Source organism: Henckelia pumila, chromosome 3 (assembly GCF_033568475.1).
Source record: "Henckelia pumila isolate YLH828 chromosome 3, ASM3356847v2, whole genome shotgun sequence".
Classification (NCBI taxonomy): domain Eukaryota; kingdom Viridiplantae; phylum Streptophyta; class Magnoliopsida; order Lamiales; family Gesneriaceae; genus Henckelia; species Henckelia pumila.
Window position 1 is genome coordinate 23,445,366 of NC_133122.1, and position 144,179 is coordinate 23,589,544.

At 34.9% G+C, this 144,179-nt stretch overlaps 7 protein-coding genes and 1 non-coding gene across 8 annotated transcripts; 5 read left to right on the plus strand and 3 right to left on the minus strand.

Annotated features, from left to right (window-relative positions):
* Window positions 1-9,527: 9,527 nt before the first annotated feature.
* Window positions 9,528-9,634, minus strand: LOC140894115 (small nucleolar RNA R71). The gene has a single exon (XR_012153665.1). It is a non-coding gene; the product is annotated as a small nucleolar RNA R71 (small nucleolar RNA).
* Window positions 9,635-26,743: 17,109 nt separating this feature from the next.
* Window positions 26,744-29,957, plus strand: LOC140888263 (uncharacterized). Its single transcript, XM_073295949.1, has 3 exons — window positions 26,744-27,275; window positions 29,037-29,570; window positions 29,785-29,957. The coding sequence occupies exons 1-3, from the start codon at window positions 26,744-26,746 to the stop codon at window positions 29,955-29,957; spliced, it is 1,239 nt and encodes a 412-aa protein (XP_073152050.1).
* A 12,627-nt stretch (window positions 29,958-42,584) lies between these two features.
* Window positions 42,585-44,415, plus strand: LOC140888264 (uncharacterized). The gene is made up of 4 exons (XM_073295950.1): window positions 42,585-42,603; window positions 42,710-43,143; window positions 43,264-43,837; window positions 44,126-44,415. The coding sequence occupies exons 1-4, from the start codon at window positions 42,585-42,587 to the stop codon at window positions 44,413-44,415; spliced, it is 1,317 nt and encodes a 438-aa protein (XP_073152051.1).
* Window positions 44,416-47,151: 2,736 nt separating this feature from the next.
* Window positions 47,152-47,520, plus strand: LOC140888265 (probable F-box protein At2g36090). Its single transcript, XM_073295951.1, has one exon. The coding sequence runs from the start codon at window positions 47,152-47,154 to the stop codon at window positions 47,518-47,520; it is 369 nt and encodes a 122-aa protein (XP_073152052.1).
* A 2,352-nt stretch (window positions 47,521-49,872) lies between these two features.
* On the plus strand, window positions 49,873-51,102 carry LOC140888267 (uncharacterized). The gene is made up of 2 exons (XM_073295952.1): window positions 49,873-50,247; window positions 50,485-51,102. The coding sequence occupies exons 1-2, from the start codon at window positions 49,873-49,875 to the stop codon at window positions 51,100-51,102; spliced, it is 993 nt and encodes a 330-aa protein (XP_073152053.1).
* A 15,294-nt stretch (window positions 51,103-66,396) lies between these two features.
* On the minus strand, window positions 66,397-69,563 carry LOC140892303 (coniferyl alcohol acyltransferase-like). Its single transcript, XM_073301150.1, has 2 exons — window positions 69,137-69,563; window positions 66,397-67,586 (listed from the first exon to the last, which is right to left on the minus strand). Exons 1-2 carry the CDS (start codon window positions 69,545-69,547, stop codon window positions 66,621-66,623), a joined length of 1,377 nt encoding a protein of 458 aa, XP_073157251.1. The 5' UTR covers window positions 69,548-69,563; the 3' UTR covers window positions 66,397-66,620.
* Window positions 69,564-124,777: 55,214 nt separating this feature from the next.
* Window positions 124,778-126,162, plus strand: LOC140888268 (uncharacterized). The gene is made up of 2 exons (XM_073295953.1): window positions 124,778-126,020; window positions 126,152-126,162. The coding sequence occupies exons 1-2, from the start codon at window positions 124,778-124,780 to the stop codon at window positions 126,160-126,162; spliced, it is 1,254 nt and encodes a 417-aa protein (XP_073152054.1).
* A 494-nt stretch (window positions 126,163-126,656) lies between these two features.
* LOC140888269 (serine/threonine-protein phosphatase 7 long form homolog) lies at window positions 126,657-128,647 on the minus strand. Its single transcript, XM_073295954.1, has 6 exons — window positions 128,360-128,647; window positions 128,134-128,256; window positions 127,936-128,054; window positions 127,764-127,851; window positions 127,328-127,670; window positions 126,657-126,781 (listed from the first exon to the last, which is right to left on the minus strand). Exons 1-6 carry the CDS (start codon window positions 128,645-128,647, stop codon window positions 126,657-126,659), a joined length of 1,086 nt encoding a protein of 361 aa, XP_073152055.1.
* Window positions 128,648-144,179: the final 15,532 nt, after the last annotated feature.

A 144,179-nucleotide genomic window follows, 5' to 3' on the forward strand; every position in this document is an offset into this window, starting at 1 on the left:
GGAAAGGTAAATTTAATGTGTCCTAAATAAATAAAAAGAGGGTTTTGAAGTTTGGACTAACTACTAAGAAATTTAAGAAATTAAATATTCAAATTATCATTATCATGCAAGATTGAAAATTAAACTGGAGAAATCAATAAGAGACGAGACTTGGTATTAGTCAACTACACCCTTGATATTCATTCATTCAATCATCGATTCCCTAAAAATATTTAATCCTATTAAATATTCGTCATTTAAAATCGACTTCCTGTTTCATCTTAATTTTAGTTAATTAGAAAACAACATTCTAGATTAACCCTTACCAATAAATCAACCCAGATAACATCAATCTAGATTTAAATCCACGGTAGCATTCAAACTAGTAAAACTGACGAACCTAGACAACACAAATACCAGCGGTTGTATTTAGCCTAGTCAATAATTGATCCTACAATTTAATAAATTCAACATCAGAAAATATCAAACGTAGTTGCTTCGCAAATTAGATTATTCAAACAATTACGGATTTGAATTCTAATTTAGCGGTAGCTTGCAAAACAAAATCCTAAGATGGTCAATCCTAAAATCTCGCATACAAACATGAAATAAACCAGATCAAATATTGATACTTAACAAGGATTAAACATTACAAATCGAATCTCATGAATTAAATATATCAAGGTTTTGTCTCACTCAACCAAGTATAAAAGGTTTAGCTACAACGATTCATCACCAAATCAATAAAAATTCAAAGAAAAGAAGAAAACTAGAGAAGAAATTTAAGAACAAAACCTAGCCTCCAAGAGAAATTCTCCACAATCTGATAATAAATCTCTCTAAAACGGAATTACAAGCTTAATAAAGCCTAGAGTATAAAATAACAAAGTTTCCAAAAATATAAAATTTTTCCCGAATAGCGATGCCCGCTCGATCGGCAACATCTTGCGGATCGAGCGAGCCAAAAATCCCTAACCTACTGCCTTCAAAACACGTGCGCCGCTCGATCGGTAACATCCTGCGGATCGAGCGGATGAAAAATTCCAAAGTCACTGTTTTCATCAAAAAGGCTCCCGCTCAATCGGTAAAGAACTGCGGATCGAGCGGCTGAAAAGATCTTCAGAAATTCAAGCACTTCCATGCCTCCAAAGTCCCGTCCTAGTCCGCCAAAATATGCTGCCTAACCACAAAAACGAGAAACCAATCATGCAAACACGGAAAATGTAATACGAACAATATGCAACAATAAAACATGTAAACAAATGCAAAACGACAACAAAATGACACTAACAAATGCAATAAAAACATAACTATCAGCGGCAAGGAGTGACACCATCTTCAACTCCTTTTTCTTCAGTAGCAGCAGTTGGATGCCTTCTCTACCAAGAACATACGCGGGTTCACTGTTTCCAAGACTCAGCTTTTACTTCTCCAACCGATGAGCATCCATAGGACTAAAAAATTCTAGCTCACAAAACTGAATTGAAAGAACCTTTGTTTTTTGAAGCGCCGCCTTCTGATCAACAAGATTTTCATACGCTCTTTTCAGTTCTTCCATTTTTTTGTGTGATATAATGTCTGATGAAGTATCTCCTTTTATGGTCTTTACTCATAGATATCGAAGAGTCACTTATTAACAAAGTTAAAATGATTAGGAAAGTAAATAGTCTCTTACGTGTGTCTATTGAAAATAATTAAAATGTTATAACACTACTTAGGTTATATTATTTGAATCAGCTTACCAATATTTGCATGATACTTTAAACTTATTTTACTTTTGGTTACATATTATGTGCATTTAGTCAGTTTAGGTCTCATCATTGTATAATTTTCTTGTCACATTATTTAGATCAAATAACCATAATATTTCATTCATAGAAAAATAAGAAATGCGATTACAATTCCATATTATTTTCCAGCCTAAGAAAAACCTCCTCACTCCATTCCATTATCCATTTTCGAAGAGTAGCTACAGCCGGGTTCATAAGCTCATCAGCAGTCCCTATGCGCATAAGAGTCCTAAACTCCTTGCGGAGCATCAAGTATAGAACATTCTTATTCGTAAATATGGCTTGGGATCCACAGAATCTACCCCAATCATATACTTCTCCTCTCTCTCAAACAATTCTTCAGCCTCCTTCTCTTTTATTGGCAGAAACAGCGAATGATTATACAAATTTAGCTCTTCAATTTTCAACCACAGTGACATCATTTTTTTAAACCCTCTCTTCAATCTTCATCTTCTTCTTCTCCATCTCAAAGTACTTATCTTTGCAAGCTTTATGAGAAATAAATGGATTCTGACCAAAACCAAAAAGAGGAACTTGGCTATCCATTCTCTGCCTTAGTTCTAAAACGATGAAGTTTTTATGATTCTCGCTTTCTTTTGAGATATTTATAGATATCATAAGTCACTAATAAGAGGGAAATATGTGTACCTTTTCTCGCTCCCCGTTTACTATTTTTTTCTTTCAAATTATTTTTGCCACGTCAAAAAAACTTATTGCCTTATCTGAGTTATACATGTTTTTTGCCCATTATATCAGTTTACCTCTCCCAAACCCTAATCACTTTTCTCTTGATCAAATATTTTCAATTTCTTTACAGAATCAACTGCCAATGGCAACCTCATCAGCCGTATACATTCTCAATTCCCTTCTCGTTGATTTTGAGTCTCTCTATGGAATGGACAACCAAGAAATCATTAAATCTGTCAAGCACTTGAGCGCTCTGGTCTTCGCTCATTTCTTGAAACCAAATATCTACATTATTATAAGAAGGATCTAGTCTCCTTGTACCACAAGTGTATCTTAGCCTATGATGGAAAAATACTACTCTCTGTTGGAGGACACCTGGTAGCATTAGATGAAGTATTCTTTGCAGAAACGTTCAGTTTACCATCTTCTAGAATTGTGGATTTCAATACTGTTCCTGCTAATGATCTTACAGAGATGAAAAATACTTTTTCAAATTCTGATAAAGTTATCTCACTCTCTGCATTCAAACGAGATTTAAAGTTGGAATTCCAAATTCTTGCTGATATCGTTGCAAAAAGCCTTCTAGCAAAAGGATGATCTTTTGCCAAACTGAAAATTGAGAAGTTCAAGGTGATGACGGAAATTTTCAAGGGTAACAAAATTAACTGGGGCAATATTCTATTCAAAATATTCATTCAAATGATGATTGCATCCAAGCAATCACCAAGTTATGTTTCTCAAATCAATAGACTAGTCGAAAGCACTCCTCAAGAAACCGCTCTTCTACACAAGTTGAGAGTGATGAACACTGAATATCTGACCAACTTTAACTCAAAGGAGTCTACTGATTCTGCTATTCCTAAAAAATCCAAGACCGAGGTCAAGAAAAACATCAAGAAGAATAGGAACCTTGTCATTTATGATAGTGAGGAAACTGACAGTGAGGAGATTTTGAAGCCGGCACCGAAAAAGTCAAGAACTCTACAGGCCAAGCCTAAAAAATCTCCTACCAAACTAATAATTTCCATGGTTCCTTAATCATTAGATATCTCCACATCAGAAGCTCCCAGTTTATCCGATGAAGCACTCAAGGATCAATGCATTCAAACAAAATCTATTCTCAAGGGAAAACAACCAATGATTGTGGAACCAATTCAAAGTGTAAAGCCTCCAGAGGAATCTCAAACAGATGAAGATTCTGACAACACTGTCAAAGTTCAGCAGGCACAATTCCAACAAGTCTACCTCCAGCAAGACCATCAAGAGGTTTGAAATCAGCACAACTAGTAGAGTATACACACTCTGGTCTTGATCTACAGACAGGAAAAACTCAAAATCCAATCGCTTCTTCTTCAGATACCAGCGTACCTTCCAATGTCATTCAACTCCAAATTGACTTAATCATGGATGAAGTTATTGAATATGCTGAACAGAGTACTGACACACTTTATGATGAATGGTATAAATATCGAAACTCCACATTAGCCAGACATCTGAAGAAAAGAATGAATTGAACAGATTTGTTAAATATGACGAGATCGTGCTGAGAATAGTCAAAACAGTTGACATTTCAGAAGCCATGAAATGAATACAACACTTATTTGATCTAATGAGAGTCAAGAAATTAACTCAAATCTTGCAGAACTCCAAAAGAATTATGATCCTACCGCCAGAACTGCCTATGAGGATAGATCAGTCTTCACTCAACTAGATACTGATCTAATTACTCTATAGATGAGAATTAAATTTTTGGAAACTGACAAGGAACTGGTCATTCCAGAGCCTTTTATTGAAAAGAAACACAATCTCATTCCAAGTCCTGATCCAAACACAAAAAGATCAAAAAGACTCAAACCTCAACTGAATCTTCTACACATACAGTTGATCAAGTAATGGAGGAACTTCAGAAGGAAGTTTCTACAGCTCAAGAAGCAAAGGATCCACCATCAATTGAGCAGCAGCTGCACATCTCAGAAACTGAGTCTATTTTACCGGAACTTCAATTGATGAATGTGGATGAAGCTATCTCTCAAGTCACTTCAAATATTGATCTTGAAGAATAACAAACAACTGTCTTGGAAGAAACACCTCCTCAGACTATTGCTCTTCTAAATATTGCCAAGCCAGAAATTGATTCACTTATCCCAGAAGATGCATCCCTTGAAATTGACTTCACTCAAGAACAATCTATGGCCATCATTCCACATCCTCAAAAGTTTCGTGAAGCAGAAAGGGACAATATTCCAACATGTTTCTTTAATGAGCCTATGGTCCAACTTTAACTTGAGTACTATCAACCACCTGGTCCAAATACTGGTTTACAATAGAAATCATATTGTCCAACTATTTGTTTGCAAGAGAAACCATCTGGTTCATCTAAGGGTTCTCCAGAAAAATCCTGTCGCAGCAGTACGAGCTCTCAAATTGATGAATTTATTGAAGTTGAATCACGTCCTCAACCACTGGCAATCATCATTCACTCTACCCCCAGCATCCTCTTCTCGACAAACCAAAAGAAAGAGAAAGTTGAAGAAATATCAACTGATCCTCAGTCTACTTTCAAAGCTTAGAAAACAGACTTTTTGAACATTTTGCATCTAGAAACTGCTGCACACCACAGAGAAAATCCATTACCAAAATATGATATGGATGATGATTGGCATCAAATTCTAGTAGAAATGGAATCCTCTCTGCTAACACTTTCAAAAGATCTCACTGCTCTCAAAGATAATCAGCATCAAACAAACAACAACATCATTTTTCTTTGAAACTCTCTGAATTAAGAACTGGTCAGATTACAAGAAAGGTTAGCACTTTTGGAAAAGCTACTACTTGAATCCAGTCAACTGAATACTTCATTGAATCAACTGCAATAATCTCATCATTCTCTGGAGACAAAAGTTGACAACTTGAATGTATATGTTCAGTCTCTTCATACCTCTATCAACTCAAACTTTCAAAGACTTGCCAAACAAATTGCTTCATTGACCAATATTTCTCGGCAAATTCTACATTCTCAGAGTTATGTACCTCAACTAGCACTTCGTCTATCAAGCACCAGCACTTTGTCCATCATCATCAAGTTGCAGTTCTTCTCTTCCAAAACTTGCGGCAGAACAAAAATAGCTTATCTTGCTTCATTATTTTATCTACAATTGTATCTGGATTTTATGATTTTAATTAAGAAACACACTTTTTGTTCTACATCACCTTTTGTTGATTTATCAAAAATCGGGAAGATCAGTACATTATAAACTCAGTACAATGATAACTTAGTTTACCTCGGTACTATCTAAGTTTTGATAGACATAAAAAAGGGGGAAATTGTTGAAAAATAAGTTTTGGTGTTTACAAACAAAGTACTAAACCGATGGAACAAAAGTCGTCCGAGATAAAATAATGAGAGATAAACTGAAACTGCTTCAAAAGAAAAAAAAATGTTAAAATGATAAGTACGCTTCTCAAACTAAGATCAAGTGATCTTACTCGGTTCAACCAAAACTGAACTGTTATCAGTCTACCTTCGCGATCATCAGTCTACCAGAGAAAATCTACTTGGATAAAGTTTTTCGTACTCTGACACATTCTGCAGAAGGTAGTTCCGCAATCCAAGAGATTGTCGGCTTCAAAATTTGTTCATGAAAGTGACAAATGCAACGGGAATATTTCAAAATTCTCTGAAGATCCATTTTGAAATTATTACCGTTGGCATCCGAATACTATATATAAGAGTCTAAATCGATTGAAGAACAAATTTTTTTCAACTATGCTTACTGTATCTGAGGTTTCAAAGTTTGAAGAAGAAAAATTTCTTAAGGAACTCGAAGCACAAAAACCTAAATTTTTATTTCGATCATTCAAGGAACATCTTTGTGCCAAGTTAAAACGAGACGTAAACATCTGTATTTTTATCAGTCTAGGACTGAAACTGAGCTGTAACTAGGAGTTCTTGTTTAGGCAGTGGATAAGTCCTAAACTGGATTGGGGTTTTGCAAATTGCATGTAAAATTCAAAGTCTTCTAGTTATATCCTTCCGAGGAGGAAGAAGGGGTGACATAGGAGTAATTGAAATCTACAAACATCCATAAACATCTCATCGTGTCTTTCATCAATTTACTTATTCACTACCTATCTTGAATACACTGTTTTCACAAGTGTTTAGAATCTGTAACTTGACATATTTCCGCGCACAAATTGTTTGTAAAATTTCATTAGACACCAAGATAAATATAGAATTCAATCACAAAATCAATTGAATTCAGTGCCATCTTATCAGAACAGATTTTGAGTATATTCATCCCCCTCTCCACTCTAAACCGATTCTAACACCCAGTTTCAGGGCGTGAGAATTTATTCCAGTGGCATCTGCATTCCTGATCCACTGTATGGGTTCTTTTCATAAATCATTGGCTGGCCTTTTGGTCAATTCGTCGACTAAATGTTCCACACAAATTTCAATTGAACTTCAATCAGTCTTCTTCAATTTAATCAGTCTCGGTCTGCTCGGCTGAATATCTTGACTAGTCCAGTCATCCTTTCATCTAGTTTAGTTTGTGGACTAGTTAGATAGTGTTAGTTGACTCGTCTAGTTGAGTAGTCTTGTTCAGTCATGGACAAGTTCAGCCGCCTGATATTTTTTCCTATATCGTTTGTCAACACCAAACGATAAATGTTCCAACAATTTCCCCCTTTCTGGTGTTGAAAAACTCTTGTCATGATGACTCCATCCTTGAGCAAAATCATTTCTTGAAATTGATAAGTGCAAATTTTGTATTTATATTTTATATGATTTCGCTTGGCCTTTGTTATGTATCGAACGATATTATGCGTTTTTGTGTTTGTTTACAGGAATTTAGGTAACAATCAATTTTCGACATGTAAAAAAAGTGAAATAGATGAAATAAGGAACAGGAGATAAGATTGAAGCGAAAAAAAGTGCGATTATCAAAGTCGGAGCCCTGAGAAGAGGCGCAGGAAGGAATTACGAAGCAACAAGTGTCTAGAAATTATTGGCAAATCTAGATAGATCCAAATCCGTTCTCCACCGTTCAGAATGTAATATAAGATATTTAAAGTTGCTGTCCAAATTTAAGCCGGATCCAACGGTTGGAACTCAACACATGATTTTTTCAAGAATTCTGCACAAGAAAGAACAACACATGGCGCACCCGCGCCTGAACACTAGTGCTCCTGTGCCCTGGAGCTCTTATTTCCAAAGAAATGTGACGCCGAGCAGAGCACCAACACCCTCCTATCAGCGCACCTGCGCCCAAGCGCCCGACTTGCCCTATTTTTTAAAGCTTTTATGTCTCTAATTTTAAAATGATTGCTTGGCTTATTTGAGGGAGGATCGAGTATTTGAATCATTTTTTTACGGCTATTGACTGCTAGAGACCAAGGAGAAAGGATAATAAGAAATCTTAACATGAAGACGGACGAGACGATTTCCAGGGACGAAAAAGCATCATCTACCTTATTTTTTATTTCTTTCTTTCTCGTGATTTTTGAATGGCGTTCATGAACATGCTTTTTTGATTTTTATTTTTGTTATGAACTAATTCATTTGTCTAAAGGGACAACGTAGCTTGACTTGAGACCATGTTTTATTTGATATTTTGATTGATATATTAGAATTTTTCATTCGGTTCATTTATTTTATTGGTTTTAATTAAATTCTCTCTTTTTTTATGTAGTTTATGTGAAAAAGCCAACGAATCACTTCTATTTGATTCGGAAATTGAGAAAATTGCGAAATCTTTATGAAAAACAAGAAGAGAAGAGTTGAAACAAGGGTAAATTAGCATTCAGTTCCTGAACCCAAACACATATGCATGTTTAGTCCCTTGTCATAAAAAGATTTTTTTAAACTCCCTAGGCCCATATTTTTATCGGATGAAAATCGGTACAAAACATTGAAAATATGGTACGAATACATGATATTCGAGCACTCATTTTTCAAGATCGAGTATAAAATTTAAGATTTTGAGTATAAAACCAGAACATATTTATTAATATGAACTTGCAACATATGTTTGAATACTCAAAAATCATAGAAAGTTGGTACAAAACATTGAAAATATGATACGAATACATAATATTCAAGCACCAATTATTCAAGATCAGGTATAAAAAATAAGATTTTGAGCATAAAACCTAGACATATTTATTAATATGAACTTAAAACATACGTTTGAATACTCCAAAATCACAAAATTGTACCAGATCTGATACATTTGGTACTCAAAAATCATATATTAATACCATATTTTCAATGTTTTGTACCGATTTTCATCCAAATAAGATAAATATGTCATTAATATCAATTTTTCATAGTACTCAAAAATCATATATTTGTACCAGATTTAACATATTTGATACTCTAATATCATATATTAGTACCGTATTTTTTATATTTTGAACCGATTTTCATCCAAAGAACACAATGCACCATTAATATCAATATTTATTTACATATTTGAGTACTCAAAAATCATACATTTGTACCATATTTGAAATAGTTGATACTCAAATATCATGTATTCGTACCATATTTTCAACGTTTTTTGTACCAAAATTCATCTGAAAAAATTATTTGGGCCCAAGGAATTTAAACAATATTTTTTCTGACATGGGACTGAGAATGTATTTATGTTTGGGTTTAGGGGCTGATAGGTAATTTACAATTGAAACAAATGGCTGAAAATAGAGGAGGAGGTGAAAATACTGGTTCGGTGTCAATCAGTGATCTCTTTCGACCGGTGATAAACAATTATTATTTTGGAATTGCTCGGCAGACTATCATTGCCAATAATTTTGAATTGAAGACAGCGTTCATCAATATGGTTCAGCAGAATCAGTTTAGGGGTACAGCTACTGAAGATCCAAACTTGCACCTGCGCACTTTTATGGAGATCGCTGATACTGTGAATATTCATGGTGTTACTGAGGACACCATCAGACTGTGACAATGCTCGTAGTTGGTTACAATCACTGCCTCTTAGGAGTATTACAACATGGGTTGACATGGCTTCTAAATTTCTTTCCAAGTATTTTTCACCTGCCAAGTCTGCCCAATTGAAAATTGAGATCACAACATTCAGACAGCAAGATTTTGAGCAGTTGTGTGAAGCTTGGGAGCTCTACAAAGAATTACTATGGAAGTGCCCAAATCATAATGTTTCCGATTGGGAGCAGATAGAATTATATATGCTACAATGGTTTGAATGGGACAACTCAAATTTTTGTGGATGTTGCTGCTGAAGGATCAATATTTTCTAAATTTCCTGTGGATTCTTATGAGATGCTTGATCAGATGACGATTAATAGCTACCAGTGGCCAAATGAGAGATATATGATAATGAAACCTGATGGAATTTATGAAGTCGATGCATTCAAGGCTTTGAATGCTCAAATGGATGTTATTTCTACAGAGTAGGCTGCGATGATCATGGGAAATGTAGTCTCAATTGAGTTGGAATCATTGGCGACTATATTTAATCCTACTAATGGATTTGAAAGTGGAGAGCAAGCTTAGTATGTGAACAACCAAAATTTTAATGGCTATCGAGGTAATCGTGTACCCAACCAATATCATCCTAGTTTGCACAATCATGATAATTTTTCATACGCAAATAATAATAATGTGTTGAATCCTCCACTCGGGTTCAGTAATCAAAGGGGTGAGGGTAGATAATCTTTAGAGTACTTGGTTGGGAATTTTATATCTGGGTCAACAAAAAGATTCGAGAGGAATAAGAATAGACTGGATAGTATGGAGACACACATGACCAATATGGGTGCTTCTATGAAAAATATTGAGATTCAAATTGGTCAACTTGCGAATGCCTTGACTAATCAACAGAGAGGGACGTTTCCTAGCAATACTGAGGTAAACCCAATAGAGCATTGCAAGGTCATTACTTTGAAAATTGGAAAGGAAGTTGGAATTGTGAATCCAACAGTTGAAAAAATTGAATTTGAAGCAAAGGAAACAAGGGTAGAGGACATTAGTGAGCCTGCAATTGTGTATGAGAAACCGCCTGTGCCAAGACCATTTTTACTGTATCCTCGAGGTTCAAGAAAAAAGCATTAGATGAACAATTTTCTAATTTTCTTGATATATTCAAGAAAATTCACATCAACATTCCATTCGCTGATACTTTGGAACAAATGCCCAATTATGACAAATTATTTAAAGAGGTGATGTCTAGGAAGCAAAAGCTGGAAGAGTTTGAGACTGTGAAGTTGACAAAGGAGTTTGGTGTGATCCTCCAGAAAAAGTTACCTCAAAAATTAAAAGATCTAGGGAGTTTTACTTTTTCTTGTAGTATTGGTTCTTCTTATTTAATAAAGCATTATGTGATTTAGACGCTAGTATTAATTTGATGTTTTTTTCTATTTTCAGGAGCCTAGGACTTGGAGAGATGAAGCCCACTACCATCGCTTTGCAGTTAGCGAATAGATCCCTCGTATATCCTCGTGGAGTAGTTGAGGATGTTTTGGTAAAAGTTGATAAATTTATTTTTCCTGTTGATTTTGTGGTGTTAGATATGGAGGAAGATAAAGACATACCTTTAATCTTGGGAAGACCTCTCTTGGCTACTGCTGAAGCCAAGATAGATGTCAAAAGGGGAGAGTTGACGATGGAACTTTAAGGTGAAAAAGAAATTTTTATTGTGTATAAGGAGGCTAGCAAACCACCCAAGGAAAATGTGTTCATGGTTGGGCAAATAAAGAAAGTAGAACAATGCGACAAAGTTGAGAGTAAATTATAATTGAAGATAGGGCGAGATCCGAAGGTGGCAAAGAAGGTGAAAAAGAAAGTCATGTCAAAGATGATTTTTGAGTATGTTTGGAGGGCGAAAAAGAGGAACAAGACCTCCAATAAAGTGGCAGTGATGGGCTAAAATCAGCGTCAAGTCAAGCTGACGACTTTAAACCAAGCGCTTTTGGGAGGCAACCCAAATTTTATTTTGTTTATGTTTTAGCAATTTTAAGTTTTTTATTTAAATTTTGTATAGCTTATTGGCCGCATGTTTTGTTCACGTGCTAACTTTGAATTTTCTAATCTTGGTCCTTGGAATTATGAGAAATCTCTTGTATCAACGCACCTACACCCGGAATGATGATTGGCTATGACTACTGATGTTCGTGCCACATGTATGTGCATTCCTCCGTTCTTGTTATTGAATTATTGTACATTGAGGACAATGCACATTTTTTAGTTTGGGGGGGGGGGGGGGTGTTTGATTTTAATTGTTGTTGTTTGCTTGAATTTCTGCGGTTGTGTGTTTAGTTTATTATTATTTGTGTTAAAAAAATTATTTTTTAAAAATAGTCATTATTGTGTTTATTTAAATTTTATGTGTGAGTTAAAGTCATGTGTTAGTAACCATAATCAGTCTATGATGAGAAAATTGAAATTTTTTTATTTTGCTAATATTTTATCTGAGGAATTGATTCGGTGTTAGCTGAATTTTATCTTGAGTTCTCACAAAAATATGCATGTAAATATCTGGCAGTGCAATACCAATAATATTTTATCTACTCAATACTACCAAAATTGAAAATATCCAATTCTTTTGCTTGAATCCCGAGTCTTTGATTACCATTGATAAATATTTGAATACTTATCTCCTGCTAATATGCTTGAGCCTTTGTGATTTTTTCTTGAAACTAAGGTAGATTTTTATAAGCACAGAAGTGATTTAGGCAATTTTTTAATAATTTGAGTCTTCTTAGCCACTCTATAATCATGAGAAGTACAAAAACAAGATGAGTAGCTAAAAAAATGCAAAAAAAAAAGTGTAATGGCGGAGAAAGTAAGGTGAGAGGAGGCCTTGGATTGAAATTCTAATCTAGAAGGCTAAAAAAGGAGAATGTATGGTGTAAAAGAAAGTCGGATGCAAAATCTTGCAGCACAAATAATTTAGTTTTGCTACTCGTACTTCTCAATTTGATAAGAAAGCTTGATCAAATCCCTTTGCCATAGTTCTTATATTTTTTGATTGATTCTGATATACTTTTGGATACATGTTCTCTTGCCAAATTTATGTTGAACCAATAAACGAAAAAGTCTTTTTGATCTGTGCAAATAAAGATAGAACTTGGTTGATTAAATTTTGAAACCTGAGGGCGGGATGAATGAATTTTTGAAGCTCACTAGTTGCATAATTATATCCAGGTGTTAGGTTGGGTGGACGAGATTGGCAAATCACACACACACACGCGAGAACTCTTGAAAATGATGTAGCAAACAAGTGGACTACATGATAAAAAATAAATCTCTGAGGCCGACTGCATTAATTGATATCATGACTTGCGTGTTTTAGGCGTTAGTTGTTTTGTTGGTGTCGTTTCATTCTCTCTTATTTTTATTCTATTTTTGCTCGGAACTGGCATAAGTTTAAGTTTGGAAGGATTTGATAAGTGCAATTTTTGTACTTATATTTCATATGATTTATCTTGGCCTTTGTTATGTATCGAGCGATATTATGCGTTTTTGTGTTTGTTTGTGTTGTTTGCATGAATTTAGGTAACAATCAATTTTGACATGTAAAAGAACTGAAATAGATTAAATAGGGATAAAGAGATAAGATTGAAGTAAAAAGAAGTGCGAATATCAAAGTCGGAGTACCGAGAATAGGCGCATGAAGGAATCACGAAGCAGCAAGTGTCTAGAAATTATTGGCAAATCTAAAGAGATCCAAATCCAATCTCCACCTTTCAGAAAATAATATTAGATGTTTAAAAGTTGTTGTCCAAATTTCAACTCGATCCAACACCTAGAACTCAAGATATGATTTTTTTTTTCAAGAATTCTGCACAAGAAGGAACAACACAGGGCGCACCCGCGCCCTAGAGCTCTTTATTTCCGAAGATGTGACGCCGATCAGCGCACCTGCGCCAAAGAAAAATTGTTGCGGCGCACCCGCTCCCGACTTGCTTTATTTTTGGAAGCTTTTATGTCTCGAATTTTAAAAGGATTGCTTGGCTAATTTGATGGAGGATCGAGGGTTTGCATCAGTTTTCTTACGGCTATTGACTGCTAGATATCAAGGAGAACGGAGAATAAATAATCTTGGCACGAAGACGGACGAGGCGACTTTCGGGGACGGAGAAGCATCATCTACTTTCGTTTTTATTTCTTTATTTCTCTTGATTTTTAAATGATGTTCAACAACATGCTTTGTTTGATTTTTATTTTTGTTAGGAACTAATTCCTTTGTCTAGAGGGACGACGTAGCTTGACTTGAGACCGTGTTTTTGATATTTTGATTAATATATTAGAATTTTTTATTCATTTTATTTGTGTTTTTCTAAATTTATTGCTTTCAATTAACTGATCACTAGTTGAATTGTTATATTTATTTGAAATCTAGCACTCGGAAGAGAGGATTTTGAATATGACCATAGAAACATCCATCGTTGGTGTTTATAGAGTTCGAGAGGCCTATAACTCCATTGAATCCATTGTAAGAATTTTTGTGCTATTTACCGAATCTGATATCTAAACTTTGATAGGAATATTGAGTTTGATGTTAGATACGAACTTCTACTTATCACTTGGAAAAGGTAGTAAAAATGTAACGTCTCAAAATTTATTTCCGAATTAATTGGCAATTAAAATAACTATACCAAATGAAACGAACCAAAACTCGAAGGATTTTTTTTATTACATATATGCCCATACATATATGCATCTGTAATTAAAATAGATTTTCATAAAATTTAATGCATAATAAAAATCGATTGCATCTTAAAACTTTAAAAAATCGAACATGTTAAAATCCATGCAAATGGCTATAATCTCAAAAGTATGCAAACTAATGAGAAATAGTAAACATGTGCGAAAAATAGCTCAATACATAAAATATCTCATCATAAACTAAATCAACTAAAACATGAGCTGGCGAAGGTCACGGGTGTGCTAGCTCGCCACGGATGCACAGAGGTCTTCACCATCAGTCGGGACCACAACCTCCTGGATAACATAAAACTCACATGCACACCATTTAGATCTAGTGAGCCTAAAGGCCCAGCACGCTCTACCTTTAATAATGAATACTACTAAATAAAACCACATCCAAGCACATAATGTATATAAAAATAACATGAGAATTCTAATGCATGCATGATCGTAAAATCGTATGCATAAACTGCGTCGTAATCTAAATCATAACATAATACGTAACATAATACATAACATAAGCATTGGCATGTCATAAACATATAAATCATTTTCTGTTTGTCATATCAGTGAAGTGTAACCTAATTCGATTGATCAATCTAAATCCATTGTACGTGGTGGCGGCCTGTGGGGTATACCCCTAACGCCCTATGCCACTTCACCCAACCTTTGGGGATCCATATGCTCATAATCGTAAGTGGAAAGGTCATCGAGTCCGGTATCCCGACCTCCAGTCCCGTTTTTGTCACAAATCACTTCAACTTCCCAAAAATATTTTCTTTACATGCCCGTTATCTCATCATAAAATACATGCATGAATCATGAACTTAGAAATATCATTTTCTTAAAATTTTGCCCGTAAATATATATTTAATTCATTTTTCATAATAAAAATCATACATATATGAAAATATATATATACATCAATTAAATATATATTTACGGACTATTTTGTTTGTCACTAGCTAGTTCGAGTTGCTGCACCCCCTTAACTAAAGTCCTTAAACTTAGATTTGTTTGTTAACACTTAGACTGACCCATTAATACTTATTGACCCAATAATACTTAGATTAGCTCAATCACACTTAAATTGACCCAATAATACTTAGATTGGCTCAATTAAAATACTTAACCCAACTAAAAACTTAGTTCAACCAAATAAATTAAACAACTTAGGCCCATAACAAATTTAGTCCAATTAATATATTAAGTCTCATTAATATCTTAAGCCCAACAAGTTTGGCCCGACAACTTGGACCAATGAACAAACTTGACCCAATAAACAAACTTGGTCCATCAAATAAATTTGGTCCAATAAACATACTGGGCCCAATAAACAGACTTGACCCAATAAAAAATAAACTTGGCCCAATAAAATAAACTTAACACTTGGACTCCTAAATAAATTACCCGGCCCAAAATAAAATAACCGAGACCCATACCCAGACCCATACATATGACCCTAATTCACTTGACCCGACCCGGACAACCTGCTTGCCCGAGCCTTGCCCGTTAGGTAGCCAACCTTACAACCATCCCACTGTTCACCTAGCCGACACTAGTTCAAGCTATATTAAACCAAGACCCAAAGAAACCTGACTCAACCATCAAACCAGTGAACAACAACTAAAAACTAGCCATGACAGAAATATCATTCACAATACATAAAAACACGAATGATGCATGAGTTAAAATTTGAGTTACTATATCCACATACAAATGCAAGGACACAATTTAATAATAAAAATAGTGAATATACTGATCTAAATGATATGAGAAAGGAAGGGTATAACATGCTTTTGTGTTTAAAACGCACGAAAAACCTATACAGTTGCGGTTGCATATATCGGGACTCGAAAATCTCATAATTATCCAATTCTGGAGGATCAAATCCCTAATCTGGTTATTTCTGCCTCTAATTATCCTCAACGGGCTTCCGATCTGCGAAAAATCATATGATAGTCAAAAGTCAACCCTGGTCAACTCTGGTCAAACTTTGACCAAAAAGTATCAAACTTTATTGTGCTCTCACCGCTTAACGATTTTGAATCACGACTCGAAACTTGGATATTCGGATCTATCACGTCCAAACGATCAAAAATGGTTAACTCATCGGAGGTCGCCGGTAAATCGAAGAAGACGGCGGCGACGCGGCGGTCCGGCGGCGGCGATGCAAAACTTCTCCAAAAATTACGAAATTTGGCAGGGTTGTAGAGCTCAACGAGACGAATCCAACGCACTAAGCTACGACCAGATCGGAGCTCCAAAGCGGCCGGGATCTGAGAAAAACGAGGCAACTCCGGCGAAGTTTAAAATCTCCGATTTGCACAATATACGCCGAAATAAGCTACCAAACTCTTAGAAAATGTTCTACACATCATCTATTATCATCTAACAACTCAAAAACCAACAACAACGAGCGTGAATCGCAAATTTTCTGACGAAGAAGATGATGAATAGTACCTTCGCCAAACTCGTCTGTTCATCGTCAATTTCCCGGCGATCCAACCGTTGGATTTTCTATTTCTTTATACCAATAGATTTTTCTTGATCTTGGCTACAATATTACCGTTCGGATCTTTGATCGAAGCTCCGGTGAACGGTCGGCGATGACATCTTGTCGACGTGCTACAGTAATTTCTAAAATTGGGAAAATAATCGAGAGAAAATCTTTGGTCTGTGTTTTCTTGAGTGTGTTTCGGTGTGTATTTTGCGATCTATAGAAAATCAAAAATTTTCTGATCAGCACTAATTTATCTGGTATCCAACTGGCAAAATTAGTCTCCATTTTAATATTTTTCCGGTACACACACCCAACCTCTATAAACACCAATTTCTGAAATTATTGACTTTGACCAGTTAACTCGGTCAAATATTCTTTTAAATTAAATTATCTGGCATAAATAATTATTTTAATTTCATTATATCAATAAATATCTCAAAATGCCAATATTATCAGATATCCAAAAATAGTCAAACTCATTGACTAATTGACACATGTATTTTGTAAATACACTTTATAACTCATTTGACAGTAATAATTATTTTTCCAACTCAATAATTATTTTAATTATCAATTAATTCGGAAATAAATTTTGGGACGTTACAAGAAAATAATTGAATTCTTGGTTAGTAAACTAGAAGAATTTACGACATAGATTTCTTTAGAAATTTAACTGGTTGATAGTCAAGTGAAATCGAACTTCTAGAATTTTTCTCTCATTAAACTTTCGTCTTCTGAACTCATAGTTAATTAATTTTATTCATTGCAATTTTAAGTTAATTAAATTCAAATCATCTTTGTAGCTCTAAATAGGAATAAGATTTTGTTAGTTGCAAATATTTAATATAAGATCATTTTATTCATTCTCTGTGGGATCGAGTTGGACTCATTTTCTATATTAAAACTTGACACCGTACGCTTGTGAGAAAAAATCACGCAACAAAAATCCTTTGGTAACTGCTATCAGATAGAAGCCTTGGCATCTTCAATTCTTATTTTCAGTTCTTCTCTTTTGTTTTGCTCTTAGACTGATCTTCATCGTCTTCAAGATATATATTCACCATCTTCAAGATTGCTCCACATATTTTTTTCCTCTTTTGTTTTCAAATACCATCAAATATTATTATCTCTACTTAGTGTCATATGATATTTGATTGCAATCTTCAATATGTTGACGAAAACTTCAGTGGAACCAGCAGTTCTCTGTATCAGTCCTTCTTGTGAAGCTTTGATGACTGGTTTTGGAACGTACATAGACTTATCATCAGTAAATGCATGTAGATCCATTCTATTATGATCAGTTGATGTCCTCTCAACTGATTTTGTGTTAGAGTGAATTCTTTCTCATGATTGTCTTCTGCACTTGTTAATCTCTAGTTGTATTCTTGATTGATATTTTTTTTGCAGTGCTATTAATACACTTTTTGTCTTCAGTTTCCATTCTTATATGCATCATCATTACGTCTCTTCCTCTTTTGACAGTACCTAACGTAAATTCAGTTGAGCCAGTCATTTGAAATTTTAAGCCAACTCAGTCGTCCAATTTGAGATTAAAGCAATTAATAGATCACAAAAGAACATTGAAAAGAAATAGAGGTAAGAAATTTAAGGTATGAGTTGTGGCGTGTTGTTCAGTCGAGTTATGCTCTAGTCTTTATTCACTTGTAACAATATTCCCCCTGAATCCATGTCTGTTTGGGCATCTTGAAGCTTTGTTCTTTCTAAATCAATTACCCCTAAACTGAGTCCCAAAGAAAAATTGCATCGACTGATGTTCCTCTTCAAACTTTGTCTTATTGAGATTGATAGGCTCGTGAATGTTGAACTGATTTCTTTTTTCAATCATCTTTAGTTCATTTGGATAATCAATCGTGGTGCTAGTTTTCATCTTCTGTTGTTACTATATAAGCACTGAAACTGACCCATTTTTACTTGGGTCCAGTTGGGATTAATCCTTTTGGAATCAAGACTTGGATCAACCTAATTGGTCAACCACTGATTGTATTCCTCCAAGGTTGTGTATAATCAGTTGTGTTTGAAACTTTGAATGATGTGCATGATATGCAACATGTTGTGTGTGTATAGAAGGTATTTTTCCCGACTATATGTCATGTTAGACCTCCAATATTTATTTTGAACTGGTTTATTTTCTAAATGAGATGTTCTATGATGTACCTTCATAGAGCTATGTCTTTCTTGACCATGTCTAGACCAAATTGGTCTATATTTGTTCCAATTAGACATAGAAATCTTTGGTTATACATAAACAAAACCTCGATGAAAAAGTGTTTTTAATTGGTTGAGATATTGTGTTGGGGTGCAATAATTGTCCCTACTGAGTAGAGCGATCGAACCATGAAGTTTGAGTGGTTGTACGGTTTAAAATATTTGAGTTGCACCATTACCACCGGCTATAAATTTTGGTAAAGCGCAAGCGCTCGATCGTACAATTAGGTCATGTGTTCGATTACCATTGATTGCAAGGAGTGCAATTATTGGGAGGAAGATTATTGGGGTAAAATAGAACCATGGCGCTTGGACAGCTGCACGGTTTAAAAGATTTGAGTTGCACCATTACCACCAGCTATAACTTTTGGTTAAGTAGCTAGCGCTCGGTCCTACATATTGGTTGACTTACATGAACCTTTGGTTCAAGACCTTCATGTATCATGCTAGACTTAACAAATTTCACATATTTTGAGGTGTTTTTGTCTAGGAATGATTGAGTACCTATCTTAGTTGTTTTGCAGTAATTGTCACCAAAGCCAAGACCAGTTTTATCTCCAACAGGCTTCTGTGACTCTTGCATTTCAGTCAACAGGGCTGAGTACTTGTTCCAGGTGCTTATCATTTGTTTAGCCTCTGATTTCGATTTTAACTGCTGACTTTCCACTTGTCGCTTATTATCTTCAGTCTTGAGCTTACAATCTCTGACTCTAGACTGATCTTCTCAACTGACATTTCCTAATCGGGTTCAGTTGAGGTGTTTGGCATATCCTTTTTCTTTGATTTGACTTCCTCAAATGCTACACACAGTTTTTGGTACTCATGAGCCATATCGTGTAGTGCTTTGGCTAATTATTCTCGTGTAAACACATTAGATTCAAAATCAAATACTTGTCCACTTGTAGATGGTTGGTTGGACACTTGTTCACTGGTGAACAACTCATCACCATGAGCCATGAAATAACTATCTTCTTCTTCATCGGAGTATCTTGATGAGCTAACTGAACAACAAGATTCTTCAATATAAGTAATTGGTTCAGTTGAGCATTTTTTGAGTGATTCAGTTGACAGGATTGGTTGACTCATGTTCTCGTCATCATTTGGATTAGAATTGTTTGAGCATAAAGGTTATTCCATGGGCTCAATTAGTGGACCTCTGCTCTCCTCAGTCTTCTCATCTTTATCACCTAGCTTGATTAGTTGCTGCCAAATGTTCTTAGCAGTAGAGCATGCCTCAATAGTTTTGTTAGTGCATTTGTCCAGTGTGTTGTACCAGAAGCTCTTAGCAATTTCTCCAAATGTATCCATTTGAATATGTTCAAAAACGAGAAGAAAGCCTTGCTCTGATACCACATTTGGGGATCGGTTGGACATCGATTGGTTTGCTATTCCAGTTGTGAGTTCTGTTCTAATTAACAACTGAACTCTAGTATTTCTCGTATGTCGATGTTAATCGACCAACTTGATATTAAGTGTGAAAATAGATCAAATAACAGATTAAACAATTATCAAATGACTCGACTGAGAAATTAAGTAACACAAAAATTTTTTATGGATGTTCGGAGACTCAACTTGTGATGTCCCGTATTTTCTTACCTATGCTTATTTGGTGTTTGTTATGCACGATCGGTCCACACTTGCTGAGTGTTTTCCCAAACACACACCCCTTTACTTAATTCCCTCACCAGATAAAAATGAAGAAAAATTTGAATATGAAGAGCATAGCTAATATTGGACATATGAAAAAGAGAAATTTATAAATGTTGTGATGTCAATTAGAGATACAAGGTGACAACAAGAAAAAAGGAATTCTTGGTGGATGATGAATTTTTGGATTCCGTAATGAGAATGGAGATTTATATACACGAGACAAGGGACATGAAAGGTAAAAAAAATTAATTAGGAGAAGTTATTACCCATATTGATAGTAATTTATGAAAAAGGAGTTACAATAATAATAATTCTATATTAAATACAAAAAAACGTTAATCTACAAAAGCAAATGACTTTCATATACTTTTGAAGAAAGAATATAATTTAATGAACAAGAATGTAGCCTTGGACGTGGGTTCATGCTTAGTGAGTGTTAGGAATTTCAAAGATGTACTTATGATTAATTTAAAAAAATAAAGACCAATTAATTACCTAATTAATAATTATAATACGTTAGAGAACAATTACATATTTTGATTGACCGGAAAATAAAAAAAATTTGGATACAACAACTAAAACACAATATCTATTAATCTGAAATAAACTAATAATCTAATTTGAAAATTAAATATTTTTCGATGAAAATGTAGAATCAAATAGGAATCATGTGATTTTATGGATATGGACGGATGAAATAATGATAGGACATGAGTTATGAATAGGGTTTTTTAGAATTCTAGAAAGAAGTTATGTTTTATTGATTAATTGTTATATAATGTCTAATTAAATATTCAAACAATAATATATCATTTAAGAAAATAATTATACTTTTCATCAAAAACATATAGAAAAAAAACAAATCGTAAACTATATATTTAAGCAAAAGTACCAATTAAATCTAAAATAATACAATCTTAATTTTGTTTTGCTATTATGTAAAAATAAATATCATAAAAATATAGTTTATTTAATATATCGAAAAATTGATCATGGGTATCACAAACTCCTTATCGCCTCCTCGACTACTCAGCTCCATGATCATCGATCTATTAAATCATTAACTTCTTTATTTTCATCTGCATCATTCAAGTATAGTAAGTTTAAAGACTCAACAAACATACATATGTAATAAAGTATACATAATAAAATCAATTGCTTCATTTTGGGTGACGAAATATGTGTAAATTTGGCAACCATTATATTAGAGCCTTTGAGTCTCATGATCACGATTATTGTACAACAAACATATAATTTGGTACAGTCCATATCAGCCTTGTGCCAATATGCGTACCGTCCCATACCGTACAATACAAAAGTCGTTAGATAGTTAGTCTCTCGCGCCCTTACCGATTGTATTATTTCGAGAAACTTGTAAGGGAAATGTGCTACAGGATACCATTTTTGTCATCAGTCAGTTAACGATCCAAAGAGTCTATCAAATTTGGAAGTTTGATACTCTCCCATCAATAAGATCTACATTTGAACTTAGGAGATCTGGAAATTTTTCACTTCAAGATTTCTTAAGTACATTGTGCCGATTTTCAGCACACCTCACCGATCGAAGTACATCCAAGATGAATTCTCAAGCACACCTTGTATTTGATATATATATATGATCAATTGAGGATCTTTCATGTGTATTAGTTAAAATTGATTCTAAAATACTTGTAATTGTGAGAAGGATTCCTGATGCACAAATTGAGATTAAGTTTGACAGGCTAGGAGTTTCGGTTAGAAAAAGTTTCGTAAATTCAAGCCGAGGTGGGTAGTTGCAAATTTCTTGTAATCACCAAAATCTTCTTGTGAAAATCTTTTTGAAAATAGAATAAGAGAGACTTAGAAGAATTACATCGCATTTCGACGAACTTCCATAAACAATCTACTGTCTTGTAATTTTATTGTTTTACATACGTACTCTGCCAATTTCCATTTAAGTATCATTTTGGGTTCAATGGAGATCACAAGTTTTTTTTCCACACATAAACAACCTTGCTCATTTGCATTTTTGGCGAGTTGACATAACTTGATTGTGTTTTGTTAACCCAAGTCAATCAGCTGAAAATTTCAAAAGTTGTTCATTCAAGCTCATGAACTCCCTCTAAAAACCTCGTCGTTCTTAACAAGCTAGCTTTCGTGGGAAAAAAAAAACCTTGAGAAAGACGAATGGTGGGAAGCTTTTCGTGTCCAAATTATTATCTCAACTTTGTATTATTTGAGTTCAACGTAATTACGCAAAACAAAAGAGTTTGACTAAAAAAATAATTTTATGTATAATTTTTTTTTCTCAAAATATATAAAATAATTTTTAAATAGTATCCAACCCATTCCCATTACTTGACCGACCCCAAAGGTCAACTTATTTTATTATCAATTGGTGATCATTAATTTAATTACCACATTTTAATAATATATTAAATATGACAACTATTAGGAACCTATAATTATTGGAATATGGATGACTAATAACGATAATAATATATAGCTACCAAGGGACTGTATGAAAATTCAACTGATAGAATGACACAATTTATTCCATAGATTTTATATAATGCATTGATGACGAAAGATAAATTATACTGCATTCCATAATTTAAATTATGAAAAACTGCAATTTTGGTCATATATGTTTATCACTTTGCGATTTCGGTCCTCTATGTTTTCATATTTCAGTTTTAGTTATGCATGTTCTGATTTTTGGCAATTTCAGTCTTTTTTCTTTCGAAAATGCTTACTTGACAATATACACGTCAGCTCCACATCAGCACTACAATAGTGCCACATCAGCACCATATTGGAAAAAAAAATAAAATTTCCAAAAAAATTAAAGATAATTGACTAAAACTGAAACATGAAAATCTAAAAGACCAAAATCGCAAACTAACAAACTTACAGGAACAAAAAAGCAAATTTCCCTTTAAATTATAAATTATATTTTTATCCGTACAGCTCTCGTTTCAAAAATTTCATCTTACATTTTTTTTTATATCTAGTTAAAAATTTAAATTTAATTTAATATGAAGATTTTTTAATCACAAAAAATCAATAAACTAGAAATAAATATATTTATTGACTCGAAAACCACAAAACTCATTGTTTATCAAATTCAAGAAGATCGTGTTCTTCATCAAATGAATCGAATTCAAAAGTTCATGTTTTTTAAAAAAAAAAAATTCATCCCAAATTCAAGAAGATCATGTTCTTCCTCAGATTAAAGAAGATCATGTTCTTCGTGAAATTCAAAAATATTGTGTTCTTCATAAAATTTAAGAAGATAGTGTTCTTCCTCAAATTCATCAAATTCAAGAAGATCAACAAAGTTCAAGAAGCGATTCAAAGTGTTCATCGCATTGTTCCCAAACTTTTAAGATTAATTCAATACCAAGATGTTAACCAATCAAATTAACGTTATCAAAACATCAAATCATCTTTCACGAAGATCAAATACTCAAGAAATTTAAATTATACAAAAAATTTCATTGAAAGAGGAATCAAGGGATCATCTAGAGATTCTAACCCACAAATTTGCATTTATTTCAATTTTTATCCATTTTTTATTTTAAGAAATAAAGAAATTTGCGCATATAGAGTTCTTTATAAGAAATTATAAAACCTTTTAAAATTTCATTTATATATATATACACACACACACACACAAGTATCTACATTTGATCCTTTATTTGATGTACACATAAATAATGCTTCATGCAAGTGCATGTGTAGAGTGAAGACAATGTTAAAATGTTATGTAAAATTTATTTATTTTTTCAAGTAAAATTCATTTTGGTACACAAAATATTGATAAATTGAAAAAAATGGAACATGAACCATTGTAGTTACTAGCTTAATTGGTTCATGATCAAATTAAAAATTCACCTTTACCCTTAACCTAAATTGTTTTTAAGTCATACTCCTATTATTAAAATCAACCATATTGTATAAACTGAGTTGATAATCATTTATCATCAATTGTATATGGATTATCAGTTAGCATGTATTGATGAAAATATGATAATAAATATGTATTACCGGAGTCCAATGATACTATTTTCAGATTGTTGATGTAAACATAAGTACTATTTTAGTTTTTCAAATATGATATCAATATGTTAAAACTTTAGGAAAATGTTCAATACTAAAGACATTGTAGATCATGAGGGCATCTCCAATCCAACTACCAATTTGGTGTTGGATTTTTTTTGTTCCGGCTAGCTATATTTTTAGCGCTAGTTTGGTGCAAAGCTACAATTTTACACAATATTTCGTTCAACACTGTAGCAACTATCTTGAAGTTTTTTTAATTTTTTTTAATTTATTAAATAATAATTATAATTGTTATGATTTTTTTAATTTAATTTGTTTAATGTCATGTATTTTAAGTTTAATAATGATTATATTATAATAATTTCAATATTTTATTTCATAAATTTAACCTTTTATTTAAATTTATTTTATTTATTTATTTAATAAATAAAATATTGTTTTATAATTGCATATTTGTTTTCTAAAAATAATCAAATTTTAATTATTTAATATGTTATAAAAAAAAGGAAAGCTATAAAAATTATACATACCATCTAATTTTTAAATTTATTATATAAATTTCTTAAATTAATATTTTTTTTAAAATTTAATTATTAATTCAAATTAATTAATTGTATAAATAAATATCATTATAGAAATAAATGAAATATATAATTAATTTATTGATATTCAATTAGGTTAATAAATATTTTGTGAAATAAATTATTATTTATAAATAAAATAATAAAGAATATTCTGAAAATATTCTTTTTAATGAAGAGTTTAGTGTTGATGGTTGGAGATGAGTTTTGCATTTGGTATAGAAGTTACACTATTTTGAAGTTAGTGTTGTGCTAAAATAATGTAATGAGTTGTAGATGATCTGGAAAAAAAATCTCTTAGAAAAATATTTGACTCGTTGTCTTGATTTACGTGATTCTTATAAACTAAATTTATACACGTGATTTAAGAATTTCTCGTAAGCTTGTGGATTTTTTTTACACGACTTGAATTTAAATTGTTATTACATTTTTATCTGCATATTAAAATATATTTTAGTTGTGTATATGATTTATTATAATATATAATGTTCATATCAATTTTTTTTTTAAATTTTTTTTTAACATTTTAATATGGATAGAAAAAAATATCATTTTGTTACATATTTATTTTGAAAATTTATTATATTTGAGTAAATAATTTATAATGAGTAAAATATAAATATATTTTAAAATCTTATAATACTTATTTATTAAAATGTCTAAATAGACATTATTTTATGACAATTTTAATTAATAAAATAACATTGAACAATAAAATGTGCATTTAGTTGAATTTAATTACTAAAAAATAATTGGACTTAAAAGAAATTTTATTAAAAGATAAAATTGATTTTTTAACTGAATCATGTAACAATTAAGTACTTTACAATAGCTCATATACCAATTTGCTACTTTATCAAACCTTTTATATGTATCTAATCATCACTTGAAATATATATATATATATATAAATTTTCAGCTGCCCAAGCAATGATGCCCAACTCGTCCCCGACAACAAAAACCCGGTACCGTGTTTTAGTTATGCGAAAAATAAAAAAAACAACTAAAACCGGGTTTTAGTGGTCGGGAACGAGGTAGGAAAACATTGTTGGACAGCTGAAAAGTAAGTATATATATATATATATATATATATATATATATATATATATATATATATATATATATAATTTTGATACCCTGCACCCTAGGGGTGCAGGGTAACATGGGCACCGCCTATGTGGCGGTCCATGATTGGTCAGCCGTTTTTTGTAAAAAAAAATAAAAAAAATTGTGTGGTTGTGGGCGCGCCACGCTGGCAGGTGCATACAGTTAGTATACAACATGACGAGCAGTTTTTAATAGTATAGTATACCAAAATTTATGCAACTAGCAAGAAAATTATTAATAAAAATTTGGAACATGAATGTGAAATTATAATAGTGGTATTAATAATAATAACACCACCACCAACTAGCAAGAAAATAATGAGCTGTGTGATCGCATCATCATATCTGAAACTTTCAACCGATAGAATGCAACAAAATTTATCCAATCATGCACGAAAATGAAAATATATTTTTTTATAAACTGCGCGCAATATTATTACCATTGAAGCATGTATATATACCAGCATTTTGCATCACTTCCATTTCCAATGGCGAACTCTCCGTCCCTCATGTCAAGTACTGTTAATGTCGCGAACTTTGTATCGGTGAGGCCTTGGCTTAAAGATAGAGATCGAAGCAATTACGACTATGCGATATGGAGAGAACAGATGCTTTGTCTTTTAGACAGCCAAGGCTTGTTGCGTTTCATAGACGACGGCCGGCAACCTTCGGTGCCTGAACAATCACCGGAGGAGCAGGAAATTTGGAGGAGGACCGACAGGCTTATCAAAGGATGGATTTTAGGCTCGCTCGGAAATGATGCGGTCGCGGCTGTGGCGGGACTGAACAGTTCCAGGGAAGTTTGGCTGGAGCTGCAAAACATTTTTAATCAGGTACTACAAGATAATAACAATGTTCAAATTCAAATTCAAAACCAGATACCTGATTCGTCTACGAGTAAACGAGTAGAAGATCAGGGAGAAGCAGCAGCAGCCGGAGGAATTCGAAATGCTCCAGTGGAACTGGAACTTGCATCTCAGACACCTAATCACGTTCCCCAGCAAAACAATATTGGTGCCCGTAAGTTATTTCTTGTATTTCGAATATTTAATTGATAGTATGTTGGGCCTTGCACATTCTTAAATACGGGAGGTTCCTGCCCCATTGATAGGTGTTAGCATGTTGTCCAAATTATGTGGGCCCTACATAATCATGTGGGACCACATAGTTTAAACCAACCACAATACTTCATACCACCCATGGGGTATTTATTACACATAGGTAGGCTCGAATTTTTCCTTATATAGTGTCACGCTCCGAACCATGGACCTGGTCACCTGGCATCAACAACATCTTCAAAAGTCATAATTGTTTAAGCCTTCGAGGTTATATATACCAGAATTCATCATGTAAAAAAATGTGAAATATGAATTAATACATGAAACACTTTTGAGGAATATATATATAGGCAAACATGAATTCATATAATTTCTTACCAAAAATCGATCGTAACAATTAATTTGAATTTTGAAATATGAGTTAACACATCTCAAATCATATTACGTACCTAGATATTGATGAGAACGATCGAACAACATTAATTTAAAAGAATATTTTCAGTGTTCTAAAGGCGGTGCCTAGGTGTTAGACGGTTGTACACCGCCCTGATATTTAGACAGTTGAAGCTTTTGGAAGTTATTGCATTAATTTACAAAGATTATTTGACATATTTGTCCATCAATTTGTAGCGGATCAAGAAGATAAGCATGTCATATATTTCAAGTTTGAATTCGATAAAGAGAAATTATTGGAGAAATATTAAGATAAACAAAAATAATTAGATATTTAGACTAAAAAAACATTTCTAAAGCCGATAAATTCGATAAAGACAAAGAATGATTGAAGAAATATTAAGATGGATCGGACTAGAATAATCAGATATTTATCTTAAAAAGAAAATACTGTGTAGGCGCTAGGCGGTGGGTAACCGCCAGCCTGCCGTCCAACGCTCATTAGAAGATTGATAATAATAGATTCTAATGTTCAACTTAGAGTTATAGTAGAGAATGAAATTCTCGATAATAGTGGATACGATCTATGATTTCATGAAGTGAAATATAATTAATCTTTTTTCCACTAAAATAAAATCTATCGAATGGAAATCATAAAATAAAAGTGCAACTTTGTAAAATGGCCAGACCCAACCCGATTGATCGTGAAAAAATATTATTTGTTGTGTCTAAGGTATTACATTTTATTGCATTGCACATATTGATCGATAGATCCGTGAGGCCATCTCACAAGATATGTTCTCCATTTTAAATTGGACTTAGCTTTACTTGCCGATTTAGAATACAAATCGACATATAAAGAATGTTGCATTATCTGTCCCGTATATTTGCATTTTTGTGATTTTGTTAATTTATATTGCAAAATTGAGTGTAATGTCCACATCTTTCATTTTTTTCCCCTTGCAATTTTAGTCATTGTTAGTCTTTCGACATCAGTGCCATGTTAACACTCTCATGGAATTAAATTGCCTTGTATTGGGAAAAAATTAAATAATATACAACATAATACTACTGATATTTGACTAAAGGATCAAAATTCAAAAGAGGCAAACGTAATTAAGGATCAAAATTTTAATTTTCCATTCACATATATTGCCCAAGTAGAATTAATGATCAAACAAATGTTCCGTCTATTTATTATCTATTATGATGTATGATTAGTCTCGTTTTTTCCTATTAACTAGCAATATATATGCATCATAGCGACTTATATTTCACAATTTAATGTTTTGTTCAGTTAAAGTACACACTAGCTTATCAAAATTTGCAGGTAAGAATTACACCAAGTACTTGGCCTTGCGTAGAGCCATAACAAGAGCTGATTGGGTTGAAGCAGGGAGACTATTGGACACAGATGAAGGGGCGAGAACGACGATTATCAGTGAAATTGATGAGACAGCTCTATTGTTAGCTGTGGCTGTAGGAAAAACGTCGAATGACTTTGTAAGAGGGTTGATAGGATCAATGCCAGTTGACACGCTGGCGATACAAAACTCTTATGGGAACACCGTTTTACACCGGGCTGCTATGATTGGAAATAAGGAAATCGCGGACTTGTTACTAGCTAGAAATCCTGAATTGCTGTATATTCAAAATAAACAGGATTATTTACCTGTTCATATAGCAGCGATCTTTTGCCACAAAAGTATGCTTGAAAGATTGATAGACATCCACGAGAAACATGCTGAGGATAGGCCATCTGTTGGACAAATATCCATCCACGAGAGAAATATTGACAAAAGCCCATTTATTGGACAATTGGGAGCTTCACTCTTATCGGGGACTATAATTTCTCAATTCATTGGTAAGTACTATTCAAAGATATTTAGCTTGTTGATTGTAGATGAAGGTAGTATTTGAGTGAACTTCCAAGAAGCAGTTGTCAGCTTTCCCTTAACAAAATTTCACAAAATTTCAAAAATATGTTAAAGGAAAAGCTGAAAAACATTTCCTATAAGATCTCCCAAACACTCCCTAAATCATATGAATTAATGTAATTTGATATTAATTCATGGCAGATGTGGCCTTGTATTTGGTGCGCAAGTACCCGGAATTGGCAACATTGAAGAATCAGTTTGGTATTGATGCATTGTTTGAGTTAGCTAGGTCGGGTTCTGTATTCGGAAGTGGAGCAAAGTTCTGTTGGTGGCGGAAATTGATCTACTCCGGTAGGTCTTCTTTTATGTTTTAATTTTTTGAAAGAATTTTGGGGTATGGTGTGTGATCAAACTCCTAATATTCGTGCAACTCTCTAAAAACTCAAATATAAGTTTTCTAAAATATATATATATATATATATATATATGAATCATTAGAGGAGTTGAACTATAATATTCTTATGTAAATTTTATATACCTAAAAATATATCCACCCTAACCCGAAGCTTTTTATTGCTTTGTGAGGAATAATATTCATGCTTCGATCTTCCATAAATTGGGAAAGTAGTGAATACAGATAGTATAATAATGGGATAGTTGCATATACTACCCTGTGAAATCATGAGATTGCTAGAAACTCCTTATGCCTATAAACCCCTCGTGTTTTCAAATTTTATGCACAAATATCCCTGAAAATACGTACGGACAAGGGGTTGTGTGCTCAAATTTTGAAAACACAAAGAGGTATGTCCTCAAGATTAAAAAACACAGGGAACTAATAGATCATTATATTTTCCTAAGGGTTTTTAGCAATTTCGATATTTCACAGGGATAATGTATGCGATTACCCCTATAATAATACATGAAGACGAGACTAGGTTCAAATTAAAGTCAATATATAGATTTTATTGTTGGGTTCAATTATAAAATTTAATGATATACAGAACTAATATTATTTTGTCCTCATAACGTCTTTGGCAAAACCAACATTCAATATTAAGCATCTAACCCTTTTTAGTAGGGTATGGTTAATTCATTCTCTAGCTCCGTCAACCCATTTAGTTGGAGAGATCCAGGTATTGTCAAGTACCTTGTAATTACCATTTGAATGCAAGCAGACCTTCAATTTTTGAGACAAATATTCTAAGGTAGTGTTTGAAAGAGCTTCTACGAAGAACTTTTCAGCTTTTTTTAACAAAATTTTCACAAAATTTCAAAAATTTTAAGGAAAAATTGAGAAGTACTTCCTAAAAGCTCTTCCAAACACTACCTAAGTCACTATCGGTTCTCAAGTGTTTCACTTTTAAAGCTTATTTATTCTCATTAACTTCGAGCCAATCCTTAAACTTATTAACAATCTTATCTGTGGTCTTCAATTGTTATTGTCACGCCCCGCTCCCAAGATCGGGTGACATCGGCGTTTCTTTCAAATAAAATTCGAAAACAACCAGCCTCTTAGTAAAGAATTTAACTAAAACCAGTATATTTCATAAATAAACTCCAAAATAAATCTTCTGTACAACTCAAAATTCCCAAATATGGAATAAACTCACGGAAACGTCTTACAACTTAAAAATAAGAATAATAACTAAAAAAATCTAAAAAAAACTATCTCCATCATCATCTCTAAAGCATTTCTTGTTCTTTCTCCTCTAATTGTTCTTTAGTACTATCTGGGAGGAAAAGTAAGGGGTGAGAGATCTGAGTGTCGCTCAGCAAGTGGGTCGTTTGAAACATTAACAAATATATGCATAACCATAGGAACACAAAACATCATGAACATAAACATAAACATAACTCAATACTTGGGCCCTTCAGGCCGAAACATCATCATGATACATAAACTTTCGACACATGAACATAAGCACTGAAATTCATCTCCTTTCCATGGTTTACTGTCTTCTATATGTTAATCCTCTAAGGAGCGAGGCCATGTCCTATATGTCAATCATCTAAGGAGTGAGGCCGTACAACGGTTACAATCCCACCGTATAAGGGTCATATCATTACCATATCCATTCGAATCATAACTGTGATCGACAACATGCATGACACAACATGAACCAACATGACATGAACAAAGGACACATGCTCGAACAAAAATTTGAGAACCAAATACCATGACTCATAAAATGAATATTTTTAAAACCAAGTCAAGAAATATACATACAAAAGCCCACTTATCAAAACTTCAGTCATGTTCTTGGTAGGTTAGAGACATATCAAACCGTCGGATCGAATTTAAATTTGGTATGAACATTTTTAAGGATTTTATCTAAATTGTGAACTGTGAAGATCTGGTTTCAACGATGTTTGGATTTGTGTCTTGTCCACAAACTGAAGCTACTTCTTTCCCGAGTAGAATCTGTCTAGAATTCTTGAAAAAATCGTATAAAATGTTCTATTAATTGGATTGGGCTGTAATTTGGACTGCATATTTATAACATCTTATGCTACAATATGAACAGTAGAGATCGGATTCTGAACTCTGTAGCATCAACAGTGGTTCTAGGACATAGGTAGTCTTTTTCAAACTTCAAGAAAATCTCTGCAACATTTTGCCTACTCTTCCATATTGTCTCACATGAAATTTGAGAGAAATTGTAGTGTGATTATTCTGAAGGTTTGAGAGTCTATTTATAAGCACCAATAGTAGTAAAGATCAACTAAGATACCTAAGTTTCAAAATTTGAATAGGACTCTATCTCCAAGATTTGATTCTTTCAATATCTCAGATAACTTGATATATCAAATCTTTTTATCTTGTATATATTTTATCTTGAAAAATATGCAAACTTCCAAAATCAAATATTTTTTATATTAATTTATCTTGGTACAATCACCTTCAATATTTTAATATCTTCTAGCCTTAAAAATCTGGGGTTTCATAGTTATACCAAACTTTTATGGAGTAATCATCTACTATGAACATGAGTAACGACAACCACCATGAGTTTTCATCTTAATTAGAAGCGGCCCCATAGTTCCGAACGTACACATTCAAGAGGCTTATTTGTAGTGTCCACTGTTTTCAAAAGGATCGGACCGGCCGGTTCGACCGGTCACCGGTCACTGGTCCGGTCCGGAACACCCCCAAAAATCATTTTAAACGGTTCAACCGCTCAGAACCGGTCAAAAACCGGTCGAACCGGCCAAGAACTGGACAAAAAACCGGTCGAACCGGTTTTCAGAATTTTTTTATTTTTTTAAAAATTAGTTTTTTTAAAAAAATTAAAATCATTAATTAATATTTTATTATATATATACATGATTATTTGGAATTTGTACTTCGTTAAAAATATTATTTTAGTGTTATTAGAGTTTTTATTTATTTATCTATTTATTTTTTAAAATATATATAACTATAATTAATATTTTGAATATATTTATATAGTTATTTATTTTTTAAACTATGATATATATATTTTTGTCTATTTATATACATCTTGTAGGTTTTTAAAATTTAAAAATATTATTAATTATATTATATTATATAAACGATTTTTCGATCCGACCATCCGATTAAAACGGTCGGACCGGTTGGACCGTTTTTTGAAGGTAGACCGGTTCGATCACCGGTCAGGTTATAAAAACATTGGTAGTGTCTACCTTGTCCAAATTCAACTCTCTTCGTCTTCCCCAGAAACACAATACTCACATAATTATATTCCAGCCCTGATATTTTAATTTGTCACTGCATAACAGGATTTGTTTAGACAATTCAACTAGCCCTTTCTCACTTACATGACCAAGTATCATGTGCCATAGGCTTGATTTATCTTGAATTTCATGTGCCATAGCATATCCTCCTATCATTGTTTTTTCCTTGGAAAACATATAAGGAGTTCAACCCAACACATCTCATTACCACTAATAATCCTTTTGTCACTTTCAAATATCTGTTCTCGTATTTAAATGTATATTAACCATTCGATTCAAGTGTCCCTAGTCATATATATCAGGTTCCTTCGGAGCTCAAGCACATGTCTAACGTGTTTGTGAATTTTGTCTACACCATTATGCATTCTTATCCTTGTTGAACCAGTCCTTTTTTACTTTAGAAGACTTGTTGTTACCCAAGGGACAAGAGAAACATTCATTCCTCTGATTTTGTTAATTCTGGGAACAATGACTTTTGTCTGGCACTTGAAATGTACAACCGAAGTCTAGAATATCCACTCATTGGTTAAGTTGTTCTCTGCCACCATCAAAGCCTCAGCTGATTCAAAGGCATCTTAGGCCCAATACAACCTAACCACTATCCTTTTGTCTGTGTAGTGTCTTCTTCCCTTTATCGAGACAGTTCCTTTTGAAACGGTCCTCCATATGACACTGAAAGCATGAATTTCACTTGGCTTTTAAATCTTACCTGTTTGCATGGTTTCTTTGAGTTATTTTCTCATGTCTCTCTCTGATTGTGAGCCCGTACTTTGAGATTCTCCACTATATTGAGTCTTTATGTGTAACTCTATAAGACCAATCGCTTTCCATTTTATAAAAAACTATAGTTGTTGGTGGTAATTGTGCAACTCAAATCTTTTAAATCGCATAGCAGTTCAAGTGTCATGGTTCGATCGCTCTACCCAGTAGAGACAATTATTGCACCTTATAATCTGGCTCTGATACCAATTGTCGGAATGAAAAGCTATACCTAGTGGTAATGATCCAACTCAAATATTATTTTAAACCGCACAGCAGCCCAAGCACCATTGTTCGATCATTCTACCCACTAGAGACAATTATTGCACTCAAACAAACTCTTTAGGTCAAATTGCATAATGACTTGGGAAGTGCTTGAGAGAACTTAATTACCGGAAACACTTCTTGACTTCTAGTAGACTGGAAGTGCTTTGGAGTGTTTGTGAATACCAGCATCTGCTTCAACTTCTTATGGTTTTTAACCAAAAGTTAGAAGCAATTTTGAGATATTTTGTTCTGCTTTACTTTTTTGTTAATTGTTTAAAGTTACAAATTGATATTTGTAGCTTTAAAAAATTTATCATATTATACAATTGCTCTCAATTTTTATAAATATTTTTGGAGATTTTTTTAAGCTTTAAATTTTATTTATATATGAGTTTTTATGAGTTTCAAATGGAATTAATGAAATTTCAATCATTTTTAAATATAAGAATTATTTTTTTTACAAAAAATTAAATGCATTTTTATATAATTTTCCTTTCCATACATCTTTTAACATTTTTTGTGCATTTATACAATTTTTTTTCATTTCTTAATTAATATTATATAAAATTTCAAGAATTCATGTGATAAAAAGATAAATTAATTTTGAATAAGTTGTCATTTTACTAAAAATTAAATTTGAAAGCAAAGAGATTGATTGTCCCCTTCCATATAACATAACATACTTAAATTTCTCACCTTGGGAGAAAATTTAATAGTTTAGGTGCTTTATCCTCCCCTTCTACTTTCACTTCAATGTCTTCGAGATCATCCAAGACATTAATGAATTTGTTAAACGATCCTCAAGATTGTTCTATTCTCAAATTTTGAACGAATATAGTCTTTGCTTCATGTATATGAATTTTGTCAATGAGCCACATGTACTGCATGCAGAAGCAGATTTTTCTCTCTACACTTCTCTAAGAGGTTTGTCTCCCCTAGGCCGAGAATGATCGCTCACTGTGCTTACTATTTAATTTTTTCATTGTTGTTGTCCTTAATCGTACTTGAAAGTTCCTTCTTTTTCCTTACTTCCTCACTTAATTAATATTTGTTGCGCCAAGTTCACCCAAATCCTGATTCTCCACAATGCAAAGTCATTCTTGTCACACCCCAAAGCTGGGCCTAGTTTACATCGGCGTTATTTAACGTTTTCACATTAAATAACTAACCTCGAAATATACATTTCAAGAATAACTAGTCTTTTCATTCAAAAACTGAGATTACAAGGTTTTTCTTTCCATAAACCGGAAATTGAATTTCCTTTACAGTTCAAAACAAAAATTACAAGTTCTAAATGCAGCGGCTGAAATAAACATAAGGGGAAATTGCATATATTACCCCTGTATAATCTCACGTTTGCTGATAACCCCTTATGAAAGTTTTTTAAGCAAATAACCCCCTGTGATTCTAGATATTTATCATGCACACCCTTTTCAGCTAAAAATAACGAAAATATGACGAAAATATCCCTGCTTAAAAAATGAAAATATTAATATAAAATAATTATATATAAGTTTCATAGTTATTTAACTAAAATTTGATTATTTTATTCAATTAAAAATAAAATTATATTAAAAAAATTAATTTAATAATTTTTTTAAGTAGAGGTATTTTCGTCATTTTTTACCTGTAAAGGTTTGCTTGCTACATATCTAGAATACCAGGGGGTTATTAGTTTAAAAAAATTTCATAGGGGGTTATCAGCAAACCCGGGATTTCACAAGAGTAATATATGAAATTTTTCCTAAACATAACTAAACAACATCAGAGTCTCGATCGTTCTTCACCAGCCCCAAAACTAGTTTTGTTCATCTTCTTCAATATTTTCTTCGTTTCTATCTGATATGGTTTTGGGTGGGTGAGTGATATGTGTGTCACTCAGTAAATAGGGGAAATATCCCAGCTTTTAACATCAATTTTTAACAGAAATCTTATACATATACACTGTCATATAAAAAAAAGAATCATATATATTCACAAAATTACAAAATAAAATTATGCATTAGTTTACTCATGATTTTTGTGGCTAACATATATCAGCCCCTTGTATGTTTATCCTTTAAAGGGTGAGAAATCATAACAGAACAGAGCAAAGTATTCAGAATATATATTCCTACTACTAGTTCACAAACATCAGTGCATCATCGACCAAATTTCGAAATTCATACTTTTCAAAACATATATGTTGGAATCTTTTAAGGCATAATATCATATATTTTTTTGAAAGAAACGGTGTACATGGTTTATTATGTGAAAACTAGCAGTGTTTTACTTGTTGTAACACCAAGAACAACATAGTGCAGCCGAAATTATAGCGTAAAATAAAACACAAGTAATTAATTTTGCACGAGTATAAAAACTCGTGCAGGTGCCTTAGGGCTAAATATCACTAGAAAACGTAAGATCAGTCTTACAAACCAATACTAGCGACTTTATGAAAATTCAATAAACCCTAAATTTCTCAACAAGTTGAGAAATCAAACTTCATCCTATAAAATCAGAGTAAAAAATAAATAGATGCAACTCTCGTAGCCTAAATTGAAGAACAACAAATATCTTCAATCAACACTATTCATACAGTGTTGTCTCTGATGCCTTCAATACTAACGGCAACACGGGGACATGCAACAATGAAGGTTGCAAAACCTTGCTTTAGAAATCTTCAATTCTTTAACAAGATTTCTTCAATCGATGCTTTGAGAATTATGCGTCTTAAGCGTGTCTTTCTTGTGCATGAAATGCAAGTTGATTTTTTTGAATCTTGCTTGGAATGTCCTTTTCAGTGGTTACCTCAGTTTCCTCATTATTTTGAGAATTTTTATCATGAACAGTTTCTGGAGGAACAGTGTTGTGCTTGGTGTTGTAACATTAGGGACAACACTGTGTTGTTCGATAGAAAATTCTAGCAAGCCCTCAATATCATCTTCACCAGTTTTTCCTTTGAGATCTGCACCATCATACAAAACAACATTAATAGATTCCATAATTATTCTGGTTCTTAGGGTATACAATCTATATGCACGACTATTAGTAGAATAACCAAGAAACAAACATTTATAAATTTTGGAATCAAATTAGCTAGGTGATTTCTATCATTTAAAACATAACACACACAGCCAAAAACATGAAAATAATTGAGATTTGGCTTCTTTCCCATGAGTATCTCATATGATGTCATCGAAGAACCATTTCTCAATTAAACACGATTGGAAATATGACATGTTGTGTTTAATTCTTCTTCCCAAAATCTCTTGGAGATATTTTTTGAGCTTATCATCACCCTAGCCATCTCCTACAACGTCATTTTATTCTTTTCGGCTATGCCATTCTGTTGAGGAGTTTTAGGAGCAGAAAACTCTTGTGATATGCCCTTCTTGTCACACAACGAAGAAAAATATGAGTTCTCAAATTCCTTTCCATGATCAGCTCTGATCCTTGCAACTGTCAAAGAATGCAGATTAGTAATCTTGTTGAACAATTTATTAAAAACATCAAAACTATCTGAATTTTCTCTAAGAAATCTTACCCATGTAAACCGAGAAAAATCATCAACACATACTAAAGAATATTTCTTACCTCCATAACTTTCAACTTCCATAGGACCCTTCAAATCCATATGTAAAAGTTCAAGATATCGTGTTGTCTCACAGTGTTGTAACATGGGGTGCGACACACGGGTTTTCTTACCTTTTGGCATGCACCACAAATGTATGGAACACCAAATTTTAGAATTGGTAGTCCTCTGACAGCATCAAACCTACTCAAATTCTTTAAAGTCTTGAAATTCACATGCCCAAGATTTTGGTGCCATAGACTAAAATCATCAACCTTTGAATGTCTACAAGCCAATTCCTCACCGAGTTGGTAGCAATTATCAGCTGATCTTTTACCTGTCATAACACATCGGTTAGCATTGTCAAAAACTTCACAAATATTCTTATCAAACTTCACATGGAAATCATCATCACATAATTGACTAATCAAAATTAAATTTGCATTAAGTCCTTCAACATGCAGAACGTTGTGAAGCTTTGGAAATCCTTCCACAATGAGTGTTCCCTTGCCAACAATTCTTCATTTTCCACCACCTCCATAGGTTACCTTACCACCATTTAGTTCAACGTAATCCGTGAGGTGATCTTTCAAATCTATCATGCCTAGAGCTTCCACTATCAAAATACCGATTTCCTGCAGTGTTAGCTTTCAAGGAAGTATAAATAACAAAACATTAACATCAGAATTTTGTACCCAAACTTTCTTCACAGTAGGTCCCTTTTTGCCAGTGTTGCGCTTGGTGTTGTGCAACACGGGAGGCAACACCTTCTTAGATTCGCACAAAAGATAGTCATTTTTTAGCTTACGACAAAACGGCCTGATGTGACCAGGTTTGAGACAATAATGACACAAAAGGACGCTTCCATTGTTTTGGCTTTGGGACAAGAACATTCTTCTCCGGTATAGATTTCTTACCTTGGGAAGCCACTGAAGGTTGGTTAGAAGTATTACTACCTTCCTTCATAAACACTGGTGATTTGGAAGATTCACCAATTTCAAACACACTGTCTGTAAACCCAAGTCCAAACTTATCATCCTTTCCCATAGGCAAGATAGAGTCAAGTTTGGTCAAACTTGAATTAAATCTGGCAAGAGTTATTTTTGCCTTTTATAGCTCACCATTCACCAATCCCAATTCCATGTCTTTCTTAATCATGAGAACTTCCAGCCTAGCCACAGCAGCTTTCAATTTGGTATTTTCTTTATAGAGAGTTGTATTTAGTTTGTTTCTTTTGATCCAGTCACAATACAACTCCTCATAAAGTTTATGGATACCTTCCATAGTAGACATATCGGCTATTTGTTCCTCATGAACACTAAAACCATCAGCATTAGAAGCAACAAGACAAACAAAATTTTGAACTGTGTTGCACCCAGGTGTTGCAACACCGGAGCCAACACCATAAGGATTCACCTTAAAATTTTTCTTACTTTCCAGCAAGGCTGTAAAAGAAATAAGATCTACCTATTCATCCTTTTCTTGTTCTTCCTCAGACTTTTCATCACTCAGGGAAACATTCATACCTTATCGAAGACGATTGGCCCACTCATACGCATAGTGTCCATATCCACGACATTCCCTGCATTGAAAATTATCAAAATTCTTACTTGAGGACTAGTTCTTACTTTCGTACTTTGTACGAGATCCTTGAGTAGTTGTTGGTTTCTGAGGTTTTTTAGACGTAGGTAGACTAGGAAACTTTGAAGGTTGAGCACCTTTTTCACCTTTCTTTTTCTCTTTCATCACCTTAAGGTAATCATTGAATTTTTTTGAGATTAAGGAAATCAAGTCAGCTTTGAGATCAGAAAAATCATTGTAAGTATCATTAGACACTTGAAAAAAGCAATAGACTTACCTTTGTGATCATCTTCTACTTCCATCTTCATCTCATAAGTGCGAAGAGAGCTGATTAGTTCATCCAAACCCATTATAGATGTATCCTTGGATTCATCGATAGCACAAACTTTGGTGTGAAACCTTTTTGGGAGAGAACAAAGTACTTTGCTTACTAGTCGTTTGTTGGAAATAGGATCACCAAGAACAGATGCTTCATTCGCAAGGCTTTTCAATCTACCATTATATTCCATGATGGTCTCGGTTTCTTCCATTCTCAGTTTCTCAAAATTTGAAGTTAAGAGACGCATCCTAGTCTTCTTAACACTTGTTGAGCCTTCAAAGTGAGTTTGTTGTTTCTCCCAAGCATCCCTAGCAAAAATACAAGTACCAATTAGATTAAACATATTCATGTCCACAGAAGTAAAAATAGCATTAATGGCTTTCGCATTATAATTAGAAGCAATGATTTCATCAACTGTCCATTGTGCTCTTGGTTTTGGTCCAGGATTATCATCGTCTCTCATTGGCGGTGACCAACCATCAAGAACACGTTTCCAAGCCCTGGAATCAATAAATTGTATATATATTATCATCTTCAATTTTCATGGGCCGTAATTTGTCCCATTCAAAATCGGTGGACGAATTGCAACATTTGTGTACGGAGTATCCATAACAAACCTTTAACAAAAACCAGGAACACACTTAGTAAAGTCAAGTGGTGGCTTTGATACCACGTGAAAGAAACGGTATACGTGGTTTGTTATGTGAAAATAGGCAGTTTTGTACTTGGTGTTGTAACGCCAACAACAACACAGTACAACGGAAATTATAGCGTAAAATAAAACACAAGTAATTAATTTTGCACGAGTATAAAAACTCGTGCGGGTGCCTTAGGGCTAAATATCACTAGAAAATGTAAAATCAGTCTTACAAACCAATAATAGTGACTTTATGAAAAATCAATAAATCCTAAATTTCTCAACAAGTTGAGAAATCAATCTTGCATGCTATAAAATCAGCGTACAAAATAAATAGATGCAACTCTCGTAGCCTAAATTGAAGAACAACAAATATCTTCGATCAACACTATTCCCACAGTGTTGTCTCTGTTGTCTTCAATACTAACAGCAACACGGGGACATGCAACAACGAAGGTTGCAAAACCTTGCTTCAGAAATCTTCAATTCTTTAACAAGTTTTCTTCAGCCGATGCTTTGAGAATTATGCGTCTGAAGCGTGTCTTTCTTGTGCATGAAATCCTTCTTTTTAAGATTGGAATCCAAGTCTTGAAGGTTTTCTTAGATAGAGTCCTACATGAATAAAGAAACATGTTTAAGTAGGAATAAAACTCTATCAAATCATATCATATCTTGATAATACAATAATATATCAATTAACAACCTTATCAAGATATAATTAATCATGACAAATATATTTCATACAATATTCGAAATATACACTCAATATTCGTCAAATATTTTAACTTGTCTAGAAAGCAAAATAAAATTTTATTCATGATTAAGATCGATAATATCAAGGAATTAAATTTTCTTTAATTTTTAAATCATAAGCTCACTTACCGTAAATTGCTAACAGAAATTTCGGTCATTCTTGAGGTAAAACTCGACTGGACGCTCTACTGAATTCTCTTAGTTGAATCTATGTGTGTATTTGCTTAGAATCTTGTGCAATTCTAAATCAAAATTCTGAGTGCTTATTTATAGGCTCACATACGGTTATTACACACCATTTAATGTCCTTGATTTGGCTTTATTTGGAGTGATTATGTCGGTTACAAAATTGAAGATTTTTTGCTGCATGCAGCTGGACGCCCCAATTGGACTGGCCAATTGGAACTGGCCTGACTGCTCCTATTCTTCGACTAGTCTTGTTCAGTTGCTCAACTCGGACTGCTTTCTGACTGGTCCAATTCAGCTTCTCATCTTAAACTGCTTTCGTCCTTCAAATGCTCACTGATTTGCACTGATTTTTTGGGTCTTCACAGTTTTTCCTGTAATTATCTCTATATCAAATTTCATATATCCTATCATATCGTGTGTACATCCCCTTCCCACAAACTGCGAGAGTTGTAATTTAATTAAAAATAAAACATTCAATTCACTAGATCAGATAATACGAGGCAATTCTTCTATCAAATCACCAAGAAAGTAAGAAGTAATTGATTAAAAACAATGCATATAAACATAGAAAAAAATAAATAAGAATTTAAAGATCACACAAGAGTTACGTGGTTCGACCAATGATTTTTCATACTTCATCTGGAGAACGACCACTTTATCGATCTTCTTACAAGGTCGATTACAAAGGAATTATCCGAGAACTTAATTTTACAACATGAGCATGAGTCCTCACTCTCCTCTCTTCTATCCCTATCGCTCTTTTATCGCCTTGATGTGTGTTAATTGGTAAAGTATGCAGTGTGTTTGTTTTAAGTTTGTTTCACCCTTTATACATGATATACAAATAATATATCCCGTGCAAGAGATATATTATTGTGAAATCTATTATCTATCTCCCTTAAATGGGATAAATGATTTTATTAATTTTTCTCTTGTGTTCTCAAGGTATTATTCTGACGTCAACAACGAATGACATTGGGAATTTACGTTCCAATGATGAAGCAACCAAGAAGTTCAGTTGGTTTGGAATTATTTACAAAAGTAAGTATTTTACATTCTTCATCCGATCGATAACTTTTTTTCTGGATTATTTTATTTTCTCTCTTTCTCTCTCTCTAATGTTTACTGAACTCCCAAAATATTAATTATATCATGTTTACCCTTCAAAGTAACTATACCCATAACCCACTAAAGCATTTCGTAAATTATACGTCATATATAATATGAACTTTATGCAAAAAGGTGTTCAGTTTCACTGAATTTTGTAACTTGTACTTGTATGCATACCTTATTTGTCAACATAGATCTCTCGGTTCTAAGCTTTCATCTTTTTTTTAATGTATTACAGTCCCTTTTGTGAAGAGAATCAAGAAAAAGAAAGTAATGCATCAACAAGCAATAGAACTCGTCAGATGCTTGTGCAAAGCTCTAGAATCCTTTCCTTCCAGTGAAGCTTCAACTATTTACGAAAAAGCCTTATTTTTGGCTGTACACAATGACATTTTTGAGGTTGTGGAGGTCATCTTAGAGATGTTTCCAACTGCTATTAATGCTATTGACACAAAAACTGAAGCCACTATATTTCACGTTGCGGCAAGAGAACGCTCAGAAACTGTTTTTAATCTCCTTCAGATGAAGGAAGGAAAACATTTTCTTTACAACTATGTTGACTCTTCCGGTAACAATTATATGCACATGTGTGGAGAACAAGCCCCTACTCATAAGCTTAATCTTGTTTCTGGTGCAGCTTTACAGATGCAACGTGAATTACAATGGTTTAAGGTACATATTATATCTCCCGTGTAACATTCTATAATAATATATATCCTATGAATTTTTTAACATATAATCCAACTACACCAATTGTTTTTCTGCTAACAAAATTAATCACCTTTGGTATAGGAAATGGAAAATTTTGTCACCCCATCCCGCAGGACAATGCAAAACAATGAAGGAAAAACTCCTAAGATGTTGTTTACTGAGAAGCACCAAGAGTTGAAATCTCAAGGAGAGAAATGGATGAAAGACACTGCTACCTCATGTAGCATTGCTGCTGCATTGATTGCTACAGTTGTGTTCGCTGCTGCCTTCACAGTGCCAGGAGGATTTAGCAACAATGGCATACCAGTTTTTGTTAAGAGAAAATTGTTCATTACTTTTGCTTTGTCAGATTCTGTTTCTTTGTTCTCATCTGCCACATCCCTACTCATGTTCCTATCCATCCTCACTTCCCGATATGCCGAAGAAGATTTTTTGTATCTTTTACCGACGAGATTATGTATCGGACTTCTTACCCTCTTCACTTCTATTATCTTCATGGTGGTTGCCTTCAGTATAACTATATATATTACAGTGCAGGAAAATTCTAATTTGTTTCTGATACCAATCGTCATACTAGCTTGCTTCCCCGTGGCATCATTCATGTTATTGCAATTCCCCCTCCTTATTGATGCGGTGTATTCAACATATGGACCAGGTATTTTTGGGAAGAAAAAATCTGGCACATTGTATTAACAGTAAAAAGGATTGTTGCGAGTTTGTTTCCATGGATTTTTTTTTTCTTCAGTTTAGTGTCAATCATTTGAAGGATGTAACGATTGTTGCAAATTGGCATATACTAATAAATGTAGAAAAAATAAAGAAAATATTTTCATTAGTGTCAAAATATTTGATGATATTTATTCCTTATGATATTAAAATGTCTTCAGGCCAGAGTGGTGGTACGAAAGGTGCTAAAGCACCAAACCTATATCCTATGAATCAGGGTTCAAACGCTCCATTCAATCGATTTTCTATAAGTTGAATGGAAAAAGTTATTTGGAGTGGGCTCAGTCAATCAAATTTGTCACTGGCAAAAAAGGGCGTCCAGGTTACCTGATGGGCTTGAAATTTGAAAACTCCATGGTATCGCGTGGCTTGTTAACTCAGTGGAACCTTCAATTAGGAGGCGTATTTATTCCTACCCATGCAAAAGAGGTTTGGGAGGCTGTTCGGGAGATTTACTCTGATTTGGAGAGTTCATCCCAGATATTTGAGTTGAAGAATAGACTATGACAGTCTAGACAAAGAGTAAAAATTGTCATCGAATACTATAATGAAATGAAAAGGTTGTGGCGGGAACTAGATCTATGCTATAATGATAAATCGAAGAGCAAAAATGATAGCACAAAATATCATGAACGTATGGAAGGTGACCGAGTGTATGTTTTTTTGGCAAGACTTAATCGTGACTTGGATAAAGTTAGAGGAAGAATCCTGTGTAGAAATCAATTTCCATCATTAAGTGATGTGTGTGCTGAAGTACAAAGGGAAGAAGGTAGAATAAAAATCATGTTGAGCGAGAACGCATCATCAATTTCAGAAACTTCATCCCTGTTTGACAAAATTTTCCTATTGCACCTCCAAACCGACAGACTGCTCAGCCGAAGAAGAGAGAATTTGTGTGTGAAAACTATTAAAAAAAACCCTACCATACCATAGAAAATTTTTGAGACTTACATGATAAACCCACCATATAAATTGTTGTTAATAAAGGATAAGAATATTAATTTTTTCATAGAAAAAAAAATAATGCATGATAAATGAAAAAAAAATCTTGAAATAGATAAAAAAAAAATATTCATTATATAGAGGAAAATATTTATTAATAATTTAAATTAAGGTTTAGAATGCATTATATATGTTATTATTTTATTACATGAATTAATATTTGTAAAACAAGTAATTAACACATAAATTAGAACTTTACAAAATGAATATTTTATTTAATTTGATTAAAATATCTCACTTATTAGAAAATACATAATAAATCATATATTTCGATTCAAAGCAACATACATAAGAAAGAAAATAAAACAAATGCATGGTACCAAAAATGTCATACTTGATCAATATTAATCAACCAAATAATTGAAATTCTAGTTAATAATTGCATAAGAATCAATATCAATATTGTTGCAAATAAAATTATATTAAAATATAAAAAACATTATATCTATAGGCTAACATGAGTTATTGATAATGTATTATTTTAAGCTGTTATAATCATGACTGTAAATTGAAACTGTAAACTTTTGGTAAAGTGACAAGCGATCAACCATACAATTGATATCAAAGATAGGGTCATGTGTTCGATTCTCATTGATTACAAGAAGTATAATGAAGATTGTTGAGTGTAATAATTGTCCTTGCTGTGTAAAACAATCAAATCATGATGCTTGATTGTTGTGCGGTTTAAAAGATTTGAGTTGCATTATTACCGCCAATTATAAATTTTGATAAAGCAGCAAACTCTCCATCCTCTATATTATTACAAATTATTAATAAAATCTTCTTTATTTATAGGACAATATCACTTCAAAATAATGCAAAATTTTAAAGGCACTAAATTAAAAAGAATATACATTTATTCTCAAAATGGATAAGACATTTGAAATACAAGATGAAATGTTAACATTTTTAATCAAAAACATTCAAAATTCGAGTAAAAATTTAGCAAAAAAATTTATTGCAATAGTGGATTTCGAACAACTTAACATTAAATTAAAAATAGAAAAACGTCCAATAACACATTGATTATTAACGATATTGACTTACAAGTAATAGAAGATAATAACACAAGAATGGAGGTTGGAAACAATAAAATATACTCTTGCAAAGAATTTTTTCAGCATAATCCAACAAAAGAATCAAAGAATAAAGATATAAAAATAAAAATAATTGATAGAGAAAATATCACAAAAATTATTATCCAAGATGATGAGAAAATTAATTTTTTTTATAAAGGGACTGTAAACGAAAAATCGTGAAAGAAACGAAAAATCGTCATGTAAACAAGAAAAGACGTTGTAATTTAATTAAAAATTTAGAATGCATTATTTGTATTATTATTATTTTCTCAAAACCAGTAGTTGTAAAATAATTTTTCAAAACTATATATTATTTGATATATTTTTTCTTAAATTTTATTTATTAAATATGTCACGACATCAAATTATATATTTTTTTCTTTTTAAAAAAATTATATATTTTCCTTAATGTCTAATTTATACAAAATTATAGTATTTGTTACCACTATTATTTGCAACAACGTCTATAAATTCAATTAGACTTGTAACATATAAAATTTTTCAACAAAGATTCTTCGCACTCATTTTATAATACATGTTGTAAATATCATTTTACATTGAATTTAATATTTACTAAATATCATGAAAATTATTGACTAACTGCATATTTATCTATTCTCATCTTAACTCATTTAGAAAGCATTCCCACCTGCAACACACATAACTTTTACTAGTAATATAAATATGTAAATACATAGAATTTATATTTGCGTGTGCTATATTTAATATATAAAAATAAACTTTCAAATATTTTTATTTTCTCATCCCTTTTCACTTTCATAGAGATTTCAAATCTCATCAAATATTATTTGAATTTAAAATGAATCCATTCTTATCAAACACCAATACAAATTCAAGTATGAGGAGATGATACCATCAGCCACCAAATCGTCCGAAGATTGAACAAAATATTGATCCACACATGATTTTTCGACCAAAATTGACGGCCTGCGCTTCATCCCAATTCCATGCCTTGTGCAGCGATGATCACCCTCCATGCACCACCAACTCCCCAAGACAACAACCCGTACTTTATCGAGCACGTCGGAATTAATCTCCGCATTGGACATCTACTACAAAAGATGAGGTGATATACTCCAAGGTGTTGGCAACAGAAACCGCAGGAGATGGGTTTCTAGATCACCCTTTAATGCTACGTCTTATGGACCAGACGGAGACGGTCCCCGTGCCACTGCAAATCCACGGCATTAATGGCAAGACTTGCATGTCCCTCTTAAAAAAACACTTGAAAGTAAGCTGGATCGTGATCGACTCCGACAACAAACGGGCAGTCAACATCGCGAGTCACAAGGCGGTGTGCTATTGGATTCTGCAGTGGAACGGTGGTAACACCATACGACTACGTTATTCGAAAGTGGTAGTCGTATCCAGAGGCAATCTGGTTCAGTGGGCTGTGTTGGTGACCTGCAGCGGGGAAGAGACTGGGGAAGTACACGTGAAGGAGGTGAAAATGTACATGGAGGACCGCGCAGGGAACATTCTGAGTGGGAGGGAGGAGAAGGAGAAGTGACTGGAGAATGGACAAATACCATTACAAAATCTTTTGGGATGAGAAGCTCTACTGGGGGCAGACGGATACGGTGAAATAACGCCTGTTTTGCTATGTTTTTGGCATAATATACCCCATTTTAGGGTGGGTGGGTGATAAAGCACGAATTTTATATCTTATTTGGCATTTTATTTTGTCGTATTCGTGCTTATTTGACATTTAGAGTGCGCTTAAATCGTCATATTTTTTGTGTTTGTAGCTTTGACTAAGATTTTAGAAGACTTAAATATTGAAGAAAAAGTCAAACAATTCAATGACACGTTGGAACTTGGCCGGAAGACACGGAAAAATCATAAGAGGTCAGGAAGATTGAAGAGAATTTATTGCACGGACCTTGTGCATGCTTTGGAAGAGGGTCCGTACACCTTCGAAGCAATGGAGAGTTGAAGAAAAATAATGCACGGACCCCGGGTACCATCTAGAAGAGGGTCCGTGTAACTTCGCAAAAAGGGTTGTTCATCACAGAAAAATGCACGGACCCCGTGCACCATCTGGAAGGGGGTCTGTGCAGCTTCGTATAATGTTTTGGCTTGGAATTTAAATACACGGACCTTGGCACGGACCATGTCCGGGACCCATGTATATCGCAAATATGGAAAAAAATAATTCGTGCAGAATTTGGGAATTTTGGAACTGTGATTATTTTGGGCAATATTGGACATTATTTTGGACGAAAATAAGGTTTTTTATAGAAAATATAAAAGGGAATAAAGCCCTAATTGAAGAGAACTTTTGACTTCTGAACTTTTGCCAGATTGGAGATTTGACGGCTGAGAGCAGAAACGAAGAACACAAGCAAGATTCGGCATCATCGCTGAGATTTTCTTTATTCTTTTTTTTTATTTATTTATTATGAATTCAAACATGAGAATTTTGCAACTTTTTGATATTATGGAGTAGTCATTCTTTGACCGGGTCAGACTATTGATTCTTGTTTATGGAATGGATAGATTGATTTTTGAGTTATGAAATATTTATTGATTGATATTTGTGCATAATTCTTGCTTTTAATCTGGCCAATTAACTGCATGTCAGTTGTTCGATCTGAACTTGAAAAAGAAAAGATTGAATTTAGCTACAAAAATATTGATCAACACATGGTTAAACCGACTAAAAATAGTATTCGGTTTCAGTGTGCGATTTTAGGCGAAAGCTAAAATTCCATAACTCGTGATCGCGTTTTTTTTAATTAAATTCAATTAGAAATAATAGGAATGTTAAATGAAAATAGGTTTATTAATTCTAAAAATAGATTAATAATTATTCTAGGAAATTTCGTCGTGAATATGAATGAGTCCTGTTTGATTAAATCCAATACATGACAATTATCGATGTTTGGTACTGTTGTGTGTTCCTGGTCATTTTCCTAAAATTTGAATCATTCTTAAATTTATTCTGCTCATTTAATTTAATTTAAACTTCTGCTTTAGAATAATTTAGTTTATTTCATTAGTTTAATAATTCGTAAAAATCCTTTATTTTAATTTTCCTAAATTAATTTGAATAGTCTATATCTTAGTATTTAAACATTAGTCTTTGTGGGATCGACTTGGACTCTGTCCAACTATATTATAACTTGACCTAGTTCACTTGCTAGATTTTCCCAACCGAAATCGTCGGTTAAGTTTTTGGTGCCGTTTCCGGGGACTATTTGTTTACTATTATGATTTATTGTTTATTTGAGACTAGGTTTTTATTTTACTTTGTTTAATTTTTATTCAAGTGGTTGATTTGTGCGCTTTATTTTTTCAGGAATATATCTCATGTTATATGAGTTGTGCTCGAGATTCTGACGACCTCATACCGCTTGATTTGGAGATTGAAAGCACTCTTCATCGTATACATAGAGATCGAAGGCAGCATAACTTGGCTCTTAATTCTGAATCTGAAGAGGAGTTTGACGATATGGCTGAAGAATAGAATAACCGCACTCTGATGGACCATCATCGACCATTAGTTGGAGGATACGGATTCAGCATTGTTCGCCCTGAAGTTCAGGCGAACACTTTTGAACTTAAACCATCCATTATTCAGATGATTCAAATGCAAGTCAAATTTTGAGGGGTGCCTTCTGAGGATCCGAATGCTCATCTGGAGCAATTCTTGTCAATCTGTGACACTTTCAAATTTAATGGAGTGACTTCTGATGTTGTTCGGATGAGGCTATTTTCGTTTTCACTACAAGGAGAAGCGATAGAGTGGATTCGAGATTTGACATAAGGATCAATTACTACTTGGGATGGTTTGGTTGAATTTTTCATGCACAAGTATTTTCCACCAACCAAAGTTACACAACTGCGGAATGGAATAATCATGTCTTTTAGGCAGAAAGATGGAGAACCACTTAATGCCGCATGGACGAGATTTAAAAAGATGTTGAGAGTATGTCTATTACACGATCTCTCCATAGGCCAACAAATAGAGACTTTCTACTACGGTGTTGATTCATTTGTTAGTTCCATGCTTGATGCAGCTGCCAATGGCAGCCTCTATAGAACAACTCCTGCAGCAGCACAAGAAATCATTTCAAATATGGCTGAAAGCAATGTTGGTTGGCAAGACAGCAGGAGAGAAAAGAAAGTTGGATTTCTGGAGATGGATTCTCTGAAAGCAATTAAAACAAAACTTGATGGACAGACTCATCAAGTATCTCAACTGCAAGAAAATAAATCTGCACCATCAAAGCAAGTGAATAAAGTCCAAGGAAGCACTGAGGCAGTTGAAGGATCAGCGAGTGGCATTCATTCATGCCAGATTCATTTTTTGATGGCAGCCAGTTTTTGAAAGTGATTCAGTGAATTATGTGGGGAACCAAAGGCGGCAGCAGTTTAATCCATACATTTTCTCATATAATCCGGGTTGGAGAAGTCACCTAAATTTTGGGTGGAATAGGCTGAAAATTCTCGTCCCTTTTCACCCTAGCAGCCTGCACAGCAAAGGCCTCCTCAGCAAGCAGTTAGACCTCCACAAGGTGCTGGACAGTTTATGTCGTCGGGTTTCAAGCCATCTAAGAATAAGTCAAATCTGAAAGACATGCTTGCAAAGTACATAGCTGGGAATGAGATGAGATTGCAGAATCATGATGCCATGATGCAAAGAGTGGAAACCCAAATGGGTCAGTTGGCAAACCAGTTCGCTACACGGGCGCTAGGCTCACTACCTAGTGACATAGTGAAGAATCCTAAGGAAGTGAATGTCATCTTTGTGCAACAAGCTATGACAGTCAAGACAAAGGAACGAGAAGTCAAGGCAGAGCACACACCAGAACAAGTCATTCCCTCTCCACGCAAAGGTAAGAAAGGTAAGGAAGATGACTTAAATTCTAATGTTGATATTTCTTGTCTTTCTTTTCCCCAAAGAGCTAGGAAATTAAATTTTGATCATCAATTTAAAAAGTTTCTTGAAATTTTCAAGAAACTCCATGTCAACATTCCCTTTGCAGATGCCCTAGCTCAAATACCAAGTTATGCTACGTTCTTGAAAGAAATTCTATCGAATAAGAGGAAGCTAACAAATTTGGATCACGTTAAATCGTATGCATAATTATGAAATTTAATATTTTAAATAGATTTAAATAATAATAAAATAAATTAAGGGTTTAAATGACTTTTATTTATAATGATTATGTGTTTTAAATTTAATTAGGATTTTAAAGAGCCTAAAATAATTATTTTAAGTTTTATTTCATAGAAAAATTTAGGTATTATATATGTAAATATTTTAAAAGTCCATTTTTCACTTTATCGGGCCATTTTAAGGGCTTTTAGGGTACTTTAAAATTGGGTCTTTTATTAAATCCGAAAATTTGCCTTTATTATTGGATCCAAAATTTTGTTGTGGGCTAAGGCTTATTATTGTGTTGAAGCCCAAAAAAAAAATCTGGCCCATGATCCAACCATTTTTGAACCGCTTGATGAGCCCTAACCCAACTCCATCTTCTTCGCCTTCTTCGCTTCTGAGAAGCAGGGAGAAACGTCATCCCTCTCACTAGCACACACCTCACTCGAAATCTTTGCCAAATTTCAAGATTTTAGGGGAAACTCGATCACCTCGTCGCGAGCTTCATTTCCATACGCTTATTTCTGCATGTTCGAATTTTTTTGTCTATCGCCATTTAGATCGTAATATGTGCTTTTGTTGATTAAATCGGTGTTGTGGCTTGTGTGTGTGGTTTGAGCTCATGATTTTGCGATTTATGCACTTGTTTACATCGTTTTTTTTCTTTCGATGGCTGGTTCGACTTGGTTACTGGTCGGGTGGCTGAGTAGTGACCTCGTAGGGGCGGTTTCGAAGGAGGAAGGGTGGTCTTGTGGTGGTTCTCGGTCGGTAATGGTTGAGCTGGGTGGTTCCGGGTTGCTACTGGTGATTAGGGACAGAGAAGTTCGTTGTGCGCAGGGGCTGGAGAATGGCCCTTGGCCGAGCCAAGATCACCATGGCTCGAGCCAGGGCTGGTGCTAGGTGATCCGGCAGGACCTCGGGATGGTCCTGTCGGCGCGGCCCGGCCATGGATGGTCGGAGCTGGTTAGCCGAGAGGGTGAAATGGACGGTGAGAAGATGAGATTCACGGGTGAGGGATGGCTGGGTTGTGCATGTGTGACTTGGGCTCGGCCCAGGTGGGCTGGGTCCGAGTTGGGCCGGGTCTGGGTTATTGGATCGGGTCATGGGTAAGTGGGTCTGGGTCTGGATCAAATAATTCATGGGTCATGATTTGGGTCAGGGTTACTTATCTGGGCCGGATAATTTAAGTTGGAGCCCATCAGTTAAGTGGTGAATTGGGGCTTGTGTCCTTTGGGTTAGTATTGGGCTCAAATGATTATCTTAGGCCCAAGGTGATTAATTGAGTTATTTGATTGTTATCCTTATGCTTAATCTTTTGGGTCTAGGAATTTATTTAGGGTCCAACAGTTTATTGGGTTAAATTAGTGTTGTGCCAATCTTATTGGACACAATTGATTAGACCCAATTTGGGTTTAGAAATGTTCTATAGGGCTTAAGTTAAATAACTATTTGGGCTTAAGGTCTTAATGTGGGCTTGAGGAATTAAATAAGTGTAATTGGACCGGACTTAGTTCCAGAGCCTGGGTTAAGGGGCAGCAACTCGATCCAGCCGTGGCAAAAATATAATAGTTCGTAAATATATTTAATAGACGTATACATAATATTTTGATATGAATATTATCTTTATAAAAAAAATTAAATATATATTTACGGGCAAAGTTTTTAAGGAAAAATAATATTTTTAATTCACGATTCATGCATATGTTTCACGTTAAATTGATGGCATGTGAAGAAAAATATTTTGGGATAATTGATGTGATTTGTGACAAACACGGGACTGGAGGTCGGGATACCAGGCCCGATGACCTTTTCACTTACGATTATAAGCCTATGGATCCCCAAAGGTTGGGTGAAGTGACATAGGGCGTTAGGAGTATACTCCACAGGCCGCCACCACGTACGTTGGATTTAGATTGATCAATCGAATTAGGTTACACTTCACTGATATGACCCACAGCAAATATTTTATGATTATGACATGTCATATTTATGTTATTTAATTATGATATGATTATGTTATGATTTATTATTACGCATATGATTTTACGTTCATGCATGCATTAAAATCCTCGGGTTATTTTTTTATATGCGTCATGTGCTTGCATGTGGTTTTATTTAGTAGTACTTGTTATGTATATTATAGAGCATGTTGTGCCTCTAGGCTCATTAGATCTAAATGGTGCAGGTGAGCTTGATACCGTAGCTGATGATATGGTCCCGACTGGTGGCGAGAATTTCTGAGCATCCACTGCTAGCTTGCTTGCCCGTGACCATTGCAGTATTTATTTCCGCATTTCTTTTAGATTTGACTGAGGACTGTATTAAGCTATTTACAGTGCATGTTTGCCTTTTTACTACTCATGCTATGAATTTGACAATGTTTGGATATTTTAAACTATGTAGTTTCCGCATTTTGCGATATCGTATTCCGCGCACTTGTATTTCCTTTAAATTATTTAGGCGTTTTTAAAATTTCTAGAGTTCAACCAATCTAACATTTATGATATTACGTGGAATAAATTATTTTTAGTAGTGACACATATATGTATGGGAACCAATCTAACATTTATGATATTACGTGGAATAAATATTATTTTTAGTAGTGACACATATATGTATGGGCATATGTGGTGTTTAAATTTATATTTTAAAATAATCCCTCAATTTTTCGGACGATTCAACTTGGTATCAAAGCATGGTCCTTGGACGATAAGCTAGCCTACTACGTGGAGCTCAGATGTCGCATCGCCAGTCTGTGAGTTTAAATGTTTTAAGTATATGCTTATGAATGAGACCCATTAGTTAAATTTTTTTCTTAAATTAAATACTTAGTTATGCAATACGGTTACGTGAGAATATTTGGGAATTGTAGCATGGCTCCGAGATGCTTTTTGAGACATGGTGACCTCGAGGTTGCCGACCAGGGAGGTGCAGGCCAGGGTGGTGATCAGAGGGAGCCACCTCCACCACCGCCACCAACTCCGCCACTTGCAGCATTCGAGAGAGCTAGCGTGGACATGCTAGCAGGCATCACTAGGCTGCTGGAGCATTAGGCCGATCGGCCTAGGAAGACCCGTGAGGAGGACATCGCTGAGAGGTTCTGCAGGCAGGATCCCAAGGAGTTTGCAGGGACCAATGATCCATTAGCTGCTGAGGAGTGGATCCGATCATTAGAGACGATCTTTGCTTATATGGGGATTCAGGATGCTGACCGAGTTTGTTGCGCCATCTATATGCTGAAAGATGACGCAACCCTTTGGTGGGAGGGCGCCATGATTGGATTGGATGTGGCGGGGATGAATTGGGGAACTTCACGGCCGTGTTCTTTGAGAAGTACTTCACGGAGGATGTTCGAGGTCGGTTGGTCCGCGATTTTCTGACTCTCCGACAGGGAGATCACTCTGTGGCCGAGTATGTGAAGCAGTTCGAGCGTGGGTGCCACTTCGTACCTATGATAGCCGAGGATGAGAGAGAGAGAGGCTTCGACACTTCACCGATGGCTTGAGGCCCGACATCAAGCATGACGTATTTATGGCCGATGTGACGACGTATAAGGCAGCGATGAACAGGGCGTATTGGTCGGAGATAGGGAGGAGAGAGATGCAGGCCGAGTATCAGAGGAAGAGGCAGTTCCAGCAGCCATCTCGGGGACAGCCTTCGCAACAGCCTACGAAGAGATCTTACCTTGGGTCGTCTAAGGGCCCAATTCCCCCTAGACCGCAGCAGCCCCAGCAGCAGAGGCCACAGGGCCAGCCCAGACAGCAGCGGCAGCAGGGGGCGGTTGCCCCTAACCTTGGAGGAGTGCCTGTCTGTAGGTCGTGTCAAAGGCCCCATTCCAGTCAGTGTATGGCAGGTTTAGGTAGGTTCTATCACTGCGGGGAGCCGGGTCACGTATCGAAGAACTGTCCGAGGAGGAAGCAGACGACGGGGTGCCTGTTTGTGATGCAGGCTGAGAAGGCTGATCCCGACACTTTGCTTATCACAAGTAATTCTCATTTATGATTAGCCGCCACTCTTGGGTTGTTTTGTAAATGCTTTGCTTGGGCGATTATGCTATCGTTTGTACTTGTGATTTAGAACTGCATGCTTAAGCTTTATTTGAATTGTTGAATTTATGGATTTGCGTATTTAGGATGGATTTTGTTGGCAACTGGGATGAATTATTATGCTAGTTGGTATAGTCTATATCTGTTTGGGAACTTTTCTGCGTGCAGGGAAAATTAGTATTAGAGGTATTGCGACATTTGCATTATTAGATTCTGGAGAAACACACTCTTTTATCTCTCAGTCTTTCATTGAGCGGGTGGGTATTGTACCCGAGGTGTCTAGTTCAGGGTACGATATTACCGTGCCTTCTGGTGAGGTTCTCTTTACCACCAGTTTTATCAATGGTTTGGAGTTGGAGTTTGAGGGGTATGTGGTTAGAGCTGATCTAGTGGTTTTGCCGATGACGGGGTTTGATCTTATTTTGGGTATGGATTGGTTGACGGCCAATGGAGCTTCGATTAATTTCCGGTTGAGGACGGTAGCATTGAACCCCGTGAGAGGAGACCCGTTTTTCTTGTATGCAACCCATAGTAGCGGAGTTCCGCACATTATCGCTTGCTTACGTGCGAGGAAGTTGTTACGTAAGGGTTGTCATGGATTTCTCACTAGTGTGGTTGCAGTGGCAGAGCCATCTTTGGGATCAGTGAAGGATGTAGATGTTGTTCGTGATTATCCGGATGTTTTCCCGGAGGATGTTTTCGGGATTCCGCCAGTTCGGGAGGTCGAGTTCAGCATTGAGTTGCTGTCAGGTACTGTGTCTATCTCTAAGGCACCGTATCGTCTTGCTCCTACCGAGATGAAAGAATTGAAGGAACAGATTCAAGAATTGCTTGATAAGGGCTTCATTCGCCCTAGTTTTTCACCTTGGGGTGCACATGTGCTCTTCGTTAAGAAGAAGGACGGAAGTATGAAACTTTGCATTGACTATCGCGAGCTCAATCGGGTGACGGTAAAGAACAAGTATCCGTTGCCGAGGATTGAGGATCTGTTTTATCAGTTACAGGGAGCTTCTGTATTCTCTAAGATCGATCTGCGGTCTGGATACCATCAGTTGAGGGTCAGGGGGGGAGGACGTGTCCAAGACTGCATTTAGGACACGATACGGCCATTATGAGTTTATGGTGATGCCTTTAGGTTTGACGAACGCTCCAGCGGTTTTCATGGATCTCATGAACCAAGTGTTTCAGCCGTATCTTGATCAGTTTTTTATTGTATTCATCGATGATATTTTGATCTACTCGAAGAGCGTGGAAGATCATAGACAGCATTTGCAGACAGACTTGCAGATTCTGAGGGAGCGGCACTTGTATGCCAAGTTCAGTAAGTGTCAGTTTTGGATTGATAGCATGGCGTTTCTAGGCCACATTGTTTCTAAATATGGGATAGTTGTTGACCCGTCAAAGGTGGAAGCCATGCAGAATTGGAGGATTCCAAAGAATGCTTCGGAGATTCGTAGTTTCTTGGGTCTAGCGGGTTATTACCGAAAATTCATCAAGGGCTTTTCTTCTATTTCAGTGCCCTTGACAGCTTTGACCAGGAAGAATACGAAGTATGCTTGGGGCTCGGAGTGTCAGCGGAGCTTTGATCGGTTGAAGGAAGCTCTTACTTCTGCGCCAGTCTTGGCGATGCCGGTGGATCATGAGGAGTTCGTGGTTTACACCGATGCGTCTAAGTTGGGTTTAGGCGCTGTTTTGATTCAGTGTGACAGGGTGATTGCCTATGCGTCGAGACAGTTAAAGATTCATGAGCAGAATTATCCGACGCATGATTTAGAGCTTGCTGCAGTGGTGTTTGCACTCAAGATATGGAGGCACTACTTGTATGGTGAGAAGTGTAAGATTTTCACCGATCACAAGAGCCTCAAGTACTTCTTCACGCAGAAGGAGTTGAATATGAGGTAGCGCAGATGGTTGGAGTTAGTGAAGGACTACGACTGTGACATTAGCTACCACCCGGGCAAGGCTAATGTGGTGGCTGATGCATTGAGTCGGAAAACTTCAGTAGTGGTTTGTTTGTCTGTGCAGCGGCCTCTTCAGGCGGAGATAGAGAGGTTTGATTTGGAGGTTTACTCGTGTGGTCTTGCTCCGAGTTTGTCCGCGTTGACAGTACAACAAACCTTACGAGATCGGATTAGGGGGGGACAGATTTCTAATGAGCAGTTGGTTCTTTTGAGGCAGAGGGATGAGGCCAAGGGAGACATACTTTATACAGTCGAGGATGGCATGGTACGGTACAGAGGTCGAATGTGGGTGCCGAGTTTGGGACAGTTGAGGACTGAGATTATGACCGGGGCACACGCGTCTCCGTACTCCATTCATCCTGGGAGTACGAAGATGTACCGAGACTTGCAGACTTTGTATTGGTGGCCAGGGATGAAGCAAGACATTAGTCGCTTCGTATCCGAGTGTTTGACCTGTCAGCAGGTCAAAGCAGAGCATCAGCGACCAGCAGGGTTGCTTCGACCACTCCCTATCCCTGAGTGGAAATGGGAGAACATTAATATGGATTTTGTGGTTGGATTGCCGAGGAGCGCCAGAGGATGCACAACGATCTGGGTGATTGTCGATCGACTCACCAAGTCGGCACATTTCTTGCCGGTGAGGACTACTTTCACCATGTTGCAGTATGCAGAGCTGTACATCCGAGAGATCGTCAGACTTCATGGGATTCCATTCTCGATTGTGTTAGACAGAGATCCGAGGTTTACTTCTTCTTTTTGGAAGAGTCTTCATACAGCTTTAGGGACGAAGCTGCAGTTCAGTACTGCTTTTCACCCCAGACTGATGGATAGTCGGAGCGGGTTATTCAGGTCCTTGAGGATTTGTTGAGGGCCTGCGTGACTAACTTTCAGGGCTCATGGGAGTCGAGTCTACCTCTAGTACAGTTTACCTATAACAACAATTATCAAGCGTCTATAGGTATGGCTCCTTATGAGGCTCTTTATGGGAGAAGGTGTAGATCTCCCGTGCACTGGGATGAGGTTGGCTAGAGGATTCTCTTAGGGCCAGAGTTGGTGCAGCATACTGCAGATATTGTGTTGGGGATTTGAGACAGGATGAGGACCGCACAGAGTCTTCAGAAGAGTTATGCTGATCGACGACGACGCGACCTTGAGTTTGCCGTAGGAGACCATGTATTTTTTAGAGTCGCGCCCATGAAAGGCGTGATGCGTTTTGGTAAGAGAGGCAAGCTCAGTCCGAGGTTTATCGGTCCATTTGAGATTTTGGAGAGGATTGGTACCTTGGCTTATCGTGTAGCGCTACCTCCTAGTTTTGCAGCGGTGCACAATGTATTTCATGTCTCGATGTTGCGGAAGTATATCTCTAACACATCACATATTCTGGATTTTGAGCCTCTACAGCTGGCGTCAGATTTGACGTTCGAGGAGCGATCGGTGCAGATTTTGGCATGTGAGGAGCGGAGACTGAGAACGCGAGTTATTCCCATGGTCAAGGTCTGGTGGCTAAATCATTCTAAGGAGGAGGCCACCTGGGAGGCTGAGACCGATATGCGGATGCGTTATCCGGATCTTTTCGGTACGTATCTCAATTTAGAGGACGAAATTTCTTTTAAGGGGGGGTGAGTTGTAATGCCTAGAATTTCGCTCACGTTAAACCGTATGCATAATTATGAAATTTAATATTTTAAATAGAATTAAATAATACTAAAATAAATTAAGGGTTTAAATGACTTTTATTTATAATGATTTTGTGTTTTAAATTTAATTAGGATTTTAATGAGCCTAAAATAATTATTTTAAGTTTTATTTCATAGAAAAATTTAGGTATTATATACATAAATATTTTAAAAGTCCATTTTTCACCTTATCGGGCCATTTTAAGGGCTTTTAGGGTACTTTAAAATTGGGTCTTTTATTAAATCCAAAATTTGCCTTTATTATTGGGTCCAAAATTTTGTTGTGGGCTAAGGCTTATTATTGTGTTGAAGCCCAAAAAAAAAAAATCTGGCCCATGATCCAACTATTTTTGAACCGCTTGATGAGCCCTAAACCAACTCCATCTTCTTCGCCTTCTTCGCTTCTGAGAAGCAGGGAGAAACGCCGTCCCTCTCACTAGCACACACCTCACTCGAAATATTTTCTAGTTGGGTGGCTGAGTAGTGACCTTGTAAGGGGCGGTTTTGAAGGAGGAAGGGTGGTCTTGTGGTGGTTCTTGGTCGGTAAGGGTTGAGCTGGGTGGTTTCGGGTTGCTACTGGTGATTAGGGACAGAGAAGTTCGTTTTGCGCAGGGGCTGGAGAATGGCCCTTGGCCGAGCCAAGATCACCATTGCTCGAGCCAGGGATGGTGTTAGGTGATCCGGCAAGACCTCGGGATGGTCCTGCCAGCGCGGCTCCGGCCATGGATGGTCGGAGCTGGTTAGCCGAGAGGGTGAAGTGGACGGGAGAGGATGAGATTCACGGGTGAGGGATGGCTGGGTTGTGCGTGTGTGACTTGGGCTCGGCCCAGGTGGGCTGGGTCCGAGTTGGGCCGGGTCTGGGTTATTGGATCGGGTCATGGTTAGCAATAAAAAATTGTAAATCAAATTAATTTTTCAGATTAATCAACCTACAAATTTCTTAAAAATAAAGCATAAATCAACAAATACTAGAAACAAACAAAAACATCAATTTACACTCAAAACCTAACAGTGATAAATTGGAATATAGGAAAATATCCCTTGAATCAGAAATAAAAACTTAGTCAAACATAGTTGGCTTCATAATTTATAAAAAAATTATATAAGATCAAACCTAGAAATTATGAAAATAAAGAGAAAGAAAATCTTCACAGTCTTGCTCTTCTCCTTCACGGCGTGCAGAACGTGTAGAATAGCAAAAGCATAAATCTTGAATCTCAAAATTAACGTGAAAACTAAGAAAAAAGGGGAAAAAATAAAATAGGGGATATCATGTTCCAAGTGGTCTACTTCGAAAGGAGTTGTTACGAGAAACACATGATCCTCAGTGAGCTTTGTTGTCTCGGACATACTACTGACCGAAGATGGAAGAGGATGTGGAATATTATGTTAAGACTTGTCTTGTTTGTCAACTAGACAAGATGGAAAGATAGAAGAAAGCAGGTTTGTTGCAACCATTACCTATTCCTGAGCGGTAATGGTTGTCCGCTCCTGTGGATTTCATTCTTGGATTCCCAAAGGTGAATGTGTTAACATCCATTATTGTTGTACTGTATCGCTTTACAAAGTATGCAGTATTCATTGGTGCTTCAAAGGTATCTTCCACTGAACTTACTGTCGAATTTCTTTTTAAGAATTTTATCAAGTACTTTGGTGTTCTGCAAGACATTGTGAGTGATCGATAGGGACACAAGGTTTACATTAGGGTATTGTACTGCTTTGTTCAATATTATGGGTTCGGTGTTGAAATTCTCTACTGTCAATCATCCTCAACTGTAAAATCCGGCCGATCCTGATGTTGTTGACTCCCTATTAAGTTCTCTATTATATATTTCCACTCTATATTGGAAGTCTTGACTCGTTGTTATAAAGAGATCTGGTTTTCCGAACCTTCTTACCAATGTCATAGCATTTAAATATCTTTTTTTCATGTCTCTTGGACCTCCAATGAATGATGCTGGAAGTACAATTCTTTGTGCAATCTCATTTCTTCTTGTTTCTCCACAATTGATGTTATCCACTATGCCTTGGTAATATTCAGATCTCAATTCAGTTTGATTATTTCCACAATAATCTAATCGTGTTGTTTCAAGTTTGATGTACATGTCAACTGCATATTGTTGCAAAAACCTACTTAATAATAATAAAAAAAATCGATGGAATGTGACTCCTTATTTGAAATTTATAACAATAGTACTCTCGGTAAGAAACCATCCTTGTGTTTTCTCTTCTGACGGCTGTAAAAATAGTAAACATTTTATAAAAATTAGTATATGAATAAAAATTTATATGCTTAGTAATAGTAAGACACTTTTCTAATATTTTGTAAGGTCGATAATGAAAATAAAACTAAATATTTGTACATATTTTTTTCAGTATTAAATAATATTATTAATTTATTTAATTATGAGTCATGATAATTAACATTTACAAATTAAGAATCAAGTTGTTAGTAAATAAAATTTGAATTATATATTTAAAACTACCATTTATTAATTGAAATAAAATCAGAATGTTCGATTATATAAACAAGCAAACACTAATTTGTCGGCATGATTTTATAGCTGATAGAAAATAGTATGGGAACAATTCAAAAAACATGTCTCTCTGTTATGATTGAAGAATAGATTACACGATCTGTCAGATTCACAATCGCATGTTGTGACTGGAGAACAATTCTTGCATATTTAAATTTAGGAATATTCTGGGGCCATCCATTTTCACCGCTTGGTAAAAGAAGTGTTACGCTAGAGTATTTGAAGTGTTACATCTTCAATGGAGGAAAAATCATGCATTCGATGCAACAATTCAGCATATGGATTTTTTTCATGACATCCATGAGTAGTTTCATCCATGAGTGGCTAGCTTCATAGTATCTTCACAAACATCAACATTGTCAAATACAGTCATCCTATTAGTTAATTCATTGTTGTTATCCCAAAAATACAATTGGAAATGAGAATATTTTCCTTAATGAGGTGTTAAAGGTGGGAGTGTATGGAATAGCTGTCTTAATACACTAAGGTTGCGTTTACTTGCTATGATAAGTATATGATTATATTAATAATCCTATGCAATCACATGTTTACTTGCTTTTTGAGGGCCTGTATTAACTCATAAAGATCATCCATATTTATCTAATTTAAACTTTAAACCATGATGATTTATCAAAAATAAATGGTGTGATATATAATCATTTTTAACTAATTATATTTCCAATTAAAAAAATTACACTAATATCCTTAATTTACTTCCCAAAAAAATAATATATGAAAACTCCATTTAAAAAATTATATAACATGGATATAAATGTAAAATACTTTAATATATATTAATACATTTCATTTGATTTTAATATACGAAAGATCCATTTAAAAATTATAAAACATAAATAAAAATTCTAATAATTTAATATATGATTAATACATTTCATTAGATTTTATCCTTATTCATGGAAAAAAATTTTTTAACTCAATTTATTAATTTTTGTTTTAAAACATAAATAATATTTATACTCAATAATTTTAGTCAATTAAAATAATTTACACGTGGATTAATAATATTTTACATTCTTCAATAAAAATCACAATCTCAATTTTACAAATAAAAACTAAAAATAAGATTATATATTATAAACAAAGGGCAAAATTGTAACTCGTCACTTAATCATAATATCAATCACAAAATTGATCCATCAAAGTAAACATGTGATTGTTTATGCATCATTATTCAACATCTTATAAAATTAGTTTAATAGTCTTAATATTATTCATCTATATATAATTAATCTCACTAAATAAACAAAGCCTAAATGTATAGATTCCACGTCTTGAAGAAGCAAGATTTGTATTCATTTTAATACCAAAATAAGTGAATGAAAATATATTATTATTATTATTATTATTATTATTATTATTAATTCATTTGGAATGGTTGTGGCTGCTAATATGATTTTACCATTATCAAAGCAGAACGTGGGAATCTCAAATTCAAACTTTTTTGCACCGCAATGATGACACAAGATCATTGAATTATTTCACATAATTCAATTATTCCTACATGTTATGACAAAGGGGAAAATATAATTATATGTTAATTCCAGAAAGCATAAAAATGTATAAAAAATATTGCATAGAAAATTTTGAATATATAAATGATTAATAATTATTTCTTTTACCTTGATATTTTACAGCTTTGAGTAACGTGACATGAATTATCTTTCTTTTCCCTTTTTTCTTGGCTATAATGCATTCTTAATTTGTTGAGGACATGTTTAAATAAGGAATTGAATGTTTGGGCTCTGGCTTGTCCTTTTCTGAAGTATTTTCTGCAAATATGTCTGTAAATAATTATTATAGTTAGCAGTAAAAATTTAAAACACAGTGTAATTGATAATTCTACGATATATGAGAGTTAATTATCTTAAAAAAATATATCTTGGTGCAGTTGTTTTGTGTGCATGTAATCAATACAATTTGAGCTATCATCATTAGATAATACCCTTTGATAAAATAAATAAAAGAAAATGAACTGCATGTTAGACATCTATTGTATCATATAACATAAACAATAAAAAAAAAATGAAGAGATAATAGATGTTTTCGAGCAAATTACAAACATGCACAACCAAAATGGAATTGTATTGAAATGTTAGAACAAGTGTAACCATTTTTTTTCCATTGAATATTTTTGAGGAGGTAAATTATAAAATGATGATAAAATTAAATTTTTTGAGCATGTGAAAATTACGTGTGACAGTTGCTACTATATACATGATGATGTTTTCAAATAAGATTATTTGTATTAAAAAAAAAGACAAAAAAGGAAATCTAACCTACCATGGCATGATAGGTTATAACATTATACTAATTAGCGACCGTGGCACGTGATTTTTTTGTGCTCGAAAATTTAATTATTTTTTAAAAAAATGTAAAAATTAGTACGGTGATAAAATATGAGAGTTTTGATATAAAGTATAGAGAAGTTGTAAAAAATTATGTAAATAATTTCATAAGTCTTGATAAATGATGAAATTTGAAAAAGAAGATAAAGATAAAATAAAATAAGGATGTTAGAGAAAAGTGAGGATAATTTAGTCATTTAAGATTTAACATAAAATAGAATTGTGTTAAATTTAGGAAGAAAAAAGGAGAATTTTTTGTGTGATTTGACACACCAAAAACAGTTAGTATGTAGGGGTGGAACTATTATTATTATTATTATTATTATATATATAATATATATATATATATGACACTCACATTGACGCATTGTTAAATAATAACAATAATTAATGATGATGATGATGAAGGAATATTTCTTATTGCGTGCGGGTTCCTTCTATACTGCACAGGGTGAATTTCACACGGTGCAGCATTTACCATTCATGGGCCCGGGCCCCACACAGTTTGAGGATCCATGACATAATTAAACGTCAAGCCAATAATTTCCTATTGCCACACTGAACTCACGGAACTCGCTATCATATCTAAATTGTAGGTCAAACATAATAAATTTTACTTTAGTATAAAGCAGGATTATTTTGTGTTCAGTTCACTCATTTGCCGGAAAATTACTTTAGTACAAAGCAGGATTATTTAGTATAAAGCAATATTTTTAATTTTATGCTTGTTATGAGGCATTTTGTAATCTTAGCTAATGTTTGAGATTATTTTATGAAACACTTTTTAGTTTTTTTTCCATAAAATATGACGATTTTGTGAAGAAAATAAAATCAAAAGTACAGTAACTTGTATTTTTTTTTCGGAAAAATAATTTTTTGGGTCCATTAACTTGTTCATATTTTGGTTTTGGTCTATTAACTTTTTTGATGTGAGTTTTGGTATACTAACTTTGCATTTTCGGTGTTTTTTGGTCTAACTGCATACATGTCAACTTCTGATTGGTCCAAAATGATGATGTGGAAAAATCAAAAGCTGACATGTATGCAGTTGGACCAAAAAACACTGAAAATGCAAAGTTAATGTACCAAAATCTACATTAAAAAAGTTAATGGACCAAAACCCAAAAGGGATAAAGTTACTTCCAATTCAAATTGGGAAGGGATTCTCCGCTGTGCCAAAATGACAGCACCGAAAGGGGAACTAGCTATCTGGAAATTTTTCCAATTTCATTTCATTTTTCCTCCATTTTCTTTGGTTGAATTCAACTAGCATATATTTATTATTTCAAATGATTATTCTCTATTGCACCAATTCAATGTTTTCCCCTCTTTTCGCCCTTTAGTCGATAACTTATATACTCAATTACAAATTATTTATTCTAAAAAAATTACAAAATATTTGATAAATCTAAATATTGATTTTGATTATAAAAACTCGTGAACAAGCTTGAAAATTTGTATTACTATGTCATAATTTATTTATATAATCATATTGAATTAAAAATCATTTGAATTAATTTTTCCTAAAATTAATTTTTGTATTTCAAGGGAAAAAATTTACTTTATAATAAACTTTTAATTACATGTCTATTTGATTTTGATTACACTCGACTAAAGGTATATCAATCAATATTATTTCAATATTGACACAAATTAAAGTCTGTGGGTTGAAAATTTTTAAAAATTCTAGGCACAACAGGAGTTTTCTGAAAATTCCTTTTCCATAAATTGATAGACACGCTTTTTTAAGTTGTACAATTATTGTCACAAATTACAAATGGGCAGCTTGTAAAATAAAAGGATGATCATTTTGGCGCAGCGGAGGAACCCTTCCCGGAATTTTATGGTGCTAATTTCAATTTTGGGGGAAAAAAAGAAAAAAAGAAAGAAAAGACTGAAATTGGACAAAAAGGGGCAAGTTTCTTTCCTATTTTAGTTATGGTGCACTAAATTTTAATTTGCGAGATTTTGTTCCAACGATTTACGTGGGATCGAACAATTCAGTAATTTTCGATGCTAAATTAGCTTAAAAACTACATCAACCAGATAAATTGTCAGGTTTTATGGTCCCAAATTTTGATTATCAAAAATATAAAAGATAACGAATTAATGTACTTCAGTATTTTTAATGAAATTCAGTTATTCCTCAAAATAATGTTGTATTAAAAAACTCGGGAAGAATAAGCACTGACATGTTAATCTTAAAAGCTAGAAGACATGAGATGACACATTCTAAATTTCGAGAGATACGAGGCCCCGACACCTAAAAAATTCCATTAGGCATTAGGCCCTGGCACATTCTAAAGCTCGGGATACATGAGACACCGAAACCTATAAAAGTCCAGGAGGTATGAGGCCCTGACACAATATAAAGCCCGAGAGATATAAGACCCCGACAACCTTAAAAGTCAAAGAAGCATGAGACTCAATGAATCGAGACTTGCTTATTTTGAGCAAAAAAATTACAAAATAACTATTAAATCTATCTAAATAAATTTAAAAACAGTTATCTACAAACAGATGAAATGGAAACTAAAACCATTTAGTCTCAAGATCTTAGTCTTAACCATTAGGATAAAGCCTCTTAACCATTAGGATAAAGCCTTATCCACTAGACATTTTGCTTGTGAGTGGAAACTAACACCATTAGGATAAAGCCTCATCCACTTGACATTTTGTTTGTGAGTCGTAGATAATAATAATAATAATAATAATAATAATACAATAAAAGTATGAAAAACATTTAGGCGCAAGATCCATAGTTTTGTTCGAAGGAATGCACACTATACAAAACACGCACTAAATGGTATCTCATTAATCGGTCGATGAATATATATGTATATATATATAATTTTATTTTTTTTTATCTCGAGAACGAAAAACACAAACAATATCATTGAAAAAATAGTTTATGGCTTTATGCATCAAGACTCAAAAAAGTATAATCAAAGGGTAAGAACACGTGAGGCGCGCGTGCCTCGAGCTGGTCCAGGTGCCTTCCCATGAGGTGCATGTACACGATCCAAGCCCCACTCCCATCGGCGCTGGGCATAGGCATCACGTACCCAGTCTCCCCTCCCCACGGGAAATGGTACGACCCGAATACCGGCCCTCCCCACCCGAAATCAAGATCCGAAACCGGAAACCTCTGACCCGACGACACGACGACCGCTGCGTCGTCGTTTTCATCTTTACAGTAAACTTTCACGACCGCGGGCTTCGGCCTGCGCAGCTCCACCCAATCGATGAGCGCCAAGAAATGCTCCTCCGTCGCCGCCTCCGCCACGCATCCGTGAACCGATCCGGCGACACTCTCGAGACACGCCGCTTGGAGATCGGAGACTGTAGCCCGTACGTACGGGATGGAGAGAACGTTCCCGAAATACCTTTCCAACGGCCTCGATTCGCCTTCTCCTCCGGGGATCAGCCTCGATCTGCCGTCGATTACGATCCCTAATTTCACGGTTCTTGATCGTTGAGTGGAGCTGGTGTCGGCGATTGATTTCCAGAGAAATGCGCTGAAGGACTCGATCTTGCTTCTCTTCGATCCGCTGCTGCAGCTTGCTTGGGACTGGATCCGATCGATTTCTTCGGATTTCACGTAGTAGATTCGGGTGGTGAGGTGATGGAGGGGATTTTCGTCGCCCGTAGGCGGCGGGGGCAGAGATGATTGTGGCACGTAAAATTTGTCAAGCAATTTATCCGGTTGCGGAGGGCGGCGCGGGTTGAGAAGCGAGCGGCGGAATGTAGGGAGGAGGGTGATTTGCTTAGATTGAGCGACCTCCGCCCACGCAGAGAGGAACATGTTGGCGGAGTGGGCGTCGGCGGCACGGTGGTCGAAGGTGCAGCCGATCACTAAACCGCCGCATTTCAGCTCCGTCACCTATCAACTCAAGTCAACATCTATTCCTCTCTACTATTTTTCTAATATAATATTAATATTAATAAAGTTACAATTAAGCATGTTTGATCATATGTGTTTTTGGTTTTTTAACACAAAAAATCTTGTAACATAATTTTATGGTTCAATTTTATAATATGGATTTTATATTTAATTTGATTTATGATTTTTTTTTATATAAAAAATACGAATTAACTGAATTAGATATATGAGATTATCTCATAGAAGACATGGTCTTTTGTTTTTTAAATGATCAAAATACAGCTTTAGTACATCGATTCTACCCATTCAAAATTAGAATTAATTATTTAAAATCCCTTATATTACCTAAACAAATTTATTTTTCTGCAATTGGGAAAATATTTCATAATCTTTTATCATATATAAATAAAATATTAAAAAAATGAAAAGTACTATTTTATTTGTAACGTTAAAATATTATTTACAGTATATTCCAATTTTGGCAAGGACGTGTAAAATTTTGATCAATTTTTTTTATATAAAATATATATTTTTAAAAAAGTGAGATGTACAAAGTCATACTATACCTCCCTCTTATTATAGGAATCAATTTTTATCTTTTTTGAGATATATAAACTTATGTTATATTTAATAATATTTTTCTATTTTTTTACTAATATTTCTTCGTTAACTAAGTTTTGAAAAACGTATGATTATATTTTGAATAAATTAAATAGAAAATAAGTAAAAAATTTATATATAATTTAATTTCTCGATGATTTTTATTAATATGCAGTGGGAAAAAAAATCCATATAAACGAACGAATGAAGCATTAATAATTCAAGAAATTAGTTACCACACGGAATTTTAAAGACATAAAATTATATTATATTACACTAATATATATATATATATCCCCATTATACAAAGTGATACTTGTAGTAGTTTAAGAAATTATTTGATTAGTAATTAATTATTTAAGTCATTTCATTTAAGTAATTATTGTTTAATTCATTTTCATTTGTATTTAAAAACTTAGGCGTGTGGGACACATGCGATTATACAAAAAGTCATACTTGTAGTGTAAGAAAGAAATTAGTGGACAAGAATTGCTCCAAAAAAAAAAATTAGAGGACAAGAAAGGTAGAATTAAACTACATGAAAGAATATTTTATGCTTCAGTATTTTCAGAAATATCCATTGAAATATATATATTTTTTGGTAGGATAAGTTTCCGGAAAATAACACATATTACATTATTACCCATATGAAAACCCATAAAATCAATCTTAAAAAAAAAAAAAAAAAAACCTCATAAAATCATATAACTCATTCTGCATAGGTTATACATAAACTTACATGTTACTTTCAAAATAACAAAATTACCTCAAATATACTTTTAAAACGAATTATTTCATTTACATTGGATTTGAGATAATTTTATAATTTCATAACTAATATGGATGTATACAATATTTATAGTTGATAAATCAAAAGGCTTTTAATTAGTTTCTGCATTAAGACGGTACCACTATATTAATATATATAAGTGAGAATTAAGTATATATACCTGAACGGCTAGCACGCCATGCATCTTAGTTGGAACAAGTCTCCCATGAACAGACACGTCCGGATGGTGAAGGTCCAGATCCATTAACCCTACATCCAACCAAGCGTGCACGAAATCGACGCCGCGGTTGTTGCATAGGATCTCCGGCTCGCCGTGGTGGTTCTGCACGACTTCTCCGGCGAACGGGTAGAAGGATACCAGGGTTTTGGCTAAGGCCTTTTTCATCACGTTTACCATGTTGTCCGGAGATGACATGAACTGGTTTCTCTTGTAGCAAAGGAATATTCCGAAGTCGAGTGGCGGGAGGAGCAAATCGAGGTTCGACATCGGCAGCCAATGCTCTTGCATTGGCAACGCCGCAGCCACCACCTCGTGCCGCTTCACCCTCAAGGGAAATGCACCGGAATCCATGGGCAGTGGATGTTAATTTTTGCAGGTTAATTGGAAAGGAGAAAACAATATAATTACCTTTTTTGGAGCTAGTGTGATATATATATATATATATATATATATATATATATATATATATATATATATATATATACACGACTTACGCCTGAGCATCCACCATGAGGACATCTGTGAGCATCGGATGATGTGACGTCTTGTACATCGAATGCAATAGGTAAATGTATGTCACATCAACTAGTGGTCACATAGGTTCTCGCGATGGGTGCACAGGAGATCAAATATATATGTGTGTGTGTGCGCGCGTGCCTTGGGGATTTGTGTTTGAGAGTGTATTGGATTATTAATTATTGTATTGATTTGTTGATCTATATTATTGTTGTTAATAAGAGGTTGTAACTTGTAAAATAATTAATCTTGTGTCTTAGATGTATGAAATATCTATATAACAAAAAAAACCCATATATAATAATTCGGTAGCTAAGGTTGCAAATTTAATAATGTAATTAGGTAGTTTAAATTTGACTTTTGATCACGTAAGTAGTCAGGTTTGTACTAGTTCAACAATTTGGTAATCTATTTTTTTCTACTTTTTTTTCTCTTTTGGGGGAGCGGAGATTGTTAATTATAACTGAGTTTCAAACTCGAAATCTCGTCCCAAATTTGAAATCTTTTTCCAGATAAACTACACATTCCAAAGCTTATCTCATGTCATGCTCGCAATATTCAATGTCATGTTAGCAATTTTCATATTTGAAATCAACACTATTCAGCGATGCGTCAGTTCCAACTCTAATAAAAGACACTAAAAATTAAAAAAAAAAATTCAATTTATTGCACTAAAATGAATTTTGATTACTCACAGGATCAGAAACGAAAATCACCAAATCATAGAATGTTTTGCCATGTTCCCACGGTAGGAACAATTGTTTTACTTATGAAGTAACCACAAACAAACTGCATATTAAAATAACAAAAATATCAACTAATTTTAAAATAAACATCATGCTCCTACTATAATAATTCTGATGACTAATGATAATCAACAAAATAATTAGATACTTATAATCAAACAGTCAAAATAGTCCTACAAAGAAAATTATTTTAATTAATTATAAAAAATATAGAAAAAAATTGTCCCTAAATGTTCTTCATTCTAAAATTAATTATTTACGCAAAATTGCTTTTTGTGTCCCGTATGTTTGTAAATGTCTCGTATGTTTGTAAATTTATAATTTTGGTCATCTATATTGTCAGATTTCACGTTTTAGTCCGATCCGCTATGTTTTTTTTTGCCATTTTAATCATTTTTCTAATATGACGCTGATGTGGAGTTGACGTGATGTACGTGTATAGTATCACATAAGCATTATTGGCAAAAAAAAGCTATATTAATTGCCAAAAACTGGAACATGATTAAAATTGAAATATGAAAACATAGAAGACCAAAATCACAAAATGACCATTATCGAACTAAATTTACTATTTTTTCAATAATTTATATTAATTGATTTGACTCAAAAAAATACTACACATATTATCACTCTATTCTCGGCTGTTTGTGATAGAACAACCACCATGCTGGACGTATCCAAGGCGCCCTCGGTTTTGATAAATTGAAATTTAATAAAATAAATGTTATGGTTCTAGTTGGTGAATCCACGATACAGTGGTCGTTTTCCTTGCATCCCAACAATAATAATAATAATAAATCAACAATATAGTGGTCGTAATTTTATGTGTGTTATAATAAATAATGTGGAAAATTATATTTTTGTCATGTATGTTTGTTTGTCTGTTTACATTTTGAATCTTGTTATGCTATATATATATTTTAGATAATATTAGTCCTTTTTTTTTTTCCCTTGTGGTACTAATGTGTCATGTCTGCAATGTCATATCCGCATTCCACGATGAAAAAATATCAAAATTATTTAAAAACAAAAAAATACAAGACTTTGACTGAAATTCGATAACATATATAAAATATCAAAATCGTTAAAGCAACAAATATATATCTATACTGCTATATACATACACATATTAAAAGTGTGAATCAATGTCAAAATTTTACATTATGTGTTGTCAACTTCGTTTTTAGTTTATGCGCACTTAAGAAATTTGGTGCGAATGATTTTGTAAAATCAATTATTATTATGATGTCAAATTATCAAACTACATGTATGTTAGGTAAAAAGTGCAATTACCAAGAAGATTGAAACTCTAAAAATCTTAATTTGAGAAAATTGATGAAATCTCATCCGTAATATTACTCTGCAAGAGTTCGCTATCCATCCCATGTCATCTTACTTCTTTGTCGTCACAATTTAGAAAATGAAAATGTCTTTTTTTCTTAAAAAAAAATCTTCAGAAAATGTCTTTATTCTGCCTTATGTAATGTCATGTGCCTTATACATACCCAATGAATTATTCTGCTCTCATCTTTAATTTAGAAATAAGATTTGTTATCTTATCTTTCTGGAATAATAATATCATTCCATAGTTAGGATGGGATTTTCTATTTATGTAGGATTTGATTTTCTTTATTATAGGATTATAAGCTATCTTTCATTTGAATAAAAAGATTTGGAATTATCCAAATCGATCTATAGGATTCTTAGGGATTTGATTTTTGATATAATCTTGTAAGCTCTGTTATTTATAGGGCGGAATTATTATTAATAAAATTATCAGAAAAGAATTATTCACAATCTTGTGTCACGAGATCTGAGGTTCTCTCCCGTAATATTACTCTGCAAGAGTTCGCTATCCATCCCATGTCATTTTACTTCTTTGTCGTCACACTTTAGAAAATGAAAATGTCTTTTTTTCTTAAAAAAAAAATTCTTCAGAAAATGTCTTTAAAATGCTGTGTGCGTGAATTTTGTTTTTCTCCAAATATTTCTATCTTGGTAGAGTATGAAATTTGAGTAATCACTAAATTTTGATTTCGGACTACATATTTTATTTTACAAGATGAAGAATGCAAGTTTGAAATATTACGGCAATAATTATCAGGAAACCTGCAGTAATCGATATGACTTGAAAACTTTGTGCACACAAATGGATAATAATTTTCGTTATTTTATTTATACTAGCGACAATGCACACACAATGCATGTGCCTAAAATAATTTATTTTTAAATTATTTTTTTAATGAAATTTATATGTAATTTTTTAATTATATAAAAAATTAAATTGAAATCTGTCATGTGTCTTATACATACCCAATGAATTATTCTGCTCTCATCTTTTCTTTAATTTAGAAAAAAGATTTGTTATCTTATCTTTCTTGAATAATAATATCACTCCATAGTTAGGGTGGGGTTTTCTATTTATGTAGGATTTGATTTTCTATATTATAGGATTACAAGCTATCTTTCATTTGAATAAAAAGATTTGGAATTATTGACCGACCAAAACGGTATTTACTAGCAAGCGCACTAGGTCAAGTAATAATATAGTGGACTAAGGTCCAGATGTCGAACCCACAGAGACTGTAAAATTGAATACCAAAATATATCTATTTTTACTTAATCTAGACTACTTAAAAAGCTTTTGATTTAGATCTTTAACTACTAAATTAAATTGAAAGGAAATAAAAACGCAACAAAGAACTGGATTTATTCAAATAAAGGAAAGCTTCGATCAAGGACGCACGTAGGAACCAGACAATTTAAGTAACAAGCAATCTATTCAAGATTCAGATTTAATCATAATTCACAGGAGTTTTCCTAATTTGTTCGAAGGACTATTTCTAGAACAATCAAACCTATTCAAATTTGACGGATCAATATTTCGTAATTCTAATCAAATTTGAATGCATGAAGAACGGTGAAAATTCAGTTGACACCCAAACCGCATAATGAAACCGAATTTTATTTCTAGTCAGTTTTACACTATGTTGAAAATCAAAGTGATCGAATTCGAAACTTCCTCTGTTGACTTGGAATCGATTAACAAGCAAACAAATAACTGGCCAAAAAATTTGTAAGACAAATATAAATTCGATAATCAATAAACTCAATCAAGTCTGAAAATCTCAAATAAACAAATCAAGTTTTTACATAAACTGTCTGGCCCAATCACGTGGCCTTGATCGTAAGATAAAACTACTCAATAAATAAAATCATTATCAAACAAGGTTTATAATCATGAAAAGTAAAAATAAAATCAAAGAAAAGAATAAGAAAATCTCCCAAGAAGTAGCAGTAGCCGCCTCTGCGTTGTGTTCTCTCTGCTGCGATCCGAAACCCTTTCTCACGTCTGATATGTTCCCTTTTTATATGTGGTTGAAAGCCCATCTAATAAAGCCCCAAAAAAATCGCAACTTTTAATGTTAGAAAATTAATATTTTTTCAGTCCGCGTCGCGCCATGGCGCAGAAAAGTCATGCCATAGCCTGAAAAGTTCTGTTTTCACTTCTTCAAAATCCTCGGTTCACGCCACGGCGCAGGAAAAATCAAGCCATAGCCTGAAAAGTTCTGCCTCCAGTTTTCAGCGCGCAGTTATCTTGAAAAATTCATATCTTAAGTTCTAGCCGTCGGATTGACCTGAAATTTGGACAGCAGCTTCAAAACATCCTGAAATTTATTCTGAACGGTGAAGATCAGATTTGGGTATCTCTAAAATTAAATATGATTTTTCGATCAAGGCTGCTCCGTAATTCACTCTTCAAAAATCCATTTTCCTACAAAATTAACCGGAGTAGTGAAATACACACATGCACTTAAAACACATAAAAATACATAAAAACAATATGAATGCACACAAAATAAACATAAAAATATCACGAACTAATGCATACAAAATGCACTTATCAACACCCCCATACTTAACTCTTGCTCGCCCTCGAGCAAGACATGCAAAAACAAAATGCAAACATAACATAAGTAAGGACAAGTCATTAATGTGCACAACCTCTGAGAAGTTCAATCTCCAACAAAAAATCACAGACATGCTCTCAAATTTTCATAATATACCTTCGGTTTAACGTGAACGTGTGTGTGTGAAATGTCATTCCAGTTTCATACAACTTAGACCGAATTCGTTTCAAAACTGCTTAGCAACCTATGACAATTTAGTGCAAGTTTAACTTTTCAAGTGTCCACTCCTTCCAACTACCTCTAGACATACCCACCTCCCTTGAGATAATGAATTACACACCTCCGGATTTTGCACCCGGTATTGCTTTAGCCCCAATAATTACCCGCTGACTTAGCTATAACTAGCTAGGATTCGAAAAATCATTCTATTTTTTCTTTCTAATCCCCTCGTCTATAGCCCGGATGGAGCATCAATCCCATTTAACCCGCATACTTAGCCTTAAATTTAATTTTTATATGATTTTAATCCTATCAAGGCTCGGATGGAATTGTATAAAAAAAATTTTTTCTCTAGGTGCGCCCAAGATCATAAGTGTCTTACTAGAGCCTCATCAAAATTCATAGAACACAATCAAGATCCACAAACCACCTATTGCCGTGCAATGGTCAAACAGACAGAAACTCATCAAATCTTTCGTTACACTCCACTGGTCTAACACAAGTGCTTATAAATATTCACGATTTAACCTATAGTTTCTCATGTCAAGTCAAGAGCAAAATTTTTCAAAAATAAATTTTTTTCAACATAAACTTCATCATCATTGGCTATTATGACTCATCCCACTCATAACAATGTAAACAATAACAAACACAAACTGTATGAAAACAAATACGTAACACGACAGATGCAACACAAATACATAGACAATGCAATACTAGTCTACCCCCCATACTTATCCCAAAGCATTGCCCTCAATGCTTCAGAACTATGAACAGAATGCAAACAAACACACTGTGCAATGAAAAACAAAAACACAAAGAAAACAAAAATAACACTCCCCTTGTTTTTGATTCATTCTCTTCCTTCTTGACAGACTCCTTTGGGACGGTATCAGCATTCTAGAATATCGGTAGGCACGACCAACTGGCATGGGACAAAAAAAACAAAACTCAAATAAAAACAAAACAAAAACAAAATAAAAAACAAAAGCAAAAACACTGGGTTGCCTCCCAGTCAGCGCTAAATATAGTCTATAGCCCGACTATACTCCTCTCTTGAGTGGCGAAATTCAAGGTGGTTTATCCACCGTCTTTGAAAAACTCGAATCAGTCCTGCACTTGCATGCTACATCATTAAAGACATTGTGCATTGGACCAATTCCTGCAGACAACTGCACCTGCTGACATGCATCAATTTCAACACCAATCATATCAATCAAACGAATAGCAGAACAAGCTTTCAAACTTGGGCTCTCAGTAGCCGACTTAGACATAGTAAAAACTACTTGTTCATCGTTCAGTCTCAACACCAACTCTCCTCTCTCAACATCAATCAACGCCCTACTAGCAGCAAGAAAAGGACGTCCTAAAATCAGGGGAACCTCTAAATCCTCTACCATGTCAAGGATAACAAAGTCTATAGGATAAATTAAATTATCAATCTTGACTAGGACATTCTCTACAATCCCTCTCGGATATTTAATAGAACCATCAGCAAATTTGAGAGATATAGCAGCAGGTTCAATATTTTCTATTCCTAGTTTTCGAGCAATAGAATATAGAATTAAATTTATACTCGATCCTAGATCACACAACACATTATCAAAAGACAGACTTCCAATATGACAGGGTATAGAAAAACTCCCAGGATCTTGAAATTTTGTTGGAAGCTTATTTTGCAGCACTGCCGAGCACTCCTCATTCACTGTAACCGGCGTAAGATCAGTCAATTTTTTCTTATTTTTCAGCAAGTCTTTCAAAAACTTTGCATATCTCGGCATCTGAGCTAATGCATCTGCAAAAGGAATGTTAATATGCAGTTTCTTGAAAATTTCAAGAAACTTTTTAAATTGAGAATCAAACAGCAGTTGCTTAGCTCTATGGGGGAAAGGTAAAGTAGATAAATCAACATTTTCATTAACTTCAAATTTTGAAGTCTTACCTTTCTTACCTGTCGTGGAGGATTTTTCTGCACGCACCTCTTCTTTTTCTTCATCAATTTTTGGCCCTTCCACAGCCTTCTCTTCTTCCGGTTGCTTCTCAGACTGTTCAGATTGTGATCTTGTCACTACCATAATTGCATTCACGCCTTTGGGATTTGGTTCAGTGTTGCTCGGCAGAACTCCAACGGGACGTGTGGACAGTTGGGTTGCAATCTGGCCCATCTGAATTTCCAGCTTCTGCAGCATGCTCTCCTGATTCTGCAAGCGAGCCTCAGTACCCGCCACGTACTTCATCATGATCTCCTCAAAACTCGGCTTTTTCTCCTCTTGCTTGGGCTGCCAGTTCTGACTGTAGCTGTTGTTGGAGTTGTATGGCTGCCTTCCTTGATTGCCCATAAAATTAACAACCTCTAATTCAAATAACTGCTGGTCTTGTTGCATATTCCCTTATGATTGATTGACCGGAACTGTTTTCATGAGTGCCACTTGGTGTGTCAGCGCGTCAATCTTAGCATTCAGGGCCATAAAAGCATCGACCTCTAAAACTCCAGCCTTCTTCTCTCTCTTTACATCCGGCCACCCAATGTTACTCTCTGCCATGTTGCCAATGATCTCCCACGCTTCAGCTGGCATCTTCCTGAATAAGCATCCATTAGCAGCAACATCTAGCATAGAACGCACTGAAGGATCTGCTCCATTATAGAACGTCTGGGTTTGCTGGCTTTGTGTGAGATTATGCTGAGGACACATCCTCAACATCTTTTTAAATCTGGTCCACGCCGCATGTAGAGATTCTCCCTCCTTCTGCTTGAAAGATATAATATCTGAGAACAACTTCGCCATCTTAGTAGGAGGAAAATACTTGTTCAGAAAAGTCTGAACAAGTTGGTTCCATGTAGTGATGGAACCCGCAGGTAAATCATCTAACCACTCAACAGCTTCGCCTTGAAGAGAAAATGGGAATAACCGCAGTCGCACTGCATCAGATGTTACCCCATTAACTTTGAATGTGTCGCAGATCGACAAAAAACGCTCCAGATGAGCGTAGGGGTCTTCAACAGATGTGCCCCCAAATCTAGCTTGCAATAGTATTAGATGAATAGTAGAGGGTTTCAGCTCAAAATTGTTCGCCTCAACAGCGGGGCGAACGATGCTAGATCCATAGCCTTCAGTTGGCGGCCTAATAATATCTCAAACAGTACGATTGTCCGCCATCTATCCTAGCACCTGAAAGTTACAAAGAAAAGAGAGGAATTCAGAATTTAATAAAAAAAAAAATTAAAATAAAGTCTAATCTCAAGAGAAACAAAAATTCTGATATCAAAACAGTCCCCGGCAACGGCGCCAAAAACTTGATCGACCAAAACGGTATTTACTAGCAAGCGCACTAGGTCAAGTAATAATATAGTGGACTAAGGTCCAGATGTCGAACTCACAGGGACTGTAAAATTGAATACCAAAATATATCTATTTCAACTTAATCTAGACTACTTAAAAAGCTTTTGATTTAGATCTTTAACTACTAAATTAAATTGAAAGGAAATAAAAACGCAACAAAGAACTGGATTTATTCAAATAAAGGAAAGCTTCGATCAAGGACGCACGTAGGCACCAGAAAATTTAAGTAACAAGCAATCTATTCAAGATTCAGATTTAATCATAATTCACAGGAGTTCTCCTAATTTGTTCGAAGGACTATTTCTAGAACAATCAAACCTATTCAAATTTGACGGATCAATATTTCGTAATTCTAATCAAATTTGAATGCATGAAGAACGGTGAAAATTCAGTTGACACCCAAACCGCATAATGAAACCGAATTCTATTTCTAGTGAGTTTTACACTATGTTGAAAATCAAAGTGATCGAATTCGAAACCTCCTCTGTCGACTTGGAATCGATTAACAAGCAAACAAATAACTGATCAAGAAATTTGTAAGACAAATATAAATTCGATAATCAATAAACTCAATCAAGTCTGAAAATCTCAAATAAACAAATCAAGTTTTTACATAAACTGTCTGGCCCAATCACGTGGCCTTGATCGAAAGAGAAAACTACTCAATAAATAAAATCATTATCAAACAAGGTTTATAATTATGAAAAGTAAAAATAAAATCAAAGAAAAGAATAAGAAAATCTCTCAAGAAGTAGCAGTAGCCGCCTCTGCGTTGTGTTCTCTCTGCTGCGATCCAGAACCCTTTCTCACATCTGATATGTCCCCTTTTATATGTGGTTGAAAGCCCATCCAATAAAGCCCCAAAAAAATCGCAACTTTTAATGTTAGAAAATTAATAGTTTTTCAGTCCACGTCGCGCCATGGCGCAGAAAAGTCACGCCATAGCCTGAAAAGTTCTGTTTTCACTTCTTCAAAATCCTCGGTTCACGCCACGGCGCAGGAAAAATCACGCCATAGCCTGAAAAGTTCTGCCTCCAGTTTTCAGGCGCAGTTATCTTGAAAAATTCATATCTTAAGTTCTAGCCGTCGGATTGACCTGAAATTTGGACAGCAGCTTCAAAACATCCTGAATTTATTCTGAATGGTGGAGATCGGATTTGGATCTCATATGATTTTTCGATCAAGGCTGCTCCGTAATTCACTCTTCAAAAATCCATTTTTCTACAAAATTAACCGGAGTAGTGAAATACACACACATGCACATAAAACACATAAAAATACATAAAAATAATATGAATGCACACAAAATAAACATAAAAATATCACGAACTAATGGATACAAAATGCACTTATCAATTATCCAAATCTATAGGATTCTTAGGGATTTGATTTTTGATATAATCTTGTAAGCTCTGTTACTTATAGGGCGGAATTATTATGAATAAAATTATCAGAAAAGACTTATTCACAATCTTGTGTCACGAGATCTGAGGTTCTCTCCCAATGAGCCTCAAATCAAGAGATCGAGAGGTTCTCTCCTAGCGAGCCTTAAATTCAAAGTAGACAGCCCCTTGGCGAGATCCATAACGTGGGACCATAACAAATTGGTATCAGAGACGGTCGTCATGGGAGATATGAACGTTTTTCAACAAAAATTTGAAGCCTTTGTAAAAAGGTTTCAAGTGTACAAGACAGATGCCAAGGAACGACAGCAAGCTCTTCTAGATAAGTTGGAGGAAATACTCCAATGTTTGTCAACCTTCCAATCGAAAGATCGAGATCAGGGCAAAGATAGCAGATTTGAACAAACCACCGACCAGCATTACACAGGACAACAAGGCTGCGAGGATGGCATATCCTATGTACTTCAAAATTCAAAGCTAGATTTCCCCCGATACAATAGCAAATCAGCCCCATTGGGATGACTTAGTCAATGTGAGAAAAAAATTTCAATACCAACGCACATCGGAGAAAGACAGGGCAATGTTTGCCTTTGTCCAGGCGATGGTGTCCTCAATTGGGAACGAGATCGGCCCATGTTCCAATTGAAGGAATTTAAGAACCAACACCATCGAAGCCTAGTCATTGAAAGATTCCAACAACTTGAAGAGAAACAAGTGACGCCTTTATAAAAATGCTCAAAATGTGAGGTTATCAATATCTTCTCTCATGGTTGAGGACAACCATGATCTCCAAGGGGGGAGGAGTAATGTCATGTGCCTTATACATACCCAATGAATTATTCTGCTCTCATCTTTAATTTAGAAATAAGATTTGTTATCATATCTTTCTTGAATAATAATATCATTCCATAGTTAGGGTGGGGTTTTCTATTTATGTAGGATTTTATTTTCTTTATTATAGGTGAAACGACCCTAACTCTATAATAAATAAATATGCGGAAATTTTTTTTTTTTATACTACTAAATAAAATATGTACATATATGCCCATACATATATGCACAGAATAAAATATTTAAAATAAATACATGACTTAAATAAATAAACAATTAAATACTTAAGTAAAATGCATTCTTTAAAATAAATAAATATCTGAGTCAACCCTATAATTAAAAATATACTGCATAAATAAAATGAATAAAAAAAAGTGTGCATGCACTAAAAATATTTAATAAAATATTCAAAAACCTCAACCCTCGAAAATATTTAAAATGTATCATAAAACAACATGTATGGTGACTCAGAAGCTGTCACGGTCACGGGGCCACTGCTACATGTCTGCTCATACGTCCTCGCCTCCGGTGGGTACAATGTCATCCCCAACGTACTCACCTGCACCATACCAGTGTAGTGAGCCTAGAGGCCCAACATGCTAACATAGCAAGGGTTTAAAATAATTTAAATCAATTTAATACTAATACATACATATACATGAATGAGCATGCTTAAAAATTACATAACATAACTTACTTAAATAAACATAAATAACATAATACATAACATTATTGAGCAATTCATTTTCTAACATAGCATGGTTGTATCCGTAGTGTAACCTTAAATCATACATTAAATACTGATCAGCGTGGAAACCTACGTACGTGGCCGGTGACGAATCACCTCTTAAATTGGCAGTAAACTGCCCTTCAATCATATGGGGACAAGTCCCCCTTAAATTGTCACACTACTTCAACTTCCAACATAAAATATTTTTATTGCTCAACTTAAACATTAAATCATGCATAAAATATTATTTCATGAATGCAAGTACTTGAATAAAATGTGTGTCCTTCATATATATTTAATTTAATTTTCTTACTAAAATATAAATATTAAAATAACTTAAATGCATAAAAATAATTAAATATATATTCAGGACACATGCAAATTTTCTCATGGATGGTCCTGGACTGCTGGCCCTAACACTCAAGCCCATTAACTTAAATCTGGCCCATTAACATACTTAAGCCCAATATCTTAAACTTTAAGCCCAAATAATTATTCTAAGCCCAATTAAATTAATAAAGCCCATTAAAATTACACTAAGCCCAATAACACTTAAACTGGCCCAATGGGCCCAAAAACCCAAAGACTGGCCCAATAACCTTTATGGGCTCAAAAGCCCATAAAATTAATGGACTAACTTAATTAAAATTTTAAAAGTCCAAATAAAATTATTTGGGAGTCCAAATAATTTTATTTCAATTTAATTGACTCAAAAACCCATTAATTCATAAAATATTTTAAAAATAAAAAGACTCGAGCCCGGCCCACCTAACCCGGACCCGGACTCATCTGACCCGACCCACTAACCTACTGACCCGACCCGGACACCCCGACCCGACCCAGGCCCCTAAACCCAGCCCAACCCGATCCCCCCTCTCCCAAATGTACTCGGCTGCGTGCAGCAGCCCTTCAAGGGCTGCTGCCGCGCCAGTCCGGCCACCACTGGCCGGACCATCGCCGGCAGGACCCTCCCAAGGTCCTGCCGGACCTAACCTGCTCAGAGGTCCGACCCCATGCACGTCCAACCGTCGAGCCGAAGCCCTACATCTCCAAACCCTAGACTGTCTCGGCCGTGCACTTGGTTGAAAAAGGTGACCACCTGGGCTCGTTTGGCTCGAACCCCTCGAGCCACTCGAGCCCAGACCACGTACCCACACCCCTGGAGACCTAGCCATCAGCCGAAACATGCATAGAGAGAAAGAAAACGTGAGCATGCTATGAATTCGAAGAACAAAGCACAACCAACAACATTCAATCGATTTTCTGAAAAATATTGAAAAGATTTCGATGTCTACGTAGCCGACGTAATATATACTGATATGATAAAGAAAAATCGAGAAGAAATCATGCCTTTCACCGTAGATGACGAGAAACACGAACGTGGGACGGTTCCGGGACGACGGGGCGACGAAAACGAGCTTGGACCTTCAAAAGGGTGGCTATGGTGTTCTTGGAGAAAGCTATCTGTTGAAGAAGATGGAGAATGGATAGTGGAGGTGGGCGGCTGATGGTGGAACGATCGGCAATAGGGTTTGGGTAGAATAGGTTTAATTTTGTGTTAATTAAAATATAGGTTAAATAAATAAGGATAAAAAGTTTTAAATATTAAATATACAACTTAAACTCCTAATTAAAACTTTAAAAATCTGATAACAAAATAAAATCTCGAAATAACAATTTAAGGGAATTTTAAAAATACTAAAAAGTCAATATTTTGGCTAATTTTGAATAAAATGGACTCCTAAAATTATATAAAATTAAATACTTAAAATTTTGAGATAATAAAACTCAAAAATAATATTTTAAGGCTCTAAAAAGGCTCATAAAATAATTTGGGTGGAAAGTTGTCATCTCGTCCGTCCACGGTCCCGTCTACGCGATCAAATAATAAAAATACTAAAAATCATAAAAATCACTAATTATGGGTTAAATGCTTAAAAATAAATTAAATCATGCACAAATAATTCACATAATTATTTAACCCATAAATCATAAATTTAAATAATTAAATATCCTAATTATGCAGGCGGATTTATGTAATTAAAAATACCGGGTATTACAATAGGATTATAAGCTATCTTTCATTTGAATAAAAAGATTTGGAATTATCCAAATCGATCTATAGGATTCTTAGGGATTTGATTTTTGATATAATCTTGTAAGCTCTGTTATTTATAGGGCGGAATTATTATGAATAAAATTGTCAGAAAAGAATTATTCACAATCTTGTGTCACGAGATCTGAGATTCTCTCCCAACGAGCCTCAAACCAAGAGATCGAGAGGTTCACTCCTAGCGAGCCTTAAATTCAAAGTAGACAGCCCCTTGTCGAGATCCATAACGTGGGACCATAACAGAATCTAATAAAATTTTTAATATTTACATCATAAAATAAGATTTCATTTTATAATTTGAAAACTCACTAATAGATTTAATGATGGGAAAATAAGTTTTTTGTCTAGTAACTTTACCTCCTTTGGGTTTTGGTCCACTAACTTTTCCGATGTGGGTTTTGGTACACTTACTTTGCATTTTTAGTGTTTTTTGGTCTAACTGCATATGTGTCAGCTTCTGATTGGTCCACATCATCATTTTGGACCAATCAGAAGTTGACACGTACACAGTTGGACCAAAAAACACTGAAAATGCAAAGTTAGTGAACCAAAATACACATTGGAAAAGTTAATGGACCAAAACCAAAACATAGATAAGTTAATGAACAAAAAAACTTATTTTTCCTTTAATGATTAACGGATCAAAATATATATAGATGCTAGGTGTGTAAAAATGTTGATATTTTGAGAAAAAAAATATGTGGATTAACATGATTGGATGAGATTTTTGTTTTTAAAAAATGTGGATAATGGGTAGCAGGAAGTTAGAAGGGTATTTTTGGAATTTAAAAAGGGTTCACTAGATATGATAAAATATTATGAAAAAATTTTAAAAATATTAAACTTTAAGTTGTTGTCTTATAAGGAAAGATATTATAAGGGTATAAATCGCGTCTAATAATATATTATCTAAGTAAGATGGAGTGTTATTAATAATTTTTAGAGTGTAAAAAACACTTTTTTTTATCTATTATTTTTATTCATTCTAGAGTTTCAACTAGGTTTATATTTATGCTATCAATGCTAATTCTAAATTAGCAGACGCCAGCCACAATATTGAATCAATGCCAGTGAAATTGTACCAAAGTTGAAGCAACATGTGCATTCGAACAAATAAGAGATAATCTCACGAATTTTATATTTGAGAAGGGTTAAATTTGTCTATATTTTCAATAAAAAATATAATAAGTTTTCATAAGTGATCCAAATAAGAGATTCGTCTCACAAAATTGACTCGTGAGATCGTCTCACATGAGTTTTTGTGTAATTTTATTGATTAAATATTTTTCCCTAAAATAGGTTTTTTTTAATTGTCTAAACATATTTCTGTCTACATTTTTAAATATATATATATATATATATATATATATATATATATTTACTAATTTTTTAAGTATACTCATTCGTATTTCAAAAGGCCATGGTCACATTTAATTAGGTGGGACATCTTAATCGGACCATGACTTGAAGGAATAGAGGGATGATCTGTATTATTCTAGCATGTACATTGATGAATCACATTCATAATTATCGTCTATCGATTGACAAAATTAAGCAAAACTTGTGTGATGGGAGAACTACGTATCATGAAAATTTTAGACGTTGGGGCCAATGATTATAACATTGCTCCTATAACGAGAGGATTAAAAGCGTTTGATTTACCGTATGTATGACATAAAATATTTGAATTATATTATCACCAAATATAATTTTTGTTCAAACGTTGAATTTTAAAATTGATAGTGGATTCAAGCAGCGGTAAAACCAGGAACTCATAGGTGGACTAAATTGAATAAATGCACGCACATACAAATACACACATATATGTATAAGAGAGAATATGCCATTTTTTTTTACGGCAGAGAGAATATGTCAATTAAGTGCACAAATAAACATGTCAAAAAATAAGAAATATACATAGCATTATAAAAACAAAAATAAAGATTCATATTAAAAATTTTCGAGTATAAAAACAAAAATTTGCATTCTAAATATTCTATTTCAATAATCAATTTGACTCTTTGATTATAATTTTTTTTTTATCTCTGTAATATATTTGATATGAAAAATAATTTTCGATTTTCAGAACATTAAAAATGATTAATACTTGATTATTGAGACAATTTTATTATAAAAATAAAAAAGATAAAAGTAAGTAAGGAAATCGCAAGTAAAAGACAAAAACATGAAAATAATTTTTTTTAAAAAACTTAGATTAACAAGTGAATTTTTATTTTTCTATGGACTACTTATGGAGAAATATATTATTATTAGATTGGGCTGGAATCTTTTATAATATACAAATAATTTAAAATGAGAAAAATTATTGTTATTAAGATATATATAGCAGGTTGATTCTAATAGGCTGGAATTGACTAAATATTTAAAGCAAGCATTTTAATGGACCAATAGTAGTATTAAAAATTTAACGGAGTCCGGTAGCCCACTAAATATATCGCCTATGGATTCGAGTTCACATGTTCAACTCATGGACTGCGATAAGTGCAATCATAGAGAAAAAAAATCGTTGGGAGTCATAATTGTACAATAATTGGAGATTGTTAACATGACACTTGCTACTATACTATATGACCTAAAATATTTGAGTTATGTAAATACCATAAGTTATATTGGTGCTAACTTATAAGTGTTCAATTCTACATATTGGTATTAATTTATTATCGTCTGATTCTACATAAAATTTAATCTTTGTTTGAACGGAATTTTGATATGTAATCTTTTGAATCTTTAACTTTTATTTGATCTTTATTGTTAATGTATTGTTTGAAGGTTAATATATCAATCCTCATGTTTTCAAATATGTTAATTTTCTCAGAGGTATGTGCAAGATTTAAAAATACAAAGAGTTAATAATAATGGAAGGTTTTCAACAATTTTGATTTCACAAAAAATGATGGAGCCAGGTTTTTTTCTACCCTTAAAACTATAATTTTCTAAGCTGATCTCTCTTTTTAATGTTTTGAGCTTGTATCTTTTTAGAAAAAAAAAAATTTAAAATTGGGTCACTTTGTTATTGACAAATTTGACTAAATATAATTAAAAGGAAACATGTCTTGCATTGCAAGACATAATTCCGTAAAATTAGTTTTTTTTTTTCTTATATAAGATTATACAGAAGTATTTTGTCTTTCTAGACTAATTCTTTTTGAGCAGAATAATGCTAGAGGTACAACATATATCGTGTACAACAATATTTACAACAAATATATCGTGATATTTTGCTATTATATCACGATATTTTACATTTAATTTATCATTAGATTTTGATAAATGAAATTTTTGTATTGATTTTTTTGTGTTGTATAAATTGATGTACAAATTTGGTTGTACATGTAGCATTGCTCTTCTTTTTATTAACTCAAGATTTGATCTCTCATATTTAAAAAAGTTTATTTCCTAATGAAATATCACTTTCCTTGTTCTGTAGGTGTCTATTCAAAGCTTTGACTTCAAGACGAAAACAAGTCTTTATATATATATTGAAGAATGGATATTGCGGAATGGAGTAGAGAGAATTGAAAGAGAGAGAAACCCTCATAAAGTGAGAGTGATCGGATTCTTGATGTTTATTTAATAAGCAAAGCATCGTTATTTGACTGTGTTTGGAGACACTTGTGCAAAGTTCTGTCTGAAGAGTTTTCCGTTGCTCCGTATTTCGGTTATACAGAATTTGCATTCTTGTTTTGTTATTAGTATTTAGGATGCAATATTCTTTGACTTGTTAAGGAAGTTAGTATTTCATTATTCACTAGTATTTGTTTTATAAGCGGATTTTATTTTCTAGTGATAATTTGTATTATTCTACTACATGTTGACGTAGGTGTTATAATAGCTGTGAGGACCTCGAGTTGCTAATCTCGTCTTAGGACAACTAATAACTAATTAAACAATTAATCAAACAACTAAAATATAATAAATCAAGAGCAAAAAAAAAAATTTATTTTTTTTTTAAAAATCTTGGTCAAGATCGATCCTGGGAACTTCCCGGATCGATCCTGGGACTTTAGAAAAGTTTCTGCCCAGCATCATTTTGTGCCAGGATCGATCCTATGAAATTTCAAGATCGATCCTGGAGCTCTGTTCTGAAAAAAAAAAATAATGTTTCAGAAGAATTCTGGTGCTGTCAAATTAATACAAAGCATGAATCATCATCAAAATCAAATCCCAAGCATGTCATATAATCTATACACATGATGTTTCAAGCATCAAATAATGTGTTTAATACAAAAATTTAAATAGCATAAAAACATGAAACCATAAGCTACACTAAGTCTCAAAAGTGAGCTTCTAAATCACAAGTTCATGTCAAGTTCAATGCTATCTAAATATCATTCTTCAACTTAAACCCGAGTCCACACTTGCTACATCTTTCTCCCGAGCTGTCCATGTCATCTCAGTCTAGCTCCTGCCCCACCTGTTGCAATGCACACATACAAACAAAGAAACAGCCGGATAAACTCCGATGAGAAACATATTTCCCAGTAAAACAAACTAACATGCAAATCAATTTATATATATCAAACTCATGATATAAATAAAAGACAATGCATGATTAAATATAGGCTTCTCTCAAGAAATCTCTCGTTTTATCGGTTGGGATCCCGAGAAGAAGATATCATAACTAACCACCGACTCTCCCGATCGAGGTGGGGTTACTTATCTTACTTCTCTAGACTTTGAAGCCACTATATATGTAAATCAGACACTAGGCTAACTCAACCACCCAGGCCATACATATATAATCCCTCAAATCGTCTAATCGAACGTTTCCGTTCATTTCAAAATCAAAGAATAAGTCTTGCAAGATGAATGCAACATATATCATCATAATAGCATTCATTAACATCAAAGACTCATTTCATAATTCATAGATGAGCATACAAAAGCAAGTAATCAAATAAGTATGTGATTTAGGGAACTCGATACAAACCATCTCGAGTTATAATCCCATTCAAGTAGTAGTCCACTTTTACCTTCGTATTTCCTCTGTTCTGAATTCTTCAAATCTGAATTGCAATCTCAAAACCTTCACATCAAGTTTTGTTCAATACATTCATTTCAGAATCGAGTCAAAATCATCAACATATCTTCAATCAAATTCATTTCAAACCACAAACGAACTTCCTCGGTTCACAATCCGACCTCTTGAGTTGATTGAGCTCGTAGCACGTCTGAAATGTAAAGATTACCATCTAACAAAATCAGTATACAATCCCAAGATCATTGGCTCAATCGTAGACTATCAATATGGTTTCAAAACATAACCGAGCATCGTAGCGATTGACAATCGGGAATCGTTACGATATCAAATTCATTTCTAATTTCAACTCCATTCCAAATCATTAATACATCATTCTAATCCTCATAACAGCAGCTAAGTATATCAAATACAAGCTGGAAATCATAACAAGTTCATTTCATAATCAATCTTCGATTCGGTTTTGATATCGGAATGCATACAAGATCAAGAATACATTCATAACTTCAACAGCAATCTCTGCCATAATTCGTTTTTCAAACCCTGCTAAGATCACAAAATACTTACACCAAATCGAAGGCCTCGTTGCAAGGATTTCAGAACACTTTTCGGAATCGAAATCGGACGAGCGGATCAAAAGTTACGGTGTTTTGAACAATCAAATTTCAAAGAAAATGAAAGAGCTCGACATGCTCTGTTCTGAATATGAAAATCCCATCTAATAACACGTATCACTTTCTGCTAAGTTTTATAAAAATCGGATATGTATTGTCTAATTGCAATTTAGTCTCTGAAACCTCATAAATTGCAATTCAGTCCTCGGCCTTCGTTTTAATTCAATTTCAATCCAAAATAATTTAAGAATATTAGAATTAAAATCAAAACTCTAAATATTCTCAAATTAAATATACTCGGATTAAAATTAAATAAATTCGGATTAATCAAATAATCCCGGCCTTTTGCATTTTAGCCCTTCAACTTCAATATTTGCAAATCAGTCCCTTATCGAGTTGTATCTTCAAAATTAATCTTCTTTAATTCCCGAAACATGGAATTTAATCTTGAATTTCATAAATATTCAAATCGAATATTTATTCTTTTAATTTAAGAATTCTCGGAATTTAATTCTCAAAATCCGTAAATTCTCAAATTAAATATTTTCGGCTCGAAAATTAAATCTATATATCATGTCCATAACTTCTCAAATCAATATTAGTCCATAATATGGAATTAATTCTCAAATCCCATAATTAATAATTTAATATTTTCGGGCCTTACAATTCCTCCCCTCTAAGAAATGATTTCGTCCTCGAAATCGTAGTCAAATCAAATATCAAGTCTGATAGACTGAATGATTTTATGAAGTTATTCTCACCTCAATCATATAACTCTGAATTTCGTATCTCATCACTTCATTTCTTATAAGATCCTTTCTTTGGATATGCTTCTATTCTCTTTGGTATCTATTCAGTTGTACTTTCAGTCATTGAAAAGAATTCGTTCTGAGCTGCTTCTTTCTTCAATTAAAGATTTGTCAACTAATCGACTTAACTCAGAATCTTTTCGATATCTATTTCATCTAATTAAAGTACATAATAAGAATCTACTGATACTTCCTTTACTTATATACATGGAACAATTCAAATTCATTGAAAAATTCGGATTCATTGTATCAAGCTGAAAAGAATAAATCTTTCCCATCGTCAAGTCCATCTGACATCTCATTCAATGAAGTTCAGTATTTGTGTCGACTTGTTTCTTTCTGAATATCATTCGATGTTCTAGATAGAACATATATCAAGTCTAAGTTGTCATTCAATTCAGTTCTTCAAGATCAATAGTCAACTTCATATTCTGAATCTGAAAATTAAACTCTGCTTTTTCTCTATTCTGAATTGAATGATGTTTCAATAATAACTTTTCCGCTTAACGAATCAGTTTCAGCTTCAAAAGTTATATCTATCATTCAATTACTAATTATGTTTCTTCTTCTCTGTTTTCATTTCGTACAGATTCATCTTCAAAATCTTTGTGTGTCTCAAATCAAATCTGATCTAATATCAACAATTCATGTTTGATCTAATATTATATACTTCAATAGTAACATTTCAACACAAAGAAATCGGATTTTCTTTCATCATATCCTCATAGCATTATCTCCAACTCGGCTCAATAGCTGTTACAAGAATTATAATCATCAAGTGGCAACACATCAAGTCAAGTAATACCGAATCAGGTATTAAAGTTCTGAGAATATTCTCAATATCTGAAAAATCGACTCAGATAATCTATCAATTGAAGAATGGTATAATGCAATCACATATAACCAACTCTCAGAACATCAGTCAATCAATCGATGCCACATTCTATCAAAGAAATCTAAAGTCTTAATCCTGACAATAGATTTTAAGCATTCCTGTAATTTCATCATATTTCTATCTTCTTCACAGCTATCTAGTCATATCTGTATCATATCTTATACAGCGTATTCTCAAAATTCTGATTAGTCTATTCAGACTATCTATTAATCAAAGTATAATATGCTGCATTCACAGTTTTCAAAGTATTCAGATCTGTTGATAATCGGTATCATATCAGGTAAAGTTCATTCGCGAAATTCGATTCATCTTCTCTGACTATTCTTCCAAATCAAGGATAATATGTTGTACTTTTACCTCAAAAAGTACTCAAAGTCTTCTGATCATTTGTATTACAATTTAATAGTAAACCCAATGTTTCAATCTGAAACATTATTTCGTGGCTTACTGTTCATCTTACAACGAATGTAATCCTAATTCATTGATTTGATCATAGAGACAGATCATCATATACAGTAATTTCAATCAATCTGTTCATAACTACCAACTGTTTACCTCAAATAAACTGCTTCATCTTGGTAGTTTCACAAAATGCTCTTTCAAATCATGATCTCATAACAATTCTGAAGTTTCTAAAGTGTCACTGAACTAATCTAGTCAATGATTCTCAACTTCATCAGAAACTCTCTGTACGTTTAACTTCAAAAACGTACTAATTCTGTTACCTCTACTTGCTTTATCTTCTGATAAAACAATTATTGGATGAATCTTAAATTCATTGTTGTGCATTTTCTTCAAAATCTGATATTTTGTTTTTCGAAAATATCAAGCACAATCAGATAATCAATCATAATAGAATTCATTCATTCTGATCTGAGGCTTCAATTCATATCTCATTCTGGCATTCGTTACTGCATTCTCATCGCTTCAGTTTACTTTCTGTGTTTCTTTCATCCTCTGAACAGTTCTGGCTTATTTCAAATCAAAAATCATTCTGATTGGTGATATATTCGTCTGAATATTCAAACCAAAATACACAAAAATCTGGAATCAATTCATCGGATGACTATTTCATTACTCATTTCTATCTCTAAATATCGACAATACATATCATGTAACCCAAAAATCATGGATCATATTCAAATTCTTCTATCAGTTAAGAGTCAACAATCTTAAAATACGCTGAAATATCATCAAAGGATCAATAATTCTCAAAATCAAAAGAAATAAATCAAGATTGAGAAAATCCCTCAATCAAGGTCATCCAAAAATCAAAACTTCTGGATAACAAACTCTGCACAGTGAAAACAACTCACTTGCATCTCATAACTCCGAATGAGTGAATCATTCAGGCGCCATGAATACTCAATATCAAATATTTCAAGAATCATATCTCCATTAATGTATCGATTCAGCATAATTAAAGAAAAGACTCAATTGCAACTGATTTTCATACTATCATCTAGCTTATAACCTCAAAAGTCGTATTCAAGTCATAAACCCATCAATTCTCTATTCAATTCCAGTTCACAACTTAAACTAAAGTCGACAATCTTACTGGAACATATTTATAATCTCTACTCATTGGCATAACTACCAATGCTGGTTTAGATCTTGAACATATCTAGTGCATAGAATAACTTATTTCGGAACATTTCCGTAATCGAACATCATATACACTAAACCGAAATCAAAGAATCTTAATTCGAGATTCCATCACTATCATCATATTCATATGCACATCATGTTCTTGTTGATCTAATTCAGTCGTTTCGTATTATCGATCTTCTACTATTCATCAATTCTATTTCAGTTCTCTTTTGATCAGACTATTCATACTTCTCCTCAATAACTCGAGTTCTGATCAAGAACCAATTCTTCTTCATTTTCACGGAATACATGCTTCTAATCAACTCAGATATTCAGGTAAACATGTACTTCGTAAAGCATAAGACATACTGATTGGTTAAATCACAAAATCAAGTGATTCAATCATCTGAAACTATCACTAATCAGTACTTGGTTATAGTCTCATAATCTATCATGCATCGTACCAAATATTTCACATATGAACAACATCATGTTCAATTTCATTTCATCGAATCAATAGTTTCATTCTTCAACTCAATTCACAAATTCTCCTTTCTGACACAGAGGTTAAAATATAACACAACTTTCATCTATCATATATCTCTTGCACCTACAACATCAACAGGTGAAAACAACATAAATATGTTACCTGTAAGTCTCATTCTCAGGTGCAATGTTATTCTGATCCTCTTTATACTTCTGCTATTTATTCTTCATTCGAATCTTCTTAGAATCTATGTTTCTTCGAACAGATTCTAGCACATCTACCTAAATTTTTTGTACACTGCTTGGTCATATATCTTCCTCCACAATTAGTGTAATAATTTCTAATATACTCTGCATTCAGAATCAGACTAATCCATCTCGATTCACTAGAGTTAAAGATTTATTTTAATATCATGCATTTCATATCTGTTCTGGAAATAAAATTATAGATAAAGTTGTGAGTATCTCACATACTCTTGCATGTCTACAATTTCATTCTCTTAAATCATTATTCAGCTTCAATTCTCTTAGACAGGGCTATGTCTTTCAGAAAATGTTTCAATCATCAACATTTATTCAGACATATTCTTAGAATTCAAGCCATTATATAATTCACTCAATCTTGAGCTTAATTTCTTATTATCATCTACAATTCAAAGAATCATAGTAGGCTTGAAAATTCTAATAAGACATTCCTCAAATTCAAAATATTCAGCTTCTACAGGGTATATTTTTCTTTCTCATCATTTCTATCTGTTGTGGCAAAGAATAATAAACAAAAGTATGTTCTAAGCACTTACCAACAATCAATATACCTCTGTTCTGTCAAAATTTCCTCATCAAAATCTATCAGCTGGTTGCTAGGTTTCGAAGTTGGTATTCAATCAATCTGATCCGATATTCATCTAAATCTTTCCGATATTTGAACAACTGGTCAAGTTCTTCGAGCCAACTGTTACCTACAACATCATCTATTCATTTGCTGATATTCTGTTCTATTCAATCAGAGATATTTCATTCAGCTGAGCAATACCGTTCTGTTCCGTTCAGTTTGACCATACCATTCTGTCAATCTGGGGTGCTTACATCACCCAAAGAACACTATTCTCTTCGATTCTGGGTGCTTACATCACCCGGGGGAAATCTTATAACAAAACAGTATGAAATTCAAAAATTTACAAATCAGTAAATCAGGCAGTTGAATTTTAAAGATAGATCATGCTCACATGCAATTTATCAAATCATTGAATCATCAAATCGAATAAGGCATAATCATGCAATACTATAAATGCATGTGACGCAATCTACCCCCGCTCAGCTTCTATCTCAGTCCAAGAACTTACGCTCTGATACCACCTGTTGTGAGGACCTCGGGTTGCTAATCTCGTCTTAGGGCAACTAATAACTAATTAAACAATTAATCAAACAACTAAAAGATAATAAATCAAGAGAAAATTTTTTTTTTTTTTTTAAAAATCTTTGTCAGGATCGATCCTGGGAACTTCCCGGATCGATCCTGGGACTTTAGAAAAGTTTCTGCCCAGCATCATTTTGTGCCCGGATCGATCCTATGAAATTCCAGGATCGATCCTAGAGCTCTGTTCTGAAAAAAAAAATGTTTCAGAAGAATTCTGGTGCTGTCAAATTAATACAAAGCATGAATCATCATCAAAATCAAATCCCAAGCATGTCATATAATCTATACACATGCATGCCAACATATATAATGTTTCAAGCATCAAATCATGTGTTTAATACAACAATTCAAATAGCATAAAAACATGAAACCATAAGCTACACTAAGTCTCAAAAGTGAGCTTCTAAATCACAAGTTCATGTCAAGTTCAATGCTATCTAAATACCATTCTTCAACTTAAACCCGATTCCACACTTGCTACATCTTTCTCTCGAGCTATCCATGTCATCTCAGATTAGCTCCTGCCCCACCTGTTGCAATGCACACATACAAACAAAGCAACATCCGAATAAACTCCGGTGAGAAACATATTTCCCAGTAAAAGAAACTAACATGCAAATCAAGTTATATATATCAAACTCATGATATAAATAAAAGACAATGCATGATTAAAAATAGGCTTTTCTCAAGAAATCTCTCGTTTCATCGGTTGGGATCCCGAGAAAAAGATATCATAACTAACCACCGACTCTCCCGATCGAGGTGAGGTTACTTATCTTACTTCTCTAGACTTTGAAGCCACTATATATGTAAATCAGACACTAGGCTAACTCAACCACCCAGGCCATACATATATAATCCCTCAAATCGTCTAATCGAACGTTTCCGTTCATTTCAAAATCAAAGAATAAGTTTTGCAAGATGAATGCAACATATATCATCATAATAACATTCATTAACATCAAAGACTCATTCCATAATTCATAGAAGAACATACAAAAGCAAGTAATCAAATAAGTATGTGATTTAGGGAACTCGATACAAACCATCTCGAGTTATAATCCCATTCAAGTAGTAGTCCACTTTTACCTTCGTATTTCCTCTGTTCTGAATTCTTCAAATCTGAATTGCAATCTCAAAACCTTCACATCAAACTTTGTTCAATACATTCATTTCAGAATCGAGTCAAAATCATCAACATATCTTCAATCAAATTCATTTCAAACCACAAACGAACTTCCTCGGTTCACAATCCGACCTCTTGAGTTGATTGAGCTCGTAGCACGTCTGAAATGTAAAGATTACCATCTAACAAAATCAGTATACAATCCCAAGATCATTGGCTCAATCGTAGACTATCAATATGGTTTCAAAACATAACCGAGCATCGTAGCGATTGACAATCGGAAATCGTTACGATATCGAATTCATTTCTAATTTCAACTCCATTCCAAATCATTAATACATCATTCTAATCCTCATAACAGCAGCTAAGTATATCAAATACAAGCTGGAAATCATAACAAGTTCATTTCATAATCAATCTTCGATTCGGTTTTGATATCGGAATGCATACAAGATCAAGAATACATTCATAACTTCAACAGCAATCTCTGCCATAATTCGTTTTTCAAACCCTGCTAAGATCACAAAATAATTACATCAAATCGAAGGCCTCGTTTCAAGGATTCCATAACACTTTTCGGAATCGAAATCGGACGAGCGGATCAAAAGTTACGGCGTTTTGAACAATCAAATTTCAAAGAAAATGAAAGAGCTCGACATGCTCTGTTCTGAATATGAAAATCCCATCTAATAACACGTATCACTTTCTGCTAAGTTTTATAAAAATTGGATATGTATTGTCTAATTGCAATTTAGTCCCCGAAACCTCATAAATTGCAATTCAGTCCTCGGCCTTCGTTTTAATTCAATTTCAATCCAAAATAATTTAAGAATATTAGAATTAAAATCAAAACTCTAAATATTCTCAAATTAAATATACTCGAATTAAAATTAAATAAATTCGGATTAATCAAATAATCCCGGCCTTTTGCATTTTAGCCCTTCAACTTCAATATTTGCAAATCAGTCCCTTATCGAGTTGTATCTTCAAAATTAATCTTCTTTTATTCCCGAAACATGGAATTTAATCTTGAATTTCATAAATATTCAAATCGAATATTTATTCTTTTAATTTAAGAATTCTCGGAATTTAATTCTCAAAATCCGTAAATTCTCAAATTAAATATTTTCGGCTCAAAAATTAAATCTATCATGTCCATAACTTCTCAAATCAATATTAGCCCATAATATGGAATTTAATTCTCAAATCCCATAATTAATAATTTAATATTTTCGGGTCTTACAATAGCACACACCACACTTATATCTGATGCACACATATCTTGACTTTTATGTTAAAAAAAATTCTTTCAATAATTTAATGTATACAAAATAGAAAAAAACTGAATCTCCCAGACCACTGCCCGAGCGGAGCAACGCATGACTCTGCTCTTGTTCACAGTGTCACGCCCCGATACTTGGGTTAATTGACACCGACTTTGTTATCAAACAATATTTATTCGAAAACAACAAGCCTCAGATTTTAGAATTCGTAATCAGTCTATTGTATTCGGAAATAAGAAATTAAATTGTCTTTACAAACTGATTTAATAACGAAAGTCTAAATGCAGAATTTAAATGGATACATAGTTTAACGCAACAGATAGAATATAGTAAATATAAATTACAAGAATAAGTCTTCTTCTTCACCAGCCACAGGACTGAATTTTCTCATCTTCATCTAGTTTATTCGTTCTTATAATCTGAGATGGTGTTTGTTGGGTGACTGATATGGTCATCATTCTGTAAATGGGGAATCATCCTAGCTTTTAAAATTGTTTTAATAGAATTCTCATATACATATACATATCAGAACAAGAATTCATGTACCAATCAGAAATGACGGGAATCCGTTTTTATACATATGCACTAAACAGCTTATGGACTTCGTGACTAACTGATATCAGTATTTTATATGATAATCATCTAAAGGGTGAGGTCAGTAATCAGTAATCAGTAATCAGTAATGTTTATAATATGTATCCCTACCATTTAGTACATAATCATTTAGTGCAAAGCAGTATTTAGAAATACAGAATTTCAAAATTCAATCTTTGAACACAAAATAAACATGTTGGAGCAGTTTTTAAATCGTAATATCAAGTTAAAACATCAAGCCCACTTACAGTAGATTGCTAATCTGGTTTTGATTGTTCTTGAAATTATTCCGCACTTGCTCAACTGGACTGCTCTATTGACTTCTTTCTTTCTCAACTTCTCTTCACTTACTTGAATTTTTTGTATTTTTTCTCAGAATTTCGTATAACCTTTTATCAGAAATCTGAGTGCTATTTATAAGGAGAAATCTGACTGTTGGACTCATATTTATTGCCCTTAATTTCCATGATTTTGAGTTAATGCGTCAGTTAAAAAATTTGGGACAACAACTGTAGCTCAACTGAATTTTTTCTCAACTGAATTTCTGCTGATTCGACTAATTTTGGTTTGTTTAACTTAGCTCAACTAAAATTCGGCAACTGAATTCGGACCTTGGACCTTGGACCTCAACTGAATTGAGTCTTTTGTCCTCAATTTAATTTTTGGGTTCTCACATCCCTCTCTCCTTATGAGAAATTTTGTCCTCAAAACTTGATGCTTCCTCTGGTTCGAAGAGATAAGGATATCTCTTACGCTTATCCTCTTCTAGTTCCCATGTAGCTTTACATTTCGTATGGTTGGACCACTGAACTTTGACATATGGTATCGTTCCTCATCTCAAAACTCGGTTCATAGTGTCTACTATGTGAATGAGAACTTTTTCATACTGTGAGTTCTCTTTCAGATTCTCTTGGACTGTTAATGATCCCATTTCAAGTAAATCTGCTAAAAAACGAAGAAAAAACTTGCGTAGAATCAGGCCACGAACAGCAACTCCATTCACGCGGATTCGGGTTCGATTTTTGCTATTCAAAGCTTAAATTGAAGCTACAAGTCATGGGTTAGGTGATTCATGGTCACCCGACCCATTTTTGGTGGTGTAAGACCGCGGCGGCGCAGATGGTTGAAGATTAAGAGAGGGGCGATGGGGTTGGGTAGGGTTCTCTCTTTTTATTTACTTTTTTTTCCTTTTTGTTAAATGTACAAGTATATGTATTTTTTAAATAAAATAAAATAAATAAGATATATTATTTTTAAAATAAAACAACGGTTTTAAGACAACAGATTTAAAAACTGTTATCTTTAACCTTAAAAAACGCACATAGAAGACAACATTTTTTAAAAAATTGTTGTTTTTTTTTCATTCAAGTACGGCCAACAACAACGGTTCTAGTAAAAACCGTTGTTAAAGGCCAAAAGACAACGGTTTTTCAAAGGTGTTGTTGTTTTGCATTTTTTTTGTAGTGGACATCCTTCTTTCTTCTTCTTCTTCTTCTTCTTCTTTTTCCCAAACTGGAAAAAGCCTCGCGATCCATATGAAATAGAAGTCGAAGTAGACGTAGAACCCTGCTTCTTGAATGGCTGTGAGCGGGGTCTTCCAAGTGATAAATTGGGTTGAGAAGGCATTATTGCCTTCGCACGCCTAATACTGTTCTCTACCCAAAGACAGCGATTAACCAGAGTCTCATAAGATGTCGGATCATCAGAGATTGCGACCCGTTCAGAGATCTCCTGGTTAAGACCTTGCAAGAACATATCCTATTTAGATTCATCATTGGAATTAATATGAGGACAGAACGGTTAGAAATCTATGAACCTCTGCTGATATTCGTCGATAGTCATCGACCCTTGCTTCCATAGATAGTGCCTAGAGAATAGTTGGAGGAAAATAGAATTTCCTAAAATGTTGTCGGCCCAACTTGTAATAATTTTTTCAAGGTATAACGGAGTCGACCCTCGTGATAATGATGATGTCCGTGGTGATGTCCCTGAGCTTTTCCCACTATCGCAAGACCTATTGCATGAGGTTCCTCGCTTTGCCCGACCACTTTGCTGCAAGGATTATCAGCTATTAAATCCCAATTCAGTATACTAAATCCCAAATGATAATTTTGCATGCTCTGATATCATAAATGTACTGATCCGCTCGGATCACCTACTAACTAGCAGTCTTAAGAATGAAATTATCTTAATATAAAATAACAATGATTATTCAAACTTAACAGATTTTATTGCGAAAACTTAAAAACCAACTATTTACAAGATAAACCAGCAGAATACAACCGGTAGTAAAAACTCAAATGTTTTCACCCAAAATATATACAAATGACATTGATTGTAGCAAACAACTCCTGGTGTCTCCGGAACCTACAACTAATCCTGCTTTGATCCATCCGCTCCATCCAGCCTGAGACCTGCTGAGACGACCCTCTAAATATAAATAATAAATAAAGTATTTGCGGAATTTTTTTTAAAATTTTTGCCATGACTCGATTTAAAATATTGTAAGCCCACTGACACACTCAGCAATTCAAATCAAAATAAAATAAACACATGGTAAAAATCCAAATACGATAGTCATAAAATCTAGAATAGAGAAGTTAATCCCACACAATTGCGGAATAATAAACTGTTAAGTTTACATTCCAACTATTCTAAAGCAGGGAAAACACATCCTGCAAGCTACTGACAGTGTATGAAATACTAAAACTCATAAATAAAAACATCAGAGTTTGCGGAACAACTAAAAGAACGACGGTCAAGGGCCTGCACTACGGTGACCTCGCCCTAGGGATCCTGCCCCTCGATCTCAGTGAAATACTCCTCACCCGAAAGAAATAAGTGTAGTGAGCCTAACAGACTCAGCAAGAATATTGGGGGGGGGGGATAACGAGTACTATATAAATACAAGCACAGACAGATTAAAAATAACTTGAAAATAATTTGTGCCCTTAATTTAAACAAATAATTTTTAAATGAAAGGAGTGAACATGAATGAAACATATGCATGGCTAAGTCGAACATAAGCAATATAACTGAGTAAACTATACGAAAACATAGACATAAATATTTGAACTTAGATCCTTGAATTGTGACTCTGTGAATTCGATCATGATCATGACTGCAGTGCACTATGCCGCAAGGAGGTTAGGTAATACCCAACCCATCTTGCCCATACTTGGTAAGGGAGACCAAGATTTCTCTCAACCCCACACATACACGTAAATATTTGGTAAGGTAGGCCAAAATGTCTCCCAGCCCCACACATACACGTAAGGTGGTAAGGTAGACCAGATGTGATACCCGTGACCAAATCTATGATATAATAAATAAAAATATCTTTGTAATAAAAATATCTTTGTAAATTTAGTTTATCTACTAGAGAAATAAAATTAAAATTTTTAATTTTAGTTTTATTCTAAATTTCAGTTATCGTCTTAACATATAATTAAAATTTTTAAATGAATTTTACATGTAAAGAGAACTTATTATTTTATTCACTAATTCTATGTTTAACATAATGATTTATCTTAATTGTCATTTTAATATGGAATATTTATTAGTGTTTAAAATGGTAACCGATTTTATAAATTCATTGTAATTGTGAAATTAATTTCTCCTCTTTAATTTCAAGTTTTTATGTTGGTCTTGTACATGTATTCTTGAACAAAAAGAAAATAAAAATTCAGGTTTATGATAGATCCATTTTTTTTAAATAAAAATTATTTAATTGGAAAATATATTACACTAGATATTATATTTTATCCAAATTGTTGTTTTTTTTTGTCAATCAAAAATACATGTTCTCTAACGTATTATAATTATTAATTAGGTAATTAATTGTTCTTTAATTTTAATTAATCATAAGTAAATCTTTGAAATTCCTAATTTTCATCTAGGAATGAACCCACGTTCAAGGCTTTCATTCTTGTCCAATAAATTATAGTCTTTCTTCAAAAGTGTAGGAAACCCATTTGCTTTTGTAGATTAACGCTTTTTTTTTTTTTATATATAATGTAATTACTATTGTAACTATTTTTCATAAATTACTATCAATATAAAGAATAAATTCCCCTAATTAATTTGCTAACCTTTCATGACAATTGTCTGGTGTATATAAATCTCCAATTACATTCATAACAATCCAACTAATTTTCCATTCTCTACTTAATCCAAAATTCATCCTCCCCCAAGAATTCCTAATTTGTTGTTGTCACCTTGTTTCTCTAGTTGACAACACAACATAGCTACCGCCTAATTTTATTTCCTTCCATACTGGTGTATGCTCATTCTTTTTATTAGATTAGAGTAGTGGCATAAAGATTGAAGGCAATCGAAAATAATCATCTTTCAAGTTGAGACATTGGTATTATGTATTGGTGAATATTTAAGGATTTTGATATATATATTATTTGTTGGCTATTCGTGATATTATTTGAAGCATGTTAGAATTATTTGGAAATATTTGAGATGCACTGTTAAGAGTCGATTTAGAAATGGTTAAAAAATTTCCGACTATTTGATTTGATTTGATATTGCCCTGATGCGGTGGGTTATAATAACCATTACTTTGGCCTCTCCCCTTAGAGGAGTAACATATAGGGGGCTGATCAGTAGAACCACGGAAAATGAGATAATTAACAGTGCAATATTTGCTTCGTATTTGTTCGGATTCAACATGCTTATTTTATTTCAAGATTATGAAATATATATGTATACATGTAAATATATTTTGGTGTTTATCATGCTTGATCGGCCCCCACTTGCTGAGTGTTTCCCAAAACACTCACCCCTTTACTCTTTCTCCCCAGATATGAATGAAGATGATTTAGATGACGAAGAATATAATATGTTTTGGGGTTGGTGAGGATGGATCAGTTCAAGTTGAAGAAATATTTTTACTTTAAATTTCAGTTTCGCTTTCGCATTGTCGCACTTGTGTTTTTCTCTGTAAAAACATTTATGGTTTATGAAATAGACTGGTTTTTGGCAAGATTTATACTACGAGACTTTTTGTTTCAATGTTAAATTGTTAAGCAACGCCGATGTCTACTAGGCCCGTTTTCGGGGCGTGACAGAAGTGGTATCAGAGCCAAACCAGGTTCATGATCTTGATGGGAAATTAGGATGAAGAATGAGAATGGATCACTTGTGGTCTAGTAAGTAAGATTTGAAATGATGAGGAATCACTTGGAGACTAGTAAGTAAGATTGAGAATAGGAAAGAACCACTTGGAAACTAATATTATTTTTAAGGCTAGTAAATATTTTGAGAATGATTAGTTAGACTTAAGTTGGAATCATTTTGGGAATATTATTTAAGTACATGATCGAGAGAAATATTAAAGTTTTGAGTTTGGATTTATAGAGATGTATTTGGGAGCTAATGTTCACTATATTATTATATAAAATCTAAGTCACGATTGTCGAATTTTAAGTTAGTTTGACAATATTGACTTATAGATCAACATGATTGGGATATAGTGTGACTCGCAGGTTTGTATTAGTGTTAAATACTTGGAAATTTTTTTTTCTAATTAATAAGAATAAAATTTTTCATAAGATCATATTTTCCTATAGGAATAATTGGAATAATAATAATAATTGTTTTTTGAAAGAAAAATAATAACTCCTCATACTTTATCAATTGATTATTATCTTTTACATTCTTACTCGTGCAATATGTTTAGCATGATAAATTTTCTTATCACTATAAATTATATCTCAACGAATTTATAATACTCTATATGACTTTACTTTCTATTTTTCTCATTTTTTTAATCATTGGAATAATAGTATTTTTGAGAAAAATAATGATTCTACCTCATTCGTAATAAAAAATTTTGGTGTCATTGCTACCTAATCATTCATTTTTTTTTTCTCTAAGTGAACATTTTAAATTACTAATATCTATTTCCTATTTTCATTATTAATGAAAATTTTGTTTTAAAATCATGATCTAGCTACTTTAAAAATAAAAATAAAAATCATCATCTAGCTATAAATATTTCAGCAAATTGCTCAAAAATCCCTAATGCAAACATATTTTGCTCTGCACTCTCTAGCCATTTTTTTGTACCATAATTTTTTTTAATTTGTACCACATCTTGTATGGTTTTGTACCACATCTTGTATTGTTTTGTACCACATTTTATGACTAGGAACCCCAAAACAAAATATGTTTGCATTTGGGGATTTTTGAGCAAATTGCCCTAAATATTTTCTATTTGAAAATTATGTTTCCTCATACTAGTTTTTACACAGAAAAATATTTCAAACATATCAAGTCGTATTTGAAACGGTAAATTGCCGAAAAATCCCCAATCCAAACATGTTTTGCTCTACACTACCTAGCCACTTTTTTGTACCACAATTTTTGTTAATTTGTACCACATCTTATATGGTTTTGTACCACATGATGTATGATTTTGTACCACATTTTATGACTAGAGACCCCAAAACAAAACATGTTTGCATTTGTGGATTTTTCAGCAAATTGCCCTATTTGAAACTATTATTCATATATTAATTATGATTTTTTAAAAAAAAAAAATTATTCTCACTCGTATATTTTGAGTCACGTATTAAGTCTATTTGGAATATCAATCCTCATTTATATTTTTTTAAATAAAAATATTTTCACTTTCTCAAAATCTATCAAGTTATTAAAGTTTTATTCCAAGCTTAATTTTGATTCCTAAGCTTTTGTTCAAATATTTTTGTTGAGATGATTTTAAAAAAAAAACACCGTTTTATGTTCCTAGATATAATGCATTAATTTTTTTTAATGTTAGATAAAGAAAACATTTTATTTCGTTAAGATTTTTCTCTAGAATATTAATTTTTAATTTCTTTCTCCTAATTATATATTTTTAGATCGTTTGGTTTCTTTATGTTGAGATAATTTTCCACAATCAATCCCAAGAAAAACCTAAAGATATTTTATAATATTATATGATATTTTTTTATATTATAATTTTGCTTGTTTATAACAGTCAAAATACAAAATTTAAGTTTCGAGGACGAAACTTTTTTTTTTTAAGGAGGGTAGAATGTGATACCCGTGACCAAATCTACGATATAATAAATAAAAATATCTTTTTAATAAAAATATCTTTGTAAATTTAGTTTATCTACTAGCGAAATAAAATTAAGATTTTTAATTTTAGTTTTATTCTAGATTTCAGTTATCGTCTTAACATATAGTTAGAATTTTTAAATAAATTTTACATGTAAAGAGAACTTATTATTTTATTCACTAATTCTATGTTCAACATAATGATTTATCTTAATTGTCATTTTAATGTGGAATATTTATTAGTGTTTAAAATGGTAACCGGTTTTATAAATTCCTTGTAATTGTGAAATTAATTTCTCCTCTTTAATTTCAAGTTTTTATGTTGGTCTTGTACATGTATTCTTGAACAAAAAGAAAATAAAAATTCAGGTTTATGATAGATCCATTTTTTTTAAATAAAAATTATTTAATTGGAAAGTATATTACACTAGATATTATATTTTATCCAAATTGTTGTTTTTTTTTTTCGGTCAATCAAAAATAAATGTTCTCTAACGTATTATAATTATTAATCAGGTAATTAATTGTTCTTTAATTTTAATTAATCATAAGTAAATCTTTGAAATTCCTAACTCTCATCTAGGAATGAACCCACGTTCAAGGCTTTCATTCTTGTCCAATAAATTATAGTCTTTCTTCAAAAGTGTAGGAAACCCATTTGCTTTTGTAGATTAACGTTTTTTTATATATAATGTAATTACTATTGTAACTATTTTTCATAAATTACTATCAATATAAAGAATAAATTCCCCTAATTAATTTGCTAACCTTTCATGTCCCTTGTCTTGTGTATATAAATCTCCAATTACATTCATAACAATCCAACTAATTTTCCATTCTCTACTTAATCCAAAATTCATCCTCCCCCAAGAATTCCTAATTTGTTGTTGTCACCTTGTTTCTCTAGTTGACAACACAACATAGCTACCGCCTAATTTTATTTCCTTCCATACTGGTGTATGCTCATTCTTTTTATTAGATTAGAGTAGTGGCATAAAGATTGAAGGCGATCGAAAATAATCATCTTTCAAGTTGAGACATTGGTATTATGTATTGGTGAATATTTAAGGATTTTGAGGTAGATAATTCTTAAGCTATGCCGTGAAGTTGAGGTAGAGGATGTTTCACAATAGTCTCCCACTATATGAATATGAGATCGAAGTAAGTGGGCTTCTACCTTTCTTTTGTGTGATATAAGTTTCTACACTTATATTTATTTTTGCGTGTGAGTTAAGTATTATAACATAATTACTTCTACTTTTGAAAATTCGATCGACATGATAATATTCGTTTCACTTTGATATATATATTATTTGTTGGCAATTCGTGATATTATTTGAAGCATGTTAGAATTATTTGGAAATATTTGAGATGCACTGTTAATAGTCGATTTAGAAATGGTTAAGGAATTTTCGACGATTTGATTTGATTTGATTTGATTTGATATGGCCCTGATGCGGTGGGTTATAATAATCGTTCCTTTGGCCTCGCCCCTTAGAGGAGTAACATATAGGGGACTGATCAGTAGAACCACAGAAAATGAGATAATAACAGTGCAATATTTGCTTCATATTTGTTCTGATTCAGCATGCTTATTTTATTTCGAGATTATGAAATATACATGTATACATGTAAATATATTTTGTTGTTTATCATGCTCGATCGGCCCCCACTCTCCCTCCCCAGATAGGAATGAAGATGATTTAGATGATGAATAACATAATATGTTCTGGGGTTGGTGAGGATGGATCAGTTCAAGTTGAAGAAATATTTTTACTTTAAATTTCAGTTTCGCTTCCGCATTGTCGCACTTGTGTTTTTCTATGTAAAAACAGTTATGGTTTATGAAATAGACTGGTTTTTGGCAAGATTTGTACTATGAGACTTGTTGTTTCAATGTTAAATTGTTAAGCAACGCCGATGTCAACTAGGTCCGTTTTCGAGGCGTGACACCAGAACGTCTCCCAACCCCACACATACACATAAATTTCTATAGTCACAATCATCTCACTTCGTTCGTAAAAAAGTAATTTTTCTTTCATTCTTGAATATGGGACTTAGCATGCATATGCAAATATGACGTACATGTAAATATCAATCGATAATCATGCATTTGACTCACACGTGGATGATCGGGATGGTGATTTAGGTGACAAACCAAAGGATAAAAAAAAAGATTAACCCATAATTTGCACTTAAGACAAATTCGAGCGGTTTGTCCGTAAAATTTGTAACTTGCTTGATTCTTAATCAAAAAGGATTCCGCTTAGAACCACGACTCCATGACACTTAGAACTAAGCCAAGAAATCATCCTCGAAATTTATTTCCTAAGTGATCATTTTATAAAATTTCCATTTCCGGGCAGCAGCCCTTTGGCTAAAAGAAAATTCTGCAGCTTATCAATTAAATATCTAGAACTCGACCAAGACTTAACCAAATAAATTCCCTCTTGAACCGACATATTCCCAACATCTTAGACTAATTCCAAACTCGATCCCTTGACCAAAACCCGAGTTTGACCCCTGTTTTGAAACCAGTTTCCGGACAGCCCCACAGCTTCACTAAAATTCTGCTCCAGTCCTATTTTATACTCAATCAAACTCTTAGCTATTTGACTCCCAATTTCCATGCCAATAAACTAAGGACCAAGACCCATAATTGGACTCACTCATGCCCCATAATATCAGCCCCTAACCAGCTTAAATCCCTTCAAAATGACAGCCCCTAATCCCTTTCCAAACCGAGCCCAAACCAACCTTCCTACTCGAAAGCACCTCAACTCCTTCCCACAAGCTAACTTCAAGTCATCGGTCATCCTCGATGCTACCATGTGAACTACATATCATCCATGGTAGCTCTAAATCACCATCCAAATCAACACAATAAAACATCATATATATTCGAACCAACAAGCTAAGGGAAAAATTCTGGAAATTGTTCGATCATCATGCTATGCAACCAATGAAACTTTCGAACTCAAGTCATGAAGGAAAGCTGGAAAAATGCTCAAATCATATGCTATGCAATTTCTGAAAATTCGAACATCATGACACGAAATAACCTGGAAATATTCGAACTAAACCATGTAATAAATCTGGAGATTTGTTGAGCCGCGATGCTAAGCACATTTCTGCATTTTTTTTCGAAAATCACAAGCATGGAAAAATCTGGAGTCTTCGATAGTAATATAGCTTTCTTAACAACCCTTTTTAAATGCCAAACATCGTTTCACACTTCTCAAACAAAGATTAAAGCATCATAATGTAAGGAAATCAAAATCTGCTCATACGCGCTTCGAAAACAGGGCACAAATATACATAGGAATTTCAAATGCTCCACGAAATGCAACACACAATATATAATAACCACATAACGAAGCAAGGAATCCATATGCTTGCCTATCTAAAGAAAATCGAAAGAAATAAGATTCCGGAGCCGAAAAATCAAAGCAACGGAAATGAACAGCTCGAGCGGAGGAAGCTGAAATCGAGCTCAAGAATCACGACCAGCTTGCCCAGGAATGATTTGCCGGAGAAGAAATGAGGATTAAAGGCTTAGTGAAGAAGAAATGAAGAAGCCGATGCCTCCCTTGAAGAACATGGCAAATCTCGGCTGAGTGTGTGTGGGTGCGTGTGTTGTGTGTGTGGTGTGAGTTTTGTGCGTGGCCAGGATTAAATCTTTGTTCTAGAATAGGTAACCCTAGAAAAATGTGAATATATGAAATTCATGAAAAAGTGCAACACGCATTTTAAAAAGTATTAAACCAAACTAACAATTAAGACTACAAATTAAGTCGCACTAAATAAAAATGCAAGCTTAAAGAAATCCTAACTTAAAATATTAAATTTGATTTTACTAGTTCGAGAATTAAAATGCTAATTTTCGCAAAAGTTAAAAATAATAAATTCTAATGTGCGAGAAAAATATAATATTTAGCCAATTAACTCAGAAAATTAAAATAATTAAAATCATAAATATTAAATAATAATTTAGGCATGAAACTTAAATTAAGAAATTCTAGGCGTCACAATTTTTTCCTCCCTAATATGGAATTTCGTCCTCGAAATTAAGACTTACCAAAAAGTTTTGGGTAACGAGTCCTGATATCTGCCTCTGCTTCCCAAGTGGCCTCTTCATCCGAATGGTTCTGCCATCTCACTTTGATCATAGGAATCAACTTGTTACGGAGTCTCCTGTCCTGTCTATCCAAAATCCGGATGGGCCTCTCCTCATACGTCATGTGAGGAGATAACTGAAGAGGTTCCATGCTAAGCACATGAGATGGATTCGAGACGTACTTCCTGAGCATCGATACGTGGAAGATGTTATGAACTCCATCAAGGTTATGTGGCAAGGCCACCCTATAAGCCAATGCTCCTACTCTATCCAATATCTCAAAGGGTCCTATAAACCTCGGTGCCAGTTTCCCTTTCTTTCCGAATCTCATTACACCCTTCATAGAAGCTACTCGGACAAACACATGGTCTCCCACCGAGAACTCGAAGTCTCTCCTCCTATGATCGGCATAACTCTTCTGCCTGCTCTGTGCAGTCCTCATCCTATCACGGATCTTGGCTACAACATCGACAGTCTGCTGAACAATCTTGGGTCCCAACTCTGAATTCTCACCAGTCTCGGTCCATAATACCGGTGATCTACACGGTCTCCCATAGAGTGCCTCATAAGGCGCCATACCAATCTTTGCCTGATAGCTGTTGTTATAAGCAAACTCCACCAACGGTAACCTCGGCTCCCAACTATCGTGGAAGTCAATAGCACAAGCTCTCAGAAGATCTTCTAGAATCTGAATCACCCTCTCGGACTGTCCATCCGTCTGTGCGTGAAAGGAAGTGCTAAACAAAAGCTTTTTCCCCAAAGATGAGTGAAAACTCTTCCAAAAAGACGAAGTAAACCGCGGATCTCTATCAAACACTATGGAAACAGGGATACCATGTAGCCTGACTATCTCCCGGATATACAACTCCACATACTGAGTCATAGAGAAATTCGTCCTTACTGGTAAAAAGTGCGTCGACTTAGTAAGACGGTCGACAATAACCCAAATAGCATTCGAACCTCTCACTGTCCTCGGCAAGCCAACAACGAAATCCATAGTAATATTCTCCCATTTTCACTCGGGAATAGGGAGTGGCCCAAACAATCCTGCAGGTCTCTGATGTTCTGCTTTGATCTGCAGGCATGTCAGACACTCTGACACAAATAGGCCAATATCGCGCTTCATACCCGGCCACCAGTACAACTGCTGAAGGTCTCGGTACATCTTTGTACTGCCTGAGTGGATAGAGTACGGTGATGTATGCGCCTCTGCCATGATAGTAACTCGCAGAGAATCACCTGCGGGCACCCAAAGTCTACCTCTGAATCTCACGATCCCGTCTACTACTGAATACAAATCACTGCCTCTCTCGTCAGCTCTTTGTCTCCATTTATTCAACTGCTCATCAACTGCTTGAGCAAATCTGATACGGTCAAACAATGTAGTCTGCAGTGACAAGGCTGACAATCTAGGAGCTCTACCCTTCGGCATAGAACTCTAGTCCGAATCTCTGAATCTCATCTTGCAACAGTCTAGACACCGTCAAAGAGGCAATCACTGTCGTCTTTCTGCTCAATGCATCTGCGATGACATTAGCCTTACCCAGATGATAACTAATGTTGCAGTCGTAGTCTTTTACCAACTCTAACCATCTTCGCTGCCTCATGTTCAATTCCTTCCGGGTGAAGAAGTATTTGAGGATTTTATGGTCGGTGAATATCTTGCACTTCTCTCCATAGAGATAGTGTCTCCAAATCTTGAGAGCGAACACCACTGCTGCTAACTCCAAATCATGAGTAGGGTAGTTCTTCTCATTCTCCTTCAACTGCCTAGAAGCATAAGCAATAACCCTGTCTTGCTGCATAAGCACTGCCCCAAGTCCCAACTTGGAAGCATCAGTATAAACCACAAAATATCCCTCTCCTGATGGCATATCTAACACTGGTGCCGTCTTAAGAGCTTCCTTCACCACATCGAAGCTCTCTTGACACTCTGGCTTCCAAATACACTTGGCATTCTTCCTGGTCAATGCTGTCAAGGGCACAACAATTGATGAAAAACCCTTGATAAACTTCATATAGTAACCGAACAATCCGAGAAAACTGCGAATATCCGACGCGTTTCTAGGTACAGACCACTCCTTCACTGCTTGAACCTTTGAAGGATCCACTTCCACTCCACTCTTAGAAATAATATGGCCCAAGAATGCTACTCTCTCCAACCAAAACTCACATTTTTCAAACTTGGCAAACAACTTCCGGTCTCGGAGCACCTCTAAAACAATCCTCAAATGTTGCGAATGCTCCTCTCTATCCTTTGATTAAATGAGGATATCATCAATGAAAACAATGACAAACTGGTCCAAGTACGGCTGGAACACGCGGTTCATAAGATCCATGAAGACCGCGGGCGCGTTCGTCATTTCGAATGACATCACAAGGAACTCGTAGTGGCCATAACGAGTCCTAAATGCTGTCTTGAACACATCTGACTCCTTCACCTTCAACTATTGATAACCGGAAAAAAGATCAATCTTCGAAATACAGAGGCTCCTTGCAACTGATCAAATAGATCCTCAATTCTAGGAAGCGGGTACTTGTTCTTTACCGTCACTCCATTCAACCCTCGGTAATCAATGCACAACCTTAGGCTTCCGTCCTTCTTTTTCACAAAGAGGGCTGGTGCGCCCCACGGAGAGAAACTAGGGCGTATGAATCCCTTATCAAGCAACTCTTGAATCTGCTCTTTTAGTTCTTTTATTTCTGTAGGAGCCAATCTATACGGTTCCTTAGAGATTGGCACAGTATCCTGTAACAAGTCAATAGAGAACTCGACTTCTCTATCAGGTGAAATACCTGCAACATCGCCTGGAAACACATCCTCAAAATCTCTGAAAACTTCCACATCTGAAATATCTGGACGTGCTGGAAACTCTGTCAAAAATATGCTGACTAAGAATGCCTCACATCCATCATGCACCAACTGCTTTGCTTGCAAAAAGGATATAATCTGAGTCCTCCTCGAACTCCCAGTAGTCTCAAACCAAAATGGTTCTTATCCCTCCGGTCTGACCATCACTGATCGCTACTGGAATTCAATCACCACAGCATTCTTCTTCATCTAGTCCATCCCAAGTATCATGTCGAACTCAGGCATGGGCAACACTATCAGATCTGCACTCACTGATAGCCCTTGCAGCAAGAGCTCAAGATTCTTCACTATATTCCTCGTAGACAGTTCTTCCCCTGATGGGATGGTCACTGTGAATACACCAAACAACTCTTCACACTCAATACCCCGCTTGCGGGTAAAAGCCTTCGAAATAAAAGAATGTGTAGCCCCCGAGTCCAACAAGGCTCTAGTGGCCACACCGGCTACTAAAATTATACCTGCATTAAAGGTGATTACAACCACAGAAAGACTGAAAACAAATAAGACAAGTTCTACTTAGGTTCATTCTAAGTCATCGAATTCCCAAATTCAGCACTACACATGCTAACACACAACAACTAACACAAAGCATGCAACATTATACAAATCCTCATTCCCAAAAAAAAAAAGCTCATAATCGAAAATTACTTCAATGAATCAATTAAATCACCCATAATTAAATACTCTAAATATTACTTGTGATGAGTGTGGTATCAGGATCGGCCTCCTCGTCCTGCATCACAAAGACTCTCCCTTGAGTCGGCGTCCTGTGATGTGGACAATTCAAAGCTATGTGCCCTGGCTTCTTGCACCAAAAACAGACTCTTGCGCCTGCCAAACACTTCCCATGATGGGCACGATTGCAATTCGTGCAATGAGGCTTCTCCCCAGTATTGGGAGGAGCGGGTCTTTGGGTCTGGTGCCCTGAGGTCTCTGAGCATGATGCCCCTGGGGCCTATGGGCCAGATGCCCCTGAGGTCTGAACGACCCCTGCTGCCTCTGTGGCCTAGTAAATGGCCTCTTGCCCTGCTGCTGCTGGTGACCCTGATGAGTGAAGGTCCTCTTGCTATGAACCTCAGCACTTATGTCCTTCAAGGACTGCTCGGACCGTAAAGCCTTCCTGATAGCGGTTTCATAGTCCACGGGCTCAGCCATCATCACATCACTACGAATAGTAGGCCTCAGACAATCGTCATACAGCGAACTTGGTCTCCATCTCCCAACTCCATGTAGCGGAAAATCGCTTCAACCGAGCGAATCCAGCCCTCCGCTACCATCGGATTCGTAGTACCGGAAAAGTCCTTAGGATCCATCTTCCTGAACTTCTCATAGATCTCTAGGTCTAGCCCTCGGGGCCTCGACATGCTGCTCTAAGATACGAGCCAGGCCAGCTAGCACCTGAGCCCCAACATCAACTGATGGAGGGAGCGGAGGAGGTGGCGCGGCGATGGAGGAGGCGATGGAGGTGGAGGTGCACGAAGGTCATGACGAGGCACCATCTGTACGCAAGTTCAAATTCCCACATTCAAATTTCATGCCTTAAGAAAAAAATTTTATTTAAACTCAAACATGCTAAAATAATTTAGGAAACTAGTGCTACTAATTTGAATAAATAGCAATAAATGAAACATAAATCTTACAGACTTTGAGGCGAGATCCTTTCGAGTTTCGGCAACCGGCAGTAGGCACAGCCCAAACCAAGACCGCGCTCTGATACCAACTGAGACGACACTCTAAATATAAATAATAAATAAAGTATTTGCGGAATTTTTTTAAAATTTTTTGCCATGACTCAATTTAAAATATTGTAAGCCCACTGACACACTCAGCAATTCGAATCAAAATAAAATAAACACATGGTAAAAATCCAAATACGATAGTCATAAAATCTAGAATAGGGAAGTTAATCCCACACAGTTGCGGAATAATAAACTGTTAAGTTTACATGCCAACTATTCTAAAGCAGGGAAAACACATCCTGCAAGCTACTGACAGTGTATAAAATACTACAACTCATAAATAAAAACATTAGAGTTTGCGGATCAACTAAAAGAACGACGATCAAGGGCCTGCACCATCGGTGACCTCGCCCTAGGGATCCTGCCCCTCGATCTCAGTGAAATACTCCTCACCTAAAAGAAATAAGTGTAGTGAGCCTAACAGACTCAACAAGAATATTGGGGGGGGGGGGAGGGATAACAAGTACTACATAAATACAAGCATATACAGATTAAAAATAACTTGTAATAAAATACTTTGTGCCCTTAATTTAAACAAATGATTTTTAAATTAAAGAAGTAAACATGAATGAAACATATGCATGGCTAAGTCGAACATAAGAAATATAACTGAGTAAACTGTACGGAAACATAGACATAAATATTTGAACTTAGATCCTTGAATTGTGACTTTGTGAATTCGATCATGTTCATGACTGCAGTGCACTATGCCACAAGGAGATCAGGTAATACCCAACCCATCTTGCCCATACTTGGTAAGGGAGGCCAAGATTTCTCTCAACCCCACACATACACGTAAATATTTGATAAGGTAGTCCAAAATATCTCTCAGCCCCACACATACACGTTAGGTGATAAGGTAGGCCAGAACGTCTCTCAACCCCACATATACACGTAAATTTCTATAGTCACAATCATCTCACTTCGTTCATAAAAAGTAATTTTCCTTTCATTCTTGAATATGAGACTTAGCATGCATATGTAAATATGACATACATGTAAATATCAATCGATAATCATGCATATGACTCACACATGGATGATCGAGATGGTGATTTAGGAGACAAACCAAAGAAGAAAAAAAAACCACCCATAATTTTCACTTAAGACAAATTAGAGCGGTTTATCCGTAAAATTTGTAACTTGCTCAATTCTTAATCAAAAAGGATTCCGCTTGAAGCCACGACTCCATGACACTTAGAACTAAGCCAAAAAATCATCCTCGGAATTTATTTCCCAAGTGATCATTTTATAAAATTCCCATTTTCGGGCAGCAGCCCTTTGGCTAAAAAAAATCTGCACCTTATCAATTAAATATCTAGAACTCGACCAAGACTTAACCAAATAAATTCCCTCTTGAACCGACATATTCCCAACATCTTAGACTATTTTCAAACTCGAGCCCTTGACCAAAACCCGAGTTTGACCCCTGTTTTGAAACCAGTTTCCGGACAGCCCTATAGCTTCACTAAAATTCTGCTCCAGTCCTATTTTATACTCAATCAAACTCTTAGCTATTTGACTCCCAATTTCCAAGCCAATAAACTTAGGACCAAGACCCATACTTGTACTCACTCATGCCCCATAATATCAGCCCCTAACTAGCTTAACTCCCTTCAAAATGACAGCCCATAATCCCTCTCCAAACCGAGCCCAAACCAACCTTCCTACTCGAAAGCACCTCAACTCCTTCCCACAAGCTAACTTCAAGTCATCAGTCATCCTCGATGCTACCATGTGAACTACATATCATCCATGGTCCATGGTAGTGGAGGTGGACGTTGGGGCGATGGTGATCGGGAGCATCGTCGGGAACGCCATCATCGTCGTCATGATGAGAACCGTTTCAATGTGCGCCGATTCTTACAGATGGGTCCTAAGCCCTTGGTTGGAGGCGAGATTCCGGAGGATGCAGAGAACTGGCTAGATCGCATGGAGACTTGTTTTCAGACATTCCACTGTACTGAGGAGAAGAAGATGGAGACTCTTGGTTATCTTTTGGATGGGCGAGCCCGTAAGTGGTGGAGGTTCACTTCTGCACCGTTCATTGCGGAGAGAGGAGTTGCTACTTGGTCCGAGTTCCGCACAGCTTTTCAGAAGCTGTACTTTCCTCCTGCACTCCGTCAAGAGAAGGCGGGTGAGTTACTGAGTTTACGTCAGGGATCTATGACGATTGATGAGTATCAGTAGAAATTCTTTGATCTGTTGTCCTATTGCCCCGAGATTGCTGACAGCTCTAAGATGAAGTACAATCTGTTCCTTCAGGGTCTTAACCCAGAGATTCATGAAAGGATGGCGGTCGGTGATGATATGACCTATGAGGGTTTGGTGAGCCGTTGTCACCAGGCGGAGGATAGAATTCGGCGTAACAGGTCTTTCTCTCAGTCTAGGCCTGCGAGTTCTTTGGGTCCTCGTGCTCAGTCTTTTAAGAAGTTCGGATCTACTTCCTCCTCATTTGGTTCCAGTGGTGTTGTTCGTTTTGGGAAGAAGGAGAAATGCAACCATTGTGGGAAGAACCATCCGACAGACAAATGTCGTAAAGCTTCTGGAGCATGTTTCCATTGTGGAGAGGTTGGTCATCTCCGGAGGGATTGTCCATTAGCTGGGGGAGGCGGTTCTGGTTCTGGTTCAGGATTGGGTTCTCAGGCTACCATTCAGCAGAGGTCGCAAGGACAGTCTGCTGGGAGTTCTCACTTGAAGCCACGGACTTCTGGCCAGGTGTTTGCCTTGAGGCATGATCAGGCAGTGGAGGAGAATGAGAAGGTCATCGCAGGCACATTTCTTTTATATGGAATACCTGATCTTGTACTTATTGACACTAGTTCATCTCATTCCTTCATTTCTGCACGTTTTGTTAAGAGGCATAAGTTACCATGCATTGCACTGGACGTAGTAGTTTTTGTTTCTACTTCGACGGGTCAATCTGGTTTGGCTAAGCGTCTAGTGATGGGTTGCCCTTTAGAGTTCGAAGGGAACATTCTGATAGCGAATCTCATGGTTCTTGCGATGGATGACTTCGATTGTATTATGGGGATAGACATGTTGACTACCCATCGAGCTTTAGTGGACTGCTATCAGAGATTAGTAAGCTTTCATCCGGATGGGAGTGATAGCTGGTTTTTCTATGGTGAGGGAGCGCGACCCCCGATGCCGTTGGTATCAGCCTTGAGAGCATGTCGAGCTCTAGAGTCTGGCGGGGAAGGTTACCTCATCAATGCAGTTGATTTGTCCGTTCAGAGCATTGGGATAGAGAGTATTCCAGTTGTGAATGAATTCCCAGATGTATTTCCAGATGATATTCCGGGTTTTCCTCCTGCTAGGGAAGTCGAGTTTGGCATAAAGTTGATGCCGGGTACTTCGCCTATTTCTCGAGCACCGTATCGCCTGGCTCCGTCAGAGATGCGAGAGTTGAAGAATCAGTTACAGGATCTTTTGGACAAGGGGTACATTCGTCCTAGTGTATCTCCTTGGGGAGCTTCTGTTCTTTTTGTGAAGAAGAAGGATGGGTATATGCAGTTGTGCATTGAGTATTGGCAGCTGAATCGAGTTACTGTAAAGAACAAGTATCCTTTGCCTCGTATTGATGACTTGTTTGATCAGCTGCAGGATACTTCGGTTTACTACAAGATTGACTTGAGATCTGGGTATCATCAGATGAGAGTCTGAGACTAGGACATAGTCAAGACTGCATTTCGTACTCGCTATAGCCATTACGAGTTTCTAGTGATGCCTTTCGGTTTGACTAATGCGCCGGATATATTTATGGATCTGATGAACCGCATTTTCAGGGAGTTTCTGGATAAGTTTGTCGTGGTTTTCATTGACGACATTCTGGTGTATTCGCGCGATGCGAACGAGCATGTTTCTCACTTGCGGTTGGTACTGCATACTCTTGGGGATAAACAGTTGTATGCCAAATTGAGTAAGTGCAAATTCTGGATGGATCGAGTGGTCTTTCTTGGCCATATTATAACCAGGAAAGGGATTTTTGTTGATCCGAGAAAGATTGAGGTTGTGCTTAATTGGTTGCGTCCGACGACGGTTGCTGAGATCCGTAGTTTTCTGGGTCTAGCAGGATATTATCGTCGCTTCATTTTGAACTTCTCACAGCTAGCTCGACCATTGACGCAGCTTACTCGCAAAGGTGTGGATTTCGAGTGGTCTTCAGAGTGTGAGGAGAATTTTTGTGAGCTTCGATGGCGGTTGACTTCTGCGCCAGTGTTGGCATTACCGTCAGGGTCTGGAGGGTATGTGGCGTACACAGATGCTTCTCTTCAGGGGTTAGGTTGTGTTCTGACTCAGAATGGGCATGTGATCACATATGCTTCTAGACAGTTGAAGTTGCACGAAGACAATTATCCAGTACATGATTTGGAGTTGGCAGCTATTGTGTTCGCTTTGAAGATCTGGCGTCATTATCTGTATGACAAAAAATTTGAGATCTTCACCGACCACAAGAGTCTCAAATATTTGTTCACTCAGGTGGAGTTGAACCTGAGGCAGAGACATTGGATGGACTTGCTTAAGGACTATGATTGCGAGATTAAGTACCATCCGGGAGCTGCTAATCTCACTGCTGATGCCTTGAGTCGCAAGGTGCGACTATCCGCACTTCAGACTTGTTCGATGTCTAGTGCGATCGGAGAGTGTTGTTCTTCAGGATATACCTTCAAGCACAAGAAAGGTACGCAGAGTATCCAGATGTTTGCGATACTATCTCCGACAGCTTTGTATTCACGGATTTGGGATGCTCAGATGTCTGATTCAAAGACCCAGCGTTTGGCTCGTCTAGCCAATGAGGGTAGTACGTTTGGATTTCGCTATCAGTCAGATGGATTTCTGTGTTTGTCTGGTAGGCTTGTGATTCCAGAGGACGAAGAGTTGCGAGAAGAGATCTTGTCTCGGGCACATCGCACTAAGTTGAGTATTCATCCGGGGAGCAACAAAATGTATAAAGATCTGCGTACTCGGTTTTGGTGGAAAGGGATGAAACGCAGCATGTATCAATATGTTTCGAAATGCTTGGTTTGTCAGAAGGTCAAAGCAGAACACCGACGACCTGGAGGTTTGCTTCACAGTCTACATATTCCTGAGTGGAAATGAGAGCTTATCACGATGGATTTTGTGACCCATTTTCCGGTATCCTCGAGGAATTGTGATGCTATCTGGGTTATGGTGGACCGACTCACCAAGTCAGTGCATTTCATTGCCTATAGCTAAGAGTAATCTGTGGATCGTATGGCTCGGTTGTACATTCAGGAGATCGTTCGACTTCATAGAGTGCCTGTGAGCATTGTCAGCGATCGAAACCCCAGGTTTACTTCTAGGTTCTGGTGAGTGTTCGGCGTGCGATGGGCACTACTCTCAGTTTGAGTATTGCCTATCATCCGGAGACAGATGGTCAGTCAGAGCACACTATCCGTACTTTGGAGGATATGCTTCGAGCGTGCGCTATGGATTTTGGTTCAGCCTGGCAGGATCATTTGCCATTGATTGAGTTCGCGTACAACAACAGCTATCATAGTAGCATTGGGATGGCACCTTTTGAGACGTTGTATGGACAACGTTGTCGTACTCCACTCTTTTGGGAAGAAGTGGGGGAGAGACAGACTAAGGGACCGGAGTTAGTCTAGTAGGCAGCAGATGTTGTTGATCAGATCAAGAAACGGATTAAGACTGCACATGATTGTCAGGCCAGCTATGCTAATACTAAGCGTAGACCTCTGCAGTTTGATGTTGGGGAGAAAGTGTTTATGAGAGTTTCACCTTTCTGCAGGATTCTCAGATTTGGCCTCAAGGGAAAATTGTCTCCCAGAGTTATCGGCCCGTTTGAGATCTTGGAGAGCATTGGCGATCTGGCTTATCATCTAGCCTTGCCACCGTATCTGTCTAGTATTCACGATGTCTTTCACGTATCTCTGCTGCAACGATATGTGGCGGATCAATCTCATATTCTGTAGCCGTCTAAAGTTCAGGTGGATACGGATTTGACGTATGTAGAGAAACCTATTCGTATCCTGGATCGTAAGGATAAGGTCTTGCGGAATAAAGTTATTCCTCTAGTTTTAGTTCAGTGGTAGCGCCGAGGCACTGAAAAGGCCACTTGGAAGCTGGAAAGCAGGATGCGTTCAGAACATCCTGAGTTATTTTGATTTTGTTTTCGAGTTGTATTCAGTTGTGAACTCCGTAAACGTTTAATTTGAATAAGGATGTTTTTGCACGTTGTTTCGCTTTCAGTACTTAAGATCTGATTTCGAGGACGAAATATCTTAAGTGGGTGAGAATGTAGTAGCCCGTAAGCAATTAAAGAGATTAAAGAACTAGTATTACATCATTGCTTACGTCAGCAAGATGACATCATTGATGACGCATTGATGGGACTTCGGATGCCCCGAAGTCGAGTTCGGACGGCCCGAACTCCGTCTATAAATAGAGGTGCCGAGGTTCATTTTCAGATGCACCATTTACCTCTCTTCTCTCGATTCCTTAGTCTTCTAACTTAGATCTAGGAAATTCTAGGCGTCCCATTGGGAATCCGGAAATGACATAGCGGTCCAGGCGTCGTAGCGGAGCTGTGACCTAGTTTTAATGCAAGCGACAGCAACGGGCTGACGACGGACGCAGGTATAGCTTTTTCTTCCTAAAAATATTTAGGAGTATGCAATAGCTTAGTTAAGACTTTTAGAGCACCATAATGATATTAGTATCATTTGGCAGTGTAGTGCGGACTATAGGCTTGGATCTAGAGCCGGTAGAGCTTGCCTAGTAGTTGAGGTACGAAAGTACTGTTCGAGATATCCTGACTGAGTATGCATGTATTATGTGACTACATGATTATATGCTGCATATATTTGCATATTGAGATATCTCTCTTGAGATGTCTGTTAGTAGGGTTTTACCCTATCCTGTAGTGGATGAACTTCCATCGATTTGGGTCCGGAGTATCCACTGGTTTTTGGTATGTGAGCCACCTCCTGAAGCGACGGCACAACGTGCTACATACTAGGGCCCAGTCAGTCTTTGTTATCTGATTCTTGGCCTCTAGTCAGTAGAAGGTACACTTGCATGCATGTATACTCATACTCTCGTGCTGAGCATTTTATGCTCACGTCTCGTACTTTGTGTATCTGGACACCCTATTCAATGGGGCAGGTTTGCGATTGGATGAAGCGGGTGGATCCAAGAGGGGCTAGCCAGTAGATGGCCAGCTGGAGCTTCGCCTAGGGTTTTATTGTATTGGGTTGATACAGTAATTCGATTTGGTTGTATAACTATTTGGGTATTTACAGATTCCTTTTCTTGGGATTGTATATTGTTATTGCTTCCGCAGTTTAATTCTGGTTTATTGTTTAATTAAGTTAATTGCATGTCTAAGTTTTTTATTAGTAGGTGATCTCGGTAAGGGTCACTACACGCATAAACAGGCGTACAATTCTCATTGCATGTGCTATGTTTGGTTTAGTATATATCATTACATACATAATACAACCAATAACGGAAGTATGTGGTACCTTCATTGTGTAGGATCACTCATCCTCACACGAAGGTGACTGATCATTGGATAGATGAATGTGACCGGATAAAGGTGTATTTATTGACTTTTTCTCTATCTATGTAAAATATGCAAAACACTTGCTTCACATATAACAATTCACATCCCAATAATTTGTCTTGCAGAATCAAATCCTTCGTCGCAACAGTCATTTTCTTTTTCAATTTATCAATCTCTAGCATACTAACTCCAACAATTAACTTATCATCAACACAGAGTATTAAAATGATATAAGACTTATCAATCCATTTTATATAACAACAGTGATCTGCCTGACATCTCAAAAAATAATTACTACTCATAAAATTGTCCAACATTTTATATCACTTTCTAGGTGATTGTTTCAAGCCATACAACTCTTTTGAAGTTTGCACATCATTTTTACCTTTTTTTTGACCTCAAAACCATGTAGTTGTTCCACATGTTTGTTTTTCTCAGTTATATTTTTTTAACAAAATAATTTTTTTTTAATAATTAAATTGTTTGAGCACGTGAAAATTATGTATGACAGTTGCTAATATATATATATACATGATGATGTTTTCAAATTAAGATTAGTATATATATATATATATATATATATATATATATATGGAAATATTCTAACCTACCATGGCATGATAGAATACTTCAACACAAAAATATTACCATGGCATGATAGAATACTTCAATACAAAAATATTTCCTCAAGTTGACAATATAACATAATAAAATTTCTCACAGTACACAATCAGCAGCCAATAGATTTGCCAAATCATTTTCAGAATAATTATATATATATATATATATATATATATATATATATATATATATATATATATATAAAGGGAAATATTATAAAGGGAAATATTCTAGCCTACCATGGCATGATAGAATACTCTCAAAAAAAAAAAAAAAGTATACTTCAACACAAAAATATTTCCTCAAGTTGAACTCTATCCAATATAACATAATAAAAATCCCCACAGTACACAATCATTAGCCAATAGATTTACCAAATCATTTCAGAATAATTATATTAATTATTATATGGTTGCTTATAACATTATACTAATACACGACACTCACATTGACCCATTATTAAATAATAACAATAATTAATGATGATGATGATAGAATATTTCCTACTGCGTCAGGATTCATGGCATAATCAAAACGTCATGCCAATAATTTACTGTTGCGTCACACGGAATAGGGTTTTTTATTAAATTAATATAAAATTAATAAAATTTAATTAAAATATTGCATTCTGGAGAAATTGACCAAACTAATACAATCCGGGACAGTCTGTCCCGGATTCATATTTATATATTTTAAAAAATAAACGATCGGCTCAAATAAAATCGGCTTGACAAAAAATTATCGGTCCAGCCGATTATTTTTTTTAATTAAAGTAAGAAAGATAAATCTGGTCAAACTTGGCCAGATTACTTTTTGAATCCTGAGCAGTCTGCTTCGGATTCAAAAAGCTCCTTGATTCCCGCACTTTGGTCGTGGTTATTGATTCACGGGTTCAAATGTCTTTATTGATTATGGGTTGTGAATTATTGATTCACGGGTGTATATCTCAACTCTATTATTTTCATTCCTCCATTCCTTTATATATTCGAATTCGTTCGTATTTTTGCTCCAGCTTTTTTCGTTTTTGTTAAAGGTAAATAAGTGTCTATGTTTAATTTTTAGTTTATTAAATTTTTTTGGGGTTGATATTTTTATTTTTTTATTGACAAATTATAGTTTAATTCGACTGTTGATCTTGTCTTCATACGCAGTTAACAGGTAATTATCATTATTATTTTTTAATAATTATATTATCGGTTAATTTTGGTAGAATATAATGTTTATCGGTTAACACGTATTTTATGCTCTTTTTTTTTTGCAATCTATTTTATGCTTAAAGTATTGATAAATCTTATTTTATTTAATTATTTTACGAAATAGTAATTAATTAATTTATTTTAAAATTATAATCTGTGATTCTTTTTCTTGTGAAATGAACTATAATCTTAATGAACATTAAGGTGAAATTGATTATCTGTAATTTATTCAAAATATTTTATCAATTTTCATACCTAGAAATAAATAATTTTAATTAGTTTCATTTTAGATTTTTGTTTTATTGGTAATGAAATCATCCGCAATGTCATCTATATTATTTAATTTATACTTGAAGCTATGATTATATATTCACAACATATTTTGAAATAATAAAAATAAATACTCTATTTTACAGTTTGAATGTAATATTATATTAATAAATTATATTATTACTTTGATAATTAAGATGACGAGACTAACTGTAATTATTATAGATAATTACAGAAATTTATAGAGGATATATTGCTTATGAAATATTTAGATAATCTATTTATAAAATAGAGAGTAATATTTGTACTCTAATTTTTGTTGAATAGAATCTTTAAATTTTATAATATATATTACCAATAATACACTTTCATTCATTATTCTATTTTGAGTAGTTTTGTTATCTTAATTCCTAAAGTTAGTCCGTTAAAAAGTTTTTATAAAAATATTTAAATATTTAGAAAGAAAAACTACATTAGTCATTAAAGTATCGATACATTTTTTTTTTCTTTTCTAACCGATTTATTACTTTTTCTGATTTTAATATTTTATTATTTTAGTTTTTCCAGTAACTTATATTTAAGTTTCATATTCCAATATCTTATCTTATGGCAATAATATTTTTTTTCGAAATTTTAAAAATAATTTTTTAAGTAATCATGTTATCTGATATAAAAGACATTAATTTATTTAAACAAAATAAAATTTATAAAATAGTTATTATGTTAAATATTATTCACAATATATTTAATTGAAATTATGAAATTTATCATCACACATTAAACTTTTAGAGATAAATCAAATATTCCATGATTTCATCATTATTGTATGTTCCCGAAGTAGAAATAGAATAATCAAGTGTATAATTAGCAATATATGTTATAAGAATTGAATATGGAATTTATTAAACAAAAAATAGAGTATAAATATCAATGGTCTTATAAAATTTATCATTTAAATTTTTTTAAATGAACAGTTTTATTATTATTTTTTGTCATAATATATTTTTTTTAAAGAATGTTGATATCGTATATTTTTTTGTTTAATGTAGAAATGGATGTTGTTAGTGCATTACTCTACGTAGGTGGTTATGTCATTGTCCAGAATGAGAGGGTCGGATATAGCATACCAGCAAGTAGGCCCATGAAAATCCCACGTTCTATTACATTTTCTCAACTGGTGAATGAGGTGCAGCGTCTCCTACTAATCGACCCATCCCAATTCACTATTAAACTGTCGACAAAATATTCTTACGACGTGATGTCTCGTCATATTGAAGAGCATGTGTACATCACAGATGATGATAGTTTACAATTCATGTTTGATTCACCGGCACTACATTGCTTCTACCTGTATGTTGAATCATCTCCAGTATCTTACGACGTAAGAAGTTGTGATCATGAGTCGTTCATGCCAGGGATAACACAAGGTTTGAGCACAATAGATTTCAATGATCAGCCACAAACTTCTACACGCCACATTGATGATGCAGGTACGCAACCGTATTCTGGAATTGATACTTGCATATGGGATCATCATATCATGGTTCCCACAGAAAAAGATCACGGATGGGTCCAACACGAAACACTATCATGGGGTTTGAATTCACGGCCTTGGGATCATCATCTCACGAATCCCACACAACAAGATGTCGCAAGAGGGCCCATGATTAGGGGAACAAATATGTCAGATGCAATTGCAGGAAATGTTACAGAGGCACATGATCCGTTTGCGGACAGTTCTCACAATGTAATGAGTAGTGATAGTGAGCCTGATGTTGCATCAAATGATGGGGAAGAAGATGACCATGACAACACACTATGTGAAGACGACGCCCTATTCATGAATACACATCAGGGCGAGGGCACGTCGTCGCATGCCCCAAACTATGGTGGGGAAACAATTGCACAGAACATTCCTCACGATGGTCCTGTTATGCGCGAAATACCTCAATTTTTCAACACAGTTTATGATGAACAGATTCCAGATTCATTTGGGTTATCATCTAGATCGCGGACTAAGTTTTACGACCCTGAAAGGCCTGCACTTTGTGTGAAAATGGTTTTCAAGAACAAAGCTGAATTAATAGCATCTGTAAAGGATTTTTCTGTTCGAATTGCAAGACGTGAATATGTTTTTGTCCAAAGTTCTCCAACAATATGGAAGATCAAGTGTAAGAACTTTTCTAAAGGAGGAAATTGTGGTTGGGGACTTCGAGCATCATTCAAACAGAATATAAAGTTTTTCATGATAACGAAGTATGGTGGGGATCATACATGCATTTATAGTCAAGTGGGTATAGATCACCACAACTTTGACATAAATATGGTGGCAAACACACTTTTTGGAATTGTGCGTTGTGATCCTGCATATGAGATCAAATATGTTCGAGAGAGTATCAAAAAGGAAAATATGGGTATGATATATCGTATGCTAAGGCATGGAAGAGTTTGAAGCGTGCAGTTGAGATCGTATATGGTACATGGGAAAGCTCTGTTTCATTGCTTCCTAGATATATGGGTGCTTTGTCCAAGTATAATCCAGGAACTATTATAGAGTGGAAGCACCTTTGCCAAAACGAGCATTCCCATAAAGTTTTGAACTTTGTATTTTGGGCCTTCAAGCCATGTATAGATGGATTCCAGCATTGTCGCAGAATAATCAGTGTTGATGGCACACATCTATATACGAAATACAAGCACAAACTACTCATTGCAGTGACTTTGGATGCTAATAACCAGGTGTTGCCTCTAGAGTTTGCGCTCGTCGATGAAGAAACTTACGAGTCTTGGCATTGGTTCTTAAGTAATGTTGCACTACATGTGACACGAGGTTATAGAGGAGTGTGTCTTATATCTGATAGGCATGCGGGTATAACAAGTGCGGTGCAAGATCTCCCTGACTTTAGACCTCCACATGGTGTCCATCGTTTTTGTTTGAGACACGTGTGTTCTAATTTCAATAATAGGTTCAAAAACATTCATCTGAAGGACTTATGTTGGGAAGCAGGGACACAACATCAAATAAGCAAGTTCAATGCCACGATGGAAGCAATCAAATCAAAAAATGTAGTTGCTTTCAATTATTTGTCTAACATCCCCAAAGAGAAATGGACATTTGCTCATGATGGTGGATGGAGGCGAGGGATCATGACGACAAATATGTCTGAGTGTATAAATAGTGTATTGAAAGGGGCTCGACGTCTCCCTATTACCGCAATACTAGAATTGACTTTACAGCGATGCGTGCAATATTTCATACAAAGAAGGAGCCGAAGTCAGAAAATGATGGAAAAACATCAACCTTGGAATGATTATGCTTGCGAAAAATTTGGGAAGTGGTCGAGAAAGTCAATTGAACACAGGGTTGTACAATTTGACCAAAGGGATCAGACAGCATCCGTTGCAATGGGAGAAAGACCGGGGAGTCAATATCACATGCAAGTTGTTAAGATTTCTACTCGTGATTGCACATGCGGGAAGACAACAATATTTGGAATCTCTTGTTCACATGTCATATGTGCATCAAAATGGTTTGGACTATATCCTTCACAGCTCGTACAACCATGGTATGATCTTAGCGAATATGTGAACACTTATGATGGTAGATTCTACCCTGACATGATGAACAATATTGGGAAGCACCGACATTCCAATTACAACACAATCCAGTTCGACGAGAGAGGAGAAGAGCTGGTAGAGATACCACGACCCGCATTAGAAATGAGATGGATCAATCTTCTGGCAGAGAGAGACGAAGGTAACATGAGATCTATAATGATATCCTATGTTTCTTTTAATTCGATGATACACTAATTTAATATTTATCACTCCTCACCATGTAATTTAACATGAGATCTTAATGTTTTTTCTTGTTCTCATTACATGTAGATGACACTTGACAGGATCATTTTGAGGATATGAAACCTACGGATTCTCAATTTATGCTCTGAAATATAAGTTCTTTGTCTTTTAATTTGTTTTTTTTAAGTGTTTTGTATTATTGTATTGGCACTACTTATTTTTCGTATGTATATATGTAAAATATATATAGTTTTTGATGCACATATGAAACTTATATTTTTTTTTTTGGTTTTTAAGTGTTTTGTATTATTGTCTTTGAAATATAATATTTTGAAATCTATTAATTATTTAGTTTTTGATGCACATATGAAACTATTAATTTTTTAAAATATATATAGTTTTTGATGCACATATGAAACTATTAATTTTTTAAAATATATATAGTTTTTGATGCACATATGAAACTATTAATTTTTTTCGTATGTAAATGAGTATTAAAAAAATGTATACCGTAAAAAACCAAAATATAGAAACAATATATTTTGGGAACATGAATATTTTTATATGTACATGGAAACAAAATACAGAACTGTCAATGATGATGATAACGGTGACCACCAGTGCCGCATCTAGGTCTTACAATTATTCTATGACCACGACCATACCTCTCCTCGTCTCCCTCCGTCCGTGGTTGTGCAGGAGTTGTGCTGGGACCAACTGTGCTCATATTCATCTCAGTTATTGGTATATCAGAATATTCTTGAAATGGGATCGGTGATATATTTAATCGAGGGCGTATGCCATGCATAAATGGCTGGAAGTCACTTTGTAGGAGTTGTGTAAAACTACCAGCATATGGGGTGTGGAAGTCATGATCATATCCTCCAAAACTCGAGACCATAGGCGGAGTATAGAATGTAGTGTTTGTTGTCGAAGGTCTGGGATCCCCATAATTTTGTGTGCACCTAGGATGATTTGTTGTAGAAGTTCCGGCCTCACCCTCATTTTGTGTCCATATTGGAGGTTGTGACATAAATGCATGTTCTTATCCCTGATATTGTTGTTCCTATATGATAAGCAAAATAATAGAATGTGCATGTTAACATTCATCTCAAGTTTTTCAACTTTAATAAAATAAAAAAATAAGTGTAACACATCTTACAAAAGATTGTCGATATCTTCCATCTATGGGATGATATCCAACCATAGTCGCAGGTACTTGCGTCGGAGATACGAAAATATGAGAAATACGTCGGTACCAACCAATATACTCCAATGTGGTGTCAGGTGTACCAGGTATGATAAATTCCCCGTTCATGACAAAATTATATCTATCAGTCCACATATCCACAAACTGTTTGTGAAAGGCGGCCCAATCGTAATTGGGTCGCCCTTGACGTGTTAATTTATGAAATATGTCGTAGTTCGTGGCGGGTGGGGGAATACCCTGACGCATCCCAAATTGTCGAAGACATCTCTCTGGTCGATGAATTTCAACAATATCAAAATTTATCAGTGGACATGCAGACCGACAAAGGAGATTTCTATTTCCCTCTAGGTAAATAGACAACTCTGGTGACTCTATATCATATACAGTCCATTTAAACTGCCAAAAAATTAAAGTAAAAATATTAACATGCTTATCATAAAACAATATATAAAATATTTTTATAGTTATAGATGTTGTGAAAAATTTTACCTGTCCGTCTATTATCCTATCAAGCATATCTCTCATTATACGAACAGAATGACGCACAGTGTGCACCCATGAAAACCCACGCTTCCACCTATGATATGAATAAGCAGACATTATAGGACATTAATAAGAAATAATAGAATCTTATTAAATAGTAAGTGTTTATGAAAAATACTTTGCACCATAAGGTGGGAACGATAATCCCTGAAGTACATCGGCAACTTGCTCCGATGCCAGATGACTTTGTTGTACCATATCCGGAGTCAGAAGTGTAATCCGTGACCACACCCAAATCTGTAACGATATAAAATATCAACTTCCCATAAAAAAATTAACCACAATATATATTAATTTTATATTAGTGTAATTGTACCTGAAGTATTTGGAGAAGCCCACATAGACCGTTCTTTGACTCCATGGATGTGTTGCATAACTCTCGGTAAAGATAAGCCAATACAGCCGAACCCCAGCTATATGTATTCACTCTATCGATGTCCTGAAGAAATGGTAGATACATAAGCTTTACAGCAGAACTTTCTGAGTCCGGAAACATACATCCACCGATAATCAGTAATGCCACACAACGAGAATATTTTTGCCACGTCGTCATCTGTGCTGTCATCCTGAATCATATGATCAAGACAGTGCTTTCGTATAGCGCCGAGGGAAAGGTGGCCACCTTTGATTTTATTATCACCGGGCATGAAACCCAACCAATATAAACAGCGTTGTTGCAACTCGTTTTTACTGTACGCGGTATCTACACCGGTGACGGGAATGCCATCGATATTCAAACCCCAAATCATTGCGACATCTTGTAGGTTTATCGTGGTCTCACCTACTAGAAGGTGGAACGTGTGGGTTTCTCGATGCCATCTCTCTACCATGGCTGTAAGCAAGTGATGATCATAATATTTTATTGGTCCACACTGTAAGATACCATAAAAACCCATGTGCGCCAAACATTGACGAACACGATGGTGAATTCCTTCATTATACAATGCCCATAGAGAACGATCGGAACGACGTGGAGGTATTAGTGAATCCATATTCTCGGCATTGATATTATTCGAAATATGTCCATTTTGTAAGTACAACACATTATCTACATTTTCGGTCATCCTACAATTAATAAAATATGGATATAAGCTATATTAATTTTAATATCCAAATATAACTGATGAGAATAATAAAAACTTTTGCATTTATGCAATTTTTCTTTGTAGCAAATAATATGTTGTTGATTGTGTTAGTTAAAGGTGAATAAATTGGTATAATAATAATCCATCATTTCTATTATTTGTGATTCGATTGATAATATGTGAAAAAATATTATAAAATTGAATTACTAAAAAAATATATACACAAATTCATGCCTACTAATGATTTTTGTCTAAGATTATAAATTAATTTCACTAAAATTATAAATTATGTTCACCAAGATTATATTCAGTTTCAATATAAATTTCATATATATGATAATAGTTCATTTCAGTTTAATTTCTTTTTAAAATGAAGATGAACTCAAATTTAAACGAGGCTAAGAGAAATAAAAAAAAAACAAATGAAAAAAAACTTGACAAATTATTTATTTCCAAAAATACTCTTTAATTTTAATTTTAAATATTAAAATTTCAACAAATTCAATAATAACTAATTTTGATTTATAATATAACTAAGATTAGAGTTACTGTAATTATTATTCACCATATTTTTATTATTATTGATCATTATAATATATTATTTATTTAACAATAATATTGTACTCGTTACTAACTTTATTTAACATTAAATATTTAATTATTACAATAAATACATATTTATATTATTATTAAATTTAATTGTTTTATATATTTTAATTATTATTTTACTTAAACTTTGGGGTTAGGAAATTAAAATTAGTAAAATTTAATAATAAATATCATATTTACATTTGTATATAATTTTTTTTTAGAAATTTTAATTATTTTAAAAAATTCTTTGTCGAAATAATTATTATTAACATTCAAAATTATTAATTGTATAATAATATATTTTATTCTTAAATTCAAACAATTAATTCGTATATATATACTTAATTGATATAATAATAATTAGGCATTTTTATTCTTTACTATTGGAAATATACTCTTTCAAAAAATCATTACGGAATACTTACAACTTATTTTAACATGAAGTTTTATTTACATACTAATTTTTCTTAAATAGATTTAATTATGTATTTTTAGTTTGCTATTAACTCACAATTGTATCTAATATTCTATTTTTTTATTTAAAAATTTTGAAAATTATTTTTTATTTAGTTAGTTATTAAGACAATCTTCATTTTAATTAATATATTAACTTCGCTATATTGGAATATTATATGTAAGATTTTTCATAAATAAGGATGATAATGTGGATTGGGTATATACAATTTTTAATGAATCTAAACAATATAATATCGAAGAGAGGAAAAGACATTACTTGGGAAAAGTAGCATAATTGTAGAGATCACGCATGATAAACAATAACAGTCTGATCTAAACTCAGGCAATGCCATACAATTAATCCAATGTAATCACACTAATTAATTAAAAAAAAAAAATTTGCGTGCCTATAATTTTAAAATAAATTAATTTATTACTCTATTCTTAAAATAATTTAATATAAATTAATTGTGTATAATTCATCAATAATTTAAGTATAAAATACGAAAAAAAACTTTTAACTAAATTAAATTAATTTTAAATATTATATTCCACAAAAATTAAACAATAATAGAATTGTAAGAAAATTATGATAATTACCTGTTAATTGTGTACGAAAGCAAGATCAACCATCCAATTAAATTATAATCTGACAATATTTTTAAAAAATTAGAACAAAATATCAACTAAATAAAAATATCATAACAAAAGAAATCTAAAACAATAAATTAAATAATGAATATAAACATAACCGATTACCTTTAACAATGGCGAAGGAAGCATGAAAAAAATGCAAGAGAAATTCAAATATTTATGGGAATGAAATGAAATGAGAAGGAGAAAGACATTGAACACAAATATATGCATAAATAATTAAGTCTGTTGAGTCTCTGAATCCGAAGCAGCCTGCTTAAGATTCAGAGAGCTGTCTTATCGGTCTTTTTTGATCGATAAGACAGCTTATTTACTTAATTTATTTTTTAAAAAAAAATCGACTGGACCGATAATTTTTGGTCCAGCCGATTTTTTTTGGGCCTATCGTTTTTTTTTAATATATAATATATATGTAAATATGAATTCTAGACAGTCTGTTCTGGATTCATCAGATACCTGCCAGATCTCTGATGAATCCGGGACAGACTGTCCCGGATTGTACAAGTTTGGTCAATTTTTACAGAATGCAATATTTTAATTACATTTTATTAATTTTATATTAATTTAATAAAAAACCCCACGGAATATGCTATCAAACATAATAAATTTTACTCTGGTATAAAGCAGGATTTTTTGTGTTCACTTATTTTATCGCCAAATTATATTTTTGTAATATAACTTGCAATATTTTTAGTTTTAGGTCAGTTATGAGTCATTTTGCAACCTTCAGTAATGTTAATTTTGAGATTGTTTTTAGACACACTTTTCAATTTTTTCCTTCAAAAAATATGACAATTTTGTGAAAAAACTCGAAAATACTTCTTATAAGCAATCTCAAACACTATCTTAATATAATAACTTGTATTTATTTTTTTCAAATTCAAATTGGGAAGGGATCTTCCCTGTGCCAAAATGACAGCACTCGGTGATATGAAAGGGGAACTAGCTAGCTGGCAATTTTTCCAATTTCCAAAAGCGTTTTCACATTTCATTTTTCCTCTATTTTCCTTTTTCCCTCTTGCACTTGTTCAATGTTTTTCTCTCCCTTCGATCGATAACTTATATACTCAATTACAAAATATTTAATATATCTAAATATTGATTTTGATTACAAAAGCTCGTGAACAAGCTTGGAACTTTATATTACCATATCATAGTTTATTTATATAATCATATATATTGAATTAAAAATCATTTGAATTAATTTTTGCTAATTTTTTTTTCACAGGAAAAAAATTACTTTATATATAATAACTTCTGTAATTACATGTCTATTTGATTTTGATTACACTCGACTAAAGGTCATATCAATCAATATTATTTCAAGATTGACACGAATTAAAGTCTGTGGGTTGAAAATCTTTAAAAATTCTTGGCACGACAGGAGTTTTCAGTTTCCAGGTTCTGAAAATAACATTAATTAGGTACAAAAAAATAGATTTAATTTTTGAAGTACATGTTTTCTGAAAATTCTTTTTCCAAGAATTCAAAGAAATAAGCTTTCAAAGAAATAACATTAATTGTAAAAATAAAATTAATAAAATCACAAACGGGACGCTTGTAAAATAAAAGGAAGACGTCGAAGGCGGACAGGTGTGGAGTTTTCATAGCGAAACGGCGGAGTGTTGTCATTTTGGCGAACCAGAGATCGGAAGTTTCAAACTTCTGTATATAAATAGGGGCCGAGGATGCCATTTCAATTACAAATTTCCAGCATTCCTCTCTCGTTTTGTAATCCGTATTTAGGGCTTTTTAGGCGTTGTCTCAAGGGCCGGGCGATAGCAAGGCGTTACCGAGGTCGTAGCGAATTTCTACCAAAGTTTTGGGGTCATCGCCATCAGTGGGTTAACGACGGATGCACGTAATACTCCGAGATCCTTAATAAGTTTGGGAGTATCTATTAGCTTAGTTTCGGATTTTAGAACGGTATAAGTGATACGGTATACATTTGATTATAGGCTTGGATACTAAGATATTCACTAAGACTTGACTTATAAAGGTACGTAAGTACTGACGGAGATATTATAGTGACCCGACCTGGATCACCTACTAACCAGAGTCTTAAGAAGGTAATAAAATTAATCAGATAACTTAATCAGAGTTACTACGGAAAATAAGTCAACATACTAAACCTGCAGAAAACAACTGGTAAATAAAATCCAAAAGCCAATAGCAATAAATACCAAGCTTTAATCTAGAAATCACCGGCGACCCTTGCTACCAGGCCCTGATCACCGACTAACCACTGGTCTTGCTCCTGGTTCTCCTGCCCCCATCGAATGTGGTGTCCAAGAAACACAACACATGGACGTGAGCGACTAAGGTCAGAACGTAAAGCACGAGTATACAAACCTAGTATGATGCATGCATATGACTGGGTACTGGGTAGATATCAATTTATACTCAGTCTGGTCGCTAATGAATATGTAGTACCATCTGGGGTCAACTCCACTAGGTACATCCACACACTCGTCAGGATCACCATAGCGTCAGTCCTCTTCATCATGGTGTCTCCCAGTGTTCGACAATATAACAAGGAATATAGGGCTGAGCGACCCTACTACAAAGACTATCTCGAAGGAGACTCAGCTCAACATGAATATGCACATGTAGCATAATATATCAAAGCAGTAAAACATGTTCATGAAACATAATATGCAACACATAAGCATGTATACACGCTGGACATCTCAGTCACTACTTACATACCTCAACAATTGACCTAGTTGTACAACTATCTATAGTCCAAGCCTACAAGTGAAGAAAATACCATATCACTAATACTGTTCTGCAAACCTTAACTAAGCTAATAGATACTCCCTAATAATAATATTAATAGATATCTCGGACTATAACTACGTCCATTGTCAGCCCACTGATATGGAATGCCCTGACCCAAGCACAGCTCCGCTACAAGCCTCGTAGCACCTCGCTAATGCTTGATCATCGAGTATAAGGAAAAAAACCCTAAGAATATATACTGATACACACTCAAACACACTAATTGTGAGGACCTCGCCGCCAATTTATAGGAAAGGATTCGGAAGCAACGAACTCGCATGTCTTCCACGTGCTAACTGTCCTGTTCGGAAGCTCCGATCCCACCCTTCGGATGTCCCGATCTCATGCATGTGATTACGTATCAAAACGCTGGCGCACGTCACTAGTGCGCATGGCCTAAATCTTTGGAAGTTCTGATCCTTGGTTCGGTGGTTCCGATCTCATCTTCAGCTTCCGAACTGCAACGCTTGGTCCAATCACTTCGGACCTTCTGATCTCCCTATGGTTTGTGTTCGAACCTTCCAAACTATCCGAGTCAACTTTGACTCTTGGACTATTTTTGGATAACCTGGAGTCAATTTTTTGGTTTGATTAATTGTATTAAAATCACTTAATCATGTTTAACCCTTTAAGCTCGTAAAATAGGATTCGGATTACTACAGATATCCAGCTGAGTATGAATTTTTATGTGTTACATTTTATCTATCATCATATGAATTATTATTGTTCATATTTTACATGTTCATGTATCACGTTGAGCCGAATCTCCTTCAAGATAGCCATGTTTAGTAGGGTCACTCAGCCCTAGTTTGTGGATGGTTGGACATCATGAGTCACATGGCCGACGGGCACGGAGGGCTGTGATGTTTCTAGGATATTCGAGATGCACATCTGGATAATTGTCCTAGTTATCTAGAGGGGTATTTCTGAGTTGATACTATGTACTCTGGCGCCTCCAGTTTGAGCATGAGTTTTCCCTGTTGATCCAGTTACCCAGTTCACGTCATATGCATACACATATAGGTTCGTATACTCATATTTATTATACTAAGCGTTAGCATTCACGTCCTTGTTTTCATCTTGGACACCCCATTCTCCGAGGAAGGCCTCAGTTTAGATGACACAGGTAGAAGTGAGCCCTGAGGCGAGTATCAATGTTGTTGAGTTTTTGGTTATTTGGTTTGGTTGCTTTATTTGGTTTAGATGACACAGGTAGAAGTGAGCCCTGAGTCTGCGACAGGGAGCCATGTCTATTGATGAGTATCAGCAGAAGTTCTTTGATCTGCTATCCTATTGCCCCGAGATTGCTGACAGCTCTGGGATGAAGTATAATCTGTTCTTTCAGGGCCTTAACCCTGAGATCCATGACCGTGTGGAGGTTGGTGACGACATGTCCTACGAGGGTTTGGTGAGCCGTTGTCACCAGGCGGAGGACAACATTCGGCGGAACAGGTCTTTCTCTCAGTCGAGACCTGCGAGTTCTTTGGGTCCCCGTGCCCAATCTTTCAAGAAGCCTGGATCAAATTCTTCCTCTGGTTCTGGAGGTGTTGTCCGTTTCGAAAAGAAGGACAAGTGTGATCATTGTGGGAAGAACCATCCATCCGACAAATGCCGTAAAGCTTCTGGAGCTTGTTTTCGTAGTGGAGAGACTGGTCATATCCGGAGGGATTGTCCACTATCTAGGGGAGGCGGTTCTGGTTCTGGTTCAGGATCTGGTTCTCAGGCCACCGTTCAGCAGAGGTCGCAGGGACATCCTGCTGGGAGTTCTCATTTGAAGCCACGAGCTTCTGGCCAAGTGTTTGCCCTGAGACATGATCAGGCAGTGGAGGAGAATGAGAAAGTCATCGCAGGTAAATTTCTGCTTTATGGTATACCTGCTCTTGTACTTATTGACACTGGTGCATCTTATTCCTTCATTTCTGAACGTTTTGTTAAGAGGCATAAGTTACCATGCATTGTACTAGACGTAGTGATGTCTGTTTTTACTCCGACGGGTCAGTCTGCTTTGGCTAAGCGTCTAGTGATGGGTTGCCCTTTAGAGTTTGAAGGGAACATTCTGTTAGCGAATCTCATGGTTTTGCGATGGACGACTTTGATTGCATTCTGGGAATAGATATGTTGACTACCTATCGAGCTTCAGTGGACTGCTATCAGAGATTAGTACGCTTTCATCCGGAAGGGAGTGAGAGCTGGTTTTTCTATGGTGAGGGAGCGCGACCCCCGATGCCTTTGGTATCAGCTTTGAGAGCCTGTCAAGCTCTAGAGTCTGGCGTGAAAGGCTACCTTATCTATGCAGTTGATTTGTCCGCTGAGAGCATTGGGATAGAGAGTATTCCTGTTGTAGATGAATTCCCAGATGTTTTTCCTGATGAGATTCCGGGTTTTCCTCCTGTTAGGGAAGTAGAGTTTGGCATAGAGTTGATGTCGGGTACTTCACCTATTTCTCGAGCACCGTATCGTCTGGCTCCGTCAGAGATGCGTGAGTTGAAGAATCAGCTACAGGATCTTTTGGACAAGGGGTATATTCATCCTAGTGTATCTCCTTGGGGAGCTCCTGTTCTTTTTGTAAAGAAAAAGGATGGGTCTATGCGGCTATGCATTGACTATCGGCAGCGGAATCGAGTCATTGTGAAGAACAAGTATCCGTTGTCTCGTATTGATGACTTGTTTGATCAGCTGCAGGGCACTTCAGTTTACTCCAAGATTGACTTGAGATCTGGGTATCATCAGTTGAGAGTCCGTGATCAGGACGTAGCCAAGACTGCATTCCGTACTCGCTATGGGCATTACGAGTTTCTAGTGATGCCATTTGGTTTGACTAATGCACCGGCTAATTCATGGACCTGATGAACCGTGTCTTCAGGGAGTATTTGGACAAGTTTGTCGTGGTCTTCATTGACGACATCTTGGTGTATTCGCGTAATATAAAAGAGCATGTTTCTCACTTGCGGTTGGTACTGCAGACTCTTCGAGATGAGCAGTTATACGCCAGAGCAAGTGTGAGTTCTGGATGAATCGAGTGGTCTTTCTTGGCCATATCATATCCAGGGAAGGGATTTCTGTTGATCCAAGCAAGATTGAGGCGGTGCTTAATTGGTCGCGTCCGACGACGATTGCTGAGATCCGTAGTTTTCTGGGTCTAGCAGGGTATTATCGTCGCTTCATTCTGAACTTCTCTCAGCTAGCTCGACCTTTGACGCAGCTTACCCGCAAGGGTGTGGATTTCGAGTGGTCCTCCGAGTGTGAGGAGAACTTCTGTGAGCTTCGACGACGGTTGACTTCTGCGCCAGTGTTGGCATTACCGTCAGGATCTGGAGGGTATGTGGTGTACACTGATGCTTCTCTTCAGGGGTTAGGTTGTGTCCTAACTCAGAATGGGCATGTGATTGCATACGCTTCTAGACAGCTGAAGCTTCACGAGGACAACTACCCAGTCCATGATTTGGAATTTGCAGCCATTGTGTTCGCTTTGAAGATCTGGCGTCATTATCTGTATGAAAAGAAATTTGAGATCTTCACCAACCACAAGAGTCTCAAATATTTGTTCACTCAGGCGGAATTGAACATGAGGTAGAGACGTTGGATGGACTTGCTTAAGGACTATGATTGCGAGATTAAGTACCATCCGGGAGCTGCTAATCTCACCGCTGATGCATTGAGTCGCAAGGTGCGACTATCCGCACTTCAGACTTGTTCGATGTCTAGTGCGATCAGTGACTGTTGTACTTCAAGATATACCTTCAAGCATAAGAAAGGTATGCAGGGTATCCAGATGTTTGCGATATTATCTGAGCCAGCGTTGTATTCGCGGATTCGAGATGCTCAAATGTCTGATTCGAAGACCCAGCATTTAGCTCGTCTAGCTAATGAGGGTAGCTCATCTGGATTTCATTATCAGTCAGATGGCTTTCTGTGTTTGTCTGGTAGGCTTGTGATTCCGCAGGATGTAGAGTTGCGAGAGGAGATATTGTCTCAGGCGCATCGCACTAAGTTGAGTATTCATCCTGGGAGCAACAAGATGTACAAGGATCTACGTACTCGTTTCTGGTGGAAGGGAATGAAACGCAGTGTTTATCAGTTTGTTTCGAGATGTTTGGTGTGTCAACAGGTCAAGGCAGAGCACCGACGACCTGGAGGATTGCTTCACAGTCTGCCTATTCCGGAATGGAAATGAGAGTTTATCACAATGGACTTTTTGACCCATTTGCCGGTATTCCCGAGGAACTGTGATGCTATCTGGGTTGTGGTGGACCGACTCACCATGTCAGCGCATTTCATTGCCTATATCCGGGAGTACAATGTGGATCGTATGGCTCGCTTGTACATTCAGGAGATCGTTCGACTTCATGGAGTGCCTGTGAGCATTGCCAGCGATCGGGACCCCAGGTTTACTTCTAGATTCTGGGGGAGTGTTCAGCGTGCGATGGGTACTACTCTCAGTTTGAGTACTGCCTATCATCCGGAGACTGATGGTCAGTCAGAGCGCACTATCCGTACTTTGGAGGATATGCTTAGAGCGTGCGTCATGGATTTTGGTTCAGCCTGGAAGGATCATTTTCCATTGATCGAGTTCGCGTACAACAACAGTTATAATACTAGTATTGGGATGGCACCTTTTGAGGCGTTGTACGGACGACGTTGTCGTACTCCACTCTTCTGGAAAGAAGTGGGGGAGAGACAGGCTGAGGGACCGGAGTTTATCCAGCAGGCGGTAGACATTATTGATCAGATCAAGAAACGGATTAAGACTGCACAGGATCGTCAGGCCAGCTATGCTAACACCAAGCGTAGGCCTTTGCAGTTCGATGTCGGGGAGAAAGTATTTATGAGAGTGTCACCTTTTCGAAAAATTCTCAGATTTGGCCTTAAGGGCAAGTTGTCTCCTAGGTTTATCGGTCTGTTTGAGATCTTGGAGAGCATTGGCGATTTGGCTTATCGACTAGCTTTGCCACCGCATCTTTTCAGTATTCACGACATGTTCCACGTATCTCTGTTGCAACGGTATGTGGCGGATGAGTCTCATATTCTGCAGCGGTCTGAGGTTCAGGTGAGCAAGGATTTGACCTATGTTGAGAAACCTATTCGTATCCTGGATTATAAGGATAAGGTTTTGCGGAACAAAGTCATTCCTCTGGTTTTAGTTCAGTGGAAGCGCTGAGGCACTGAAGAAGCTACTTGGAAACTTGAGGACAGGATGCGTGAAGACCATCCTAAGTTGTTTTAATTTCGGTTTGAGTTGTATTCAGTTGTAAACTCTGTAAGCGTTTGAATGGAATATAGAATGTTTCTGATTTCTATTTTACATTCAGTACTTAAGATCTGTTTTCGAGGACGAAACATCTTAAGTGTGGGAGAATGTAGTAGCCCGTACCCGAAATCAGTAATTAAGTGTTAATCAATTCATTAATCCTACTAGTTAAGAGTAAACGTGATTAAGGAAACTCTTAATGGGTTAACGGAGTCCGGAATTGGATTCAGAACACTTGAAAATGGTACAAGGGTCTTCGGGTTTGGAGGCTTCGTTGGTGAGTTCGGACGGTCTGAAGTCAGGGTTCGGACGATCCGAAGAGTGGTTCGGACGCTCCGAACGTGCTGCCGACAGTCGTCATGGATGACGTCATTATGCTGACATAAGCAATGACGTAATATTGAGTTCGGATGATCCGAAGTCCAGTTCGGACGATCCGAACGTGTTCGGATGCTCCGAATTCAGTTCGGAGGGCCCGAACTCTGTCTATAAATAGGGGGTGCCGAGCTCACATTTGAGTGCACCAATTCCTCTCTTCTCTCTCGATTCCTTAGCCTTTTAACTCAGATCTAAGGAATTCTAGGCGTCCCGTTGGGAATCTGAAAGTGGCATAGCAGTCCAAGCGTCGTAGCGGAGCTGTGGCCTAGTTTTTGAGGCAATCGACAACAAAGGGCTAACGATGGACGAAGGTATAGCTTTTGCTTCCTATAAATATTTAGGAGTATGCAATAGCTTAGTTAAGGATTTTAGAGCACTATAATGATAGTAGTATCATTTGGCAGTGTAGAGCAGACTATAGGCGTGGACCTAAAGTTGGTAGAGCTTGCACTGATTTGAGGTACGAAAGTACTGTTCAAGATATCCTGACTGAGTATGCATGTATTATGTGAATGCATGGTTTATATGTCATTGATTTATGTTGCATTCATTTGCATACTGAGTTATCTCCTTCGAGATGTCTGTTAGTAGGGTTTTTCCCTATCCTGTTAGTGGTTGGACTTCCATCAATTTGGGTCCGGCATATCCACTGGTATTATGGTATGGGAGCTACCTCCTGAAGCGACGGCACAGCTTGCTACATACCAGGGCCTGGTCTGTCTCTGTTATCTGATCCTTGACCTCGAGTTATAGGGAGTTCACTTTGCATGCATGTATACTCATACTCTCGTACTGAGCGTTTTATGCTCACGTCTCGTACTCTGTGTTTCTGGACACCCTATTCCATGGGGCAGATTTGCGATTGGATGAGGCGGGTGGATCCAAGAGGGGCTAGGCAGTGGTTGGTCAGCTGGAGCTTTGCTTAGGTTTTATTCTGTTGTTATTTGGATTAATACAGCTGTTCGATATGGTTGTATAATATTTGGGTATTTACAGATTTCTTGCTTTGGAATTGTATATTGTTTATGGTTTCCGCAGTTTATTCTGATATCCGTTTAAATAAATTAATTGCATGTCTAAGTTCTGTTTAGTAGGTGATCTAGGTAAGGGTCACTACATATACGATCAAATTATTTATTAGCTGCACATTAATATTTTCTCAATTAATTTATTTAAGAATGCTTAACCATAATAAAAATATATTCTCACGTGCATGGCACGTAAATTTTGCTAGTATTATTAAATATATACTTCAATAATTATTATAATTAATAAGTCTAATAATGATAACAATAGTAGTTCTTATAATATTTATCATCGGAACAAAATAATAATTAAGTATAATAATTATTATAAATTAATATAATTATAATTAACAATCATTCATTTTATTGTTGTTATAATATTACTAATTATTGTAATAATAATAAATGTTAGGATTAATCACTTACCATTAGCCAATAACTATAGTTGTTAACCAAGGCGCAACTTTATTTTCTTATATTTGTGGCAACGTAGATGTGTTGGGTTGTTTTGTTAAGCCAATGAGTCTAGCAGAGTGCCTTATTGCTAGTGTTATCTCATTTCCCTTTCGAGATCAATCTTATCTTTTTTCTACTTTCGGTTATGTCCCCAGCAGAGACAGTATTACCCGTTCAGATCTAGTGTCTCTCTTTTACAGCCACCTATCCAACCAAATCAAACAACGCAACATCGACAGCTTGAAGCTCTAGAGCTTCCCAAGAGGTTATCCATCCTAATATTACTATCATCCTTTCACGCTTAACCCAACACTAAATATTATAATTATATAATTATCATTTTAGTATATTTATAGTTATTTTACATTATGATTACAGTTATAATAATAATAATAATAATAATAATAATAATAATAATTTTATTATTATTATTACATGTTAATATTATTATATTATATTTTATATTTATAATTTTGTTATTGTATAATAGTAATAATTTAAACTTTACTATAATAATAAACTATAGGGAAAATCACAATTTTACTCATGCATATGTATCTCATTTCGATTTTTGTTATCTATATTATCAAATTTTAGTCTATTTTTGTTTTCATTTGCAATTTTAATTTGGTTATTTCTTTACGTGACGCTGACCTGACACGTGACGCTGACCTGACATTGACATGGCGTTCACTTGTGTTGTACTACATTAACTCTTAATGAAAAATGAAGAACATTATAAAAATTACAAGTTAAAATTGAATTAAATCGCTTGTCCGGGGACTAGTTTGCAAATATATCAAAGTTGAGGGATCAAAATGAAAATTCCTTGCAAGTGGCTCTTTATACGTGTAAGAAGCTTGGAAATGATCAGAATACACAGCTCATGAACCGTGCATATCTTAAGTTCAGAATTCCAAATTATTTCTTCATCTTCCAGCTCCGATATCTCATGCTCTGGTTAGCCGATTTGAATTCCAAAAATAGTTCCGGAATCATTACGACGAGAGCTACGATTTGATGTAAGATTTCTTATGATTCAGCTTTTTTAGAGATGTTATAAGTTAGAGAAGTCAGAATTGATTAGGAATAATTGTTCTTGAGTTTCTATATTGTGTTATATCGAAATCGGTTCGAAGATTGGATGCCGTTTACAATTGTTATGATGTCCAGCATTCATTCGAACCCTTGTACATCTGATAGACTAAAATTTCAGATGTATTCTTACTGGTTTATGTGATATATGCTGATATGAGATTGATATTCGAGTTCGATATTGTTTCGGTTATCGATTTTATATCGTTATGCCGTCGGTTCAAGACTTTGATCAAGTTGAGTTTAGATGGCTTGCGATGAGTTAGATAGGAGTTGATTGCTGATATATGCAGCATACTTACACTTCATATCACATTATATTTGAATGTTTCGAGTTCGAGAAGTTATAATTCGAATCGGCCAAGAATTGAGCAAAGTTTGTAACTCGTTTTGTTTTGAAGTTTGAGTTGTGATTGAGCAGATTTTTATTTGAGTTCTTGTTGATATAAATGGCTTGTAAAAACTTCATTTCAGATTAGGAATGAAGGCCATTGAGCTCGAGAAGTTTAGTTTTGAATCGATAGAAGTTTGAACAAAGTTGGTGACTTGTTGCCTTGAAGAATGGAATGAGAGTTGATAAGAGATGAGCAAAATCTGTGATAGCCTTTGTTGTGCTGCAGTTGATGAATATTGAAGAGCTTGAAAAACAAGATTGAAAGGTATAAGATGACATCGAGAGTCAAGAATTTGATACTCGAGAATGATGATTCTTGAGTTATCCCGAACAAATCACATACTTGATTATGTTTTGTTCTTGATTTAGAATTTGATGTTGTCGATCCATTTCAGGTAGTGGATCATTATTTCTTATGATATGATATGATATGATATGATATTGAATTGATTCTAATGTCAAGGTCAGATGGACCTTATTTTCGAGTCAGATATAACGACGATAGATGGATATCCATGTCAAGATCGGATACGAATCTTGATGGCAATGATTTGAAATGAATAAATTGTTGATAGCGCGCTATATAAATCTTTTGAGTTGAGGTATTGATTTGAAGTCTTGATTGATATGTTTCAAATTGATAGATTCGTTATATTATTCTATCCTTGAATTGAAATGATTAGAGTTGACATGTTTATATTTTAACGCATGTATATGTCTTTTATACTGGGAATTATATTCTCACCGGAGTTTATCCGGCTGTTGTCTTGTTTTGTATGTGTGCATGACAACGGGTGGGGCAGGAGCTAGTCGGAGATGACATTGATAGCTCGGGAGAGAGAGTTAGCACATGGTGTCTCGGGTTTGTAGCCGAATTGAAGTAATTGAGATCTTGACAAGCATGCTAGATGATGATACTTGTAGTAGTTGAAGAACACTAGTTGAGTTTGTACATAACTAGTTCCTTTGATGTCATTTAAACTACTTAGTTGATGTAGCTAAGGCTTGTAGACATGTTTTAATCTTGTTCTATATAGATGGATATATTTTAGAATGGATAGAACGTGTATTGGAATGAGTTTGAAGGATCAAGTTTTGTCACAGAAGAACAGGGCATGATTCTGCCCAGACAGCGACCGATCTGCTGTTTTATGCAGACCGTGCGCAGCCCCGACTTTAGCCTACTATTTTGAGACAAATACAGGGGCGCTCGATCGGTGGTTTTTGACCGACCGAGCGCACCCCTTGTTGAAATTTTTTTTTTAGTTGTTCTATTTATCTTTGATCCTTTGTTAATTAATCATGTTTAGTGATTAATTGCCCCTTGATTTGATTAGCAACCCGAGGCCCCACAACAGGTGGTATCAGAGCGAGAAAATTTTGGACTAAAATAGAATATTAGTGAGTGGGGTAGATCGAGTTTTCTTTCTTGCTTATTTGTATACTAGCATGAGATGATGTAATTACATGTTGACTTACATGCTTTAATTGATAGTATGATACATGCTTTCGAAATTGTGGACTTATCACATGATACTGTGTTTGAGTGGAAAAGCATATTTTAATATTGAAATATCACATGCTACCTAAATATCTGAATTTATTGGAAGTAGGTGTACTTGAATTCTTTGACTTTACATGCTTACCTGAATCTCTGAATCGAGTGGCAGCATGTGTACTTGTCTTCAAATATCAGAACTGAGTCTTGATCAGAAGTAAGATGATAAAGAAAGGACTATGAGGTTGATCACAAGATCGAGTTGATAAATTTGATATATGAGAAGAAAGCAAATGTGATTTTGAACTACAGAGATCACTGCATTGAATTACAGTGTAGGAGTTAGTGGAATTGAGAAATGGAACTTAACTCCTATTGATTTGCTCTGTTAGCGGAACACTCTTGAGAACAGATATGCGACGATGTCAGGCAATACAATGAATGATTATGAATTTTAAAACCTGATTAGGTGATGTATACCTTGATTATGGCATACAGATTGTGAATATTTGTCTGAGATTGACTGCAGGTTCAGCTCATGAAAATGATGACGCATCGCCATAAATGTAAAGTATAAGCGGAAGAGCCTTTTGGCTATTGCTTTCATGAGATTGAGATGACAAGGAGACCATCCTATATCGAGGGAGCTGCTCTATCAGCTTCGAGAATTTATTAAGCTGATATTGAGGTAAGATTTAGTA

Coding starts and splice junctions, on each gene's coding strand:
- LOC140888263 (XM_073295949.1), top strand. CDS start 26,744: ATGGCGAACTCTCCGTCCCTCATGTCAAGTACTGTTAATGTCGCGAAC. Junction 27,276..29,036: donor GCAAAACAATATTGGTGCCC/GTAAGTTATTTC, acceptor CAAAATTTGCAG/GTAAGAATTACACCAAGTAC. Junction 29,571..29,784: donor TATAATTTCTCAATTCATTG/GTAAGTACTATT, acceptor AATTCATGGCAG/ATGTGGCCTTGTATTTGGTG.
- LOC140888264 (XM_073295950.1), top strand. Junction 43,144..43,263: donor GTGAATTACAATGGTTTAAG/GTACATATTATA, acceptor CCTTTGGTATAG/GAAATGGAAAATTTTGTCAC. Junction 43,838..44,125: donor GTATTCAACATATGGACCAG/GTATTTTTGGGA, acceptor CCTATGAATCAG/GGTTCAAACGCTCCATTCAA.
- LOC140888265 (XM_073295951.1), top strand. CDS start 47,152: ATGGACCAGACGGAGACGGTCCCCGTGCCACTGCAAATCCACGGCATT.
- LOC140888267 (XM_073295952.1), top strand. CDS start 49,873: ATGTCTTTTAGGCAGAAAGATGGAGAACCACTTAATGCCGCATGGACG. Junction 50,248..50,484: donor AATCTGCACCATCAAAGCAA/GTGAATAAAGTC, acceptor TCACCCTAGCAG/CCTGCACAGCAAAGGCCTCC.
- LOC140892303 (XM_073301150.1), bottom strand. CDS start 69,547: ATGGATTCCGGTGCATTTCCCTTGAGGGTGAAGCGGCACGAGGTGGTG. Junction 67,587..69,136: donor ATGGCGTGCTAGCCGTTCAG/GTATATATACTT, acceptor TTGAGTTGATAG/GTGACGGAGCTGAAATGCGG.
- LOC140888268 (XM_073295953.1), top strand. CDS start 124,778: ATGGGTGCTTTGTCCAAGTATAATCCAGGAACTATTATAGAGTGGAAG.
- LOC140888269 (XM_073295954.1), bottom strand. CDS start 128,647: ATGGTAGAGAGATGGCATCGAGAAACCCACACGTTCCACCTTCTAGTA. Junction 128,055..128,133: donor GGCTTCTCCAAATACTTCAG/GTACAATTACAC, acceptor ATATCGTTACAG/ATTTGGGTGTGGTCACGGAT. Junction 126,782..127,327: donor CACCACATTGGAGTATATTG/GTTGGTACCGAC, acceptor ATATGAGCACAG/TTGGTCCCAGCACAACTCCT.